The 109,951-nt window shown below is 47.0% G+C and overlaps 2 protein-coding genes and 1 long non-coding RNA gene across 4 annotated transcripts; 2 read left to right on the top strand and 1 right to left on the bottom strand.

The window, feature by feature from the left end:
• Positions 1-11,051: 11,051 nt before the first annotated feature.
• On the bottom strand, positions 11,052-13,546 carry LOC148125990 (uncharacterized). Its single transcript, XR_015742655.1, has 2 exons — positions 13,283-13,546; positions 11,052-11,669 (listed from the first exon to the last, which is right to left on the bottom strand). It is a non-coding gene; the product is annotated as an uncharacterized LOC148125990 (long non-coding RNA).
• A 50-nt stretch (positions 13,547-13,596) lies between these two features.
• On the top strand, positions 13,597-51,526 carry HM13 (histocompatibility minor 13). Of its 2 annotated transcripts, XM_087928793.1 has the most exons (13): positions 13,597-13,827; positions 20,337-20,435; positions 27,796-27,878; positions 30,502-30,590; positions 33,817-33,902; positions 35,512-35,637; positions 37,305-37,362; positions 38,531-38,614; positions 40,293-40,329; positions 41,585-41,687; positions 42,751-42,836; positions 47,176-47,397; positions 50,527-51,526. In XM_087928793.1, exons 1-12 carry the CDS (start codon positions 13,651-13,653, stop codon positions 47,324-47,326), a joined length of 1,179 nt encoding a protein of 392 aa, XP_087784919.1. In that variant the 5' UTR covers positions 13,597-13,650; the 3' UTR covers positions 47,327-47,397; positions 50,527-51,526. The 2 variants fall into 2 exon arrangements, with proteins under 2 accessions (XP_087784919.1, XP_087784920.1); XM_087928794.1 differs by lacking the exon at positions 47,176-47,397.
• Positions 51,527-94,492: 42,966 nt separating this feature from the next.
• On the top strand, positions 94,493-98,520 carry ID1 (inhibitor of DNA binding 1). The gene is made up of 2 exons (XM_026723603.2): positions 94,493-94,974; positions 97,995-98,520. Exons 1-2 carry the CDS (start codon positions 94,579-94,581, stop codon positions 98,034-98,036), a joined length of 438 nt encoding a protein of 145 aa, XP_026579388.1. The 5' UTR covers positions 94,493-94,578; the 3' UTR covers positions 98,037-98,520.
• Positions 98,521-109,951: the final 11,431 nt, after the last annotated feature.

Here is a 109,951-nt window from a genome sequence, read left to right as displayed (position 1 = left end):
CAAGGCTTCCAATATTACAGCTGTTTCGTTGCTGCGTCCTTTCCTTCTAGGGAACATTTCCTATGGTGCCGTTTTTAAAAATAGGATGAGTGAACAGGAGGGGTATTTTCCAGGAATTGAGCTGATTATATGGAAGCAAAATGTTGTTTTTGCAAACTGTTTAAAAGTCTGAGCTGCCGCTTTCTTAGGTTATAATTTGCTGGACCTTTGATTGATGAAAGAGGCAAATTTTCCTTGTCATAACAAATTAAGATTCACCCCTCAAGCTAAGCCAGTGGGCTGGATAAGCCTTTATAACCTTGACTCACCTGTTGCAAAGAAACAAAAAGCTATGATTTATTGCGTACCTACAAAACGTGTCCCCAAATTGTGCAGGTTTCTTGTCTTCTTTTGTTTGAGGTTTTGGAAGAAGAGAATTTCAGAGAGAACTAATATTGGTTTAAACTTCACAGGAAGGACAAAAGCTGCTAAGGGTGATCTAACAAACCCCGTGAGATAGATAGCGATAGAGGATAGATAGATAGAGGATAGATAGATAGATAGATGGATGGATGGATGGATGGATGGATGGATGGATGGATGGATGGAGGGTGGGTAGACAGATATAGATGATAGGTAGATAGATAGATTATAGATAGATAGATATAGATGATAGATATAGATGATAGATGGATGATAGATGATAGATAGATATAGATGATAGATGATAGATATAGATGATAGATAGATGATAGATAGGTATAGATAGGTGATAGATCGATATAGATAGATAGATAGATAGATAGATAGATAGATAGATAGATAGATAGATACATACATAGATACATAGATAGATATAGATGATGGATGGATGATAGATAGATAGATAGATAGATAGATAGATAGATAGATAGATAGATAGATAGATAGATAGATAGGAATAAGCAAAACAGAGGAAGAGAAAAAAAATTTTTTTGATTCTGCGATTGTCCTGGAATATTCTCTATTCCACTTTTTCTTAAACCAGCCCCTCCAGTTATGTTGTGTGTGTGTGTATGTGTACAACTTTTGAAATCCCAGAGACCATCGATATAAATAAATGCAGCCACATGGACAGTGGTGGGATTCAAAACTTTTTATTCCCAGTTCTTGGTGGGCGTAGCTTGGTGGGCGTGGCAGGGGAAGGATACTGCAAAATCCCCCTTCCCTTCCCTCCCCACCCCACTAACCTGCTTTCCAGCTCCGTTCTCCTGTGCAGGGCAACCAAAGGAGACCCAGCCAATCAGCTGGGACTTGAGAGGCGGAGAAGAGACGGGGTTGGCGGGGCCAGTCAGAGGTGGGATTGGCCGGTTCTCCGAACTACCCAAAATTTCCGCTACTGGTTCTCCAGAACTGGTCAGAACCAGCTGAATACCACCTTTGCGCACGGATGCGGGACAGACTCAGAAATGCTGGGCCACAAAGAGTGAAGCAACTACACCGCTTGTGGGCCTCTTGTTGTGGGATTGAGGCTGGAGAATGGCTGGGCAGATGCTGTCCATAGGAAACGACATGTTAAGGCAAAAGGCCAGATGTTTTGGGAGGGAAGGGAGGGGAAGGATCGCTGCTCTCAAGAGCCTCTTATCTTTGCTCTTAGCTTGAAATGTGAATTCATGATTCATCTCTCTTGGAGCCTTAAAATAGACGCTCGGAGCAATTTTTTAAAGGGGACATTTAAAAAAAACCCAAACCCTAGCCTTCTCTCTCCCTCCCTCCTCCTCCTGCTTCCATTCAGAAATTTTGATGGCTCCTGAGAAGACTTCGAAAGACAAAGAGTTGCATTAGGGATCGTTTGACTCAATCAATTTATGTATATTTATATATATATTAATTACTATTAATTATATATTCCTCACTCGTCCAACGCATGGAAGCCACAGGTCATAGCATTGACTTCAATGGCACCAAAACCCTAGCCACGATAGAAAACCCCAGACACAGAATTATCCGAGAAGCCATAGAGATTGAAAAAAGACCTGAAAGCATGAATAGAAGAGATGATTCCACCAGACTGTCAATCATTTGGAAGCCTGCACTCACAAACAAAAAATTCTCCACACCACAAGCCAGGCAAACACCTGGGCACAAACAGATCCCCCCTGGTACCTCCAGCTCAAACACACCCCAACCAGGCAGCCAGATGAAACCTAGCTTCCTAACAAATGATAGCTGTCCATTTATTCAGAGCCAAACTGCACTAAAAGCCTCCAATACAGGAACACAATGTTGCCAGCCAATCAAGACACAAAAAAAGCCACAAAACAGACAGAAGATATTAGAAACACCAATCAAGCAGAACACAGCAAACTCCAAGAGCAATAAACACAGACCAAGACTCCCAACAAATCAGGGTGAAGAAAAAACCATTCTGGCACAGCAGTAGGCTAGCACCAAATTTAAAACAGAAACGGCTGTGAAAGTCTGACTCACAGACGGACACAATACAGAAGCCTGATGATGGCAGATGAGATTCTGCGGAAACGTTGCTACAACTTTAAAAGCACAACTACAATGATGTGGGAAAATACCCGAGCAAAGCTGAATACCATTTATATATTTATATATATATAAAAGCGAAAGACCCCTCATGCATCATCACAAAATCTCCAAGAACAGTAAAGCCTACAAACTTGAAATTTGGCCCAAATGTTCCTCTTGGCTTCTAGGGGCTCACTAAGAAAGGATTTTTCCAAATGACCATCAGAACATTTAGAGTATTTCCTATTATTATTATTATTATTATTATTATTATTATTATTATTATTATTATTATTATTAACACGCTCTGATGCTAAGGAGGTTCTACTCCCCCTCCCCACCTGAAAAGAAACCTGTTCCAAAGGCAAAACACAAGCAGAGGAGATGAGTTTCAGGTTCATTTTCTCAGCACCAAACAGGTTTAGTCCAGTTGAGCTAAGCCACGCCCAGGCTCCTTGCTGTCTCCTTCTTGCTCACACAAGCAAATGCTGTCTCCATTTCCAAACAGCCCTCCACTCTCTCACACACTGACAGGACACTAGCTGGAGGAATACCGATGGATGCTGGTAGGCAGAGGCAAAATTTTCCATCCCTTATTTTCCTCCCCCCAAAACTAAGTGCAACCGCATAGTTTTGTAGCGAGGCACGGATACCGAGCTAAATAAAGAATATGAAATTTGGGCTCATTTGATTTAGAATGTTTCTCTCTGTTTCTATGCAGTAGCTTTCCCCTGCCAGTGCGGGTGAGGTTTTTCTCTTAGGTAGTTCCATCATGAGGATATTATTTTCTGCTTGGGGGTTTGTCCCTGTTATCTGGATGTTGGCTTAAAGTCTGTAGGAATTCTCAAGTCATCCGGGTCCTGGTTGTGCCAAAGGTGCTTTTTTCAAGAAGCCACTCGACTTTGCTTTTTCCTTTTGAAGACGTTTCACTTCTCATCCAAGAAGCTTCTTCAGCTCTGACCGAATGGTGGGGAATGGAAGGATTGATATTCCTTGCAAGGCAGCCGGTCATTTGCATCCTTTTAGAGGGTCATGGAGGCCACTTGGAGGTTTATTTGTGTCCTCGGGGTCACCTGAGTAGTGAAAATGGTTCCTGTAATCTGCAAAAAAAAATTTCCTCTGGAAATCCATTCCTATTGCCACACCATACCGAGGGTGTTCATCCCAAATTGTATAGCTAAAAATCTACGGAGATTCTGCTGGATGTTGGTTTGAACCTCAGTCCCTGTTCGTAGTCTTAACAGATTAACAGAGTTGGAAGGGACCTTGTAGGTCATCTAGTCCAACCCCCCCTTCCCCAAGCGGGAGACCCTACACCGTTTCTGACAGATGGGAGTCCAATCTCTTCTTGAAAGTCTCAAACGATGAAGCTCCCACAACTTCCGAGGGCAACTTCTGTTCCACGGGTGAATTGTTCACACTGGCAGGAAATTTCTCCTGATGTTTACACTGGATCTCTCCTTGATAACAGAATAACAGAGTTGGAAGGGGCCTGGGGGAGGTCATCTAGTCCATCCCCACACCCAAGCTTCTTGAAAGCTTCCAGTGTTGAAGTTCCCACAACTTCGGAAGGCAACTTCTTCTGTTCCACTGGTTAATTGTTCTCATTGTCAGAAAATTTCTCCTTACTTCTAGGAAAGATCTTAGAGGTCTTCTAGTCCAACCCCCTGCGCAGGCAGGAAAACCCTATAACCATTTCAAACAAATGGTTATCCAATCTCTTCTTAAGAACTTCCAGTGTTGGAGCATTCGCAACTTCCAGAGAAAAAGTTCCTCCTTATTTCCAGGTCGAATCTCTCCTTGTTCAGTTTCCAACCGGGGCCCCATCACAGTCGGAAGGTGAGGACCGGCTGTAGAGGAAAAACCCCCTACACACACACACACACACACACACACAAAGCTGGCTAACAGACCAGACCACAAGATGCTGGGAAAATGGAAAGATACTTAATAGGAAAATAATAAGGCGAATACCAACGTGCTAATCAACAGCTCCGCAAGGAAAGGATGAATTCCAAAGGAAAATACATTTTTCGGCCAATTTTCCAGTGATTCCTGGCTCCTTTCCAGCTGCGTGCAATGTCTGATTTCCTTTACAAGGCAGTTTCATTAGAGAGCTATAAACTTCGCCCCGGGCAGAAGATCCAGAAAGAAGCCCAAGAGGAGTTTTGCTCCGTTTACAGGGCGAGTCCTCGACTTAACGACCACAATTCAGCCCAACTTTTCCTGCTGTTCAGGTGGAGACAGGCCTAGTGTCATGCCCTTGTTGGAGTCCGATTCTGAGGGGGAGATTGGGCAGATGACAGGGAGTGGGAGTGGTGGCTCCGGGGGCTGTGGAAGAAACTGGGGCAGGGCACAGTCCGGCTGGGCAGGAGGAAGACCCCGGGACAGCCCCTCTTCATCCTAGGGCACGCAGGCAGGAATGGAGAAAGGAGCAACACGGCTTACGGGAGAGAAAAAGGCCCTGATCCCTTTCATTAGTTGCAGCTGGAAGGACAGGATATAAGTGGGGCAGTTTGCACACAGCATCTTACTGGAAGCAAAGCGTGCATTATCTTGGTTGAGGCTTATCTGGGTTTTGGCATCCTCCCAACTGTGGGTGCTGTATTATCTCTTTGAAAGTCTGCAATTGATCATCCTGGCCTGCCATGTTAATTACTTCAGTGTGGTTTGTGCTGTTGTTGTTTATTTCTAATTACCGTTACTTTGGGTTCCAACTGCATTTCTACCCTTCGTAGACTGTTTTTTTTTTTAAAGAGTTCGATCTCCAGCCAAGGATAGCTGGACATTGGGGGCCAAGTTGGAGGCATTAAAGGGAATTTTGGTCTACTTTTGTGACTGTTATTTTCCTGTCATGATCCAGGTCATCACAGCTGCGGTGAATTTCGCCTCATTTTAAGTCCCTTTTCTCCACCGTTGTTAAGTGAAGCACTGCAGCAAACCTGGTTGTTAAGCGAATCTTGCTTCCCCGTGGACTTTGGTTTGTCTGAAGCTCACAAAAGAGGGAATCACGTGACTGGGCAGGGTGTGGGCTGACACCGGTTCGCCCTGGTTCGGTTCAGTTCACTATGGCCAGTTCGGCGAACCGGCAGAATCCCAGCCCTGGCTGGTCCTCCCTATGCGGCCATTTTGGATGCCAGGTAAGGGCGGGGCCTGTATGGAGGCTCGGGGAGGGTGAAAAATGGGCCTTCTGGAGGCCCTAAAAGGCCGGAAATGAAGGCTTCCCTGGAGCCCAGGAGGCCCCAAAATGGAGGATGGTAGTTGGAGGGGAGCAGGCTCCATTGTTTTTCCTTCCTGGACCCCAGGGAAGACTTCGGGAGCCAAAACGCCCAGAGGTCCCCCCAAAATGGGTGGGGGGCGGGGGGTGTGCTGCAAAAAAAAAAGAAAAAAAAAGAAGCTATGCTCACCCACTCCCATGGCCACATTCACAGAACTGATCGCTGCAAAATTTGAACCCGACCCCTGGCCCCAGAACGCTGCAGCCGTCCTAAAATACGAACCCCGCTGGCCGGTGTCCGAATTATGATCCCGTGGCTTCCGGGAGGCTACGACGGTCGTTAAAGTACGACGAACGGTCCCCAAGCCCCAGTTTTTTGGGGTTTTTTGTCCCCCCCCCCAATCCCCCCAGGGCCATTGTGACTTTGGAACAGCCACTAAATGAACTGCGGTTAAGTCGAGGTCTGCTTTTGGTCAGAAGTAACAGCTGGACAATGCAGCTGGGAGTCCTCCCTGGTGCCGTTTCTTGCCATGTGGGACGATGGGAAGCTTGGCGCGAGCAGCTTCCCAGGAAGGGGGCGGGAAAAACCCCAGGAGGTTTCGCTTTTCCGCAGCCACCAAACCACCCGATTAGTTGCACAGACTCAACTCCGGATCTTAAAATGGGTTAAGGTTCGCAAGGAGTGATTTTTTTTATTTTTATTTTTCCCCTCAGCAGCTCCCTTTCGGTCAACTGAATCCTCTATGCATTTCAGAGCCTTGTTAAGAGGCCTCACACCCCCACACTCCACGGTCTGTTTCGGTTGCTCCCCTCTGGGAGCGGGTTTCAAACTATTTCTAGCAGGACTTCCAGACTCTGTAACGCCTTTGTTCCCTAGGCCGGCGAGGGTGAACCTTTCGGTGGTGGTGTGCCGAAAGCGCCCGCATGCCGGCACCCACCATGCGGTGCACCCTGCCCCCCTGTGCATGCGTGCATAACACCCGCCCCCCCCACTGCCCCCTTACCTGCAATGTGCCTTTGCGCACCTCCCAGCTGATTTTGGGCCTCCCAGAGGCTTGAGGGAAGACTTTGTAGCCTTGGAAGGCCGAAAAACGGGCCTTCCGGAAATACCAGAAATGCCAAAACAGGCCCATTTTTCGGCCTCCCAAGGCTGCAGAGGCCCTCCGGAGGCTGAAAACGAGCACTTTCGGGATTTCCATAAGGCCCGTTTTTTTTGCCCACCCGAGGCTGCAGAGGCTTCCCTGGAGCCTCTGGGAGGCCGAAAAAGGCCTCAAACGGGCCGAAAATCAGCTGGGAGGCACACACATGTGCAGTGCAGGTAAGTTTGCCTGTAGCTCATGTGCTGACACAAACGGCTGTGCGTGCCACCTGTGGCACGCATGCTATAGATTCGCCATCACGGCCCTAGGCCATCCTTCTGGAAAAATCTCAAGATTCATTTTTCTTCCCATGGACATGTATACATCTGAACTTGACTGTGTTGTTTCTCAATCACTTAAACAGGAGCCAGCTGTGTGCTGCAGCTGCCCAAAAAGCCAATGCAGTTCTAGGCTGCATTAACAGAGGGATCGAGTCAAAATCACGTGAGGTGTTGATACCACTTTATAAGGCCTTGGTGAGGCCACACCTGGAATATTTGCATCTAGTTTTGGATGCCACCATGTAAACAAAGACTCTAGAAAGAGTGCAGAGAAGAGCAACAAAGAAGTTTAGGAGACTGGAGGCTAAAACCTATGATGAACCGTTACTGGAACTGGGTGTTTCTAATTTAATGAAAAGAAGGACTAGGGGTGACAATATAAGTAGGGTTCCAAAATTTGAAGGGTTGACACAAAGAAGAGGGAGCCAAGCTATTCTCCAAAGCACCAAAAGGCCAGACAAGACGTAACGGATGGAAGCTTTGCAAAGAGAAATCCAATCTAATCGATGTATGAAGAAGGGAGAAAAGATGGGAAGAATTATGAAGTCATGAGACAGTTAGAAATGAGAAATAATGTCTTTTAACACCTATCATGTCCAAAGAACAAGACAAACCTAGTTGGAAAACTTTTGATTTTGTTAGCAAGAACTAATCTTGGGCTCTTCCCAGTGTTCTCAGCCTGTATTTTCCTTCTAGTTCACCGTCCACTCAGCTGAAAAAAGCAGCCTTTAAATGAAAATGGAACCAAAGACGGAATAACAGAGTTGGAAGGGACCTTGGAGGTCTTCTAGTCCAACCCCTCTGCTCAGGCAGGAAACCCTACACCATTTCAGACATATGGTGGTCCAATCTCTTCTTGGAAACCTCCAGCGATGGAGCGCCCACATCTTCTAGTGGCAAGCTGTTCCAGTGTTTAAATTGTCTTCACTCTTGGGAAGTTTCTCCTTATTTCTAAGTTGTTTCTCTCCTTGATTAGTTTCCACCGGTTGCTTCTTATTTTGTCCTCTGGATCTATATAGGTTGAGGCCCCCTTCTTTGGGGCAGCCCCTGAGATCCAAACAGAGGCGTGGACATCTGCTCCAGGAGAGGATGCAGGGGACGAGGGGGTGTAATTCAGGATGGGATTTCTGGAAAGCAGCAACTGTATAGTCCGTATCGTGGGATTTTGCTACCCCCTGGAGGCTGAGTGACTTTCATGGACACTCGTTCCCTAGAACTCTCCGCGAGTCTTGCTCTTCATGCTATTCCTACGGTGGCTTGGTTTCCGGATGTAAACGGAATAGAACAGAACGAATGAGCTGGAAGGGACCTTGAAGGTCTTCTAGTCCAGCCCCCTGCTCAATCTCAGACAAGTGGCTGTCCCGTCTCTTCTCGGAAACCTCCGCTGATGGAGAGCACCCGACAACTTCTGAAGGCAACTTCTGTTCCACTGGTTAATTGTCTTCGCTGTTAGGAAGTTTTTATCCTTAATTCCAGATTGCTTCTCTATTTCATTATTTAGAACAGAAAACAGGATCGAACAGAAAATAGAACAGAGACTAGAAAAGGAAAAAAAAAAAAAGAATAGCATACCATAGCAGTTGGAAGGGAACCTTGGAGGTCTTCTAGTCCAGCCCTCTGCTCAAGCAGGAGACCTACACCATTTCAGACAAATGGCTGTGCAATCTCTTCTTAAAAACAAGTGTTGGAGCACCCAAAACCTCCAGGGATGGAGCACCCACAGCTTCTGAAGGCAAGCTGTTGTGATTGGTTTCCTACAATGCTTTCCTGGGGAGTCTACAGCCCAGCATTCCCTGCCATAATCTAGGTCCTTTGGTCCAGCTCTCACCAATTCAAATATTCAACGTTTCCTCTTCTTCCAAAACAAGAGACCAAGGGACCAAGCCTGCTTGGCTTGAGAAGAGAGCTGACCGCCTTCAGCAGCAGATCCATCCTGCTCTTTTGCGCCTTCCTGCAATGTCCCCTCCTACGGTTATTTTATGTATAAATAAATCTCCAGGAGAGATGGGATGCTTGAATCAATTTATTCAGCGTCATTTGGCAGCCCAATGAGGGGTGATTCGGGCAGCTCAAGAGAAATAAAACCCCAAATGCAAACCTCCGACGAACCTCGAACCTTCTGGTGACAATGATCGAACCAACCAGTTGACGGACTCCCTGGGGTCTCCGGGACGATTCACAAAACCAGGTCTTATGGCCTTTGGAGGGTGGGGGGCCAATCCTACCTCTGCAGTGTCTGTGGAGATTCTCAGTCATCCAGGTCATGGCTGTCCCCACCCTTCTCTTCAAGAGGTAAACTGGACTTTCTTCTTTTTCCTTGAAGAGGTTTCGCTTCTCAACCAAGAAGCTTCTTCAGCTCTGATTCTGAACAGGAGATCCTACACCATTTCATACAAGTCTTCTTTTTAAAAACCTCCAGCGATGAAGCAACTGCAACTTCCGTTAGCTAACTGTCCTCCGTTAGGAAGTTTCTCCTTCATTCCAGGTTGGTTCTTTCCTTGATAGCTGGCTGGAGAATTCTGGGAACTGAAGTCCACGAGTCTTAAAGTTGCCAAGTTTAGAGACCTCTGTACCACAGGGATGAACCAACCATGGAGAAGACAATCTGGGTCGCACCAGATGGACCTCCTCACAACATCCCCCGCCTCCTCATTCTGCTAGGTTGGTAGATGTAACTGGGCAAAGAACCTGACCTTAAGCCATAGAGGGCTTTGAAGGGGACAACCAGTATCTTGAGATGGATCCAGAAGGACACCGGCAGCCTGATAAGCATTACTTCTGGAGAGCTTTGGAAATTCTCAAGAAAAATCAGTAAGTCTACTGATTAAGGCCCAGCAGGACCTTGCATCTCATGTTTTGTTTCAGGATTGGCGATAAAAAAATAATTTTCGCTAATCATATGAACAGGGCCTTGCAAAATAATCCTTTATTACGATCACAAATAAGTTTCGAGGGTCCATCCATTAGATCAAGGGTCTTCAAACGTGACAGCTTGAAGACTTGTGGGCTTCAACTCCCAGAGATCCTCCTCCAGTCATGTTAGCTTAGGAATTCTGGGAGTTGGAAGTCCACAAGCCTTAAACCTGCTAAGTTTGAAGACCCTTGTGATAGATGATAGATACACACATAGATAGATAGATAGGTAAATAGGTAGGTAGGTGGGGGCGGATAGAGAAAGATGATAAGTGATAGGTGATAGATCAGGGGTTTTCAAACTTGTCAGCTTTAAGACTTGTGGACTTCAACTCCCAGAATTCCTCCTCCAATCATGTTAGCTCAGGAATTCTGGGAGTTGAAGTCCCACAAGTCTTACACTTGCCAAGTTTGGAGACCTTTGCATTAGATAGATGGAATGCAATCCTAAATTATATACACAGGTAGTCCTCGATTTTCGTTCAGTGACCCTTCAAAGTTACAACAGCACTGTGAAAAAAGTGACTTACGACCGTTTTTCACACTTATGGACGTTGCAGCATTCCCCGTGGTCACAATCAAAATTCAGATGCTTGGCAACTGGCATGTACTTATGACGGTTGCAGTGTCCCCAGGTCACGTGATTCCCTAGCAAGCAAAGTCAAGTGTGGAGCCACTTAACAACCCTGTTACTCATTTAACAACTGCAGTGATTCACTTAACTGTGGCAAGAAAGGTTGTAAAATGTGGTAAAACTCACTTAACAACTGTCTCTCTTAGCAACAGAAATTTTGGGCTCAACGGTAGTCATAAGTCAAGGACTACCTGTATAAGGTGGATCTCTGTTATTCTGTATTCTGTTTAATTTTTCCTAGACTGGCTTATCAGCCTTCAAGATTCCTTTCCTTTCTGGTGCCATAGTAACGGGGGGTGGGGGTGGAGGATGAAATAATTGGGCTTTGTGAGGATGGGAAATGTGCTGGAGGTTTTAGAGTATGAACTGTATAACTTGGGGAAAAACTTTATTGTTTTTTGTTTACTTGCTTGCTTACAGCACAACTGCAGCTCTTTATCAAACCAGGCCAAGGTCAAGGGGCCGATGTCTGCATCGCCACCTGAACACGCTCTACATGACATTATACACATCTTCGATTGGATGGACTGTTTGACCTATGATGGGTGGGAACGTTGCCATCACTTTGTATGTGTGTTTTTCACACATAAATCCTCAGATCTAGAATTCCTTTGAGGCTACCACTTGATTTCCTGTAAAAGTTCCTTTTCTCTATATTAATGGAGTCTAAGAGCATCTTTCTTGGATTTTGAATGGAGCACCATCTGCCACTGGCGCTAATCCCTTATATATTAGGTCAACAGAGTTGGAAGGGACCTTGGAGGTCTTCTAGTCCAACCCCCTGCTCAGGCAGGAAACCCTATATCATTTCAGACACATGGTTGTCCAATCTCTTCTTAAAAACTTCCAGTGTTGGAGCATTTACAATTTGGGAAGCAAGTTGTTCCACTGATTAATTGTTCTCGCTGTCAGGAAATTTCTCCTTGGTTCTAAGTTGCTTCTCTCCTTGCTTAATTTCCACCCGTTGCTTCTCGTCATGTCATCTGACCCTTTTCAAAGAAGAAAGAAAATGGTGTGACTGAAAAAAGAGAGAGATGCAAACACAGCCTTGGTCACCAAAGGCTACCTTGCAAAATGAGCATTTTTTTTCGTCCCAAACAAGCCATATTGTTAGACAAGGCTGGGAGCAGCTGTCATCTGGGGAATTTCAAATTGCTAGCTGTTCTCTATTGAGGTCTTCACGCTTCAAGGCCTGGTACACCTGTCTCCTATTGTTCCTGCCCATCCTTCGAGCCTCAACAAGGCTGGCATGCTCCAGATGCTACCAACAAAAGAATGCCATTTTGGGCCCTCAAGATACGCTTTTCTCCATAGCTTCCTCTGTCTTTGAGAACATCATAATCATTGCGCCACATCTCCATCAATTGGTGAGAGAAAGCTTGGTCTTTAAGACATCAGACTAGAACACAGAGTTCTAGTCTATATGTATATGAAGACTCAATCATCTAGGCCAAAAATATCTAAAAAGATTAAATCAAGGCAACTGCTCCGAAGTTTATTAAACGGAGACATTTCGTTACTCATCCAAGTATTTTCATTTTGACTGCAGTTACTTGGATGAGTAACCAAACGTCTCAGTTTAATAAACTTTGGGCCAGTTGCCTTGATTTAACATTTTTAGATGAGTTCTAGCCCCGCCTCAAGCGTCATCACTTGAGACTTTCAAGAAGAGATTGGACTGCCATTTATCAGAAATGGTTTCCAGCTTGGGCAGGGGGTTGGACTAGATGACCTACAAGGTCCCTTCCTATTCTGATGATCTGTGATCTGTTATCTTAAGCATGAAAGCCGGCTGGGTGAATGGGCTACTCACCAGGAAATGCTGCATCTAGTCCTGCCTTTGGCAAGAAAGCTGGGTAGGTAAATTATGACCAGTCACCAGGTGACTTAGAGTTCTAATCCTGCCTTAATTATGAAAGCTGGCTGGGGGACTTTGAGTCAACCCCCAGGGGATGGTAAGTTCTAGTTTTGCTTTTGGCAAGAAAGCCAACTAGGTGACTTTGGGACAATCACCAGGAAATGGTGAATTCTAGTCCTCCCTTAGTCAGGGTGACAAGTCTCCAGGAGACGGTGAGTGAGCAAGAAAGCCGGGGAAATAACTTTTGAACATTCACCAGGTGACTGGGAGTTCTAGTCCCATCTTAAGCATGAAAGCTGATTGGGTTACTTTGGGCCAATCACTAGGAGATGGTGAGTTCTAGTCCCACCTTAGGCAGGAAAACCAGATGGGTAACTTTGGAACAACCACCTGGAGACGGTGAGTTCTAGTTTAGCTTTTGGCAAGAAAGCTGGCTGGATGGCTTGGACCAATCACTAGGGGATCGCAATCATGGCAGCAATAATGGAAATAACCGCAACAATAGCAATAATAATCGCAGCAGCAAAGAGCAACAATTGCAGCAGCAGTAAAAATAACAACTGCACTAATAGCAATAAGAACCGCAGCAGCAATACCAATAATTGCAGCAATAAGAGCAATAATAACCGCAGTAACAGCAACAATAATCACAGAAATTATAGAAATAATAATTGCTGCAAAATAGAGGGAACACAGCAATAATCACAAGAAGTATTCAGGGCAGTCATTAGTCATTATACCAACATCAGCAACTCCTGACACGTGTCTCGCCATCTTTACGTGGGAATGCACCGTCTGGGGAGTGAAGGGGACAGCGGGAGGAAAGGGGCCCGTAGCTTCAGGGCCCCGCTGCCGAGTCCCGGGGCGACACAGCCGAGGGTCCCCATAGCGGCGGCGGGGGTGAAGGTGTCCTCGTTTTACTCAACTCGGCCCGGCGGTGGCGGCTGCCTAGCAACGGGCCAGGCCGCCGTCGTTTCTAGGGGGCGTGCCGGTGCGGTGTGGCGACGCCGGCGCATGCGCCGCGGGCCACTTCCGCCCGGGTAAGGGAACGTGTCCCTGGGCGCTTGCGGGGGCCGCCTCTGCCGGGTCGGAAGTGCGGACTGTGTTCGGCGATGGAGCAGGCCGAGGCGCACAACGGCAGCGGGGCGGCCGAAGCCCCCGCGGGGGCCGGCACGCGACCCCCGGCCACCCCGGAAGGCATGGCGCTGGCCTACGGCAGCCTGGTGGTCATGGCTCTGCTGCCCATCTTCTTCGGGGCGCTGCGCTCCGTCACCTGCGCCAAAGGGAAGGTGAGGAAGGGAGGAGGAGGAGGAGAGCCTCCCCAAGCAGGGGCAGTCTATCTCAGTGGGAATCCGATGGGGCGTTCAAGTTTCAGCCCCCCCAAAAATCAAACCTGGCCCTTTTAAGAGGAGGACTTCAACTCCCAGAATTCCCCAGCCAGCTTTGCTGGCTGGGGAATTCTGGGAGTTGTAGTCCACCCCCTCCCTTAAAGGGGCCGAGCTTTAGAAACATGGCTAGGCAGCTAATCCTCGACTTACGACCGCTCATTTAGTGTCCGTTCAAAGTCACCACGGCCCTGGGAAAGGGACTTGGGGAACCATTTGTCACACTTAACGACCGTCGCGGGATCAAAACGTGCTGGGCAACTGGCTCGACTTTACGACGGTCGCTCGCAGTGCCTCTCCCCGAGATTAGGGGATTTCCACCCTTTTGGGGCCACCTTTTCTGACCGCGGCAAAGTCCGTGGACTCACTTAACGACCGTGCGACTCGCTTCACGGCACACACAGGGATAGTGGGCAGAAAGGTCGTAAAACGGGGAGGGGAGGGCGGGATTCGCTGAAAAGCCTCGCTTGGCAACGAGAATTGGGCCTCCCTTGTGGTCGTAAGTCGAGGACTGCCTGTAAGTTTGGAGGGTCGCTGAAGAGGCCGGTTGTCTTTTGCTCCCTTCTGGGGGGCTCCCACCATGGCTGGTTCTGACCATCTAACCCAACAGCCTTGGCTGCTGCCTGGGATCCAACAGGCTGGGGGTGGGGGGGTTGCAGCAAATTGGGGGCTCCCCTATACAGCAATGGGGTGTGACCCTGTCTGCCCCCCTCCCTGTCCTCTTTGGGCAGCAGGGTCCCTGGGAATAGTGCAAAGGATTGTGCCCAGAGGTGGGTAAAGGTACATATTCCCTGCCCTTCCCCCTTGCTTTGCTGTGATACAGTGATACAGAAAAAACCCCACAAATTTGTGTCTTTTTGCTGTTGGGTCTCTGCTTCTTGGCCTCTTCTTTATATTGTGCATTTCTAAACCACCTGTCTCTCTCAGACAGGGGCTCTGCATAACCAATAAATCAAACGAGGGATAAAAATTCAGTTAGGGTTAAAATTGTAAAAGGATAGAATTTCGAATATAGTCTCTTCCCTCCTCCAGAGATTCCTATAAATATGATTCATGGTTTTCTTTTCCTTCCTTCCTTCCTTCCTTCCTTCCTTCCTTCCTTCCTTCCTTCCTTCCTTCCTTCCCTCCTTCCCTCCCTCCCTCCCTCCCTCCCTCCCTCCCTCCATTTCTGTCTTTCCATTTCCTTCCTTCCTTCCTTCCTTTCCTTCCTTCCATCTGTCTTCCTTCATTCCTTTCCTCTCTTCCCCTTCCTTCCCTCTCTCCCCTTTTCTTCCCCTCTCCTTCCTTCCTTTCTTTTTCTTTCTTTCTTTCCTTCTTTCTTTTTCTTTTCTTTCTCCCACTTTTCCTTTTTTCTTCTCCTTCCTTCCTTCCTTCCTTCCATCTTCCATTCCTTCCCTCTTTTCCCTTTCCTTCCTTCCTTCCTTCCTTCCTTCCTTCCTTCCTTTCTTTCTTTCTTTCTTTCTTTCTTTCTTTCTTTCTTTCTTTCTTTCTTTCTTTCTTTCTTTCTTTCTTTCTTTCTTCCTCCCTCTCTCTCTTTTTCTCTCCTTCCTTCCTTCCTTCCCTCCTGCCTCCCTCCCTCCATTTCTGTCTTTCCATTTCTTTCCTTCCTTCCTTTCCTTCCTTCCATCTATCTTCCTTCATTCCTCTCCTCTCTTCCCCTTCCTTCCCTCTCTCCCTTTCCTTCCTCTCTCCTTCCTTCCTTTCTTTTCTTTCTTTCCTTCTTTCTTTTCTCTCTTTCTCCTCCTTTCCTTTTTCCTTCCTTTCTTCCTCCTTCCTTCCTTCCTTCCTTCCTTCCTTCCTTCCTTTCCTTCCTTCTTTCTTTCTTTCTTTCTTTCTTTCTTTCTTTCTTTCTTTCTTTCTTTCTTTCTTTCTTTCCTTCTCTCTCTCTCTCTCCTTTCCTGTTCTCTCCTTCCTTCCCTCCCTCCCTCTAGCCTCCCTCTCCCCTTAAATAAGCCAAGAGGTTTGATGGGAGGGTGGATCCACTACCACCACCGCAGGTTTTTTTTCCTTCCCCTTCCTGAAACTGTACGGCGAGGAGTCTTCACGGGTGACAGCTCAAGCAGGCAAAGAACTGACGTGTTAGTAGAAGTCCCACCTCTTAACAGTCCTTGGCTGCTTCCTTTGCTGGAAATAATGGCTAGGTGGGTGTCAGGGAAGATGCACTGACCCGCACCAAAGGTCAGGATTTGCATCGGGTGTGTTTCATTCTGGATTCCCTTGCTGACGTTGGCGGCAGCTGCCCAGTTTCAGGCTATATAATTCTATGATTTCTGCAGCATATTTAAAGTGTGGGCACTGACAGCTGTTGGTGGCTGCTGGCGCCTGAGTCAGTCTGTGGCTTTAATCCAGCATGGCTAAAACTCTTTAAGAGGGGATCACACAGATCTGCAAATACTTTGTAATCCGGCATCCAGTTCTGGTGGCCACAATACAAAAAAAAAAAGATGTTGTGACTCTAGAAAGAGGCCAGAGAAAAGCAGCGAAGAGGATGGCTGGAGGCTAAAACATACGAAGGACAGTTGCAGGAATTGGGTGTGTCTAGTTGAAAAGAAGGACTCGGGGTGACATCAGCCTTCTAAAGTTTGAGGGGCTGCCACAGAGAAGTGGGGGTCAAGCTATTCTCCAAAGCACCAAAAGGCAGGACAAGAAGCAAGGGAGGGAAACTAACTCAGGAGAGAAGCAACCTAGAACTAAGGAGGAATTTTTGAACAGTGAGAGCAATTAACCAGTGGAACTGCTTGCCACCAGAAGTTGTGGATGCTTCAACGCGGGAAGTTTTAAAGAAGAGACTGGACAACCATTTGTGTAAAATGGTATAGGGTTTCCTGCCGGAGCAGGGGGTTAGACTAGAAGACCTCCAAGGTCCCTTCCAGCTCTGTTATTCTGTTCTGTTAGTTTAATAAAAAGGAATTAGGGGTGACATGATAGCAGTATTCCAATAATTAGGGGGCTGCCCCAAAGAAGAGGTCAAGATATTCTCCAAAGCCCCTGAAGGCAGGACAAGAAGCAATGGATGGAAACTAACCAAGGAGAGAAGCAACCTTAATAATAATAATAATAATAATGATAATGATAATGATAATGAGGAGGAGGAGGAGGAGGAGGAGGAGAAGAAAGAAGAAGAAAGAAGAAAGAAGAAAGAAGAAGAAGAAGAAGAAGAAGAAGAAGTTGTTTTCCTGACAGAACAAATAATCAATTGAATAGCTTGTCTCCTATAGTTGCACTGGAAAGAGTGCAGAGAAGAACCACAAAGATAATTAGGGGACTGGAGGCTAAAACATAACAAGAATAGTTGCAAGAATTGGATGTCTCTAGCTACTGAAATAAATATTCAGGGGGTGGTGTGATAATAGCAGTCTTCCAATATTTGAGGGGCTGTCACAGAAAAGTGGGGGGGATCAACTTATTTTCCAAAGCACCTGAAGGCAGGAAGAAGCAGTGGATAGAAACTTAAATCAAGGATAGAAGCAACCTTAGAACTGAGGAGAAATTTTCTGACAGTAAGAATAATCCACTAGAACCTGGGTGAACAACAGGTCTCTGTTTAGGAATTGATCATTCTTACATGTAGTCCTCGACTTACAACCATTCATTTAGGGATAACAACTGTGGCAAGAGAGATGTCATAAAATGGGACAACGAAAGAGTTGTCAGGCTCAGGGATGGTCCTGAGTCAAGAACTACCCACATGTATTTTCTGAATCACCGTTTGTCTTTCATCATACAGGAACTTCTCCGTTCTCCATTCTTCCTTTCTATGTTGCCGAACTACATTTCTCAGCGAGGTTGAGACATGTTGTAATTCGGCAACATCTGGAGTCTATAAATTTTTCTTTTCTCCTCCCGTGTTCTCCTCGATTTTCGGAGCAGGGTTCGCCTTTTTCTCGTTGAGTGACTTTCCCATCTGATTTAAACTGTTTTTTTTTAGAACCTTTTTTTCCAAGGAAAACCCAGACATTCTTTGGATATTTTGGATTGTGGTTCGCCTATCGGACTCAGCCAGCATCTCCAAACCGGGGCTGGGAGAATGGAAAGTGTGATTCAAAACATCTGCAGAGCCACGGACTGAAAATGGCTGCAACTGTAGAGTTTTGTGGTGTCTTTTTTTAAAAAAAAAATCCATTTTAGGGGGTAAAAAGAAAAGAAAAGTGACATAGAATCACAAAGTTGGAAGGGACCTTGGAGGTCTTCTAGTCCAACCCCTGCCTAGGCAGGAAAGCCTACACCACTTCAGGCAAATGGTTATCCAGCATCTTTTTTAAAATCTTCCATTGCTGGAGCATTCACAACTTCTGGTGGCAAGCAGTTCCGCTGGTTAATTGTTTTCGCTGCCAGGAAATGTCTCCTTAGTTCTAGGTTGCTTCCCTCTTTGATCAGTTCCCATTCTTATTTCTTCTTCTGCCTTCTGGTGATTTGGAAAAGAGCTGGTGGCACCCTTTCAAATATTGGCAATGTCGCTATCGTGCCTCCGCACGTCCTTCTTTTCATTAAACGAGACCTACCGAATTCCAGCAAAAGGCCGTTTTGCAAAGGCTGAGAACCAGCGGCAACAGTAGCGTGTCTCAAACTGGGCAGCTTTTAAAAGATCTGTGGACTTCCAACTCCCAGAATTCCCTAGCCAGGCCTGCAATCCTCCATGGCTGGCTGGGGAATTCTGGGAGTTGGAGTCTCCTCCCCCCCACCAACTGAAACTGGGCGAGATTGAGGCACCCTTGACTTAAAGGGCTCCGTTGGGGGCTTTTCCGTTCTCACCCCTGGATAGTTTCCTTCCCTCCCCTGAGAAGAGCCGCGGCTCCCTCTTTCACAGCCGCCCTGAACCCAGGCTGGGCTGAGCTGAGCTGCCCTGGGACCGTTTCAAGGAGGCCTTGAAATGGGGGAATCTGCTCCAAAAGGGGACGGCTCGCCACGGCCAACTCCCCACGGCCAGGTTGTTGCAGGACAACTTGCCCAAGGGTAGGGTAGGGTAGGGTAGGGTAGGGTAGGGTAGAGTAGAATAGAATAGAATAGAATAGAATAGAATAGAATAGAATAGAATAGAATAGAATAGAATAGAATAGAATAGAATAGAATTCTTTATTGGCAAGTGTCATTGGACACACAAGGAATTTGTCTTGGTGCAATGCTTTCTTTATACATAAAAGAAAAGATACATTCGGAATCATCAGGTCCAACACTTAATGATAGTCATAGGGTACAATAAGAATAGAATAGAATAGAATAGAATAGAATAGAATAGAATATAAGGAATAGAATAGAATAGAATAGAATATAAGGAATAGAATGGAATGGAATGGAATGGAACGGAATAGAACAGAACAGAACAGAATAGAATATATGGAATGGAATGGAATAGAATAGAATAGAATAGAATAGAATAGAATAGAATAGAATAGAATAGAATAGAATAGAATAGAATAGAATAGAATTCTTTATTGGCCAAGTGTCATTGGACACACAAGGAATTTGTCTTGGTGCAATGCTTTCTTTATACATAAAAGAAAAGATACATTCGTCAAGAATCATCAGGTCCAGCACTTAATGATAGTCATAGGGTACAATAAGAATAGAATAGAATAGAACAGAATAGAATATAATAGAATAGAATAGAATAGGAATTGGGATGGAATAGAATAGGATAGGATAGAATAGAATAGAATAGAATAGAATAGGATAGAATAGAATAGAATAGAATAGAATAGAATAGAATAGAATAACAAGAGTTCAAAGAGACCTTGGAGGTCTTCTAGTCCAACCCCCTGCTTAGGCAGGAAACCTTACACTGCTTCAGACAAATGGTTGTCCAATCTCTTCTTAAAAACGTCCATCGATGGAGCATCCACAACTTCTGGTGGCAAGCAGTCCCACTGATTCGTTGTTCTCACCGTCACAAAACTTCTCCTTAGTTCCAGGTTGCTTCTCTCCTTGACTGGTTTTTCCATCCGTTGCTCCTTGTCCTGCCCTCAGGGGCTTTGGAGAATAGCTGGACTCCCCTCTTCTTTGGGGCAGCCCCTGAGGTATTGCAATTCAAATGCAAAAGAGGTCAGAAGGATTCCGCGTTGTCCCACGAAGCAGGCAGGCAGGCGCCGCGCCACCGCAAAAAAAGGGGGCTTATTTAGCAGGATATTCAGATGAAATCAAAAAAAGCAGGGAAAAAAAAAGGTTCTGTGAAAACAAGCTGTTTGCGTGTAAGCAGGACGGCTTATTTGTCACCGGTCCTTGCCGCAGGGATGCTTGCCGGAGCAGGGGCCTTGTGAAGGCTGCAAAAACACACAACCACAACCCTCGGTCGGGGTGAACGGCTAGCCTCACGCCACAACTTCTGCTGGGGAATGAGGAGGGTGGGTTTCCCGTGGCTGCGGATGAGGGGTGGGCTGGCTTTTGAGCGTCTCACCCTCGGCCCCTTTCTCTCCTAGAACGCTTCGGACATGCCAGAGACCATCACCAGCCGAGACGCGGCTCGTTTTCCTATCGTTGCCAGCTGCACCCTCCTAGGACTCTATCTCTTCTTCAAAGTGAGTAAAGCACCCTTGAGAAGTCCCTCGGTGGGGCAGTTGTCTTCTCTGGGGTCCTTGGCGCTCTCTGAGGTGGATTCCTTCCTTGCAGACGTTTCGTAACCCGACTAGGTAACCTCATCAGTGTTAGAAGGGAGCGGGGTTTGCAGGGAGAAGGAAGAGGAGGAGGAGGAGGATGACAACTGGGTCTTTATTGCTCTGTCAGCTTGATGGTTTCTTTGCAGACGTTTCATGACCGAACTCGATAACATCATCAGTGCTATAAAGAAGTAGGGTGTGGGGGGGGTGTGAGGAAGAGGAGGAGGAGGAAGAAAGGAAGGGGAAGAGGAGAAGGAGGAAGGGGACTTGGTGCTCTGTTGAGCTTGGTGGTTTTCTTTCAGACGTTTCATTACCAAACTAAGGAACACCATCAGTGCTAGGAGGGAGTGGGGTTTGCAGAGAGAAGGAGGAAGAGGAGGATTATGGGTCTGTATTGTTCTGTCAGCTTGGTGGTTTTCTTGCAGACGTTTCATAACCTGACTAGGTAACACCATCAGTATTAGAAGGGAGTGGGGTTTGTAAAGAGGAGGAGGAAGAGAACCGTGAGGAAATTGGGTGCTTTCTGAGATCGTTTGCTTGCAGACTTTTCATGACCCGGCTAGGTAACATCATCAGTGCTGGGAGGAAGTGGGGCTTGCTCTCTGTTTACGTTTCAGTTTTCCTCTTGATTTGAAGCTCATCCAATATTTTTTATCTTGTGACCAGGAAGAACGGTGGTTCCTCTTGGATGTGGAGGAAACTTTTTCCAACCATCTGTTGGAAAGGAATTTGTACTTTCTGGAGGCCAAACCAAACATCACAGCTTCCCTCTTTGATCTGGTTTGGTCGGCCGTGTACTGGAGGCACTGGTTTCATTCAGAGGAACGCTTAATCTGGTTTCCTAAAGGTCAAGAAAGCAACAGATAATCATAGATCGGTTAATTCCTAGCTTTTTTTTAAAAAAAAAAAGTTTGTGTAGGGTGCAAGTGATCTGCTATTGTGCAATCAAAGTGAAGGTGGGTTATTTTCAGTGAAAACCAGAGCCGCAGATTGCAGGAAAAGCAAAATGCAAACTTAAAGCCACGGTTCTAAAATAAACGAGCTTTAAATTAGCAGGTAGCACAACAGGGAAGGACGCCGAAGCAAGATATATATCCCGATCTGACACCGCTGCGATTTGATGCTTGCATGAGTTCAGTACATAATAAAATATTCAAGAATGGTCCCTCAGGCGGATCTGGAAAAATGCCAGAGACAAACAGGAAACATTATCAACGTTTTATAATCCATGAGGTAAATATGGGGAGGTGGCCTCATGGCTGTTCTCTAGGAAGGCATTTTCCATTCTGACCCCTCCAATTTACTGTAAGAGGCAGTGACTCTCAACCCTGGCGGTTTAAAATAGAAGGATAGAATAGAATTCTTTTATTGGCCAAGTGTGATTGGACACACAAGGAATTTGTCTTGGGGCAAATACTCTCAGTGAACATAAAATAAAAGATATATTCGTCAGAATCGTCAGGTTCAACACTTAATGATAGTCATAGGGTACAATAAGCAATCAAATCATACTAGGAAACAGTGTGAAGATGGATGGACTTCAACTCCCAAAATTCCCCAGTCAGGAACTAGAACTCACACTGGCCTGGTGATTGGCTCAAAGTCACCCAGCCAGCTTTCATTCCTAAGGGGAGGACTAGAATTTGCCCCCTCCTGGTGTTTGATCATTCAGCTGGCTTTCGTGCCTAAGATGGGACTAGAACTCTCCATCTCCTGGTGATTGGCCCAGAGTCAACTAGTCAGCTTTCATACCTAAGGTGGGACTAGAACTCACTCCTGGTGATTGGCCCAGAGTCACCCAGCTGGCTTTCATGCCTAAGGCAGGATTAGAACTCTCCATCTCCTGGTGATTGGCCCAGAGTCAACTAGTCAGTTTTCACCATTAAAACAGGACTAGAACTCACCGTCTCCTGGTGATTGGCCCAAAGTCACCCAGCTGTCTTTCATGCCTAAGGCGGGATTAGAACTCACCAACTCCTGGTGATTGGCCCAGAGTCAACTAGTCAGTTTTCACCATTAAAACAGGACTAGAACTCACCGTCTCCTGGTGATTGGCCCAGAGTCACCCAGCTGGCTTTCATGCCTAAGGCGGGATTAGAACTCACTGACTCCTGGTGATTGGCCCAGAGTCACCCAGCTGGCTTTCATGCCTAAGGCGGGATTAGAACTCACCAACTCCTGGTGATTGGCCCAGAGTCACCCAGCTGGCTTTCATGCCTAAGGCAGGACTAGAACTCACTGACTCCTGGTGATCCCAAAGTCACCCAGCTGTCTTTCATTCCTAAGGCGGGACTAGAACTCACCAACTCCTGGTGATTGGCCCAGAGTCACCCAGCTGGCTTTCATGCCTAAGGCAGGACTAGAACTCACTGACTCCTGGTGATTGGCCCAAAGTCACCCAGCTGTCTTTCATTCCTAAAGCGGGATTAGAACTCACCGACTCTTGGTGATTGGCCCAAAGTCACCCAGCTGGCTTTCATGCCTAAGGCGGGACTAGAACTCGCCGTCTCCTGGTGATTGGCCCAAAGTCACCCAGCTGTCTTTCATTCCTAAGGCGGGATTAGAACTCACCAACTCCTGGTGATTGGCCCAAAGTCACCCAGCTGGCTTTCATGCCTAAGGCGGGACTAGAACTCGCCGTCTCCTGGTGCTCGGTCCAAGTCCCCTAGCCAGGTTTCTATGCCTATGGTGGGACTAGAACTCCCAGTCTCCCGCTTTCTTAACCTCTCCAGTGCCTTCCTCCAGCCAATACCACACTTCCCAGGTTGGGGGGGGGTCCCTATTTCCTCTCCCACCCCAGCCCTTTTGCAGCCTCACCGTCCTCCGTGAGGTATTTGAACTGAATTGGGATTTCATTGCCGTTCGACCTGTTTGCCAGTCGCGGCCTGCGCCTTCAGGCCAGGGAGCGTCGCTAATCGGCAAACCACATTTCCTGTGAGACGGTGGTTTGCATCTCCAGATATTTAGAAAGATATTTTCTGGAAGTCAGAAGCCTGGAGGCTGCTTCGGGGAATCCCCACAAGAAACAAGGCACGGTTGTCAGCTGCACCGTGCAGGAAACCCTCCACTTACGACCGTTTGGATCAGCGGCCGTTTGGAATTACAACAGCCCTGGAGAGGAAGAAAGTGGCTTGGGGCCCTTATTCACACTTACGACCTTTCCAGCATCCCCCTGGTCACGCGATCCACCTATTTATCCTCCTATTTGTGGACGGTCGCCGTGTCCCAGGGTGAAGTGATATTTGTGACCTCAAGCCGATAGTTTTCTTGCAGACGTTTCATGACCCAACTGGGGAACATCCTCAGTGCTATACAGGTGTGGACCTTGCGGAATGAAGTAGAAGGGGAAGGCGAGGAGGACTGTGGCCTCCTCAGTGCTCCCTGGATGGTTTCCTTGCAGACGTTTCATTATCTGGCTAAGGAACATAATCAGTGCTAGGAGGAAGGAGGAGAACTGTGGGGGTCCCTGGTGCTCTCTGAGCTTGGTTGCTTTCTTGCAGATATTTCGTGACCCAACAAGGGTACATCATCCGTGCTAAAAAGGTGTGGGTTTGTGGAGTGAAGGAGGAGGATTGTGGGGTCCTGGGTGGTCTCTGAGCGTGGTGCTTTTCTTGCAGACATTTTATGACCCAACTAGGGAATATCATCAGTGCTAGGAGGGAGGAGGAGGAAAACTGGGGTCCTTGGCGCTCTCTGAGGTTGGTGGTTTTCTTGCAAAGCTTTTCCTTATCCAACTAGGGACCATCATCAGTGTTAGAAAGGAGATGAGGAGGAGGAGAAAGGGGAGGAGGAGGAGAAGGAAGGGAGGAGAGGAAAGGGAAGGAGGAAGAGGATGACTGATGGGTCCTTGATGGTTTCTCTTGCAGATGTCTCATGACCCAACTAGGTAGCATTATCAGTGCTAGAAGCTGGGAGGAGGAGGATGACTGTGGGGCCCTCCGTGGTGGTCTTTGAGCTTGACGGTTTTCTTGCAGACATTTCACCACCCAACTAGGTAGCATCATCCGTGCTAGAACGTGGGAGGGTTGACGTTACCAAGTTGGCTCATGAAACTTCTGCAAGAAAACCAACATACTCCAAGAGCGCCAAGGACCCCCTCAGCCGCCATTTTTGTTTCCCATAATTCCCCTCCCCCCCCGCCCCACTGATGCATTGTGGGAATGAAAAGGTAGCTGGGTGTTTTTCTGATGTATTTTAAGGACGCCCAGCTGCACATGTTAGCCTGCGGAAGAAGAATGAGCTTTCTCAAGGAGCGTCTGGATGCCCACATGGGTTCTCATTTTCAGAGGGAAAGCGAGGTAAATCATATGCAAACGGCTTGCCAAGCCTTGTAAAATCAGGAGTTGCTGGCGGCTTCATCTTGTTTTTATTATTTGTCCGTAGATTATTATTATTATTATTATTTTGCTAGGGTCCTAAACAGATTGAATGTACAGGGGGCAGGAATTAAAAAACCTGCAGAGCAGGAAATTTAAAAAAGGCTCTTTCTTGAAAATGCTCGCATTAAATCACTTGTAATATCTGAATGTGAAACCTCATGCAAGACACGGCTTTGAGTGACTGTCAAAAGACAAGGAGGAAGTGGCATAAATTGGAAATATCCTTTGCCAATAGGGTTTGTTTGCCTTTGGGGTTGGTTCTGTGGCCGGAGAGGCTGGCCTTTGGGGTTGTAAACTGAGGCACGCAAAGCTCCATTTCTTCTTAGCTAAATATTTATTTCATTTATTGATTGCATTTATCAGCTGCCCCTCTCAGTGCCACATAAAAGTGGGAAAAATCTACAGCATGATAAAACAACGTTTTTCTAACATTAAAACGCTGCACAAATAGTCCCGGACTTACAACGCATTTAAGTGACAGAAGTTGCAACAATAGTATGGAAAAAAAATGACTTATTGTTTTTTTCACACTTACAATCGTTTGTATCCCACGATCCAAATTCAGACGCTTGGCAACTGACTCGCATTTATGACCGTTGTAATGTTTCCCCCCCCTCCCTTTTGCGACCTTTTGATGAGCAGAGTTCAACAGGGAAGCCGGATTCACTTAACGGCCGTTTTCTTAACGTCTCAGCTGCAGGGATTCCCTTAACCACTGTGGCAAGAAAGGTTGTAAAATGAGGCAAAGCTCACAGGTGGTCCTTGACTCACAACAGTTTCACTTCGTGACAGTTCAAAGTTACAACAATGGCACTGAGAAAAAGCGACTTATGACCATTTTTCACACTTATGACAGATCAACAGGTAATCAGAGTTGGAAGGGACCTTGTAGGTCATCTAGTCCAACCCCCCACTCCCAATCAGGAGTCCCTACATCATTTCTGACAGGTGGGAGTCCAGTCTCTTCTTGAAAGCCTCCAGGGATGAAGCTCCCACAACTTCTGAGGGCAACTTCTGTTCCATGGGTGGATTGTTCTCACTGTCAGAAAGTGTCTCCTTATTTCCAGGTTGAATCTCTCCTTGTTCAGTTTCCATCCATTCTTCCTTGTCTGGCCTTCAGGTGCCTTGGAGAATAGCTTGACCCCTTCCTCCTCCTCTCTGGGGAAGCCCCTCAAATATTGGAAGATGCTCTCCTGTCTCCCCTGGTCCTTCTCTTCCCTAGACTAGCCAGGCCCAGTTCCTGCAACCGTTTTTCATTTGTTTTAGCCTCAAGTCCCCTCATCATCCTAGTTGCTCTTCTCTGCCCTCTTTCTAGAGTCTCAGCATCTTTTTTATAGTGTGGTGAACAAAACTGGACAATACTCTAGGTGTGGCCTTACTAAGGCTTTACAGAGTGGTATTAGTACCTCCCTTGATCTCGATTGTATCCCTCTGTTAATGCAACTGAGGATTGCATTGGCTTTTTTGGCTGCCACCACACACGGCTGGCTCCCATTTAGCCGGTTGTCCACTAAGACTCCAGGATCCCTCTCCCAGTTATTGCTACTGAGTCTGGTTTCACCCAGTCTATATGGGTCCTCTTGGTTTTTCTTGCCTAAGTGCTAAGACTTTACTTTTCTCTACGTTGAATTTCATTTTGTTGGATACGGCCCAGTGTTCGAGTCTGTCAAGATCCCTCTGGATCTTGAGCCTATCTTCTTGGGCGTTAGCTACTCCTGCCAGCTTAGTATCATTTGCAAATTCGGTAAGTTCCCCTTCTATTCCCTCATCTCAGTCATGGCAAAACACGTAACACGCACGTAACCAAAGATCTCACATAGCAACACAGATTTGGGGCTCAGTTGTGGTCCTAAGTTGAGGACTACCTGTAACTTTGAACTATCATTAAGTGACTAGTTATAAGTCAAGGCCTAGCTGTACTATGGCTGAAAGGCTGATATTGCAGCATTGGAAACAAATAAATTTAATCAATCAATGGATCAGAGAACTGATTGTACTCGCCACCCATGAGAGAAATGTAGACTTTGTATGGATAAGCTAATAATACAGAATAAACAACTTTTTAATGCAAAAAATACAGTAGGTTTTTTTTAAAAAGCACAATAGTTATATAAGTGTAATAGAAATAGAAACATGCTGTCATAACATTTGCATTAGATAAATATATTTAGAATTGAAACTGATTACTGTTAGAACTGTTTTCATTGTTCTGTATTTTTGTCACCTTTTTAAAAATCACTTGTTACACTTTTATTTTCCTTTGATACTGCACGCCTTTCTACCCTAGTTATCTCTGCGTTTTGTTCCTTTTTTTTTTCCTGTGAGTATTTAAAGTCAGTCAAAACAAAGAAAGAAATGTGGATTATTATTTTTTTCTTCCCTGTAGCTCTTACCAAAACGTTTTTTCCTTCAACAGGAGCTTTGGCGCTTTCGTTAACTAGAATTTGTGTTGGAGACCTTCAACGCCTGGAGTTATTTGTAAAAAATATAAAAGCAGGGATACAAAGAACTAACAAATAGGAGTCACACCGAAATATAATTTTATCCTATTTACCTGTGTATTAAATTATTGTATTTTATTCCAATTCCATTTTAAATCGTATTTTATTCCAATGCCGTTTCAAATTGTTTTTATCAGGTTTTAGTAATCATTTGTGTCTGGACTTTGATATGGCCCAAGGGCTAATCAATACAGTGAACTTAACTAATAAATACTTTTTTTTTTCCTTAAAAAAAAACAAAAACAGTCCTGGTGGAAAGGGAAAGAGCTTTCCGTGAGCTGGCTGGAATGATTTTGCTCAAAATATCAAAAATGAAAACGGGGACGTGCTTTTACGATTACGTTCGCGTTGTTGGAGAAACCCAAAGTTTCGTCTCACCCGGTTTTTGTTTTGTCTTCTTAGATCTTCTCCCAAGAATATATCAATCTGTTGCTCTCCATGTATTTCTTCGTCCTTGGGATCCTTGCGCTGTCCCACACCATCAGGTAAAGGACCAGAATTGTGAAGGACACAATATATGCAGCTCCTCAATGGAAACTGCCCCTACGTGGAGGGAGGTATGCAATGGGGTCTGTTTTAGGCCCAGGACATCTTCATCAATGACTTGGACAAGGAGGATATAGATGGGGAACGCATCAAATTGGCAGAAGACACCAAGCTGGCAGGAATAGCCATCACTTCAGAAGATAAAAGGCTTAAGCTACAAGAAGGATCTTGGTAGACTTGGAACATTGGGCGTTATCTAACAAAATGAAATTCAAGGGTGGAAAAAATAATGAATCAAGTTCTACATTTAGGCAAGAAAAACCAAAATGCGCAGGGGCGGTATAGGTGGTACCTCGCTCGATCGTAGTAACGGTGAGAGAGACCTCGGAGTCTTAGTGGACAACCGTTTAAATACGCCGAAACTTTTGGAGGCCTCGTCATTTGCAAAAAAAAAAGCTGCCTGGTTGATTATTGCGCATAAAGGAAAGGTTAAAATGCTGGCAATCTTCAGTTTAATAGTTAACTGCCTTATCAGATGGGAAATGGGCATTCAGCTGCTCACAGAGCTTCCTCTCCTTTACACACAAATGAGAATATTTACCTGTGGGTGGAGAACATCTGCCCTCTTCTGAGGCCAGCTTTCCCTGTTGAAAACAAAAGACTCCCAGCCTCTTAAAAAAGAGTTTAAGAAACAAAACAAACCTTCGTTTTGATCTCCAAGTGCCAAAGAAGGTTTAATGTGGACTTGCTCAGTTCCACCCACTGCCGTGCCTTAACAACCAGAAAACGAAGGGTTACCTTGTGAGGTCTAGTTTATATGATTAATAGAACAGAACAGAACAGAACAGAGTTGGAAAGGACCTCGAAAGTCTTCTAGTCCAACCCCCTGCTTAGGCAGGAAACCTGGCCTATCCCATTTCAGACAAAATTAATGAAAGCTTGTTTATTGGCAATCCTGGAACAGAATTTGGGGAGTGTTCGGCCTTGCATCCTCTGACCCAGCTGCGGGGATGAGGCTAAAACGGCTTTTTTTTCCTGGAGAATTTCAAGTCAAAAGGTTGATTGTAAATTAATAATAGAATACGTAATGACAAGAGTTGGAAGGGACCCTGGAGGTCATCTATTCCAACCTCCCGCTCAAGCAGGAGACCGTTATAGACCTACAGACTAACGGAGTTGGAAGGGACCTTGGAGGGTCATTTAGTCCAACCCCCTGCTCAGGCAAGAAACTCTATACCATTTCAGACAAATGGAGGTTCCATCTCTTAAAAACCTCCAGTGTAGGAGCACCCACAACTTCCAGTAGCAAGCAGTTCCACTGGTTAATTGTCCTCACTTGTCAGGAAATTCCTCCTTAGTTCCAGGTTGCTTCTCTCCTGGATGAGTTTTCCACCCATTGCTTCCTGACCTGCCTTCAGGTGCTTCAAAACCCCTCTAGAAGCAATGTTTATTGGGTACCGATTTGCTTCCGGGGGTTCAATTCCAGGTACTGGGTTGTCACCTTTAAATCCCTCCGTGGCTTAAAGCTGGGTTATTTGAAGGACTCCTCCTTTCCCAGTTACCCACCAGAGCGGGGAGGTGGGAGATGTTATAGGCCCCTTCCTCTTCAGGAGGCCCATCTGGTGGGATCCCAAAGAAGGACCTTCTCCGTGGTGGCTCCCTCTCTATGGAATATCATCCCTGCAGACACACTCTGTCCGTGACACTCTAAAAAGCCCCCCAAGGACCTGGTTTTGCCATGGGGTGGGGGAGGTGGGGGGACCCCATAATGATACATCAAGTGGCTGGTTAGATTGTCATCCAGGGGCCTGGGAGGGTTTTCTGGGGGTTTGTATTTGGGGTCGTCCACAGTAAGGTGCTCACAGTCACCTGGAGTGAATTGGGCAACCCTATAAATTTTCTTAATAAATAGTGGCTAAATTAACTCAGATCTGACTGCATCATTGATGGCTTCCGGTTTCCGTGTTTCTAAACTTGTGTTTTACAACCTCAGCTAGGTTAGCATGCTGACAAAGGAATTCTGGGAGTTGAAGTCCATATTAATGTTTATTTGCATGCTGACAAAGGAATTCTGGGTGTTGAAGTCCATCCATTTTGAAATTTATTTGCATGATGGCTGGGGAAATTTTGGCTGTTGAAGTCCAGCCATTTTGAAATTTATTTGCATGCTGACTGGGGAATTTTGGCTGTTGAAGTCCAGCCATTTTGAAATTTATTTGCATGCTGATTGAGGAATTCTGGGAGTTGAAGTCCAGCCATTTCAAAATTTATTTACATGATGACTGGGGAAATTCTGGGTGTTGAAGTCTAGCCATTTTGAAATTTATTCGCATGCTGGCTGAGGAATTCTAGGAATTGAAGGCCACCCATCTCAACATTTATTCGCATGCTGGTTGGGGAATTCTGGGTGTTGAAGTCCACCCACTTTAAAGTGCCTGAGGTTGAGAAACACAGCTCTAACTATTTGGTACTCCTTTATTTAGCTTTATAAAGGTATTTTCGTGGGGTTTTGATTTTCCTTCCATACAGCTGCCTTTCTTGGTTGTGGTTTCTTTTAAAACCATGTCATCCTTCCCTTCTTTTTTTCACTTTTCCTTCTTCTTCCTTCCGGTCTCATTTCAGCCCCATGATGAATAAATTTTTCCCAGCCAACTTTCCCAACAAGCAGTATCAACTCCTTTTTACTCAAGGCTCCGGAGAAGCAAAGGAAGGTAAGTTTGCTCCCTTCTTCAGCCAAAGCTTGGAGAATCTTCTCTGTGAATCCTGCCTTGTGTGTCTGCTTGTGTACTGCCATACAACCAATGCTTTCGGCATCTCTCCTGGCTGTGTTGTATTGGGGCCAATGAGTGGATTTAAAAGAACAGCAAAACTTCATTAGTTACGATTTCTTTATGTCTGTCTGTCCATCCATGCCTGCCTGCCTCCCTGCCTGTCCATCCATCCATCTCTAATTTATCCATCCATCCATCTATCTCTGTCTATTTATCTATCTATCTGTCCATCCATCTCTCTTATCTATCTGTCCATCCATCTCTCTTATCAATTTATCCATCCATCTATCTCTAATTTATCCATCCATCCATCTATCTCTATCTATTTATCTATCTATCTGTCCATCCATCTCTCTTATCTATCTGTCCATCCATCTCTCTCATCTATCTGTCCATCCATCTCTCTTATCTATCTGTCCATCCATCTCTCTTATCAATTTATCCATCCATCTATCTCTAATTTATCCATCCATCCATCCATCTCTATCTGTCCATCCATCCATCCATCCATCCATCCATCTCTTAATTTATCCATCCATCCATCTCTATCTATCCATCTATCTCTAATTTATCCATCCATCCATCCATCTCTATCTGTCCATCCATCCATCTCTATCCATCCATCCATCCATCTCTATCTGTCCATCCACCCATCTGTCTACATCCATCCATCCATCCATCCATCCATCCATCCATCCATCCATCCATCCATCTCTATCCATCTCTCTATTCATCCGTCCATCCATCTATCTCTATTTATCCATCTATCTCTGATCTATCTGTCCATCTATCTAAACTGTCTGTCTATCTCTCCACCTTTCTGGCATTGCATGCCAAACAATAAGACATGAAGATATTTTTTGCCCTGTGCCATCACTCTGCTGCACACCAAAGCCCCACAGCACAGGATACTTACCCATGTAGTTCAGCTGTATTGCTATTATCCTTCTCATCTTTTATAAACTGTTATATCTTATGATTAATGATTGCATCTATGATTTATGACCTATCCCTTTGTTGTTGTATGCATTCTGACAGCTTATGCACTGGAGACAAATTCCTTGGGTGTCCAATCTCACTTGGTCAAATAACGTTACTCTCTCCTTTATATACACATACATGCATACATAAGGGACACGGGTGGCTCAGTGGCTAAGATGCTGAGCTTTTCGATCAGAAAGGTGGTCAGTTTGGCGGTTCGAACCCCCAGCGTCGCATCACGGAGGGAGCTCCCGTTCCTTGTCCCGGCTTCTGCCAGCCTAGCGGTTCGAAAGCATGTAAAAAGTGCAAGTAGAAAAATAGGGACCCCTTTGGCGGGAAGGGAACAGCGTTCTGTGCGCCTTCGGCATTTAGTCCTGCCGGCCACCTGACGACCACGGAGACGTCTTTGGACAGCGCTTGGCTCTTCAGCTTTGTAACGGAGATGAGCAGCGCCCCCTAGAGCTGGGAACGAGTAGCACGGATGTGCGAGGGGAACTTTTACCTTTACCTGATATGCATTTATACACGCTCTCTCTCACACACGCTCACACACTCATCCATCCTTAACTCAAGTCCTCCACAACTAGATGGGCAGATACCAACCAGAGCGATGGACACCCCTAAATTTGGATCCATAAAAACTGGAAATGTGGGCGGTTTTCCGGTCCCTTTTTAATCTCCCAAATTCCTTTCTTTTTCTTTTTGTTACTCCATTATTTTATATTAAAAACATTAAAATACAACGCCCCCCCACAAGAGAAAAAAATTACAAAAGCAAAACTTGACAAAACTACTCAGAAAGTTCGGAAAAAGAAAGAAAAAAAAAAACCCGAAACAGACATATGCATAGATTGTCCTCTCGAGTTGAATACCGATAAATATATTTCAAAGATAATAACTCCTCCCTCTCCCCGTTTCTTTGTAAATTGATGGAGTCAGGCAGCTACTCTTGCCTTGTTGATTGACAAGTCTGGCAGCTGTTGGTGGGATTTGAGGGAGGGTCTCCCATAGGCTCAAGCCCAGCTTCCTTTTATTTGGTTCAACTGATGTTTTTCCCTCATTTCCTTAGGGCAGGGGTCCCCAAACTTAGCAACTTTAGGACTTGTGGACTTCAATTCCCAGAATTCCTCAGCCAACCTTGGCCACTTTAAGACTTGAGGACTTCAACTCCCAGAATTCCTCAGCCAACCTTGGCCACTTTAAGACTTGAGGATTTCAACTCCCAGAATTCCTCAGCCAACTTTGGCCACTTTAAGACTTGAGGACTTCAACTCCCAGAATTCCTCAGCCAACCTTGGCCTCTTTAAGGCTTGTGGACTTCAACTCCCAGAATTCCTCAGCCAACTTTGGCCACTTTAAGACTTGTGGACTTCAACTCCCAGAATTCCTCAGCCAACATTGGCCACTTTAAGACTTGAAAACATCAACTCCCAGAATTCCTCAGCCAACTTTGGCCACTTTAAGACTTGAAGACATCAACTCCCAGAATTCCTCAGCCAACTTTGGCCACTTTAAGGCTTGTGGACTTCAACTCCCAGAATTCCTCAGCCAACCTTGGCCTCTTTAAGACTTGAGGACTTCAACTCCCAGAATTCCTCAGCCAACCTTGGCCTCTTTAAGACTTGTGGAGTTCAACTCCCAGAATTCCTTAGCCAACTTTGGCCTCTTTAAGACTTATGGACTTCAACTCCCAGAATTCCTCAGCCAACTTTGGCCTCTTTAAGACTTGAGGACTTCAACTCCCAGAATTCCTCAGCCAACCTTGGCCTCTTTAAGACTTGAGGACTTCAACTCCCAGAATTCCTCAGCCAACCTTGGCCTCTTTAAGACTTGTGGACTTCAACTCCCAGAATTCCTTAGCCAACCTTGGCCTCTTTAAGACTTATGGACTTCAACTCCCAGAATTCCTCAGCCAACTTTGGCCACTTTAAGACTTGTGGACTTCAACAAATCTTAAAGTTGCCAAGTGGCAGTTGAAGTCCACAAGTATTAAAGTTGCCAAGTTTAGAGACCTCTCCACCTTAGGGATTCAGTTGCTTCTTATCTGTCTCCCAAGGGGGTCTTTTAAACAAGATCCCTGATTTTTCCACCCCTCACCTTCCTTATGTGCCTCCTTCGTCTTTAGGTAGGCCAGCTTCGCCTCACACTTGTGTCCGTGAAAATGGCATTTTCTGTCTCATTGCAGAGATTGTGAACTACGAGTTTGACACCAAGGATCTTTTCTGCCTGGCCTTGAGCAGCGTTGTGGGTGTCTGGTACCTGCTGAGGAAGGTAGGCTGACCTGCTGGCGAGGCAGCTGGAATGTTTAATAGCACTTTATAATCCCTGGATATTTCCACTTGGAATAGTGTATCCAGTTTTGGTTGCCACGATATAAAAAAGATGTTGAGACAGAGTAAGAAAATGAATGCGAAATATATTATTGAAAGTCAATAAATATAATCTTAAGGCTAATATAATAAGTGATATTATATGTGATATAAAATACTGATTAGAATGATCATAAATATAAGTGAAATATGTACGGTGATGTTATTATGTGCATAAAGAAATGTATACCGGACTGACACACCGATGAACAGAAAAAAGGCTTTATTTGTTTGTTTTATTGTTGTTATAAAAATAAAAATTTTACTTTAAAAAAGAAAGAAAGAAAAACCAAATGCACAGGTGATATAAGTCACTCAACAGTAGTAACTGTGAGAGGGATCTTGGAGTCTTACTGGACAATCACTTAAATCTGAGCCAGCCGTGCGCTGCAGCTGCCAAAAAAGCCAACCCAGTTCTAGGCTGCATCAACAGAGGGATAGAATCAAAATGACATGAAATGTTGAGACCACTTTATAAGGCCTTGGTGAGGCCACACCTGGAATTCTGCGTCCAGTTTTGGTCACCACAATACCACCAAAAAAAATTAATGTTGAGGCTCTAGACCAGGGGTGTCCAACCTTGGCAACTTTAAGACTTGTGGACTTCAACTCCCAGCAAAGCTGGCTGAGGAATTCTGAGAGTTTGAAGTCCACAAGTCTTAAAGTTGCCAAGGTCGGACACCCCTGCTCTAGACCGAGAGGATTAGGGGACTGGAGGCTAAAACATACGAAGAAGAACGGTTGCTGAACTGGATATAGAGTGCTGAAAGCCAGGACAAGGAGATTTAAACATAGCTTTTACCCAAGTGCTGTGATCGGGTTAAATGCAGAGTTATGAATCTGGTGGTCTTAACATATATATATCCTGGTTGTACAGTTTTTAACTGTTATTTGTTTTACATTGTTATTGTATATGTCTTTTGGTTGTTGTTCAGTTGTATGAGAGCACCTTATTTCGTTGTTCTCAGGTTTATCTATCTATCTATCTATCTATCTATCTATCTATCTATCTATCTATCTATCTATGTCTAATCTAATGAAAAGAAGGAATAGAGGTAACGTGAGAGTGGTCTTCCAATATTTGAGCGGCTGCCACAAAGAGCAGATGGTCATTTTTTTTCCCAAAGCATCATGAAGGCCAGACAAGGAATAATGGATGGAAATTAATGAAGGAGAGAAGCAATCTAGAATTAAGGAGAAACTTCCTTAACAGCGAGGACAATTAACCAGTGGAACAGAAGTTGTGGGCGCTTCCAACCCTGGAGTATTTTAAGAAGAGACTGGAGAGCTGTTTGTCTGAAGCGGTGTAGGGTTTTCCTGCTTGAGAAGGGGTTGGACTAGAAGACCTCCAAGGTCCCTTCCAACTCTTGTTATTCTGAGGCCGGGCAGCTTGGGCAGGCTGCAGACAGGAAGATCTGCAGAACCAAAGCTCTGGGATTGCTCTCCCAACTAAGGATGTGGGTTGTGGGGTCAGTAAGTGCTGCTCACAACCGTCGTCCTTTTTCTTCCAGCACTGGATTGCCAACAACCTCTTCGGCCTGGCCTTCTCCCTCAACGGGGTGGAACTGCTGCACTTAAACAACGTCAGCACGGGTTGCATCCTCCTTGGAGGCCTCTTCATCTACGATGTCTTTTGGGTAAGCGGTTGGTTCCCAGGCTCGGCAGATCCTCCGGGCAATATCCTTCGCTTTTCATCCTGCCACTTTTTCGTTATTTCTATCAGCCTCTCAAGATGGTGGGTGCATTTTCCCCACAACAACAATCCTGTAAGGTGGGTTGGACTGAGAAAGAGGAGCTGGCCCAGAGTCACCCCCAGCCAGCTTTCATGCCTAAGGCGGGACTAGAACTCACTGTCTCCTGGTGATTGGCCCAAAGTCACCCAGCCGGCTGTCATGCCTAAGGCAGGACTAGAACTCACTGTCTCCTGGTGATTGGCCCAAAGTCACCCAGTTGGCTTTCACGCCTAAGGCAGGACTAGAACTCACCGTCTCCTGGTGGTTGGCCCAAAGTCACCCAGCTATCTTTCATGCCTAAGGCAGGACTAGAACTCACTGACTCCTGGGGATTGGCCCAAAGTCACCCAGCTATCTTTCATGCCTAAGGCGGGACTAGAACTCACCGTCTCCTGGGGATTGGCCCAAAGTCACCCAGCTGTCTTTCATGCCTAAGGCAGGACTAGAACTCACTGACTCCTGGGGATTGGCCCAAAGTCACCCAGCTGTCTTTCATGCCTAAGGCGGGACTAGAACTCACCGTCTCCTGGGGATTGGCCCAAAGTCACCCACCTGGCTTTCATGCCTAAGGCGGGACTAGAACTCACCGTCTCCCTGGGGATTGGCCCAAAGTCACCCAGCTGGCTTTCATGCCTAAGGAGGGACTAGAACTCACCGTCTTCTGGGGATTGGCCCAAAGTCACCCAGCTGGCTTTCATGCCTAAGGCGGGACTAGAACTCACCGTCTCCTGGGGATTGGCCCAAAGTCCCCAGCTGGCTTTCATGCCTAAGGAGGACTAGAACTCACCGTCTCCTGGGATTGGCCCAAAGTCCCCAGCTGGCTTTCATGCCTAAGGCGGGACTAGAACTCACCGTCTCCTGGGGATTGGCCCAAAGTCACCCAGCTGGCTTTCATGCCTAAGGAGGGACTAGAACTCACCGTCTTCTGGGGATTGGCCCAAAGTCACCCAGCTGGCTTTCATGCCTAAGGCGGGACTAGAACTCACCGTCTCCTGGGGATTGGCCCAAAGTCCCCCAGCTGGCTTTCATGCCTAAGGAGGGACTAGAACTCACCGTCTCCTGGGATTGGCCCAAAGTCCCCAGCTGGCTTTCATGCCTAAGGAGGGACTAGAACTCACCGTCTCCTGGGATTGGCCCAAAGTCACCCAGCTGGCTTTCATGCCTAAGGCGGGACTAGAACTCACTGACTCATACATAGTTTGCAGGAGCTTCTCCTTAATCCAACTCCTTGTTCGGGGCCTACCTGCCTTTGGAAAGTCACCTGGTCTGGATTTAAAAAAAGGTGTTGAGGTGTAACGGAGAAGAGTTTCGGTGGTGCCCAGAGAAAAGGAACGGATTGGGAATGTGGGAACCATGAATTGGGGAGGGCGGTCGGCATGTGAGGACCTCCACTCTTGAGGCCTGTGAAGCTCAACCTCCGGTCCATTCTTTGCTCTACTCAACCTTCACAAGAGCTCATGACTCCAGAACGCTCAGAAGAACAACAGAAAACGAGACTCTCTTGCAAATACGCTTCATCTGGTGGATTGCCGCCTGCCGGTCACCCCTCTTCTTTAATTCCTCTTCCCTAGGTCTTTGGCACCAACGTGATGGTGACCGTGGCCAAGTCATTCGAAGCCCCCATCAAACGTGAGTAGCTAACAAAAGCCCCCACTCCCAGGAGTGGGATTCAAAATTTTTAACAACCAGTTCTGTGGGCGTGGCTAGAGCGCGTGGCTAGGGGTGTGGCCATATACCTGGGTGGGCGTGGCTTCTTTTTTTCCCTTTATCTTTCTTTCTTTTTTTTTTTTGCCTCCTGGGCTTCAGGGAAGGCTTTTGGGGGGATGTTTTTGCTCCAAAAGGCTTCCCTGGGCCCAGGAAGGCAAAACCGGAGCGCGGGGGTGGGGAGCAGCACCCCAGCCCACCCCTGCACGCCCCTTTTTGCCTCCTGGGTTTCAGGGAAGCCTCCTGGGTGAAGCAGTAAGACAGCGAGGGGGATCCCAGTACAGCTGATCATTGGAACAGCTGATCATTGATCAACAAAACAGCTGATCATTGGGAGGAGAAAAAAAGGAAGAAATACTTTAAGGCAGCAGTTGCCAACCCGTGGGGCGCATGAGAAAATTTTGGTGGGCTGCAGAGAAATCTCACCCCAGAGCACCCCCTCCAAAGCAATCAATCCAGGCTGCTTGGGAACACAAGGTTGCGCCGCCCACATGGCCCGCGAGAACCCTCCCCGCCCACTCACTCCTTACCTGGCAAACTTTCCTGCCAAATTGCTTATTTTTCTGACCATCAACTGCTCTGCTGTGCCAGGAGATTTAGATTAGCTAGGAAGCAGGAAATGGTTGGATTTTTTGCTTTCTAGCTAGTCTTTAGACCTTCGGCTCTGCTTTTAAGCACAGCCGAACCTCCCTTAGGACTGAAGGTTCTCTTATTCAGTGCAGACTCACGGCAAGCAAATGTTATGTGACAGACTGAGCTAGCGGATAGCAGACAGATAGATCTCTGAATGAATCTGTGATTCTGTGAGCAACTCAATCTGCCTGCCTTCTTTGCCTGATTTGGGGTAAAAGTTGCTCTTTTTTTATAAAAAATAATAATCAATACTTACATAAATATTTATAATGTTTACATACAAGCTGTATGTAAAATGTCTATCCTGGTTTATATATTTTCCAACCCAACTGTTAGGTGACTTACATTCCTAACAGCTTTTGTGCCTGTTCCAGGGGCTCCTCTGCCCGAAATGGGCCCGGCGTTTTTCCATTGGTCTTCCTCACCACCACCATTTATTTTCCCTCTTCTTCCCCTGCAGTGGTTTTCCCCCAGGATCTGCTGGAGAAGGGCCTGGAAGCCGACAACTTCGCCATGCTGGGCTTAGGAGACATTGTCATTCCCGGTAAGGAATGCTATAATATAAGGGTTGGGGTAAATTAATTTTCTTTCTTTCTTTCTTTCTTTCTTTCTTTCTTTCTTTCTTTCTTTCTTTCTTTCTTTCTTTCTCTTTCTCTCCTCTCCCACATTCCTTCCTCCCTTCCGTCCTTCTTTCCCACACTTCTTTCTTTCTCTCCCACCTTCCTTCCTTCCTTCCTTTCTTTTTCTCTTTTTTTCTCTCTCCTTCCTTTCTTCCTTCTCTCCCAGCTTTCTTTTTCTCTTTCTTTCTTCTTTCCTTCCTTCCTTCTCTCTCCCACACTCCTTTCTTCTTTCTCTCCCACCTTCCTTCCTTTCTTTTTCTCTCTTTCCTTCCTTCTCTCCCACCTTTCTTTCCCTCTTCTTTCCTTCCTTCTTTCTCTCCCACCGCACTCCTTCCTTCTTCCTTTCTCTCCCACACTTCTTTCTTTTTCTTTCTTTCTTCTTTTCTTCCTCCTCTCCTACATTCCTTCCTTCTTTCTCTCCTACCTTCCTTTCTTTTTCTCTTTTTCTCTCTTTCCTTCCTTCTCTCCCACCTTCCTTCCTTCCTTCCTTTCTTTTTCTCTTTTTCTCTCCTTCATTTCTTCCTTCTCTCCCACCTTTCTTTTTCTCTTTCTTCTTTCCTTCCTTCCTTCTCTCTCCCACACTCCTTTCTTCTTTCTCTCCTACCTTCCTTCCTTTCTTTTTCTCTCTTTCCTTCCTTCCTTCTCTCTCCACCTTTCTTTCCCTCTTCTTTCCTTCCTTCTTTCTCTCCCACCACACTCCTTCTTTCTTCCTTTTCTCTCCCACACTTCTTTCTTTTTCTTTCTTTCTTCTTTTCTTCCTCCTCTCCTTTCCTTCCTTCCTTCTTTCCTTTCCTTTCCTTTCCTCTCCTCTCCTCTCCTCTCCTCTCCTTTCCTTCCTCTCCTCTCCTTTCCTCTCCTCTCCTCTCCTTCCTTTCCTTTCCTTTCCTTTCCTTTCCTCTCCTCTCCTCTCCTCCCTCTCCTCTCCTTTCCTTCCTCTCCTCTCCTTTCCTTTCCTCTCCTCTCCTTTCCTCTCCTTTCCTCTCCTCTCCTCTCCTCTCTCTCCTCTCCTTTCCTTTCCTTCTCTCCTTCCTCTCCTCTCCTCTCCTCTCCTCTCCTCTCCTCTCCTCCTCTCCTCTCCTTTCCTTTCCTTTCCTTTCCTTTCCTCTCCTTTCCTTTCCTTTCCTCTCCTTTCCTCTCCTCTCCTTTCCTTCCTCTCCTCTCCTTTCCTCTCCTTTCCTTCCTCTCCTCTCCTTTCCTCTCCTCTCCTTTCCTCTCCTCTCCTTTCCTCTCCTCCTCCTCTCCTCTCCCTCTCCTCTCCTTTCCTTCCTCTCCTTTCCTTTCCTTCCTCTCTCCTTTCCTTTCCTCTCCTCTCCTCTCCTCTCCTCTCCTTTCCTTTCCTTTCCTTTCCTTTTTTCCTTTCCCTTAAGAACCGCGGCAGGCAAAGTCGTAAATCGAGGCAAAACTCACTTGACTTGTCTAACGTCGGGCTTCATAATTTCTAAGTTGTTTCTAAGTCAAGGAGCGCCTGCATTTTTAGTCACAAGGGGGCGCTGTGGCTAATCGGAATGAGGCTCACTGGCTGACTGGTGGGAAAAAGACTTGTAAAACTGGACTAAAAATGTTAGATTCAAGGTGACTTTGTCCCACTTCTTCCCCCTCCAGGTATCTTCATCGCTCTTCTCTTGCGCTTTGATATCAGGTAAATCCTTTGCTACAACTTGCCAATTGAAGAATCCCCCCCCCCCCTTTTCCCGCATTATATGGATAAAGACCAGAAAAAAGTTGGGTTGAGAGCAACAAAGAGGATTAGGGGACTGGAGGCTCAAACATATGATGAACGGTTGCAGGAACTGGGCCTGGCTAGTCTAGGGAAGAGAAGGACCAGGGGAGACAGGAGAGCAGCCTTCCAATACTTGAGGGGCTGCCCCAGAGAGGAGGAAGGGGGTCAAGCTATTTTCAAAAGCACCTGTAGGCCAGAGAAGATAAAATGGATGGAAACTGAACAAGGAAAGAAGCAACCTAGAACTAAGGAGATATTTCCCGGAACAATTAACCAGTGGAACTGCTTGCCACCAGAAGTTGTGGGTGCTTCATCCCTGGAGGTTTTTAAGAAGAGATTGAACAACCATTTGTGTGAAATGGGTATAGGATCTCCTACTTGGACAAAGGGATTAGACTAGATGACCTCCAAGGTGCCTTCTAACCTTTAATTCTGTTAATTAATCAAAGTGGGATGGCTTACCTTCCAGAAGTTTTGGGGTGCTCCCATCACGGGGGCATTGAAGAAGATTGAAGAAGCATTTGTTTGAAATGGGTATAAGGCAGTGGTGGCTAACCTTTTGGGGCTCCTGTGCCCAAAATGCGCACGCTTGCATGCTTGCGCTCGCGTGCCAGCACCCAGAAGGCAATGCTCCCCCCCCACGCCCCTACGCATGCACACGCAATCCCCACCCACCCACCCCCGCTGCCCCCTTACCTGCATTATGCGCCTCACAGCTGATTTTTGCAGAGGTCATCTAGTCCAGCCCCCTGTCCAAGCAGGAGATCCTATACCCGTGATGGCGAACCTATGGCATTTGTGCCACAGGCGGCACGCAGAGCCATTTGTGACGGGCACGCGAGCGGCAGGCAACCTTACCTCACTGCGCATGTGCGCGCCCCAGAGCTAATATTTGGCCAGTTTGAGGCCATTTTCACCCTCCCGGAGGCTTCAGGAAGGCTTTTGCAGGCTGAAAACTAGGCCCGTTTCGTGACTTCCGGTATTTCTGGAAAAACTTGTGGCACGAATGCCATAGGTTTGCCATCACGGGTATAGGATCTCCTGCTTGGACAGGGGGCTGGACTAGATGACCTCTTGCCCTTTGGGTCTCTTTTCCTAACTCCCTCACCCCGTGGGTTTGTACTTGGGTTCTGGACTGTCTTAACCCGCCTCACCCCTTTGCTTGTCATGGCAGCCTGAAGAAGAAAACCCACACATACTTCTACACCAGTTTTGTGGCCTACATTTTTGGGCTCAGCGTGACCATCTTCATCATGCACGTCTTCAAACATGCTCAGGTGAGTTTCCTGGACTGCCTCCCCCCCCCCCCCCAGACCAGGCTGTAGGACCTGAACAGGTTTGCAGGAACAAAATCAACCTTGGGAAATCTGGCCCTTTAAGATGTGTCCCTTTTAAGACAGGGGTGGGGAATTATGATCCCTTTATAACCCGTGGACTCAACTCCCAGAATTCCTGAGGCAGCATGGCAGCATGTTTGGCTTGGGAATTCTGGGAGTTGGAGTCCATAAGTCATAAAGGGGCCATAGTTGGCATGGCTGGCTGGGGAATTCTGGGAGTTGAAGTCCGCAAGTCATAAAGGGGCCACAGCCAGAATGGTTGGCTGGGGAATTCTGGGACTACCACTTGTGGACTTCAACTCCCAGAGTTCCTGGAGCCATGCTGGCTATGGCTTCTTGACTTGTGGACTTCAACTCCCAGAATTCTGAGGCAGCCATGCTGGCTATGGCCTCTTTATGACTTGTGGACTTCAACTCCCAGAATTCCTGAGGCAGCCATGCTGGCTATGGCTTCTTTATGACTTGTGGACTTCAACTCCCAGAATTCCTGAGGCAGCCATGCTGGCTATGGCCTCTTTATGACTTGTGGACTTCAACTCCCAGAATTCCTGAGGCAGCCATGCTGTCTATGGCCTCTTTATGACTTGTGGACTTCAACTCCCAGAATTCCTGAACCAGAATGGTTGTCCCAGGAATTCTGGGAGTTGAAGTCCCCAGGTCATAAAGGGGCCATAGTTCCTCACCCCGGTTAAAGGGACAGGCCAACAGCATGGCTGGCTGAGGCATTCTGGGAGTTGAAGTCCCCAGGTCATAACGGGGCCATAGTTGGTCCACCCATCTTCAAATGGCTGCGGTTGAGGAGAACACCTGGGCACAGAATTTGGGGGTTCTCAAGGCACCCTGGGCTGTGACCCTGCTGCCGCCTCGCGATTACGACGGCCCCAGGTTGGGGAAGGCTTCCCATCGGGGACCCCCGAGCAGGTCACGAGTAACCTCTGCTGCTGTGAGTGAGGGGTCCTGCCCCTCTCCTCCTGACGGTCTCTCTTGGTCCTTCCTTCCTCAGCCAGCTCTCTTGTACCTGGTTCCCGCTTGCATTGGCTTCCCTCTTCTGGTGGCCCTGGCCAAAGGAGAAGTGACCGACCTCTTCAGGTGAGTCCTTGCGTGTGTGGGGGGGGCGTAGAGGTCGTCCTCGAGTTACGACCAGTGATGGTGTTCAGCTGGATCACCCTGGATCGGGTGAACCGGTAGTGAGACTTTGGCATGGATCACTGAACCGGTAGTAAGTTCTGGCGGGCCACGCCCCGCCAGCCCGGTGGCCCTCTCGCCCGATGCTCGCTCACTGCAGCCACCTAACGTCCGCCCGAGGCCGTGATGGCGAACCTATGGCACGTGTGCCGCAGGTGGCACGTAGAGCCATTTGTGCTGCCACGCGAGCTGCCGGCAAGCTTGCGCTGCACCTCACAGGTGATTTTCAGCCGGTTTGAAGCCATTTTCGCTCTTCCGGAGATTTGAGGACGGCTTCTGCAGGCTTTGCAGGCCGAAAACTAGGGCCGTTTTGTCACTTCCTGTTTTCCCCCCCAAAATTCTGGAAGTGACGAAACAGGCCTATTATTCAGCCTGCAGAAGCCTTCCCCAAGCCTCTGGGAGGCCGAAAAAGGCCTCAAACTGGCCGAAAATCAGCTGTGAGTGCACAGTGCAGGTCAAGGGGGCGGTGGGAGTGGGTGGGGATTGTGTGCACATGCGTAGGGGGCGTGCATTGCCTTCTGGAGGTTGGCACGCAAGCGCGAGTGTGCAAGCATGCGCACAATTTTGGGCACAGGAGCCCCCAAAGGTTTAACCACCACTGGCCTAAGCCATTTCTTTTCTTTTTCCCCTCCTGACGGATCAGCTGTTCGTACAACCAGCTGTGGCGGGTTTTCCTTGCTGAGGCCCAGGAAGGCAAAAATGGAGGGAGGGGCTCAGCCCTCCCCCCCATTTTTGCCTTCCTGAGCAGCAGAGGAGCCTTAGGGGGAGCAAAACCACCCCCCCCCTTCCCCCCAGAGGCTCTTCTGAGGCCCAGAAGGCCCCCAAAACAGGTGGGGCTGTAAAAAAAAAAAAAAAAAAAGCCACGCCCACCCAGACACATGGCCACGCCCACAGAACCGTCACTAAAAAAAATGTGAATCCCACCCCTGGTGTACGACCATCACAGACCCTGGCATTTCAGTCCCAAGTCAAGGCGGCCCCACGATAGGCCCGATTTTGCAACCTTTTTAGCGGCGGCATTCGGACCCTGCCCGTTAACGGTCATCTATTGCAATGGACGTAAAGTAGGAAGGCTCGCCCACGAGACCAACCTGGTTTTAATAATTTTTTAGGCAGTCGTTAAGCGAACGCAATGTTTGGGGGTGCTGAGATGATAATTTCCCCCTCCCCAGGAGTTTACAGACGTGGTGGGCTGGCTTCCCTAGAGAGGAGCCTCGTTTGGGAGTTAGAGTCTCCCCCACAGGCTCAAACCCCAGGTGCAGGTAATTCCTCGCCTTGCCACCACCATTTTGAGCCCCAAATCACATGACCCCGGGAGACTGCAGCCGTCATAAATATGAACCAGTTGCCAGGTGTCTGAATTTTGACCGAGGAGGAGGAAGAGAGGAGGACTCTGGGGTCCCTGGTATTCTCTTAGCTTGGTGGGGTTTTTTGTAGTCATCTCATAACCCAACTAAGTAACATCATCAGGGCTAGAAGAGAGGGTTTGTACGGAGGAGGAGGAGGAGGAGACTATAGGGTCCTTAGTGTTCTCTGAGCTTGGTGGTTTTCTTGCAGACGTCTCATGACCCAACTAGGGAACATCATCAGTGCTAGAAAGGAGGGAGGTTTGCGGAAAGGAGGAAGAGGAAGACAGGAAAGGAAAGGGGGAGGAGGAGGAGGAGGAGGGGGAAGGGAGAGAAGTGCTATGGGGTCCTTGGTGTTCTCTGAGCTTGGTGGTTTTCTTGCAGACGTTTCATGACCCAACTAGGGAACATCATCAGTGCCAGAAGGGAGTGGGATCTGGGGGAATGGAGGAGGAGGAAGATTATGGAGTCCTTCATGCTCGCTGAGCTTGGCTGTTGGCTTGCAGGCATCTCATGACCCATTTCTAAGAGTTATGGCCTCTGTTGAGACGCGTCCGCCAGAAAAGCTGTTCAGGACATTTTTTGAACGTTGTTCTTTGAATGCTTGTCTTGGCTTTTGCTGAGTGGTGTAGTAAGTGACTAGTCCCACAGGTGCAGCTTCAAGCTTTACCCTGAAATTTTTCCACCTTCTGCTCCAGCTGGTCTTGTTCCTCCTGGGGAATTCTGGGAGTTGAAGTCCACCTATCTTAAAAGTCTCCAAAGTTGAACTAATAGAACTGGCCCGATTGAAGGACCTCCTTCAATCCGGAACACCTAGAAACCAGATGGAGATGTCCACCTAGTCTAGTGAAGAGAAGGACCAGGGGAGACAGGAGAGCATCTTCCAATATTTGAGGGGCTGCCCCAGAGAGGAGGAGAAAGTGGGGGTCAAGCTATTTTCTAAAAGGCCAGACAAGGAACAATAGATGGCAACTGAACTAGGAGAGATTCAACCTGGAAATAAGGAGAAATTTACAGACAGTGTGAACAATTAACCAAATGTAATGGATTCCCTCCAGAAGTTGTAGGAGCTTCATCCCTGGAGGCTTCCAAGAAGACACTGGACTGCCATCAGTCAGAAATGGTGTAGGGTCTCCTGCTTGGGCAGCGGGTTGGACTAGATGACCTACAAAGTCCCTTCCAACTCTTGGATTATCTATTACCCTTGTTCTCATGCAACGTTCTAGATTTACTGTGCCATCAACTTCTGTTTATGCTGGGCTTTATCTTAACCCACCTTGGTGGCCTTCCATTCCAGGCCTAATAACCCTTCCAACCCCGCTTAGCTTTTCCGCCCAGGTGGGACAAGGCAGGAGATAGCTTGTCCCACCTTCCTCAAGCTTGCTCTGTGATTCTCTTCCCACGAGAGAAACTTTGGGGGTGGGGATCAGCAAGGAGGGAGGGGGTTAAGTTGGGGATCGTGGTGACCCTGGGTTAGCCTGACAAGCCGTATCAGGATATCTCAGTTTGTCTTCTTGGTGGAAGATTGAAGTTGGTCTTCTGACTCGGGCGCAGAAGTTGTGGCTGCTCCATCACTGGAGTTTTTTAAAGAAGAGATTGGATCGTCATTCGTTCAGAATGGCGTAGGGCAGCGATGGCGGACCTTTTCGTGGTGGTGTGCCAAACGCGCGTGCGTGCCAGCACCCACAATGCAATGTGCCCCCCACCCCGTGCATGTGTGCGCAACACCCCCGCCCCGTGCCCTTACCCGCACTGCACATGCGTGCACCTCCCGGCTGATTTTCAGCCTGTTTTGAGGCTGTTTTGCCCTCCTGGAGGCTCGAGGAAGCCTCTGTAGCCTCAGGAGGTCGAAAAACAGGCCCGTTTCGCCACTTCTGGTATTTCCGGAAGGCCCGTTTTTCGGCCTCCTGAGGCCGCAGAGGCTTCCCTTGAGCCTCGAGGAGGGTGAAAACGGCCTCAAACGGGCCAAAAATCAGCTGGGAGGCGCGTGCCCACACAAATAGCTGTGCCACCTGTGCTATAGGTTCACCATCACGGGTGTAGGGTCTCCTGCTCAAACGGGGTTGGACTAGATGACCTCCAAGAGACATTCATGTCCAACCTTGGCGCCTTTTAAGTCCTATGGACTCCCAACCCTCATTGCTGACTGGGGAATTCTGGGAATTTAAGTCCACGAGTCTTAAAAGTGACCAAGATTGGACACTTCTAGTAAAAGGTCAAACAGGGGGGTTGGACTAGAAGACCTCCAAGGGTCCCTTCCAACTCTTTCTCATTCTGTAAGGGTCTCCTGCTGGAGGCAGAGCGGTTGGACTAGAAGACCTCCAAGGGTCCCTTCCAACTCTTTGTCATTCCGTAAGGGTCTCCTCCTGGAGGCAGGGGGTTGGACTAGAAGACCTCCAAGGGGCCCTTCCAACTCTTCGTCATTCTGTAAGGGTCTCCTGCTGGAGGCAGGGGGTTGGACTAGAAGACCTCCAAGGGTCCCTTCCAACTCTTCGTCATTCTGTAAGGGTCTCCTGCTGGAGGCAGGGGTTGGACTAGAAGACCTCCAAGGGTCCCTCCCAACTCTTCGTCATTCTGTAAGGGTCTCCTGCTGGAGGCAGGGGTTGGACTAGAAGACCTCCAAGGGTCCCTTCCAACTCTCTGTCATCTAATCACCCCACCCCAGTTTTGACACCCCCCCAAAAAAACCCTCTTTCTCCGTGGGTAATGGAGCCCCAAAGGGAATGTGGGCAGCTTTGCCGTCTCGTCTTCGCCTGGCCGACTCTTCCTAAGCTTCTCTTTCTCCTTTGCCCCCTCCCCACTGTGTCTCTTGCCTCCCTAAACCCCCCACCTCCCTTCCTACCTGGCCCCCTTTCTCCCTCCCTCCCTCCCTCTCTCTCTCTCTCTCTCTCCTGCAGCTATGAATCTTCTGCCGAAATCTTGCCCCACACCCCTCGGCTCACCCATTTCCCCAACGTCTCCGGCTCTCCGTCAAGCTTGGCCGATTCCATGCAGCAGAGCCCGGCGTGTTCCCACAGGCGCCGCCAGCAGACCGCAAGCGTCATGTAGCCCCCGCCCCTTTTCCCCTCCTCCTCTCTCCCCAAGGCAAAGGCCCTGCCCGCCTGGGAGACTCTGGCCAGGTAGGGGGGGGGAAAGCCCGAGGACCCCACGGAGCGGGAAGGGTCTCGGGCGGTGGGGTCGGGGGGTCGGGCACGGAGGTTATTCTTAATTCTCACGGACAGGGCATTCCGTGGAAGTCCTCCTTTGACGACCGCGATTCAGCGCGGCTTGGAGCGAGAGAGTGGTGTCCTGTTCGACGGCACCGTCGTTAAGCGAATCGCGGTGTCAACTCATAAAACGTTCCTATGCCCGTTTTAGTAGTTGTCATTAAAAAAAAAATCTGGAAGAGCCGTGCAGCAGTTTGGAAGCGAAAGTCCATTCCAACTCTTCATCTTGAAAAGACTGTAACTGAACTACCGGAGCTTTTGCCCGTGAATATATTTAGTTGGAGAATGTGATTGATGACACCCAGCCCGTGAAGGCGCTCAATGGGACAATCTGGTTTATGAGATGCCCAGGGGGGGAAGGAGGAGGGAAACAAGGTCCCAGGGGACTGGAAATGAGGTAGCCCGGAGTTGGCTTCATGTAGGGCAAGGCCAGTAGGTCCACCTCTAATGAATCCTTGGAAGCTTTTTGAAGTTTGGCTCGAGGATCACGATTTCATTAGGGCGATTGCTGGAATCCTGGCACCTGTTCTTGCACTTAATATTCAGGTAAACAGTGTAAAACTGAATAAAAGTGTTTTCTACTGGACTATTTGTCTGGGATTAATCCCATCCCAGACAAATAGTCCAGTAAGAAAACACTTCTCTAATCAAGGGGCTAACGACACGTCACCAAAAAGACTGTTTGGGCACCAGATTCAGAAGTTGAGGGTCATCTATCATGGGAAGCCACCGGAACGTTGACTCAATGAACCTCAAAGTCAATTCATAAAACATTCCTATTCCTGTTTTAGTAGTTGCCATTAAAAAAAAAAAAACAAGGGGGGAGGAAGGAAATTTGGAAGAGCAGTGCAGCAGTTTGGAAGCGGAAATATATTCCAACTCTTCATCTTTAAAAGGTTGTAACTGAACTACGAGAGTTTTTGCCCAGGAATATATTTAATTGGAGAACGTGATTGATGACATCCAGCCCGTGAAGGTGCTCAGTGGGAGAAGCTGGTTAATAAGACACCTGGGGGAAGGGGAAACAGGGTCCCAGGGGCCTGGAAGTGACGTAGGCCAGAGTCGGCTTCATGCAGGGCGGGGCCAGGATGTCGCCTCGAATGAATCCTTGGAAGCTTTTTGAAGTTTGGCTCGAGGATCGTGATTTCATTAGGGCGATTGCTGGAATCCTGACAGCAAGCCAGCTCTGGCCTATGTCATTTCCTGGCCCCTGGGGCCACGTGACTTACAGTAGTTCACTTAGTGACCGTTCAAAGTTACAATGGCACTGGAAAAAAGCGACTTAACAACCAGGTGGTTTTTTTTTCACGCGATCATTGCAGCATCCCTGTGGTCCCGTGATCAAAATCCAGATGCTCAGCCAATGACTGTTTTATGACAGTCGCATTGTCACGGGGTCATATGATTCCCCTTTAGTGACCCTCTGTATAATCCCAAGTCCAATGGGAAGCCAGATTCGCTTAACAACCATGTGACCCACTTAACAACTGCAGCGGTTCACTTAACTGTGGCAAGAAACGTCGTAGAATGGGGCAAAACTCGTTTAACGTCTCATTCAGCAACAGATATGTAGGGCTGCGTTCGGTCCCCACTACATGTTAGTCCGTGTGCACCTCGACCTGCCACTAAGCCCACCTGTATCCTCCCATAAAACAGATTGCGTAGATCAGAATGCTTTATGGAAAGAACAGGATATGGGGAAATATAAAAGTATAAATATAATGATTTGAATTGAGACGAGATGATTAAAATAAAATTGAGACAATTAAAAGAGGGGAGAAGCGATGCAGAAAATGTAAAACAGTAATAAGATATGGAATAGAACATTAAAATGAGCGTGAAATTGAATTTGTGTCTGTACGAAGAACCCCGGGATTACGCTACTTTCAAAAAAGATGTTTTATTTGTATTTTTTTTGTGAAAACTTAAAATTTACAGAAGAAAAAAAAAACAGCCATAGACTCACTCGGTTCCCCTCCAAGCTCTGCAACCTTGTTGGGAGTTGAACTGTGGAAGCGGGAAGGAGGCTTAAGCGGTGGCCGCTCCCGCAGTCGGAAAACTGAATTGAATTCTGCCTCTGGGGAAGCCTTGAGTGGGCTGGTTTTCCCCAGTTCCTTCAGGGTTTGGTGCCCCAGGTGGGAGACGAATACCAGGCCTTGCTCTGGATCAGTGTTTCTCAACCATTTTAAGATGGGTGGACTTCCGCTCCCAGAATCCCCCAGCCAGCATGCTTTAAGATGGGTGGACTTCCACTCCCAGAATCCCCCAGGAAGCATGCTGAGGAGGATAAGAGGGGAGGACTTCCGCTCCCAGAATTCCCCCGCCAGCCTGTTTTAAGATGGGTGAACTCCAACTCCCAGAATTCCCCCGCCAGCCTGCTTTAAGATGGGTGGACTCCAACTCCCAGAATTCCCCCGCCAGCCTGCTTTAAGATGGTGGACTCCAACTCCCAGAATTCCCCCGCCAGCCTGCTTTAAGATAGGTGGACTCCAACTCCCAGAATTCCCCAGCCAGACTGCTTTAAGATAGGTGGACTCCAACTCCCAGAATTCCCCCGCCAGCCTGCTTTAAGGTAGGTGGACTCCAACTCCCAGAATTCCCCTGCCAGCCTGCTTTAAGATAGGTGGACTTCCACTCCCAGAATTCCCTAGCCAGACTGCTTTAAGATAGGTGGACTCCAACTCCCAGAATTCCCCTGCCAACACGCTTTTAGAAGTTGAAGTCCATGCTGCCCAGTGAATTCTGGGAATTGACTGCCACCCATCTTAAAACCTGCTGGCTGGGGAATTCTGGGAGTTGAAGTCCACCCAACGTAAAGGATACTGGGTGAGGGAATTCTGGGAGTTGAAGTCCACCCATCTTAAATCCTGCCGGCTGGGGAATTCTGGGAGTTGAAGTCCAATCTCCTCAAAAGCATGCGGCCTGGGGAATTCTGGGAGTTGAAAATGACCTATATTGAGATTACGGTGGGGAAGGGCGCCATAACTGACCCCTGTCTGCCCACGAGTTGACCTCACACCTTCTTTGCCTCTTGCTCCCCAGCTACGAGGAAAACACGGCCCCGAAAGAAGCAAAGGAAGACCCGAAAGAAGAAATGACAGAAACAGACCCCGAGAAGAAAGAGAACTAACGGCGGCGAGCGACTGGCCAGGCTGGGCTTTCTCCTCCCCTCCCCACCCTCCCCCATTCCCTCCGACCCCCCCTCCCCCTATCGCAAATGGTCTTTCATTTTTATTTTCCAAGCCAACTGGATGGCTTCACAGCCGTACGTGGGGTGCACTTAGGTCTCTGTGCGTCTGTCTGTCTGTCTGTGTCGGACTTGGGGCAGCTCAGGGGTGGGGTGGGGGGGCCGATCCGTGGTTTAGATCTCAGATCTGCCTTCCTTTGGACCTGGAATCCCCTCCCAGGGGAAGAAACAGGCAGGTTAGTGGGGAGGGTGTGTGTGTGTGTGCACGTGTGGAGTTAATGGTTCTCCCTCCCTCCCCCCCACCCACCCCCCAAAAAAGGTTTTGACGCCGGTCCACCTTCCCTCCTTCGTTGCCTTAGGGGGGTCGGGGAGGGAGAGGGAAGGGGTCCTGGGGGCTGATTTTTAAATTTTGTATTGTGGATTTGCTTCTTCTCATATTAAAAAAGGGAAAAAAAAAATGAAAGCCGGAAGAAGACCAAACCCGGATAATCATTGTTAATGAATTATCTTGTCAACTCGTAAAATATTTCTCCGGTCTTCTTAAGGGTTGCCAACAGAAAGGGAGAAAGTGGGGGGAGCTGTGCGGCAGCTTGGAAACTGAAAGTGCATTCCATAAATGTTTTCAAAGATAGTATCCAGGCGACTGAAGTTTTTGCCGTGCTAAATTCTAACTGGAGAGCCTGATCGATGACTCTGGGCTATGGAGGTGTCCCGTTGGAGAATAGGAATTACGATACGCTCAGGGGGTGAGGGGAAAACCAGGGTCAAGGGTGACAGTGAATGAGGTGCCTCAGAGTCGGCTACACCCAGGCAGGGCCGGACATGTTAACTCCCAATAAATCCTTTTGAAGTTTGGCTCGAGACTCGTGATTTAAATGCAGGGAACAGCCAGAATCCGACTCTGAGACACGTAATTCATTGTCGCCCTCGATCCTGACATTATCTCTCCTGGGAGGTGAGGAGGGGGGGTGGCTGGATTTGGAGTCGGGGGGTCTCGTGGCCTTCACAGGCGGTAAAAGGGACACCAGTTACAGGAGACGGTCAGCAAATAAACTGGAAAAATAATAAAAGCTACCAAATCTGACTGCCTGCCAATAGAAACGGAACAACCGTGAAAGCCAAAGTAGGACCAATGGAAATAAATTAAAAAAAAAAAAAACCAAAACTGGTTGCTGGAATTGGGTATGTCTTAGTTTGATGAGAAAAAGGACTGGGGGTTGGGGATATGATAGCAATCTTCCAATATTTGAGGGGCTGCCCCAAGAAGAGGAAGGGGTCAAGCTATTCTCCAAAGCCCCTGAAGGCGGGACGAGAAGCGACAGATGTAAACTGATCTAGGAGAGAAGCAACCTGGAATGAAGGAGAAATTTCCTAACAGTGAGAACCGTTAACCAGTGGAACTGCTTGCCACCAGAAGTTGTGGGCGCTCCATCACTGGAGGTTTTCGAGAAGAGGCCGGGCAGCCACCTGTCTGACATGGGATAAGGTTTCCTGCCTGAGCGAGAGGTTGGAACTAGAATATTGTGGTCCACCAGCGGCCTGCGGAGCTGGCCGCTGAGTCGGTCAGTGGGAAGGAACGGGGGCCAGTCCTGGAGTCTGGGGAGGGCTCAGATGAGGGAACTGCGTCCGACACAGAGATGGGGCCAAGGCCACCTGAGAGTTATGTGCCGAGCCTCCGGAGAGTTATGTGCGGAGCCTCCAGAATCGGACAGCAGCGAGGCGGAGGAACAGCGGGAGCCTGTTCCCAGTGTGCGCTTGCGCAGAGCTGCCAGAAGGCAAGAGCAGTTAAGACAAAAGGGGGTGACTCGGGTGTAAGGCTTGGAGGTGATTGTCTCCTCCTATAAGACATCAAGGAGGAGCCAAGGGACGTGAGCCTTTGCAGGAAGCAACTTTGTTCATTCTGGTCGGTTTAAATTCTGAAGCTCTGTGGACTTTGTGCTGCCTTTGGCCTCGTACAGCTAATGGGCAATTTAGTCGTTGGCAGCATTTCCGGGGAGATAAAGGTGGGTGCTTATCAGCCTTATCCCAAAGGACCTTGGCAGAACTTCCGTTGGACTATTCACAAACTCTGTGGGACTCCTTACGGGCTGTGAATGCATATAATTCACAGCCGTTGAAATATAAAGAAAGGTTTTTGGGAACAGCATGTGATGGTTACTGTCTCGGGAAGCCTTGGTCAGAAGATAGAAGACCTCCAAGGTCCTTCCAACTCTGTTACTCTGATACAGATGGTTAAGTTCCTCCCACGTTTGTTAAGTGAATCCGGCGACCCCGTGGATTTGACTTATCAGTCACAAAAGGGGATCACAAAACCCCAGGACACTGCAAAAGCCACAAATACGAATGAGTTGCCAAGCGTCGGAATTTGGATCACGTGGCCACGAGGATGCTGCGACGCTCATAGGAAGTACGGCCATGTCGCTTTTCTCAGTGCTGGTGCAAGTTCAAGCGGTCGCTAAATGGAACAGTTGTATGTTGAGGACTACCTGCCATTGACTGTTGATAGTGGGTGGAGTTTTTCAGCTCTGCAGTTTTAGCAGTCGAACTAAAGCTCGGCTTTAAGGCCGTGGCTTGGTGGCGGTGGCAGGTAAGTTGCTAGTGGGCACCTGCTGGAGAAGCCAAACAGGTGTGTCACCTGCTCAAAGGCCTTGGATACCTTTTGTCCAGGTGTTTTTCCTAAAAGGAGCTCTTTAATCCCTATCTTGATCTCCAGATCATTTCTCAATCTGGACAGCAGAGGGCAGCGTATGACTCTGGACTAATAAACAGAGGCCCTATTCATGGTTCTGTCACTTTAAGATGGGTGGACTTCAACTCCCAGAATTCTCCAGCCAGCAGCACTGGCTAGGGAATTCTGGGAGTTGAAGTCCAGCCGTTGTAAAGGATGTTGGCTAGGCAGTTCTGATGTTGAAGTCCATCCATCTTAAAGCACTCTGGCTGGAGAATTCTGGGAGTTGAAGTCCACCCATCTTAAAGCCTGCCGGCTGGGGAATTTTTGAAGATGAAGTCCACCTATTTTATGGCCAGGTTAAAAACCACCACTGCAAGGATTCTGTGGGGCAGTCAGAAGCATGGAGGGATCGATGCTGAAAGACCGAAAGGGCCAGATTTTCTGTGTGTATGGGCTACAATTTAAGCAGTGTTCCTTCTCAGGGGTTGGACTAGAAGACCTCCAAGGCCCCTTCCAGTCTTAGGATTCTATTGTAATTTTAACAGCTTTAGACTTAGCTATTGGGGGCCCTTTTCTCTCTCGATAGCGACCAATTTGGAGTTGTTAGGTTTTAGGAGAAATTCTCCTAAATGATCCCCCACCATCCAGCTCATAAGGGGGGACGTTCTCTGTGGCCCAGCTATGCTGACCTCCCCCTTTCATAACGACTCAACCCTCCAGCCCACCTCCTCTTTCAAACCTTTTCTGTCTCAGCTAGTTAAAAAAATTACAGATTTTTAGTGGTTTGCATTTTCAAAAAAAAAGTCTTGTGAGATTGCTTCTAGAATAGAATTAGAATAGAAATAGAAATATGGAATGGAATATAGAATAGAATATAGAATAGAATAGAAAATATGGAATGGATTGGAATAGAATAGAAATAGAAATATGGAATGGAATATAGAATAGAATAGAATAGAATAGAATAGAATAGAATAGAATAGAATAGAATAGAATAGAATAGAATAGAAAATATGGAATAGAATAGAAATAGAAAATATGGAATCTTGTGAGATTGCTTTAGGGTCCTCCGAGCAAAAAGGTGAGATTTGATTAAATAAATAATAACATATATTTTTCTTGCTTCTTGATCATCCCTGGCTAGCACTAGTCAAAACTATCAGCAGTCTAACCAGCTGGGAGGCTGAAACCAATCCTGGCTTTAGATCAAGACCATATGGCAGCCAAGAAAGATTTTTAACTTTAAATGCCATTTGCATTTGACAGCCCAGCCTCTCAAAAGAGTTCTGGAACACCCAGAAGCTTATATACATCCATACAACACGCTGACCCCGGTCAGTTAAAAGGCCTTGTTTCTACGTGTTTGCTACAACCATAGGCTGATTTCCTCTCTTCTTAGTAGCCTCCTGCCTTCAGTGAATCCAGCTGTATTCGGTGTGGAATTTACAGGTGAAAATGAGTTGCCCCTGGTTTTTGTCAACCCAGCTCCCAATTGTTGCATGAACAGTACAGAATAGAATAGAAAATACGGAATGGATTGGAATAGAATAGAATTAGAATAGAAATAGAAAAATGGAATGGAATATAGAATAGAATATAGAATATGGAATGGATTGGAATAGAATAGAATTAGAATAGAAATAGAAATATGGAATGGAATATAGAATAGAATAGAAAATATGGAATGGATTGGAATAGAATAGAATTAGAATAGAAATAGAAATATGGAATATAGAATAGAATAGAAAATATGGAATGGGTTGGAATAGAATAGAATTAGAATAGAAATAGAAATATGGAATGGAATATAGAATAGAATAGAAAATATGGAATGGATTGGAATAGAATTAGAATAGAAATAGAAATACGGAATGGAATATAGAATAGAATATGGAATAGAATAGAAAATAGAATAGAATAGAAAATATGGAATAGAATAGAATTAGAATAGAAATAGAAAATATGGAATAGAATAGAATAAGAAAGAATAGAATAGAATTCTTTATTGGCCAAGTGTGATTGGACACAAGGAATTTGTCTTGGTGCAAATGCTCTCAGGGTACATAAAAAGAAAAGATACCCCCCAATTTTGGGGGGTCTTTTATCAATTGATTTAAAGTCCATCTTACTCTTTTCTTTTGTCCTTTCCAACTGATTTGGAAGTTTCCAAACTCCACAAGAGGATTCTTGAAGCTGAATTCTGAAAAACGTTTGCCTTATACGAGATTTTCAGTGCCATAGTTGATGCAAAACGACTACAAAAGCAGTAAAGTAAATAATAAAAAAGAAAGAAACAAAGACATCACCCAGAACCTTCGTTAAAATGGATAGAAGAATTATCGATACAAGACACACGGAGAGAAACGAATCCAGGGAGAAAGAAAAAATCAATATACAGTTTATATTTTAATGTGCACCAATCTTGGTCTAGAATAGATACGATTTGGATGACTCCGGAACTGAGGATAAACATAGAAGAGGTAGAAATAGAAACTGGGCTAATCACAATCCAGTCAAATCCAGCTGTTTTCACATCTGGAGGGGCGACCCAGCGGGGGTCTTGCCTCCCTTCTCTCCGGCCAGCCTTTCTTTTCACACTGGCCCTTCTGTTCAGACGCAGGTGGGTCCTTTCTGGAGATTTCTCTCCCCCACCCACCTCCTTGAACCCCCTTTCCCTGGGGAAGGGTCCGGAGCCCCCAACCACATTACTGCAACCCTCTGTTGCTGGGCTGTTTCCAAGGGACCATCCCAGCTGGGGAGGGACGGCTTTGCGTCTGGCGAGGCTGGACATTCGTGGGCAGCTCCGCGGAGGACAAGTCCTGGACTGATCCCAGCAGGATCCTGGATCCATTTCAGGGTTGGGCTGCTTGGCAGTAGTGGGATTCAAAGATTTCTACCACCGGTTCGGCGGGTGTGGCTTGGTGAGTGCGCTTTGTGCGCGGGCACGCACTTTGCGTGGCCGCAGAGGCTTTCCAACTCGCCTCGTTCAAGCCTGCACTCTGCCTGTCGCTTCTGCTATGCTGCGCAAAGCAGCTGCGCTTCAAAACCCACATTACGTATCTGATATTAGCACAGTGGAGAAAGTCCAGAAATATTTCACAAGAAGAGTTCTCCGCTCCTCTACGCGTTGCAGAATACCTTATGCCACCAAATTCGAAATTCTAGACCTAGAAAACCTAGAACTACGCCGCCTCCAGTCCCATCTAAGTATAGTATATAAAATCATCCATTGCAATGTCCTACCTGTCAATGAATCCTTCAGCTTCAACCACAACAACACAAGAGCAAACAATAGATACAAACTCAAGGTTAACCGCACCAAACTCGATTGCAGGAAATACGACTTCAGCAACTGAGTGGTCAATGTCTGGAATACTCTACCTGACTCGGTGAGAATGTAGAATACTTAATTGGCCAAGTGTGATTGGACACACAAGGAATTTGTCTTGGTGTAAATACTCTCAGTATACATAAAAGAAAAGATATTCGTTAAGAATCAAGAATCATAACGTACAACACTTAATGGTAGTCATAGGGTACAATCAACAATCAAATCACACTAGGAAACAGTCAATATAAATCGTAAGGATACAAGCAACAGTTACAGTCATATAGTCACAAGTGGGAGGGGATGGGTGATAAGGAGTGATGAGAAGATTAACAGTAATAATAGTGCAGACTTTGTAAATAGTTGAACAGTGTTGAGGGAATTAATTGTTTAGCAGAGTGATGGCTTTCGGGAAAAAACTGTCCTTGTGTCTAGTTGTTCTGGTGTGCAGGGCTCTATAGCGTCGTTTTGAGGGAAGGAGTTGAAACAGTTTATGTCCGGGATGTGAGGGGTCTGTAGGAATTTTCACAGCCCTCTTTTTGACTCTTGCAGTATACAGGTCCTCAATTGAAGGCAGGTGGGTAGTGATTGTTTTTTCCTGCAGTTTCTTCTCCAAACCCCAAAAACTTTAACCGTAGACTGTCTCCTATTGACCTCACCCCTTTCCTAAGAGGTCTGCAGGGGGCGTGTTTAAGCTCACCGACGTGCCTATCGTCCCTGTCCTATTGTTTCTTTTTATTTTTCTTCTATGTATCCTTGTACTCATAACTATGTTTTTACTTACACCATCATCTTATAATCGCTTGACAAAAGAAATAAATAAAAGCAGGGGATAAAAGTGAGCATGGGAGCCAGCACTGGCTTGGGAATTCTGGGAGTTGAAGTCCAGCCGTTGTAAAGGATGTTGGCTAGGCAGTTCTGATGTTGAGGTCCATTCGTCTTAAAGCACTCTGGCTGGAGAATTCTGGGAGTGGGCCCAACAGCAGAGTGACGGAGAGAAGCGGTTCGGTCTCCGCTGCTCATCGGCGCTACCGGCTCAGTGGAACCGGGCCGAACCAGTAGAATACCATCCAATGCTCCTGGGGGTTCATAGGGGTTCGGAAGAGTTTGGAGAACCCCTCCCAAATCCCACTCCTGGATGGCCCCCACCCTCCCTGCCCCTCTCCTCCCAGATGTCGCCAGGTGGCCCATTTGGATGCAGTGAAGCCCAGGGCCCGGGCAGAGGCTTTGGGGGGGCGAAAAACAGGCCGCCTGGAAGTTTGAGAAGGCCAGAAACGGCGCCTTCGCTGTGGCCCAGGAGGCCGACTAGGCGACGCCCACCATGGCCACACTCACCCAACAACGGGGCAGAAGGAACCCCTGGCTAAAAGTTTTGAAGGCCACCCCCGGGGACCTTCCAGGTGGAAACCAGGTTGCCAACCTGACCAGGGAGTCCCCGGCTTAACCACAGCCCACCCCGCTCCAGTCAGATCTGAAGAAGCTTCTCGGAGGAGAAGCGAAACGTCTTCAAAGAAAGATCCAGAAAGTCCAGTGGCCTCTTGGGGGGCGGGGTGAAAAAACACTTTTGGGACCACTGTGACTCACTCAGGACAACAGATTGTGTAGGGACCGTTTGAAAATAAAACGGGCACTGAAAAAAAGCCAGTTCGGGACTGTTTCACACTTACCGCTGTTGCCGCACTCACGCGATCGAAATTCAGACGCCTGGCGACTGTCTCATATTTATGACGATTGCAGCGTCCTGGGGGGTCACGTGATCCCCTATTGCAAGCAAAGTCAATGGGAGAAGCCCAATTCACTTTGGACTTCAGTAAGGCATTTGACAAACCTGCTACTTGATAAAATAGAAAAATGTGGGTTAGACCAGTGGTCGCCAACCAATGGGCCAGGGATCACTGGTAGTCTGTGAGAAAATTTTGGTGGTCCACAGAGAAATGGTCGCCCCCCAAAGCAATTAATCCAGGCTGAGTGGGAACACAAGGCTTGCGTCGCTTGCTTTGCGAACAACACGAGGTAGTGAGGGGAGGGGGGAAAGGGCGGAGGGGGGGAACTTGCCCCACACGCCCCACATGCCTGGCCTGGCCACCGGGCTGCTTCTTTCCGCTTCTTTCTTCTTCTCCTTTTGGCTGCACGCAAGGAAAGCAGCCAAAGTCTTTCTTTCTCGCCCCCAAACTCCGCCAGAAATGAATCTTTGGGACCCTGCAAGGCCTCCTGCTCCAAGAGGCTGCGCCGGCAAAGACTCCTTTCTGGCAGAGTTTGGGGGAGAGAAAGACTTCTGCGGCTTCTGCTGCTTTCCTTGCATGAAGCCAAAAGTCTCTCCCTCTCCCTGAGAATGAAACTGGAGACAGTATCGTGTGATCCCAAATAAAGAACAATCAATTGGTAGGAAAATGGGGTGGGGGATTTTCCTGCAGACTTTTTGGGGGATTTTCCCAGGGTCTCTGGTCCAAGGGATTTAAAATGATGAGTTTGGTGGTCCCTGAGGTCCAAAAAGTTGGCGACCCCTGGGTTAGACAGCATCCCCACCGGAATGGATTCGTATCTGGCTGACCAACCGCACTCAACGTGTAGTTCCTCAATGGAACTGCCTCTACACGGAGGGAAGGATGCCCTGGGGCACTCCCAGGGCTCTGTTTTTAGGCCCAGGACTCTTCAACGTCTTCATCAATGACTTGGACAAAGGGATAGATGGGGAACTCATCAAATTTGCAGGCGGCACCAAGCTGGCAGGAATAGCCAAGGCTCCGGATGATGGGCCGAAGATACCAAAGGATCTTGACGGACCTTGAACATTGAGCGCTATCCAACGCAATGAAATTCGAGGGTGAGAAAAAAATCAAGTTCTACATTTAGGCAAGAAAAACCAAAATGCACAGGGACAGTATAGATGGTACCTCGCTCAATAGTAGTAACCGTGAGAGGGATCTTGGAGTCCTAGTGGACAACCATTTAAATTTATTTATTATTTAAATTTAAAGAGCCTCTGTGGCGCAGTGGTTAGAGTGCAGTATTGCAAACTACTTCTGCAGCCAGCTGCCTACCATTTGGCAGTTCAAATCCCACCAGGATCAAGGTTGACTCAGCCTTCCGTCCTTCCCAGGTCGGTAAAAGGAGGACCCAGATTGTTGGGGGGCAAGAGGCTGACTCTGCAAACCTCTTAGAGAGGACTTCTTCCTTCCTTCCTTCCTTCCTTCCTTCCTTCCTTCCTTCCTTCCTTCCTTCCTTCCTTCCTTCCTTCCCTCCTCCTCTTTCCTTCCTCCCTTCCTTCCTTCCTTCCTTCCTTCCTTCCTTCCTTCCTTCCTTCCTTCCTTCCTTCCTTCCTTCTAAAGGCTGATTCAGCCATCCTTCCAAGGTCAGTAAAGGAGGACCCAGATTGTTGGGGGCAAGAGGCTGACTCTGTAAACTGCTTAGAGAGGACTTCTTCCTTCCTTCCTTCCTTCCTTCCTTCCTTCCTTCCTTCCTTCCTTCCTTCCTTCCTCCTCCTCTTTCCTTCCTCCCTTCCTTCCTTCCTTCCTTCCTTCCTTCCTTCCTTCCTTCCTTCTAAAGGCTGATTCAGCCATCCTTCCAAGGTCAGTAAAAGGAGGACCCAGATTGTTGGGGGCAAGAGGCTGACTCTGTACACCGCTTAGAGAGGACTCCCTTCCTTCCTTCCTTCCTTCCTTCCTTCCTTCCTTCCTTCCTTCCTTCCTTCCTTCCTCCTTCCCTCCTCCTCTCTCTTTCTTCCCTTCCTTCCTTCCTCCCTCCCTCCCTCCCTCCCTCCCTCCCTTCCTTCCTTCCTTCCTTCCTTCTAAAGGCTGATTCAGCCATCCTTCCAAGGTCAGTAAAGGAGGACCCAGATTGTTGGGGCAAGAGGCTGACTCTGTACACCGCTTAGAGAGGACTCCTTCCTTCCTTCCTTCCTTCCTTCCTTCCTTCCTTCCTTCCTTCCTTCCTTCCTTCCTTCCTTCCTTCCTTCCTCCTTCCCTCCTCCTCTCTTTCCTTCCTTCCTTCCTTCCTTCCTTCCTCCTTCCCTCCTCCTCTCTTTCTTCCCTCCCTCCCTCCCTCCCTCCCTTCCTTCCTTCCTTCCTTCCTTCCTTCCTTCCTTCTAAAGGCTGATTCAGCCATCCTTCCCAAGTCGGTAAAATGAGGACCCAGATTGTTGGGGGCAAGAGGCTGACTCTGTACACACTTAGAGAGGACTCCCTTCCTTCCTTCCTTCCTTCCTTCCTTCCTTCCTTCCTTCCTTCCTTCCTTCCTTCCTTCCTTCCTTCCTTCCTTCCTCCTTCCCTCCTCCTCTCTTTCCTTCCTTCCTTCCTTCCTTCCTTCCTTCCTTCCCTTCCTTCCTTCCTTCCTCCTTCCCTCCTCCTCTCTTTCTTCCCTCCCTCCCTCCCTCCCTCCCTCCCTCCCTCCCTCCCTTCCTTCCTTCCTTCCTTCCTTCTAAAGGCTGATTCAGCCATCCTTCCCAAGTCGGTAAAAGGAGGACCCAGATTGTTGGGGGCAAGAGGCTGACTCTGTACACCGCTTAGAGAGGACTCCCTTCCTTCCTTCCTTCCTTCCTTCCTTCCTTCCTTCCTTCCTTCCTTCCTTCCTTCCTTCCTTCCTTCCTTCCTCCTTCCTCCTCCTCTCTTTCTTCCCTTCCTTCCTTCCTTCCTCCCTCCCTCCCTCCCTCCCTCCCTTCCTTCCTTCCTTCCTTCCTTCTAAAGGCTGATTCAGCCATCCTTCCAAGGTCAGTAAAGGAGGACCCAGATTGTTGGGGCAAGAGGCTGACTCTGTACACCGCTTAGAGAGGACTCCTTCTTCCTTCCTTCCTTCCTTCCTTCCTTCCTTCCTTCCTTCCTTCCTTCCTTCCTTCCTTCCTCCTTCCTCCTCCTCTCTTTCCTTCCTTCCTTCCTTCCTTCCTTCCTCCTTCCCTCCTCCTCTCTTTCTTCCCTCCCTCCCTCCCTCCCTCCCTTCCTTCCTTCCTTCCTTCCTTCCTTCCTTCCTTCCTTCTAAAGGCTGATTCAGCCATCCTTCCCAAGTCGGTAAAATGAGGACCCAGATTGTTGGGGGCAAGAGGCTGACTCTGTACACCGCTTAGAGAGGACTCCTTCCTTCCTTCCTTCCTTCCTTCCTTCCTTCCTTCCTTCCTTCCTTCCTTCCTTCCTTCCTTCCTTCCTTCCTTCCTTCCTTCCTCCCTTCCCTCCTCCTCTCTTTCCTTCCTTCCTTCCTTCCTTCCTTCCTTCCTCCTTCCCTCCTCCTCTCTTTCTTCCTCCCTCCCTCCCTCCCTCCCTCCCTCCCTCCCTCCCTTCCTTCCTTCCTTCCTTCCTTCTAAAGGCTGATTCAGCCATCCTTCCCAAGTCGGTAAAATGAGGACCCAGATTGTTGGGGGCAAGAGGCTGACTCTGTACACTGCTTAGAGAGGACTCCCTTCCTTCCTTCCTTCCTTCCTTCCTTCCTTCCTTCCTTCCTTCCTTCCTTCCTTCCTTCCTTCCTTCCTTCCTTCCTTCCTTCCTCCTTCCCTCCTCCTCTCTTTCTTCCCTCCCTCCCTCCCTCCCTCCCTCCCTTCCTTCCTTCCTTCCTTCCTTCTAAAGGCTGATTCAGCCATCCTTCCCAAGTCGGTAAAATGAGGACCCAGATTGTTGGGGGCAAGAGGCTGACTCTGTAAACTGCTTAGAGAGGACTCCTTCCTTCCTTCCTTCCTTCCTTCCTTCCTTCCTTCCTTCCTTCCTTCCTTCCTTCCTTCCTTCCTTCCTTCCTTCCTTCCTTCCTCCTTCCTCCTCCTCCTCTCTTTCCTTCCTTCCTTCCTTCCTTCCTCCTTCCCTCCTCCTCTCTTTCTTCCCTCCCTCCCCCTCCCTCCTTCCTTCCTTCCTTCCTTCTAAAGGCTGATTCAGCCATCCTTCCCAAGTCGGTAAAATGAGGACCCAGATTGTTGGGGGCAAGAGGCTGACTCTGTACACCGCTTAGAGAGGACTCCTTCCTTCCTTCCTTCCTTCCTTCCTTCCTTCCTCCTTCCCTCCTTCTCTCTCTTTCTTCCCTCCCTCCCTCCCTCCCTCCCTTCCTTCCTTCCTTCCTTCCTTCCTTCCTTCTAAAGGCTGATTCAGCCATCCTTCCCAAGTCGGTAAAATGAGGACCCAGATTGTTGGGGGCAAGAGGCTGACTCTGTACACTGCTTAGAGAGGGCTGTAAACTGTGAAGTGGTATATAAGTCTAAGTGCTATTGCTAAACATGAGCCAGACAGGTGCTGCAGCTGCCCCCAAAGCCAATACAGTTCTAGGCTGCATCAACAGAAGGATAGAATCCAAGATCACGTGAAGTGTTGATACTGCTATATAAGGCCTTGGTGAGGCCACACCTGGAATATTTGTATCCAGTTTTTCCGCCACGATGTAAAAAAGATGTTGAGGCTCTAGAAAGAGGGCAGAGAAGAGCAACAAAGAGGATTAGGGGGACTGGAGGCTGAAACATACAAAGGACGGTTGCTGGACTTGGGTAGGCCTATTATTCTAATGATAAGAAGGACTAATGGAGACATGACAGCAGTCTTCGAATATCTCAGGGTTGCTACAAAGAAGAGGTGGGGTCAAATTATTCTCCAAAGCACCTGAAGGCAGGAGACACAGCAACGGATGGAAACTACTCAAGGAGAGAAGCAACTTAGAACGAAGGCTAAATTTCCTGACAGTTAGAACAATTCATCAGTGGAACAACTTGATTCCAGAAGCTGTGGGGGCTTCATCACTGGAGGTTTTTAAGAAGAGACTTGACAGCCCTCTGTCTGGAGAGGTTTCCTGCCTAAGCAGGGGGTTGGACTAGAAGATCTCCAAGGCCCCTTCCAACTCTTCTGTTATTCTTGAGCTAAATTTGGCGGAGAAGTCGTAAATGGTCCCCCGGTGCTAACTGGGCTCAGCTCTCCAGTTCTGTGGTTTGGAAGGTGGAGGGTGAGAATTAGATGACAGGTTAATCAGAGTTGAAAGGGACCTTGTAGGTCATCTAGTCCAACCCCTCGCCCAAGCAGGAGAACCTACATCATTTCTGACAAGAGGGCGGCCAAGTCTCTTCTTGAAAGCCTCCAGGGATGAAACCTCCACAACTTCCAAAGGCAATTTCTTTTCCACGGGTGGATTGTTCTCCCTGTCAGAAAATTCCTCCTCCTTATTTCCAGGTTGAATCTCTCTCCTGGATCAGTTTCCATCCATTATTATTCCTTGTCTGGCCTTCAAAGGTGCTTTGGAGAATAACTTGACCCCCTTCCTCCTCCTCTCTGGGGCAGCCCCTCAAATATTGGAAGATGCTCTCCTGTCTCCCCTGGTCCTTCTCTTCCCTAGACTAGCCAGGCCCAGTTCCTGCAACCGTTCATCATAGATTTTAGCCTCCCCTAGGGGACAGGTGAGCGAGGGGCCCACAGGTGATGTCTATGGCTGCCCCCATAATTCAGGGCCTGTCGCTGTTCCTCCTCCAAACTGAGCTCTGTCGTTTTTAGTTTTGTTGGTTTGCCAGTGGGGTTAGCCGAGCCTCGGCTGGATGGCCCTGCGGCTACCCTGCTTGGGGAGCTGCCTTTCTTGTTTGGCAGGGATCTGTCCCAGCTGGGGAAACTAACTGCCAGCTGCCAGAGTCAACAACTGGTATTTGCTGGCCGACTTGCTCATCCCCCCAAAACAGCACTGAAACCTCGCCGTCATCCGGCTGCAAGGAGCCTCAACTCTGGCGCCTCACACCCCTGCCACGGAGGGGGTGACCCTTTGCTGTCTCCCGCAGATGTTATGCCCCGGCTTGCTTGCGGCTCCCTTTCTTGCAGCCGCCTTGGCCCACCGTGAGGAGATGAGCCCGCTGGAGTGGCCATTAAATACCTCCAGCTAAGCAAACACAGTTCAGCCGGGATGGGCAGTGCAGCCCCACGCAAGTCCAGCCCTCCAAGTCACCAAGTCTAGACTCCAGATGTGGTTTCGCCGGCTACCAGTGGCCTCGGTTGCAAGGACGGGCGCCTGACCCTGGGTCGGAGAAGAGGATGGGGGAGGAAAGAGAGAAAGAAATGAAAGGGAGGGAGGGAGGAAGGGAGGAAAGAAAGAACGAAAGAAAGAAGAGAGAGAGAGAGAAAGAAGAAAGAAAGAAAGAAAGAAAGAAAGAAAGAAAGAAAGAAAGAAAGAAAGAAAGAAAGAAAGAAAGAAAGAAGAGAGGGAGTGAGGAAAGAAAGAGAGAGAGAGAGAAAGAAAGAGAAAGAAAGAAAGAAAGAAAGAAAGAAAGAAAGAAAGAAAGAAAGAAAGAAAGAAAGAAAGAAAAGAAGGAAGGAAGGAAGGAAGGAAGGAAGGAAGGAAGGAAGAAGAGAGAGAGAGAGAAAGAAAGAAAAAGAAAGAGACAGAAGGAAAGGAAAGGAGGGAGGAAAGAAAGAAGGGGAAAGAAACAAAAAGGAAGGAAAGGAGAGAGAGAAAGAGAAAGAAAGGGGAAGGAAAAAAAGAGAGAGAAGGGAAGGAAAGGAGGAAGGAGGAAGAGAAAAGAAAAAGAATGAGAGGAAGGAAGAAAATAGAAAGAAAAAGAAAGAATGAGAGGGGAAAAAAGAAAGAAAGAAAAAGAGAAGAAAAAGAACAGAGAGGAAGGAAGGGAGGGAGAAAAAAGAGAAATAACAAAAGAGAAAAAAGCGAAAGAGGATGAAAGAAAGAATGAAAGGGGGAGAAAGAATAAGAAAAAGAAAGAATGAGAGAAAAAGGAAGGAAGGAAGAAAAAGAGAGAAAGAACAAAAGACAGAACAAGAGAGAGAGAAAGAAAGAAAAAAAACGAAAGACAGAGGAAGGAAGGAAGAGAAAGAAAGAAAAAAAGAAAGAGAAAAGGGAAAGAATATGTGTGTGTGAGAGAGAGAGAGAGAGAGAAACTCATGGACCAGTTTTCCTGCCAGCTGTCCTGAACACTTTGCCCTCTGGCATACTCACCCAGTCCATACCAGCCTGGGGCTGCCTGGGTTCTATAACATTTCCCATCATCCCCTGCCAGGATGGCTGTGGGTCCCAGCTGCCCCTGCTTGCCGAATAGGGCTAGAAGACTTGCAACTTCCCTTCCAATTCTGTACGGCTAGTCCTTGACTTAACCAACATAACGGAGCCCAAAGTTTCTGTCGCTAAGCGAGACAGCCGTTAAGTGGAGTTTATTCCCTCGTTTTCCCACCCGCCTGGCCACAGTGGTGCAGTGAATCACCGCAGCTCTTCGGGGAGTGTGGAACTGCTTGCCACCAGAAGTTCTGGGTTCTCCATCCCTGGAGGTTTTTAAGAAGAGACTAGACGGCCCCTTGTCTGAAATGGTATGGTGTCTCCTGTTTGAGTAGGGGGCTGGACTAGAAGACCTCTAAGGTCCCCTTCCAGCTCTATTATACTGAGTGAAGCGAATCCAGCTTCCTTGTCAACTTTCCTCCTGGTCCAAAGGTTGCAGAAGAGGATCATTGTGTGCAACCGTCATAACTATGAACTACGCAAAAGAGATAAAATATTTAATTTTGCATAGAATTACTGCAGCGAGGCACAGCGCTCGCACAGCGCTGGAAAGGAGACCTCAGTAATCCAAAAAGTCTACGATTGCGCTGATAATGGACAAACTTACTCTAAAATTAAAAGAAAAGGAAGACTCAAAAGTACTGTACAGTCTGGGAAAACTGGTACAAATGGATAAACAACAGAAGCCAGCGAGTAAATAAATAAGGAAGGAATCGTATAAAGAGGTGAAAAGTATGAGCCATAACCTGAAATATGAAAATAAGTATTAGAATAATGTTTGATAAAATATAAGCACCATCTAATCAATTTGTAATGTGTAGAGTGTTTTGCGTTTTTAAATGAAATGTTTTGCATTTTGTCCTTTGCATTTATCTTTTTAATGTTTAATAAAGTTTTGTTATTAAAAAAAATAAAAATAAAAAATAAATAAATACGAACCGGTTGCCCATTTTGATCACGGGGGGAATACTGCAACAGCCATAAGTGTGAAAAAAAAAATGGTCGTTGCGTCAGCTTTTTCAGGGCCCTTATAAATTTGGTCACTAAATGAAATGGCTGTAAGACGAGGACTACCTAGTCCCCTAGAGGTGGCCTAGAGGCTGTGAGGCTGTGAGTTCAATCCTAGGTAGAGGCTAATATTTGGAGTAGACCCTCTCTCCTGCTGGAGCAGAGGGTTGGACTAGATGACCTTCAGGGTCCTTCCAATTCTCTTATTCTAGATCTTTTTTGTTTTTGCAATATTTTTTTTTATTACACACAAACATATCATTATGTGAACCTTGTGGTTCCGGAGCGTCTTACATTTTAGTACAAATATGACAATATTCTTCCTACTTCATACCGTTGACAGTCTTTTCAAATTTGATATCAAGATATGTATTTGGTTTCATTATCCATCTTAATTATTCAATATCACAGGATGTTATTTTTGTGTCAAACTCTATCTTCTTTTTTTAAATTAATATTTTTATTTTAAATATGAATAATAAAACATAGTACATATACACCTAAATACAAAACAAAGGAAAAAGAAAAGGAAAAATACAAATATTACAGTGAAATCCACACACGGGGACCATTTTTTTCCTTATAATTCTTCTTCTATAACAATTAAAAGATTTAATATATATTCCAATTGTGCCCTATTCCATACTATTCCATTCCGTATTTTCTCTTCTCTTCTCTTCTCTTCTACATTCCATATTATTCTATTCTATTCTATTCTATTTTCATTTTTTATTACATTACATTTTCTATTCTATTTTCCATTCCGTTCCATATTTTCTCTTCTCTTCTCTTCTCTTCTCTTCTCTTCTCTTCTCTTCTCTTCTCTTCTCTTCTCTTCTCTTCTCTTCTCTTCTCTTCTCTTCCCTTCCCTCCTCTCCTCTCCTCTCCTCTCCTCTCTAATTCTATTCTATTCTATTCTATTCTATTCTATTCTATTCTATTCTATTCTATTTCTATTCTATTTCTTCTATTCTTATTGTACCCTATGACTATCATTAAGGGTCTTACCTTATGATTCTTGACTCTTGATGAATGTATCTTTTCTTTTATGTACACTGAGAGCATTTGTACCAAGAAAATTCCTTGTGTGTCCAATCACAGTTGGCCAATAAAAAATTCTATTCTATTCTACTCTACTCTACTCTACTCTACTCTACTCTACTCTACTCTACTCTACTCTATTATATTCTATTAATTCCTGTAAACACCATGTCCCATATTTTTGGGCACTATCACAACCCCACCACATACGTTTACAGGTTCCAATGTCTTTCTTGCACCTCCAACAAACGTTTGCATATTTACCATCTACTTGATTTAATTTACGTGGTCTTAGGTACCGCCTCCAAACCACCTGATCTCCATTTTCCTTAACTCTTAACTGACATACTCTTATACGCTCTTCTCTATATTCTTCACATCGCTCCTTCTGCTTAGGTTATCATTCGTTATTATAACTATTATATGTTAATCATTATATTTGCAGCGTTTAACGCCGCAGATATGACTACCTAGTAGCCTGAAGGCTGGGGGCTGGATTGGGGAGGGCTGGGGGCTGGATCAGCAACCCCACCCCCACGCCTGCCTCGGTTGCCCCAACACCTGGACCAATGCAAACACAGCCCTCCCTTTGGGGGCTGCCCCCCCCCTCCCTCCTTCCTTCCCTTCCTCCCCCTTGTGCCCCCCCCTCTTCCCCACTAAGCCTGGCTCCAGCCTGTCTGGCCAGCTGTTCAGGCCACCTTCCTGCTGGCGGTGGGGTCTCTCCAGATGGGAAAAGCTTGGCTGGCCAGCCAGGAAACCTTCCCCCCATTTGGCTTTGCACAAAAGTCCAGGAACGGGGTGGTTGCGCTGGGAGAGCTGGCCAGGAGGTTCGCCCCCCCCGCCCCCACTCTGTGGATGGTTTCCCGTCAAACCCGGGAAACTCCCCTCCCCCCCCCCGTCCCCCCTCCCCGGTGATCCCGGCTCATCCCGACAACCTTTTCCCAAAAGCGAGTCAAGAGGAGGCAGAGAGAGAGAAAGACTGCAGCGTTCAATCAGAATTAGAGCTGGAAGGTACCTTGGAGGTCTTCTAGTCCAACCCCCTGCTCAATCAAATCAGAGTTAGAGCTGGAAGGGACCTTGGAGGTCTTCTAGTCCAACCCCTGCTCAATCCAATCAGAATTAGAGCTGGAAGGGACCTTGGAGGTCTTCTAGTCCAACCCCTGCTCAATCCAATCAGAATTAGAGCTGGAAGGGACCTTGGAGGTCTTCTAGTCCAACCCCTGCTCAATCCAATCAGAATGGAGCTGGAAGGGACCTTGGAGGTCTTCTAGTCCAACCCCTGCTCAATCCAATCAGAATTAGAGCTGGAAGGGACCTTGGAGGTCTTCTAGTCCAACCCCTGCTCAATCCAATCAGAGTTAGAGCTGGAAGGCACCTTGGAGGTCTTCTAGTCCAACCCCCTGCTCAATCCAATCAGAGTTAGAGCTGGAAGGCACCTTGGAGGTCTTCTAGTCCAACCCCTGCTCAATCCAATCAGAGTTAGAGCTGGAAGGGACCTTGGAGGTCTTCTAGTCCAACCCCCTGCTCAATCCAATCAGAGTTAGAGCTGGAAGGGACCTTGGAGGTCTTCTAGTCCAACCCCTGCTCAATCCAATCAGAGTTAGAGCTGGAAGGGACCTTGGAGGTCTTCTAGTCCAACCCCTGCTCAATCCAATCAGTTAGAGCTGGAAGGCACCTTGGAGGTCTTCTAGTCCAACCCCCTGCTCAATCCAATCAGAGTTAGAGCTGGAAGGGACCTTGGAGGTCTTCTAGTCCAACCCCTGCTCAATCCAATCAGAGTTAGAGCTGGAAGGGACCTTGGAGGTCTTCTAGTCCAACCCCCTGCTCAATCCAATCAGAGTTAGAGCTGGAAGGGTCCTTGGAGGTCTTCTAGTCCAACCCCTGCTCAATCCAATCAGAATTAGAGCTGGAAGGGACCTTGGAGGTCTTCTAGTCCAACCTCTCCTCCCCGCTCAGTCAACCAATCAGAATGGAGCTGGAAAGGGACCTTAGAGCTCTTCTAGTCCAACCCCCTCACAGGCCTTTGCTTGCCAGATGTAGTCACCTCTGGACAGCGAGAGGCAGGCCCCGTCTTCTTTGCAACGTCCTCATGTAGGGTCCTTGTGGGGGTCTCTGAGTTTGGCTTCCTTGCAGGTAGCTCAACATCCGTGGTGCTTCTCAGCCATTCGGGTCCTGGTTGTTCCAAAAGTGCTTTTTTTCAGGAGACAACTGGACTTTCTGGTTGTTCTTTTGAAAACGTTTCACTTCTCCTCCAAGAAGCTTCTTCGGCTCTTCTTGGAGGAGAAGCGAAACATCTTTTTTTTTTAAAAAAAGTGTCTTGCAGTTGCTTTACTGGTTTTAGGAAGAGAGACCATCGAAAGCTCACGACGGAACAAGAACCAAACAACCAACCTTAAGATAAGCTGGGATTGACACCAGACAAAGGACTAAGCAGGTCACAAAACCTTCTAATTGGGGAACCATCGAGAAGAAAACCACAGGCCTTTTATCATGACAAGGCGAGTTACTGGTATATACTGGTGTCCTGACCTAGGGTTCCTGAACAGCATGAAGTTGACTCCTCATCCCGATAAACTCTTTATTTAGTTTACAGTTAATTCCTCGACAGCAACAGTTTTTCATGAGATTTCCCAATTACAGACCTTTATCAGGCTTGGAGAGCTGCCAGGCCGATAGCTTCCAAATGCCACGCTGTAGCAGCAATGACTTGGCAAGGAGTCAGGAAGAGATCTTCACCCTCATGAATTGAACTAATTGTCTCCTGCAAATCCCACTCCCTTTCGGTCCTCTTTTATTCGCTATGGGAGATGCCATTCACCGTCCACCTGAGCCTTTACTCCCGAATCGACCCTTGTTCCTTAGATATTCCCTTCATCTGGCAGCTCTGTGCATGAGCACACTGGGAACAGGCTCCAGCTGTTCTTCTTCCCCACTGATCTCCGACTCTGAAGGTAGCTGATAACTGTCAGAGGGGCCTGGCCCCATCTCTGCCTCCGACACGGAGCCTTCCTCAGACTCCAGGACTGGCCCAGGTTCCTCCCAACCTCCTCACTGTCTGAATCTGCTGCCAGCTCTGCTGTCCAATGTCGAGCCACAACAACTGGTAGAGAGTGCAAACCTGACCCTTGGAGACCCTTGATGATGTTACCTAGTTGGGCAACAAATATCTGTCTGTCAACCTTAGAGAACACCACAGTCCTCCTCCCTGCAAACCCCACTCCCTTCTACAACTGATGATGTTCCCTAGTTGGGTCATGAAACGTCTGCAAGAAAACCACCAAGCTCAGAGAGCATCAAGGATGGTCACCACAGTCCTCCTCCTCCTCCTCCTTCTCCTCCTCCTCTTTCTCCCCACAAACCCGTCCCCTTCTAGTTCTCATCTTTGTTATCCTCTCCAGTTCTTCTTCTCTGTCTATCCTGCTGTCTATCCGCTATCCAGAGTTGTTTTGTCTTTCATAGAAACCAGGCTCAATATCAGGAACTGTGAGGAGGATCTTGGAGTTTTAGTGGACAACCAGCTAAATAGGAGCCAGCCGTGTGCAGCAGCAGCCAAAAAAGCTAATGCAATCTTAAATTGTTTTAACAGAGGGATACAATCAAGATCAAGGGAAGCACTAATACCGCTCTATAAAGCCTTAGTAAGGCCACACCTAGAGTACTGCATCCAGTTTTAGTCACCAGAGTATAAAAAAGATGTTGAGACTCTAGAAAAAGTGCAGAGAAGAGCAACCAGGATGATGGGGGGATTGGAGACTAAAACATACGATGAACGGTTGCAGGAACTGGATTTGGCTAGTCTAGGGAAGAGAAGGACCAGGGGAGACAGGAGAGCATCTTCCAATATTTGAGGGGCTGACCCAGAGAGGAGGAAGGGGGTCAAGCTATTCTCCAAAGCACTCGAAGGCCAGACAAGGAATAACGGATGGAATAATGGATGATCAAGGAGAGATTCAACCTGGAAATACGGAGACACTTTCTGACAGTGAGAACAATCAACCCATGGAACAGAAGTTGCCTGCAGAAGTTGTGGGAGCTTCATCCCTGGAGATTTTCAAGAAGAGACTGGACTCCCATCTGTCAGAAACGGTGTCAGGTCTCCTGCGTGGGCAGAGGGTTGGACTGGATGACCTATAAGGTCCCTTCCCAACTCTGTTACTTTGTTATCTGTTAAATACACAACTAGTTATATGGCAAGGGCCTCTCTGTTTGAATTCTAAAGTCCCAGAGCACTTTAAACTTCTTCATTTCAGTGACTTTTCCTATTTTATGATTTTCCCCACCCGTATTTGCTTTCAGCAAAATGGTATTTTATTATTATTGTTATTGTTTTGTTTTGCAAAAAGGCTTAAGTTTGTAGCTTGAACGGTTGGATTCCAAAGATATATCCTAAGTCTAGTGAAAAGAAGGGCTAAGAGGTGACAGGATAAGCAGTCTTCCAATATCTCAGGGGCTCCGACAGAGAAGATGGGGTCAATCTATTATCTCTCTGTATTTTCTGCTTGGCCCCATGGAATCCTGGCCTTTTTGCATAGTTTTCCAGTCTGACATCCAGAGGATCCAGAACGTGGTGAAGTCGGAAACAGACGTGAGGAGTGGCAGGAAATTGAACACAATCCCAACTCCAACTTCTGGTTCCAGCTGGTCTAGTCTGATTGTGGGGTGGGGAGGGGGGAGGACGAAGCGGGGAGAGAAGGAGGAAAGAGGAATCTGCTGGAATTCAGGGTCGCTTTTTTCCCACCTTCCTGGTCAAGATATTCCCAGATTTTTTTTCGGAGCCAAAGATGTACAGGATATCAGGGAGTTGCATTCAATGAGCTGCATTCATACAAGCGCCATAACTTGGCTGCATATTATGTACATAGGACTTATGACCAATTACTTAGCACTGGATTAGTCGATTATGGTCCTTTGAGGACCTGTGGACTTCAACTCCCAGAATTCCCCAGTCAGCACGCTGGGAAATGAAGTCCACCCGTCTTCAATTGGCCAAGATTCACAAACCGGGTTTTAAATCCGTGTTTCTCAACCATTATTATTATTATTATTATTATTATTATTATTATTATTATTATTATTATTATTATTTTATATTTACAGTAATTCCATCTTTCATTTCAACAGTCTGTCCACTGGGTACCTATGTCTTGTGCTAACAATTATAATTTTCTTACCGATATAATGTCCATCACATTTTCTTTTATAACCCTTCTTTCTTCGATCTATTATTTTTTAAACAATCTTAAACTACTTTCTCTATATATTCATCGACTCCATTTTTTATTTTCCAACCGTCGATCAAATAAACCCCATACCACGTAATATTCCGTTTCTTCTTTTGTCTTGCATTGCCAGTGTGAATCTATTCATCTCTGCAGCGTCAAATGTTTTCTCGATGACTTTTTCCCCTCTGCCGCTATCTTAGCATTTTCCCAATTCTGAGCAAATGCAATCCTAGCTTGCTTGTGCGGGTTTCTCAACTTTGGCTGCTTAAAAATGGGTGAATTTCCAACTCCCAGAATTCCCCAACCAACAGGATGGGAATTGAAGCCCGCCTGTCTTCAACCAGCCAAGATTGACAAGCAGGGTTTTAGATCCATGCACTGGCTGGGGAATTCTGGGAGTTGACGTCCACCCTTCTACAATGAGAAACGTCAATCCAAGACCTACATCTGCAACAGCTGGATTTGTCAGGGATAAGTTCCCCTTGTCTTTTGTTCTTGTGCGATTCTCTGAAGCCTCTTCCACACCGGATGATGTGCGTGCGGTGTGCTTGGAGATATGTCTGCTGGCTGGGGAATTCTGGGAGTTGAAGTCCAGCCAAACTTCAAGTTGTTAAAAGTAGTGAAAATTGCTCTGGTCTATCGTTAAATAGGTTAACTGCATTGTACGTTAAGGGTGAGTTAATAAGGGTCATTAAATACGTGAATAATGCAGATAGTCCTCGACTTACGAACACAATTGAGCCCCAAAATTTCTGTTGCTAAGCGAGACAGCCTGTTGGGTGAGTTTTCTTGCTGCCATTGTTAAGTGAATCACGGCTTCTCCACAGACTTTGCTTGTCGCAGAAGGGGAACCTGTGATACCCCCCTGGGACACTGCGACCGTCATAAATGCGAACCAGTTGCCAAATGTCTGAATTTTGATCACATGACGGTCATGGGGATGCAGCAAACGTCGTAACGGTGAAAAACGGTCCTAAGTCAACATTTTTTTCAGTGCCGTTCTAATTTTATTATTTTCTTTTAAATAAACTTTATTCAATTTTCAATTTTTTAAAAAAAAAACATAAAATAAAATTATACACACAATTATATCAACGCCAAGACACCTTTTACATTCCCTGATCTTATTTCTAGACATAATATCTTATTACATTACAATTCCATATTCTTTTCCTGATTCTTATTCCATATTTATGTCACGTATTTTCATCCTTTATTCTACATTCAATATCGTATAGTTTCCTATTCTTTACTTAATTACAACATGTGATTTTTTTTTTCTGTTCTAACTTTAAACGGTCACTAAATGAATAGCTGGAAGTTGCGGTAATGTCTACCTAGAATCAAAGAGACTACTTCCTAACATTGAGGACAATTAACCAGTGGAACTGCTTGTCACTAGAAGTTGTGGGTTCTCCATCACTGGAAGTTTTTAAGAAGAGACTAGACAGCCACTTGTCTGAAATGGTATAGTGTCTCCTGTTTGAGTAGGGGGCTGGACTAGAAGACCTCCAATGTCCCTTCCAGCTCTATTCTGTTCTAAATATTCTAAACTAGCTGGATACCTGTGCTTTGCTATGAAACCATGTGGTCGGACTTAGTTTTGGGGGAGGAAAATAAGGGGTGCTGGAATTCTGCCTCTGCCTACCAGCATCCATCAGTATTCACCTGGCTAGTGTCCTGTCAGCGTGTGAGAGAGCTGAGGGCTGTTTGGAAACTGAAACAGTATTTGCTGTGTGAGCAAGGAGACAGCAAGGAGCCTGGGCGTGACTTAGCTCAACTGTTCTGTACTAAAGCTGGTTGCTGCTGTGAAACTGAAACTCCTCTGCTTGTGTTTTGCATTTGGAGCAGATTTCTTTCCAGGTGGGGTGGGGGAGTAGAACTTCTTAGCATCAGAGCGTGTTAATAATAATAATCATATAGGAAATTCTAATGCTGTGATGGTCATTTCTTGGTGAGCCCCTAGAAGCCAAGAGGAACCTACGTGCCCAATTTTTGTAGACTTTACGGTTCTGGAGATTTTGTGATGATGCGTGAGTGGTATTTTTGCTTTTATATATATATATAGAAGAAGATTTGTTTTCTTAAGTTTTCGCGGGTACTTACATGTAGGGCATTCAGCTTTGTTCGGGTATTTTCCCACATCATTGTAGTTGTGCTTTTAAAGTTGTAGCAACGTTTCGGCAGAATCTCATCTGCCATCATCGGGCTTCAGATGAGATTCTGCTGAAACGTCGCTACAACTTTAAAAGCACAACTACAATGACGTGGGAAAATACCCGAACAAAGCTGAATGCCATAGAAGAAGATTTATATCTATCATCTATTTCTCTCTCTCTCTCTCTAGCTATCTATCTTTATGAGTATATCTCTACCTAATCACATATTCTATCTATCCATCTCTTCATTTATCCATCTCTTCATCCATTTATCCATCGTCTGTTTGTCTGTCTGTCTGTCTGTCTCTCTCTCTCACACACACACACACAAACACACACGCCTCCCTATCTGGGGTCCTTGGGGGAAGCTGTCCTGCGCTGGCCCTCTATGTCACATTTGTGGTTTCAAATGGGGTCGTGTTATGTTGTGTTGCAAAGCCACTGGGGGCAGACGCTGCAACCCTCTGGAAGAGGGGAGGAATTCGGCCCCATCGGTGGGAGGAGGGGTGCGTTTTAAGCTCACAGGGCCCCCTCCTTCCTCCCCACCCCCCCCCCGCCCTTCTGGTGGGAAAATCAAACAGGTGTTCCCCAGGCCATTGAAAGCCTGCTGCCACTTGGCCCATGTTCCCCTGCCGGAGGACCGCTTCATTACCATTTGAATTCTGGGAAAGAACTCGAGGGGGGGGAAGGGGGGCCCTCCTGGATCAGCCTCCCGGCCATATGGCGCCCCTGGTCTCAGCTAAGCTGGGAATTGCTGCCAGCAGACCCCTCCTCCTCAGCACCAGCCGAGAGAGAAGTGACCGTCACCGAGAAGGTGGTGAGAAGACCACACAAGCCAAGGGAGGCCTTCTAGGGGTCTCGCCCTTCCCAGGCTGGGCACACCCAGGCGCTCGAGTCAAAGGCTTCCTGATGCTGCCTGGATGACAAGCGGAAGGAACCTTGGAGGTCTTCTAGTCCAGCCGCCTGCTCAAACAGGAGACCCTTAGGCCATTTCAGACAAGTGATTGTCTTGAATCAAGCAGGGCATTTGTGATTTAGTCCTTTGCATATAGCGGCATTTTTAAACAATTTAACTTACTAAATGTTTTAGATAGGTTTTAGACTAGGTTTATTGTTATTGTTGTTGTTGTTGTTGTTGTTATTATTATTATTATTATTATTATTATTATTATTATTATCTCTGTAGTGTGATTGTGATGTGGTGTTTGGGCCACCGTGCTGGAGTAGCTTTCAAATTTCATTGTATTCATGGAATGCAATGACAATAAAGGTATTCTATTCTGTTCTGTTCTATTCTATTCTATTCTAATTTCTATATTCTATTCTATTCTATTTTCTATTCTATTCTACTCCACTCTATTCTATTCTTATTTCTATATTCTATTCTACTAATTTCTATATTCTAGTCTATTTCTATTCCATTTTACTCTATTCTAATTTCTATATTCTATTCTATTCTATTCTATTCTATTCTATTCTATTCTATTCTATTCTATTCTATTCTATTTCTATTGTATTCTTCGGGGAAGCCCATCAAATATCGGAAGACTGCCATTATGTCACCCCTTGTCCTCCTCTTTAACAGAATAACAGAGTTGAAAGGGACCTTGGAGGTCTTCTAGTCCAACCCCTGCTCAAGCAGGAGACCCTATTTCAGACAAATGGCCGTCCAATCTCTTCTTGAAAACCTCCAGGGATGGAGCACCCACAACTTCTGGTGGCAAGCAGTTCCACTGGTTCATTGTGTCCTCACTGTTGGAAAGTTTCTCCTTAATTCCAGGTTGCTTCTCTCCTTGGTGAGTTTCCATCCGTTGCTTCTTGTCCTGCCTTCTGGGGCTTTGGAGAATAGCTTGACTCCCTCTTCTTTGGGGCAGCCCCCTGAAATATTGGAATCCTGTGTTGGAAATTAGCCCCCACCCCTCTCCTAGAAAAATGAAATATCCTGGGAAATATTAAAAAGGCAGAATATTTCCCCTAAAAAGAAGTAGAAACTCAGAAGCAGAAATCCACCTCAGAAGCAGAAACTCAGCCCCACTTTTGTGAATGGGTGGGCCATTAAGGCCTGGGCCAGAATGCGCTACATAACAAAGATCTCCAGGTAAAGCTATAGCAGTTGCCCAGTGCATCATCATCCAGCAAAGGCTCAACCAAGCCTGGAACTCAGGACAGCCTACAGAGTTGCCCCTGGGAGTCTGGCAACCAATCAGAATAAAAACCCCAATTCAAATCCCAACCAAGGTTATAAAACTCAGGTGCTCTCAGCACCTCAGCCCTTTTTTCTTGATCTCTTCCTTCACCTTGAAGCATGGGATCCTCCTTCCTTTCTCACTCTGGAGCTCCAGGCCACGTGGTCCTCCTGTCCACCATTAAACCATCTTTCCAAACAGCCTCCATGTTTCCAGTGTCTTTGTCCCCACTTGGACCTGAACCCAGAAGGATATTTCTTCCAACACCTGCTAGCTTAATTCTTCTTTTCCGTAGGCTAGCCAAACCCAAATCCTGCAGCCATTCTTCGTATGTTTTAGTCTCCAGTTGCTCTTCTCTGAACTTTTTCCAAACTACTACTACTTCTTTTTTTTTTTTTTTTTTTTGGTAATGTAGGGAACAGTATTCCAGGTGTGGCCTTACTAGTGTTTTATAAAGAGGTACTAATACTTCGTGCAATTTTGATTCTATGCCTCCTTTTTTTTAGTAAACCCAGGATTAGATTAGCATTTCCCCGATGGATAAGTTAACGACGGTTTCAAATCTGCCTCTATCCGTGATGGCGAACCTTTGGCATGCGTGCCACGGGTGGCACGCAGAGCCATTTGTGCCGGCCATGCGAGCCGCAGGCAAAACTTACCTCACTGTGTATGGGCGCGCCTCACCGCTGATTTTTTGGCCTGTTGGAAGCCTTTTTCAGCCTGCCGGAGGTTTGTGGAAGGCCTCTTCAGGCTTTGCAGGTTGAAAAATAGGCTTGTTTCGTCACTTCCGGTATTTCCGGAAATACCGGAAATGACAAAACGGGCCTGTTTTTCGGCCTGCCGAGGCTGCAGAAGTTCTCCTCGAGCCTCTGGGAGTCCGAAAAAGCCCTCCAACAGGCCGAAAACCGGCTGGGAGGGGCAGTGCAGGTAAGGGGGCGGAGAGGGCAGGGAGGTAAGGCTGGGTTTTTGGCACAGGAGCCCAACAAGGTTAGCCACCGCTGGTCTGTATGTTGCGAAATTAAAAGAGTGAGCCATTTCATCCCTTTACAAATATGGGGTCCTTTAAGAGTGGGCTAGATGAGATGGGGTAAATGGGACGTTGGACGCCTCCTGTTTTTGCATCTGTCCCCTGCCCCCCCTCCCCCCCGGGGGTGGGGGGTAGAGGGGGGGAAAGGGGTCACAGCTGCTTCCCTCCCAGAGCTGAATGGCCAGGTTTCCCTCCGAAATCCCACCGAAAGCGCCTTCTTTCTGCCCCCTTCCTCAAACCCCTGCTTCTTTTCAGGCAACAATTCTAAGAATTGGGAGAGGAGGGGGAGGGGAGAATTCTGAAATTGGGGAGGGCGGTGGGGGGGGGGGAGAAGAGAGTGAATGGCCGTCCAGCTTTGCTCCAGATGGTGGCCCCTGGGTTGGGCGTATGGCTGGCTCTTCAAATGCAGAGAAAGAGAATGGGAACCTCTTTAGCATGACAAAACAGGGTCTTTCCAGGCCCAGCTGTGGAAGAGATGAGGAGCTCTGGGGTGGGATGGGGGTGCGGGGTTGAGGGTGGGGTGGGAGGAGGTGAAATTAAATACCCTTTGGGGAGAGGGGAATGAGGGTTTTTTTTGGGGGGGGAGGGGGCTGTCCGCTGCCCCAAAGTTGGCAAAACTTTGGATAAACTTAGCATTTGACTTGCTTCTTTCAAAATCTATCTCTCTATAAAAGCGAAAGGCCACTCACGCATCATCACAAAATCTCCAGAACCCGTAAAACCTACAAACTTGATATTTAGCACCTATGTCCCTCTTGGCTTCTAGGGGCTTACTAAGAAAGGATTTTTTGAAATGACCATCAGAGCATTTAGAGTATTTCCTATATGATGATTATTATTATTAACACGCTCTGATGCTAAGGAGTTCTACTCCTCCTCCCCACCTGAAAAGAAATCTGTTCCAAATGCAAAACACAAGCAGAAGAGAGGAGTTTCCGTTTCAATTTCACAGCAGCAACCAGTTTTAGTACAGAACAGTTGAGCTAAGCCACGCCCAGGCTCCTTGCTGTCTCCTTACTCACACAGCAAATACTGTTTCAGTTTTCAAACAGCCCTCTACTCTGACACACTGACAGGATGCTAGCCAGATGAATACCGATGGATGCTGGTAGGCAGAGGCAGAAATTTCCCCCCCTTATTTTCCTCCCCCAAAACCAAGCCTGATCACGGGTATCCAGCTAGTTGCAAAAATAAATAGATACAATACGTGTCTATCATCTATCTATTTATCTATCTCTATCTATCATCTATCAACTCTATCTCTATAGACATAGGTACAGATGATAGATAGATAGATGATAGATAATGATAGAGATGATAGAGAGAGAGATAGGAGAGAGAAATAAGAGAGAAAGGGATAGATAGATAGATAGATAGATAGATAGATAGATAGATAGATAGATAGATAGATAGATAGATAATGATAGATAGATAGATAGAGATAGATAGAGATATATTATATATATATATATATATATATATAGAGAGAGAGAGAGAGAGAGAGAGAGAGAGAGAGAGATTTATTTATATTTATTTCTTTGATTTGTCAATTGTTTACAAGATAATAAGTGTATATAGTTATGAATACATGAAATGGGTACATATATGAAAAATAAAAGAAAAATAAAATATAAATAAGATATGATATAGATAGATAGATAGATAGATAGATAGATAGATAGATAGATAGATAGATAGAGATAGATATAGATAGTTAGATAGATAGATAGATAGATAGATAGATAGATAGATAGATAGATAGATAGATAGATAGATAGATAGATAGATATAGATATATGATATATAGATAAATATATATAGAGAGAGAGGGAGGGAGAGATAGGTAGATAGATATAGATACCGTAGGTAGATACAATATGTGTAGATATAGACATATAGATGTCTATAGAGATACAGATGATAGATATGGATCATATAGATAGATACAATATGTGTAATAGATAGAGATAGACATATAGAGATCTATAGAGATCAGAGAGAGAGAGAGAGAGAGAGAGGCGGATAAACCTTTAACCTGCTGACAAGGCCTGACTCTCTGAAGTGGTTGGCACAAGGGGACTCAATGGATTCCCTTGGCAAATTGGAACCCAGATCTCGATGCCTCCCCCCAGAAGGGGGGATCCCCAATCCCCCCCACCCCCATCATCCCAGTTCTTCAGATGACCTAAACCCTCGGGACACACTCAGGAGAACTATCTTCCTGTGCCCACCCCACCCCATCACCGGCCAGCCAGCCAGGTGGAGGCACGAGGCCTCCCCCCAGAGAGAGAGAGAGAGAGAGAGAGAGAGGGTGCCAGGTGAGTTGGGCACCTCCACCCTGGGCTGCAAGGGGCAGCAGCTGCCCCCTGACCTCTGGGCCAAGCTCTGACCTGGGGGAGTGGGGGCTAGTGGGCCCAGAAGGCCCAGATGCAAACGGAGAGGGTGGGTGGGTGGGTGCTGAGGGCTGGGACCACCCCTCCCAATTGTTCTCCTGCCCAGAGATTCCTGCAGACAAAGGAAAGTTGAAAAGAGGCTCAGAAGAGCCCAACAGTGAGGAGGGGGCCGCCTGGTAGCAGATGGGAACTAATTAGCTGCTTTGAGAGCCCCTGTGGGAACACTGCAGCCCTCCCCCCCCTCCCCAATGACCCCTCCCCGGAGAGGTGGGGTGGGGGGGCAGCCTCTGAATGGGGAAGCCCAGTCTGGGGAAAAAAAAAAACTGCAACGACTTAAAACTTAGGCAGAAACTAAAGGCTGTCAGCCTGCCAATCTTCCCTCTTTTTTGGGGGGTGGGGGGGGTAGGGCTTAAGCTTCCCCCTCCATCCTTCCCGGCCTGAATGATGGGAGTTGTAGTCTAGCACCCTGGCTTCACAGCACAACAGGAGGAGGAAAGCGCCCCCCCCAGGCGGTCTTCCCAGGTTGCGGGCAATGGATTTAACAGATTTAACAGATAATCAGAGTTGGAAGGGACCTTGGAGGTCATCTAGTCCAACCCCCCCTCCCAAGCAAGAGACCCTACACCATTTCTGACAGGTGACAGTCCAGTCTCTTCTTGGAAGCCTCCAGGGATGAAGATCCCACAACCTCCGAAGGAAACCTCTGTTCCATGGGTTGATTGTTCTCACTGTCAGAAAGTTTCTCCTTATTTCCAGGTTGAATCTCTCCTTGTTGTGGGGAGGCTGACTATTACTATCTATCTATTTATCCATCATCTATCTATCTTTATCTCTATCATATCTATCTATCTATCTATCTATCTATCTATCTATCTATCTATCTATCTATCTATCTATCTATCTATCTATCTATCGGTCTGTCTGTCTTTCTCTATCATCTACTTATTTATCATCTATCAATCAATCATATATTTATCTATTTATCTTTCTATCTATCCATTATCTACGTATCCATCATCTATCTATCTTTATCTCTATCATCTCTATCTAATTAGCTATCAATCTATCTTTATCTCTATCATCTATTTATCTATATCTATCTATATATCATCTATCTATCATCTATCTATCTATCTATCTATCTTTCTCCATCATCTATCCTATCTATCTATCTATCTATCTATCTATCTATCTATCTATCTATCTATCTATCTATCTATCCATCCATCCGTCTATCATCTATCTATATCCATCATCTATCTATCTATCTATCTATCTATCTATCTATCTATCTATCTATCTATCTATCTATCATCCATCTACCTACCTATATCTATCTATCTCCATCATCTATCTATCTATCTATCTATCTATCTATCTATCTATCTATCTATCTATCTACCTTCCTACCTACCTATCTATCTATCCATCCATCCATCCATCCATCTATCATCTATCTATATCCATCATCTATCTATCTATCTATCTATCTATCTATCTATCTATCTATCTATCTATCTATCTATCTATCTATATCTATCTCTATCATCTCTATCTATCATCTATCTCTTTATTCATTTATCATCTATCTATCCATCATCTATGCATGAGGTGGGATGAAGCCATTCGGGGCCTCTTGAAAAGCAAAGTGGCCCATATGGAATTTCTCTGAAGTGTGTGAGGTTTTGTGCAAAGAAAAACAACTCGCTTTTATTTCAAAAGGCTGCGAGTGGAAGGTAGCTTCTTCCAAAGCCAGTCATCACTATCCCAGAGACCAAAAGCTTTTCTCAAAAACGCACAAAGATCACATCTGGCCAGCAGTACAAATACCCACCTCAAACAGAAAGCAGAGCCCGGATAACTGCATTTTGCTGCTGGGAGCGGAAGGCAAATAACATTTCCAACAAAATAAGGAATATTCTTCCGACGTGCAATCATTGGTCTCTCTTTCCACCCGACTTCCAGCAAACTGAATATGAAAGGCAAAGTAACGAGGGTGAATGCAAAAATTACAGAAGGATTGGTGAAAGTGCCCAGGAATGAGTTTGGCAGGAATTTCACCGAAAAGCTAAGAGACAAGGCAGTCAGCAAAATGTCGCTTCATGCCAAGCAAGGGATGCGTGGAGCAGGTACTCACTTTTTCACAGGTCATTGAGAAATACATGAAAGCAACAAGAAATGTACTGATGATTGTTGATTTGGAGAAAGTGTGAGATAAAAGCAATTGGCTTAAATTATGACCGTCGTTGAATGTGGTAATAGTGGCGTTTAATGGGTGATTTGAAATGGAGCCTGAAACTGGAGTTTAGTGCCCTAAGAAACAATAATTTTCTTGTTGGATTTCCTGGTATGGCAAACTCAGGTGACAATATTCAAATTCAGGATTTGAATTCAGCTCTGCTGCCTGGGATCCGCACTGTATATCTGACATAAACACAATTGAGCAAGTCCAGGAGTATTTTACCAGAAGAGTACTACACTCCTCTGTTTGCAACAGAATACCCTACATCGGCAGGATTGAGATTCTTGGCTTAGACAACCTTGAACTACGCCGACTAAGATTAGACTTAAGCGCAGCACACAAAATCATGTGTTACAACGTCTTGTCAGTTAATGAATATTTCAGCTTTAACCATAACAACACAAGAGCACACAACAGATATAAACTTAATGTAAACCACTCCAAACTCGATTGAAGGAAGTATGGTTTCAGCAACAGAGTGGTCAATGCCTGGAACTCATTACCTGATTGTGTTGTCACCTGCTGTACCCTCAAACTGACCTCTATTGACCTCACCCCATTCCTAAGAGGCTTGTAAGGGGTGTGCATAAGTGCACCATCGTGCCTCCCGTCCCTCTGTCCTATTGTCCCCAGTGATTAGTTCCTGTTTCATTTATTTAAACTTATGTTTATTCTTGTTTCTGTTATATTATAAGCTTTTGACAAATCAAATAAATATTTAAAAGCTAACCTGGCCAATCTTCCCACACACACACAAAATACACAGGGTTGAAGCCTGCTCGGGCGTGGAAATTCCCAGGACTGGAAATTTGCAGATCACATCCTGGAAGAAACGGCGGCTTCAAAACACCCCTTGCTGGAAATGGAGCAGTCTATAAATACTTGCAAATAAATAAACCAAGAAAACCGAGCAGACGTTTTCGTGAGGTCACCGGAGAAACGTTACCGTCGCTGTGAAAAAAAATATATATATATTTCCCGTTCTTGCCCAGGAAGCCCCCCCGTGGGCTGCCTCATGTCCTCAGGCCATCTTGCAAGGACGGCCGCCACGACGGAGCCCCAACTATTCCGTTGCTAAGTGAGAAATGGTGGTCCCAGGAGGGTTGCTCCGTGCTACGACCTTTTCTCGCCACAGTTCTGAAGGGAGTCACATGGTCGTTGAGTAAATCTGGCTTCTCCGTTGGTTTTGCTCGTCAGGTTGCAAAAAAGGGGATCGCGTGACCCCCTGGGACGCACAGCAACCGTCGTAACTTCGAGTCAGCTGCCAAGCGTCTGAATTTGGATCGCCTGGCCATGGGGATGCTGCAACGGTACGATGCAGGTATATTGATATAATAGTATGAAAAATGGATGTAAGTCACTTTTTTTCAGTGCGGTTGTAAGTTTGAATAGGCATTAAATCATCATCTTCTTTTAATGACCCCATAATCCCTTGCGGGGTGGAATCTGGGTCACTGAACGGAGCTGAGTGTTTACTGGCCGGATGCCTTTCCTGTCCCCAGTGCGGAGTTTTGTTCGGCAGATATATTCTCAGTGTGTTCAGAGAGAGAAATATCTGCCTCTACCCAGGATCGAACTCATAGCCTCCTGATGGTGAGGCAAGAGCTCCACCTCAAGGCCACTGCATCGCTCCTTTGCATGGGTCACTGAATGAATGGTTATAAATCAAGGACAACCTGTAATCTGGAATTCTGGGCCATCCAGCACCCCGCTTTGAAAGCCACCCCAATGAGCTGATGACCACGGCGATTCCATGTCCTGTCCTGCCCCTGTCAGAGTCTGATTCTGAGGGGGAGGTTGACAGAGAGTGGGAGTGTGGCTCCAGTGGCTGTGGAGGAAACTGGGGAAGGGCACAGTCTGGCTGCTGGGCATTCAGAAGAAGACCCAGGGCCCTCTTCATCCTAGGGCATGCAGGGAGGAACAGAGGAGGGAGCAACGTGGGTTACATGGGTTACGGAGGAGAAAAGGGCCCTGATTCCCTTGATTAGCTGCAGCTGGGGAAACGGGATTTAAAAAGGGTGCTTGCGCACAGCACCTTGCTGGAAGCAAAGCGTGCATTATCTTTGTTTGTCAAGTCTTACCTGGGTTCTGGCGTCCTCCCAACTGTGTGTGTTTCATTATCTTTTGAATTCTGCAAGTCCTTATCCTGCCCTGTCTCATTAATTGCTGCAGCTTTGTGGTTTGTATTGGTTTTTATTTATAATTTAGATGTACTTTGGGTTCAGACTGAATTTATTCTCTTTAAAAACTGTTCTTGGGAGAGTTTTTTTTCTCCAGCCGATGATAACAGGACATTGGGGGCCAAGTTGGAGGCATTAAAGGGACTTTACCTACTTTTGTGACTTTGTTGCTTCTGTGCCACATCCCTTTGGGTCATCACATGTCCACTTAATTAGACCTGAATCTCCACTTCTCAAATCTTCACCCAGAAATGATATGGTTCTGACCAAGGCTTCCTAAGACAATAACTATCACACGCTGTTCCCAAAAACCTTTCTTTATATTTCAACGGCTGTGAATTATATGCATTCATAGCCCGTAACGAGTCCCACAGAGTTTGTGAATAGTCCAACGGAAGTCTGCCACAGTCCTTTGGGATAAGGCCGATAAGCACCCACCTTTATCTCCCCGGAAATGCCAATGACTAAATTGCCCATTAGCTGTACAAGGCCAAACAGAGCACAAAGTCCACACGGAACTTCAGAGTTTAAACCGACCAGAACAAACAAAGTTGCTTCCTGCAAAGGCTCACGTCCCTTGGCTCTTCCTTGATGTCTTATGGGAGGGGCCAATCATCTCCAAGCCTTACTCTCAAGTCGCCCCTTTTGTCTTAACTGTTCTTGCCTTCTGGCAGCTCTGCGCACATGCACACTGGGAACAGGCTCCCGCTGTTCCTCTGCCTCACTGCTGTCCGATTCTGAAGTCGGCACAGAACTCCCAGGTGGCCCTGGCCCCATCGCTGTGTCAGATGCAGATCCCTCGTCTGAGCCCTTCCCAGACTCCAGGACTGGCCCCTGTTCCTCCCCACACTGTCCAACTCTGCTGCCAGCTCCGCAGGCTACCGGTGGTCCACAACAGATATTGGCTCTAGGGCTTTCAACAGCATCCCCAAATAATAATTCTATAGCAACGTTTCTCAACCTTGGCCAAGTTTAAACTGGGTGGACTTCCACTCCCAGAATCCCCCAGTTTCTGAGTTTCTGTGAGTTGCAGCTTCCATCAAGGGAGGAAAGGCACACGCTCCCTCGCTCCGTTCTATTGGAAGTAAAATCCTGCTTGTCTGAACTTGTCAACGTTTGACTTGCCTAATTACGTTGCTTACCTGGAGTTTCTGTCTGGCCCAGTCTTTCTGAATGGATTGCCAAACCTGCGTTTCTGAAAAACTGGCCTCCTCAGTTTCTGCTCGGAGGCAGAGAGGGAGTCTGGGGCTGGTTCCTGCCTCCCTTAAGATTTTTCCCCATTTCTCCATTCGGGGAAATATCCTATCTTGCATTTTTAACATTCCCCAAAGTATTTCATTCTCTAGTTTATTGTCCTTGCACCTCGTACAATGAAATTAAATACCATCTTCAGCGTACATTATGACCGAAAATAAACACAAACCCACATCTTTTGCATTCTATGCAATTGACTTGCAAAACCCCTGATATTGCATCCATATTGCACTATACAGTAGAATTAAATATAGCTACTACTCTGGGATAAAAGCTGTTTTTCAGCCTATTTGTCCTTGTTTTTATTATTATCCTGCACCGTATGCCAGGTGGTAATAATTGAAAAAAAGAGTTGCCTAGGATGAGATGGATCTTTGAGGATGTTTTGAACTTTCTTAAGGCAGCGGGAGCTCTAAAGCTCTTCCAAAATGGGGAGAGGGCAACCAATTGATCCTCTGGGCAATGATGTTAACCTCTAGGAGGATGGGTGAATGCTGACTTTCTACACTTCACACATACGTTAAACCAGTGTCTCTCAAGTTTTAAACTGGGGGACTCCAACTCCCAGAATCCCCCAGTTTCTGAGCTTCTGAAAGTTGCAGCTTCCATCAAGGGAGGAAAGGCACACCTTCCCTCGCTCCGTTCACACATACATTAAGCCAGTATTTCTCAAGTTTAAGACCCGGTGGACTCAGGGGTGGGATTCTGCTGGTTCGGACTGGTTCAGGTGAACTGGATGTTAAATTTACATCTGGTTCACCGAACCGGTAGTTGAATTGACCGACTGGGCCTGCCCGGCCCTCTCTGCCCCTGCCCCCCGGAGTCTCCACGGTGCCTGTTTTGGATGCTGAGAAGGGCAGGGTGCGCACGGAGGCTCTGTGAGGGCGAAAAACAGGCCGAACTGGAAGTTCCAGAAATGGGCCTGTTTCTGGCTTCCGGAAGGCCTCCGGAGCCTGGGGGAGGCCATTTTCACCCTCTCAGAGGCTCAAGGGAAGCCTCCGGTGCCCGGAGAGGGCAAAAAACGATCCGCCCAGAAAATGGCCCTCCCGGAAGTTCTGGAAGTCCAGAAATGGACCTGTTTCTGGCCTCCGGAGCCCGGGGGAGGTTGTTTTTGCTCTCAGAGGCTCGAGGGAAGCCTCCGGAGCCTGGGGAGGGTGAAAATGGCCCTCCCAGAAGTTCCGGAAGTCCAGAAACGGGCCTGTTTCTGGCCTCTGGAGCCTGGGGGAGGCTGTTTTTGCTCTCAGAGGTTCGAGGGAAGCCTCCGGAGCCTGGGGAGGGTGAAAAATGGCCCTCCCAGAAGTTCCGGAAGTCTGGAAACAGGCCTGTTTCTGGCTTCCATAGAGCCTCCGGGCCGGGGGGGGCAATTTTCACCCTCCTGAAGGCTCAAGGGAAGCCTCGGGAGCCCGGGGTGGGCAAAAAACAAGCTTCCCAGTAGTGTCCGGTAGGCCGCGCCCACCCAGCAATTGGGCAGAGAACCGGTTGCTGGGATTTTTGAATCTCACCCCTGGGTGGACTCCAACTCTCAGAATTCTTTGCCGGCTGGGGAATTCTGGGAGTTGGAAGTCCCCACCCCACCCCCCACCCCCCCATTTGACAAAGTTGCCAAGGTGAAGAAATCCTTGAATTTTTCAGAATCCGCCGCAAGGGGTTCCGTGACAGCAGGCTGCCCACTTCCCTTGAGGTGGCCTCGCCAGACGGGTTCCACAAGCGCAGCCCATACCTGTTGTCCATATACCTGATGCCTATCGGTCAGTTGGCCCGGATGGAGGCAAAGACAGGGACCCTGGGAACATCCTTGCGGATGGATTAATTCAATGGTCACGGGAAGTTTGCCTTGGGCAGAGAGGGCCCAGCTGGAAGGCAAGCACAGGAGGGCGGCACACCTGGGCCCAGGTGCAGCAGCACCCGGGCGAAGGAAGGTGCTTTCTCGAAGCTGCAGGTGGTTTTTTAATAGGCAGCGATTTGCAAACTGCACCTTCCTTCAAACTGTGCTGCCTTTTGAACTTGCACCTTTGATCTACCTGCAAAGCAAGAAGTCTTCAGGTCCTCCGCAGGTGCCAAACCTCCTTCCCCTCCTCCTCCCTCCCCCTCTCACCAAAGTTTGGGGAAACGAATGGCTGCATTCAAATGACCTGCTTAATCCAAGAGATGCCATATTTCGGGTTGGCAAGGATACAGCCGGCGAAGTATAAAGTGCCCAGGGAATGAGCTGTGTCCATACAACGCGGACAGTCCACTTCGCCAGCCTTTTGGCACAGAATTTTGTATTTTACAACAAGCACAAACTTTTTTAAAAAAAGAAAAGAGGTGTGGACTTCAACTCCCAGAATTCCCCAGCCAGCAAGGAAGTTGAAGTCCACCCGTCTCCCAATCGATAAAAGGCTGGAGTCCTCAGTGCTCGCTTGAACTTGGTGGTTTTTCCTGCAGACGTTTCATGACCCAACTAGGGAACATCATCAATGCTAGAAGGGGTTTGTGGAGAGGAGGAGGAAGAGGAGGAAGAGCGTGAGGAGGACGCTGGGGGTCGTTGGTACTCTCTGAGCTTGACTGTTTTCTTGCAGACATTTCATGACCCAACTGGGTAACGTCATCAGTGGTAGAAGGAAGACAGGTTTACAGAGGTGAGGAAGAAGTGGAGAGGAGGAGGAAGAAGGAAAGGAGGAGGAAGAAGGAGAGGAGGAGGAGGAGGGGGAGGAGGAGGAGGAGAACTATAGGGTCTTTGGTGCTGAGCTTGGTTGCTGTCCTGTGTCTTGCAGACATTTCATGACCCAACTAAGCAACATCATCAGTTCTTGAAGGGAGTGGGGTTTGCAGAGAGGAAGAGGAGGAGACGAAGGGAGTGAGCTGAGGAGGAGGAGGAGGAGGAGAAGGGAGAGAGGTGAAGAGGAGAACTGTGGGGTCCTTGGTGCTTTCCTTGCAGACGTCTCATCCCCCAACTAGGTAACATCACCCTTGCTAGAAGGGAGTGGGGTTTGCAGAGAGGAGGGCGACTGTGGGGTGCTGGGCGCTCTCTGAACTCCGTTGTTTTCTTGCAGACGTTTCGTGACCCAGCTAGGTAACATCATCAGTGCTCGTAAGGACACGTTGGGTCCTCATGAAACGCCTGCAACTCAGCGCGCACCCTTCAACCCAAGCCTGAGCATTCAAATATTCTCCTTTATTGAAGAAGGGCTGGGATGGGCGTGAAAGGGAGCAGCGGGCCTTTCTTACCAGACCCAGGTTGACTTGCGACACGCGTCCCCGCATTCCCACCACGGTGGGCTACCTTTCTCCTCCGGGCTCCAGTCGGGCTCTGGAGCTGCGCCTCGTTCGGAGTCTCTCCAACTTTCAAGCGGTGCGGGAAGCCCCCCCCCCCTCGGTCCCCCTCGGCCGGGGTGGGGAGGGGGAGAGGCAGTCCTCGCTCGCGTCCGGCGCTCTTGGCAGCCGGTTCTCCCGCGCACACACACACACACCGCCCCGCCCGCCCGGGGCAGCGGAGAACAATTCAGGGCAGCGATGGAGCCGCTCTGTCTGGGCTCGCCGTCTCGAGCCGGCCGACGCCGACAATAGCCCGCACAGCTGCACGGCTGCACCCCCCCCCTTCCCCCCGCCTTCCTTCCAGGCTGGGGGGGCGGGGGTGGGGGGAGGAGGGAGAGGCAGCCGCGGGAAGGACCATTCCCCCAAATTTGGGGAGGGGGAGGAGGGGAGGCGATCCCGGAGTTTCAAATTGAGTGGTGTCAGCCGAGAGAGCGTCTTCCCTGCTGTAGAGGGCTCCCGCCAGTGAGCCAAGCCAGATCTTGCTCTAAAATGCGGGGTGTCGGTGGGGAGAGTCTCTTTCTGCTTAGATGGCTCCCGCCAGTGAGCCAAGCCAGGTCTCTCTTCAAATTCGGGGTGTCAGCTGAGAGAGCGTCTTCCCTGCTGTAGAGGGCTCCCGCCAGTGAGCCAAGCCAGGTCTCCCTCCAAATTCAAGGTGTAAGCACAGAGAGTTTCTCTGCCTAGAAGATGGCTCCTGTGAGTGAGCCAAGCCAGGACTCCCTTCAAATTCGGGGTGTAAGCAAAGAGAGCTTCTCCCTCTTCTCCCAGATGGCTCCTCTTGCTCTAAATGTGGGGTGTCAGTGGGGAGAGCCTCTCTGCCTAGGTGGATTCCGCCAATGAGCCAAGCCAGGAGGTCTCTCTTCAAATTTTGGGGTGTAAGCAGAGAGAGAGAGAGAGAGAGAGAGACCTCGGAAGGACGGAAGGCTGAGTCAACCTTTAGAAGGAAGGAAGGAAGGAAGGAAGGAAGGAAGGAAGGAAGGAAGGAGAGGAGGAGGGAAGGAGGAAGGAAGGAAGAAGGAGAGAAGGAGGGAGGGAGGGAGAAGAGAAGGAGGAAGGAAAGAAGGAGGAAGGGAGGGAGGAAGGGAGTCCTCTCTAAGCGGTTTACAGAGTCAGCCTCTGGCCCCCAACAATCTGGGTCCTCATTTTACCGACCTGGGAAGGACGGAAGGCTGAGTCAACCTGGAGCCACTCAGGATCAAACTCCTGGCAGTCAGCAGAGTCAGCCTGCCATGCTGCACTGTAACTATCACTGCCACTTAGACGGCTCCTGTCAGTGAGCCAAGCCAGGTCTTGCATTCAGGCAGGCTGTGTGGCGCCTTTCCCCACAACTCTGTTTGGACTGACTTACAGTTATGACGGTGGCAGGGTCCCAAAAGGTCACACGATCCCCTTCGGTGACCTTCTTGACCAACAAAACCAATGGGGAAAATCCCCATTCGCTTAACAACCATGGGACTCGCTTATCCACTTGCAGGCGATTCACTTAATGACAGTGGCAAAAAAAGGTCATAAAATGGGGGCAAAAACCCACTTTACAAAGGTCTCACAGCCACAGAAATTTCGGACTCAGTTGTGGTCATAAGCTGAGGACTCATACACACACACACACACACACACACACACACACACAGAGCTCAATTTGCAGGACCTGAGGACTCGCTGAGGACTAGCCACTTGCACAGCCCAATTTCAAATAAGTCACAGCCCAGTAGTAGGCTGCACTGCAAGCCCAGGAATTGGGCTGATGTAGGTCATCTAACCATCGAAGTTAGATGCAGCTAAATGTTAGATTAATGTTTTAATTAATTAAGTTAAATGCAGAAGTGAAAGCAGCATCCTTTCTATTAAATAAAAAGTCAGGTATTGCACAGGTATATATGCCCTCAGCTGCTACCATATACAAATATAGCCCTTGATTTAGAACCATGCATTTCGCGACTGTTCAAACTTACAACAGCACAGAAAAAAAGTGGCTTTTTATAATTTTTATTTTTGACATACAATAAATCCATTCCATTTTCAATCGTGCACCGATTAGGTACGTATTTTATGTGCTTAACAATTACTAATAATACTCTTCTTATCAATGTAACCATATAACATGAATCACATTGCCATGTAAGTAATATCCGATATATCTATTTTGCAAACTTCTCTTATTGCTTTATAAATACATCTGATCCATTTTAATTTGTTTTATTTTCTAACCATTGATAAAACAAATCCCATACCATATAATATTCCGATTCTTCTTTTTCTTTAATTTCTAATGTTAACCTATTCATTTCTGCACATTCCAATATTTTTGTTCGATGACTTTTCCTTCTATTGGTATCTTTGTCGCTTTTCCAATTCTGAGCAAATACAATTCTAGCTGCTGTTAATACTTGTAGGATTAAGTAAGTTTTTTCTTTACTGTAACCTTTTTTTTCTTTACTGTAACCTGTTAATACATGTATGTTTAAGTATGTTTTTTTTTCTTCACAAGTACCATTCCTCATAAAAATATTTCGGGCTTCAAATCTATATGTTGTTTAATCATTTTTTCCAACCAGGTGTGTATTTTAGTCCCGTATCTTTTAGCTTCTACACAAGGCCACCACATATGGCAGTATGTTCCCGGTGTCGGAAAAAGGGACTTATGACTATTTTTAAAATACTTGCAGCACCCCCCTTCCCGGTCACGTGATCAAAAAATTCAGAGGCTCGGCCATCGATTCGTGTTTACGACGGTTTTGCCGTGTCCTAGGGCTCCCATGATCCCCTTGGGCGACCTTCTGACAAGGCAAGTCGATGGGAAAAGACAGATTTGCTTAACGTCCGTTTTCCTCACTGAACAACTGCAGTGATTCGTTTAACAATGGGGGCAAGAAAGGTCGTAAAACAGGGAAAAATCACTTGGGTCTCGCTTAGCAACGGAAATATTGGGCTCAATTTTGGGTAGGGGCGGGCTTCCCTGGTGGGGAGGGGGCGGTTTTTTTTCCATCAGGGGAGGGGGAGGATCAGGGAGTTCCGCGGTTCCCAGGGCGGCCTGACAGGTGAATGGAAGAGCGCGGCGGGCGGGCGGAGAAGATGTTCAGCTGGGCCCGCCTCGCGCTCTTTCTGGTTGCCATGGGCACCGGCCGCGAGGCGCCAAGCTGACAGCGCTGGGGATTTTTATGAATGGGTGACGTCACGGGCCTTGGCGTCTGAAGGTCTGAGCGGCTTTTTAAGGCTGGGAGGCGGCGGGCCGCTGTGGGAAACGACTATATATATATATATAGTCGATGCAAGAGCCGAAGGATTTTCTTTGGAGTGGGGGGGAAGGGCAGGGGAACGTGAGTTTGCATTTGGATCTGGTTGCATTTGGTTGGCGGGACGGGAGACCACGCAGCAACCCTTCTTGCGACCCCGCCCCGCCCGTGGCGTGGGAAGCTTTTCGCGTGGATTTTTTTTGTTTTTTCACATTCAAAGTAAATTTGGACGCCGATTCGATCGTTCTATGACAACAATTACGGCTGATTTTAACACACACACACATTTTCACACATAACGACACAACACGCAAATACACAGCCCATGATCCACAAGCCCAAGACGTACGGTAAAATGCATACCGCACACAAAACACGAGAGTCAAAATGGTATACCCAACTAAAACGGTAAATGACACGGAAACGCAAAGCGGTCAATGACACAGAGACCAAACACGCAGGAAACGCAACGGTTCAAGTGACACACAGACCCAAAACACAACAAATAAACACAGAACATATAACACACAAAACACACAAATCAAATGACACAAACGCACGCCCACGGAGGAAAAGAGGGCAACGCGCGTGTGAAACTTAGAATTAGAATAGAATAAAGCTGGAAAGGAACCCAAGAGGTCTTCTAGTCCAGCCCCCTGCTCGAGCAGGAAAACCTATCCTATCCTATCCCATTAGGTCTCTGGAGCCAGGAAACCAAAAGGAAATTGCCAGTTTATCCATTCTCACGGGCTGCATATTCGATGGCTCCGTTCACACGACAAGCCCAGGTACGACAGGCCAAGATTAGATGCTGGCTTGTCACCGTCCCGTGCCGCAGGTTTTTTTTTTCCCCAGATGGAGGGGAGGCGTTGGAAAGTGGGGGAGGGGCAAAGAAACACCCCCCTCCCTTAACCTGGCGCCCCCCTGATGCCTCGCGGCCCAGATCCAGTCACACACACACACACCACTGGCAGCCGGCGGAGTGGGAGTCATGGGTTTTGTAGTCTACCCTCAACTCTCCCTGCCAAAGCGAGAAGATTCCGGCATCAAAGTGCGGAGCGAGGTGTCACACACACACACACACACCGAAAAAGTGCGGAGCAAGGTGAAAAAAGGTGTCCCCCTCTCCCCCCAAAAGCAAAATTCCTCCGGAGCATCGCCTGGTTTGCATTCTTCAATGCGCGCCCCCTTTCCCAGTACATTTGCCGGCCAAGGCAGGGAGGGGCAAAGCCCGGAGGTGCGGAAGAGGAGGCGAGAAAAGGAATGTTCAGACACGCGTTTGTTTCCGTCTCTGCGGGTCGCGGCGACGGGGGAAGCGGAGGGAGAAGTGTCAAAGCTGTCCATCAACTCCTTTCAACCTTCTTCCCGCTCCGTTTCCCCACTCCCCCCGCACTCGACGACATGTCCCGGGGCGGCCTCCACCTGCACCTGGCCCCGATCCCCCCTCCCCGCCCTTCAGACGACCAGCAGAGGGGGGTGAAAACCCGCGTTGGCAAAAGTCCCGCGGAGACGCGAATCCCCATCAATGAAAGCGTGAGAGCGGGAAGCCGCGCCCCTCTCTCTCGTTCATTGGCTGTCCGGCAGCCTCGTGGCTCCGCCCACCACCCCTCCGAATGTTATAAAAGCCGCCACTTCGCAGCCGGAGCGCCACTCGCGGCTGCGTTAGAGGAGAAGTTGGGTTTGGTCAACGTTTGTTAGGGGGGGTTTTGTCCTCGGAGTTGCGTCCGTTCGTGTCATGAAGGTGGTGCCCGCCGCCCCCGCCGTCTCCCCGGGCCCTAGCTGCCCTCTCAAGGGCGCGGGGGGAGACCCTTTGCCGCGGGGCCTCTCGGAGCAGAGCGTGACGCTGTCCCGCGTGGGCGGCAGCGGCAGCCCAACTTCCCGGGGATTGCCTCTCGGGCCGGACCAAGCGGCCGCCGCCGCCGCCGCCTCGCTGCTTCTGGACATGAAAGGCTGCTACTCGCGCCTGGCCGCCCTGGTGCCCACTTTGCCTCGCCACCGCCGCGTCTCCAAGGTGGAGATCCTCCAGCACGTGATCGACTACATTTGGGATCTCCAACTCGAGCTGCAGGACCCGTTGGGCACCGGGGCGCCCCCTCCGCGGGGCGTGGACGAGCCGGCCGGAGGAGCCGAGGTGAGCCTTTCCCCGGCCAGGGAGGATCCCAAACCAACCCCCGACCCCCCCAGGAGGGAGGAGGAGGAAGAGGAGGAGGAGGAGGAGGGATCGCGCAACGGGGGCTCCGTGGGGATTTCGTGCCCATTTGCCACCCGCGACCAGATCGCGCAGCGGGAACTCCGTGGGGTTTCGCGCCCATTTGCCACCCGCGACCAGATCGCGCAGCAGAAGCTCCGTGGGGTTTTGTGCCCATTTGCCACCCACTACCAGACCGCGCAACGGGGGCTCCGTGGGGGTTTCGTGCCCATTTGCCACCCGCGCCCAGATCGCGCAACGGGGGCTCCGTGCGGGTTTCGTGCCCATTTGCCACCCGCGCCTAGATCGCGCAGCAGGAGCTCCGTGGGGGTTTCGCGCCCATTTGCCACCCGCGACCAGATCGCGCAGCAGGAGCTCCGTGGGGGTTTCGTGCCCATTTGCCACCCGCTACCAGATCGTGCAACGGGGCTCCGTGGGGTTTCGTGCCCATTTGCCACCCGCGACCAGATCGCGCAGCAGGAGCTCCGTGGGGTTTCGTGCCCATTTGCCACCCGCGACCAGATTGCGCAGCAGGAGCTCCGTGGCGGTTTCGTGTCCATTTGCCACCCGCGACCAGATCCGCGCAGCAGGAGCAGCGTGGCGTTTGTGTCTGGCTGCCCACTTCCCACGCGCGTCTAACTTTCTCCCCAAAGCGCTGCCAAGCTCCGGAGCGGCCTGGGCTTTCGCCAGTTCCGTGTTCCCATCGCTGGCCTGGGGTCTCCAAATATAAATTCACGACCCACAGAGCAGGACTTCTGCTTGGAAGGGCGAGTTATCGGTGGGGCATTCTCACCGGCCGTTGCCCAGAGCCATCCTTGCCAGGCTGGCTGCCCGGCGATGCCGGCAACCGGTTGCCCAGCCCGGTTTTTTGAAACAGGGGCAAGATTTTATAGAAAATTTTGTAGAAAAAGATTTTGTAGAAACAGGGAAATGGGCTCAATTCTGATAGTTGCAAATCCAGCGGAATCCGCTGCCCCGTTTTGGCGGTGAGATCGCGCTTCTCTAACAAGACAAAAACTTTGGAAACTTTTCTGCTTTTCGGTAGAATTGGTGAGCCACAAAAGGCGCTTTCTGGATTCTTATTGGGGGCAAAAAAAAATCACTTTTAGGATCTTAAGATTCAAAAGGATTTCTGCATAATTCACCAGGTGCCTTTTGAATTCCAAACCTGTTCAAGGCGATTCGTTGGAATACACTTCTTTGCAGTGTGCTCAGATGGAGAAATGATTTTTTTAAAGAAAATTCTGATATTTTTATGCTTTTATATAAAATCTACTTTTTCTAGCTCTTTTGTAGAAAGTTTGCAGCTGTTTGTCCATCCGTCCTGCCCCCATTATACACCCAGATTTGTTTACAGGTAGCCAACGTTCATTCAGTGGCCATTCAAAGTTACAACGGCGCTGAAAAAAAGGGACATGATCCGTTTTTTTGACTGGTTACATCAGGGTGTCCAACCTTGGCAACTTTAAGACTTGTGGACTTCAACTCCCAGAATTCCTCAGCCAGCTGAGGAATTCTGGGAGTTGAAGTCCACAAGTCTTAAAGTTGCCAAGGTTGGACACCCCTGGGTTACATGATCAAAATTCAGGTGCTTGGAAACTGACTCATACTTACGACCGTTGCCATGTGATTTCCCCTTTTGCAAATTTCTGGTAAGCAAAATCCACAGCAAAGCCAGATTCATTTAATGACCTTGTGACTAACTTATTGAATGCAGTGATTCACTTAACAACGGTGGCCAGGAAGTTCGTAAAGTGGGGTGAAACTCACGTCTCCCTTAGCATCCAAAATACTGGGCTCCATTGTGGTCATAGGTTGAGGATTACCTCTATACAACTCTCCATCCCCTACCCCGTTATAAATCAAGGTTTGTTTTTTTTTTTAAAAAAAATGTCGATATCAAATATTCTTTTAATTATGCCAGTCCAAGGGCATCGGTGGTTGGATTCTTGGGCAAGTAGGCATTTTATTATATATATTGTATATATATTTCTTGTCTTGCAATTTTTCTTAAAATCTCTTTAAAATCAGAAAAGCCACAGGGAAAGAATATATATATATATTCTTTCCTGTGGCTTTTCTGATTTTAAAGAGATTGCAAGAAAAATTGCAAGAAAAGAAATCTCTAGAAGAAACAGCTGCTTGTAGGGTATGTCAGCTTCTGAGTTTCACAACACTTCTAAACGGGCTGTTGACCTCCCTCTGGTGCCATCTGCAAGCTCATGTCGCCGTCCTTCCTCTTCCTCTTTTTGTTCTGACCCGGGCTTGTTCCCAAGATCACAAAGCTGACTCCTCGTTCCTGATAAAACCCCTTTTTTTATTGAAGTTCAAGGAAATTCCTCTCCAGCAAAGTCCCGGCCAACAGTCTTTCATGAGATTTCACAACCACAGACCTTGATCAGGCTGGGAGAGTTGCCAGGCCGATAGCTCCCAAACGCCACTCTGTAGCAGCAATGACTTGGCGAGGAGTCAGGCACAGATCTTCACCCTAATGAATTGAACTAATTATCTCCTGCAAAACCCCACTCCCCTTTTGCTCTTTTATGGGAGGGGTTATTCACCGTCCACCTGTGGCTTTACTCCCAAGTCAGCCCTTGTTCCTTAGCTGTTCCCTTCCTCTGGCAGCTCTGTGCATGAGCACACTGGGAACAGGCTCCCGCTGTTCTTCTTCCCTGCTGATCTCCAACTCTGAAGGCAGCTGATAACTGTCGGAGGGGCCTGGCCCCATCTCTGCCTCCCACAACTCATCAGACCCTTCCCCAGACTCCAGGAGTGGCCCGTGCTCCTCTCCAACCCCCTCACTGTCTGTCTCTTTTGAGCCACAACACTCTTGACCGCCAAAACATACAATTATTTGACCCGCTGAACCTTTTTTTGGGGAGGGGGAATAAAGGCTGGATGGCAACACAACTGCTGATCTTTTGTCTTAACCGTTGCTTTTTGGGCTTTTCTTTTTCAAACAGGCTGCTTGCGTTAGCTCGGATGACCGAATCCTGTGTCGCTGAAAGATCCTCTTTAAGCCTGCCGGAAGATCTGTCGATCTGTGGAAATGCTTCCTATCCCTCCAATGGCTGGGAAATTGTCTCTACCCCATTTCCTCATCTCCCGAAATTTGAGCTGGACACGGCAGATAGAGAAACTGTGTTCTTTTTTTGGAGGTCAAGACACGACGGGAGAAAAATATATATATATATATTTGTCTTTCTGGCGCTTTGAATTCCATGGCGGGGACCAACGGTGAGAATTGGACTCAAACATCCTACGTCTCTTTTAACGTCTTGATGGGACAGTGCCTTTTAGTTCCCCTCCTGCTTTCAGGAAAAAAACAAAAAAAAGGAAAAAGCAGGGACTGAAAACCTCACCCGAATATTTCTCAGTTGTCTGAGAATCGACCGTATTGTATATTACAATGCTCCTATTTCTGAGAATATTTTTCTACCGTAGTTTTGGATCTTGTTAAGGGCACAAATGCATATTGCTGTGAAAAAAAGGCTTGGTTTTGTTAAGTGTCTGTTTCATTTAGGCCGGGAGGAGGGCTTTTGGGGGGTGGGGGGTGGGGAGACTCACCCCCCCCCCAGGCCCCCAACTATGCTGGTTGGGGGAATCTTGGTTTGATGTCACAGCCTATATCAGAGGTCTCCAAACTTAGCCACTTTGAAGACTGGCGGACTTCAACTCAGCTATGCTGGCTGGAGAATTCTGGGAGTTGAAGTCCACAAGTCTTAAAAGTTACCAAGTTTGGAGACCTCTGGCCTATATGGATTCTTTTGGGGGGGCGGGGGGGGCATGGTGGAAGAGGCGGTTGGTCTAGAGGGCCAGAATGGAAACCCCACCAATCGTAAGCCAAGAATGGCTGTCAATCACAGTTAGAGCAGTGATTTCTTCAAGCTCGGCTGTTTTGTAGATTACCAACTCCCAGAATCCCCCAGCCCAGCGTCGTTGAAAAAAAGTCCACACAAGTTTAAAAGGGACAGTGTGTTTTTGTGAACAGGTGAGTGAAAAAAAAAAAGGCTAAACTTTTTGTTTCCAGCTAGGGCTGGGAATGAAAAAAAAGCCAGGATAGGTAGGTCTCCTGCCTTGAGCAGTGGGGGTTGGACTAGATGACCTCCGAGGCACCTTCCAGCCCTAGGTTTCTACAAACTTAGGATATACCAGTATGGTAAAAGGCTGAGAGAGAAACCTCTCTTTTGGTGATGGTACCCGAAGGATTAGTTGGCAGGAGAATCACAATTCTAGGGCTGAAGGCACCTTAGAGGTCTTCTAGTCCAACCCCTTGGCCAGTGCAGAGATTCTCTGTTCATCCCGGCTGCCCAATCACCAACAGATGCAGCCCCCTTTAGCTTCAAAAGGCTGCCTTGTTCCACTGCTTTCAGTGTTGGGGAAATTCAAACCCACCAATGGTGCATCTAGTCCTCGAATTACAACAGTCCGTTTAGTGACCAAAGTGAAACAGCCCTAAAAAAGAATAAAATGTGATGAACAACCATTTTTTCACACTTACGACCTCATGACGGTCACGTGATCAAAATTCAGACAATGTTGGCCCCTGACTCATATTTATGACGGTCTCAGTGTCGCCCCCCCCCCGGTCACGAGATCTCCCTTTGGTGGCGACCTGACCAAGCTCAGTCAATGGGGAAAGTCAGATCCACTTAACGACCTTGTGGCTAACTCAAAACTGCAATTCACTTAATGACTGGCAAGAAAAGTCATAAAACGGGCAAAACTCAACTTCACAACAGAAATTCGGGGGCTCCGTGGTGGTCTTAAGTCAAGAACTAACTGTACGCACTGTAAAAGAGCTTCCCATCTGTCAGAAATGGTGTAGGGTCTCCTGCTTGGGCAGGGGGTTGGACTAGATGACCTCCAAGATCCCTTCCAACTCGGATGATCTGTTGTTATTACACTGTTCAACCTGCCGGCCAGGTAGACCCAATTTTAGGAGGTTTCCGACTCATTTTATGATCTGTTATTATTACACTGTTCAACCTGCCGGCCGGGTAGACCCAATTCTAGGAGGTTTCTGGCTCAAGTGTGGAGCTTCTGGGGGGGGCAGGGGGGGTCCTGAGCACAGCCCCCCTGTGGAGCAGGCTGACTCCGCCTCGCTGGTTCGGTGTGAGTTTCTGCAGGAACTGCGTGGGTTAGAGCTGTGCTTGAAGGGTGCTGAGTAACGCTGCTGCTGCCGCTTGAGCGGGAAGGAACCGGTCCGCTGCCAGTCCCCTAGAGGTGGGGAAGACCCGGCTGAGTAAATGGGTTGTTGCAGCTGCTAAGCAGAGTTTGTACACCACGTGGAGAGCAGAGCTCGGACTGGGGAACTGGAGGAGGAGCAGAGAGGTAGAAATCCGAGACCTGGGAGGTTTGCAGAGCAACTTAAAAGACGATAAAAGGGCCTGGAGACTAAAACATTGGAACTCTTGCAGGATGAATGGAGTTGGAAGGGACCTTATAGGTCATCTAGTCCAACCCCCCGGCCAAGCAGGAGACCCTACACCATTTCTGACAGATGGCAGTGTAGTCTTTTCTTGAAAGCCTCCAGGGATGAAGCTTCCCACAACTTCTGAATAACAAAATAATAACAGTGTTGGCAGGGACCTTGGAGGTCATCTAGTCCAACCCCTCCCAGTCCAAGCAGGGGACCCTACACCATTTCTGGACAGAGAGCAGTCCAGTCTCTTCTTGAAAGCCTCCAGGGATGAAGCTCCCACAACTTCTGAAGGCAGCTTCCGTTCCATCCGTTAATTGTTCTCACTATCTGAAAGTTTCTCCTTATTTCCAGGTTGAATCTCTCCTTGATAACAGAATAACAGAAATGGAAAGGACTTTAGAGGTCATCTAGTCCAACCCGCTGCCCAAGCAGGAGACTCTACACCATTTGTGACAGATGGGAGTCCAGTCTCTTCTTGAAAGCCTCCAGGGATGAAGCTCCCACCACTTCTGAAGGCAACTTCTGTTCCATCCGTTAATTGTTCTCGCTTTGGAAAGTTTCTCCTTATTTCCAGGTTTAATCTCTCCTTGTTCAGTTTCCATCCATTATTCCTTGTCTGGCCTTCAAAGATGCCTTGGAGAATAGCTCGACCCCTTCCTCCTCCTCTCTGGGGCAGCCCCTCAAATATTGGAAGACCGCTATCCTGTCTCCCCTGGTCCTTCTCTTCCCTAGACTAGCCAGGCCCAGTTCCTGCAACCGTTCATCGTATGTTTTAGTCTCCAGTCCCCTCATCATCCTGGTTGCTCTTCTCTGCACTTTTTCTAGAGTCTCAACGTCTTTTTTATAGTGTGGTGACCAAAACTGGGTGCAGGGCTTTAGGTGTGGCCTTAGTAAGATTTGGGTTTGGCTAGAAAAGAATGATGGGGGGGCGGGGGAGGAATAGGGGACGTGATAGCAGCCTTCCAATATTTGAGGGGCTGCCCCAAAGAAGAGGGGAGTCAATTTATTCTCCAAAGCACCAGAAGGCAGGATAAGAAACAACAGATGGAAACTAATCCAGGAGAGAAGCAATTCCTGGGAATGAGGAATTTCCTGACACTGAAAATGGTTAACCAGTGGAACTGCTTGCCACCAGAAGTCGTGGGTGTTTGTTTCATACCTGGAGGTTTTCGAGAAGAGACTGGACAGCCACTTTTCCTGGAATGGTGTGGGGTTTCCTGTCTGAGCAGCGGGTTGGACTAGAAGACCTCCAAGCCCCCTTCCAACTCGATTTGGATACTGACTACCTATATGGCCACCCATTTTACCTGATGTTGGGGAGCTGGCAGCAGTTAAAAACAACTCCGAGAAGGGAAAAGTGAAATAAAACAGATGTACAACGTGTGAAGTTGTCCATCACCACATGAAAAGCAAAATAACCACGATCCGTAGCAAAACCTATCCTTGCATTGCGCTGCACACAGCCATCTGTCTGGAATGATATGGGGTCTGCTGGAGCGGGGTTGGACTAGATGACCTCAAGGCCCCTTCCAACTCAATTTGGATACTGACTACCTATATGGCCACCCATTTTACCTGATGTTGGGGAGCTGGCAGCAGTTAAAAACAACTCCGAGAAGGAAAAGTGAAATAAAACAGATGTACAACGTGTGAAGTTGTCCATCACCACATGAAAAGCAAAATAACCACGATCCGTAGCAAAACCTATCCTTGCATTGCGCTGCACACAGCCATCTGTCTGGAATGATATGGGTCTGCTGGAGCAGGGGTTGGACTAGATGACCTCCAAGGCCCCTTCCAGCTCTATTCTGATTGATTGATTGATTGAGCAGGGAGGGTTGGACTAGATGACCTCCAAGGCCCCTTCCAGCTCTATTCTGATTGATTGATCGAGTAGGGAGGGTTGGACTAGATGACCTCCAAGGCCCCTTCCAGCTCTATACTGATTGATTTGATTGATTGAGCGGGGGGGTTGGACTAGATGACCTCCAAGGTCCCTTTCCAGCTCTATTCTGATTGATTTGATTGAGCAGGGAGGGTTGGACTAGATGACCCCCAAGGCCCCTTCCAGCTCTATACTGATTGATTTGATCGATCAAGCAGGGGGTTGGACTAGATGACCTCCAGGGTGCCTTTCCAGCTCTATACTGATTGATTTGATTGATCGAGCAGGGAGGGTTGGACTAGATGACCTCAAGGCCCCTTTCCAGCTCTATACTGACTGATTTGATTGATCGAGCAGGGAGGGTTGGACTAGATGACCTCCAAGGCCCCTTTCCAGCTCTATACTGACTGATTTGATTGATTGAGCAGAGGGTTGGACTAGATGACCTCCAAGGCCCCTTTCCAGCTCTATACTGACTGATTGGATTGATCGAGCAGGGTGGGTCGGACTAGATGACCTCCAAGGCCCCTTTCCAGCTCTGTTCTGATCGATAGATTGATAATCCCACCCCCTGCTCAAGCATGAGACCCTTGTTAAAAGGGCAGTGGGAAAACAAAAAGCCAGTGATGTTATGCAGGTATACAGGTGTGGTTGAGGCCATCTCCACATATGTCCCCCTCCTTAGCCAATCGGAAACACCCACCCACCCCCGATTCCTGCCCAAGATCGACGTACAACCAGTCTTCGTCGTTATGACTGGTGCAGCATCTCCAGGAATCACAGGGTCGAAATTCTGGGCGATCGGCATGCATCTATGACCGCGGGAGAGTCCTGGGGTCCCAGCCGGCTTCCCCCAAGTATTGTCCATGGAGGAAGCTGGATCCACTTAATGACCAGGTGAGTCGCACCACAAAGCACAGAAATTGGCTTAACGTCTGCGGCACAAAGGTCGCACAATTGGGCCCAACTCCCTTAACAACTGCCGTGGACGAAAAAGTCTGCTTCCAGAGGTCACAACTTGAGGACTACCTATAAGGGGGGAGGGGCTGGCAGCAATGAGGCAGGAAGAAGGAGACACCCCCCCCCCATAGGGAATACCAGCCTGAAGAGACCCCAAAACTCATTTCCTTTCTCTTTTTTTTTAATTAATTCTTTTTATTTTTAACACAATAAATCCCTTACGTTTCAATCATGTGCCGATTAGGTCCATATTTCATGGGCTCCACAATTACTAGCAATATTCTTCTTAACAGTATAACTATAATAATAATCACATTCCCATATATATAAGTAACATTCAGTATATCTATTACACTAATTTCTCTTATTGCTTTGTAATTACGTCTAATCCCTTTTAATTAATTTTATTTTCTGGCCATTGATAAAACAAGTCCCATACCATGTAATATTCAGATTCTTCCTTTTCTTTCATTTCTAATGTTCATCTATTCATTTCTGCACATTCAAATATTTTTTCAATTGTTTTTTCCCAAACTCATTTTCAAGGGGAAAGATTAGAAAGATTTAGGTAGGTACTTTTGGGATCGACTAGGGGTGGAGGGACCAAACAGGGCCAAAGAGAAAAATCAGATTCCTTGGAGCAGAAGTCTTCAAACTTGACATCTTTAAGACTTGTGGACTTCAACTCCCAGCATTCCTGAGCCAGCATGGAGAAGGTTGGCCCTTTGATGATACCTGGACTTCAACTCCCAGCATTCCTGAGCCAGCATGCAGAAGATTGGCCCTTTGATGATACGAGGACTTCAACTCCCAGAATTCCTGAGCCAGCATGGAGAAGGTTGGCCCTTTGATGATTCATGATACGAGGACTTCAACTCCCAGCATTCCTGAGCCAGCGTGGAGAAGGTTGGCCCTTTGATGATTCATGGACTTCAACTCCCAGAATTCCTGAGCCAGCAGGGAGAAGGTTGGCCCTTGATGATACGAGGACTTCAACTCCCAGCATCCCTGAGCCAGCGTGGAGAAGGTTGCCCCTTTGATGATACGAGGACTTCAACTCCCAGAATTCCTGAGCCAGTGTGGAGAAGGTTGGCCCTTTGAAGATACGTGGACTTCAACTCCCAGAATTCCTGAGCCAGCATGGAGAAGGTTGGCCCTTTGATGATACATGGACTTCAACTCCCAGAATTCCTGAGCCAGCATGGAGAAGGTTGGCCCTTTGATGATACGAGGACTTCAACTCCCAGAATTCCTGAGCCAGCGTGGAGAAGGTTGGCCTTGTGATGATACATGGACTTCAACTCCCAGCATTCCTGAGCCAGCATGGAGAAGGTTGGCCCTTTGATGATACAAGGACTTCAACTCCCAGAATTCCTGAGCCAGCATGGAAAAGGTTGGCCCTTTGATGATACGAGGACTTCAATTCCCAGAATCCCTGAGCTAACATGGACTGGAGGAGGAATTCTGGGAGTTGAAGTCCACAAGTCTTCAAGTCTGTCAAGTTTGAAGACCCCAGAACTACACCACTCTCCTATTTTGAGTGGGAGACCTGAAAGACGTGCAGACCGACTTGAGATGTTGGGACCATAATGGCTGGTCGGTGGCCATGTAGAAGACCCTTCCATGCTGGCCCCAAGAGCACCACATCTCGGCCTCCATGAAGACACGAAGAGCAAAGCTTCCCCAAAAGAAGACTTCACTTTTTCCTGGCCAGACTGTTGGGAGGGGTCCTTCTAAGCCAACTTTTTGACCCACCGCAGATCTTCTGACCCACAAGAGAACGTGAGCTCTCACACACAGCTCCTTGTGCCTCACACTCAGACCTGGAATTAAGGAGGAATTTGTGGGTGCTCCAGAGCGACTGGACAACCATTGGTCCAGAAATGTTGTAAGGTGTCCTGCTTGGACAGGGGGTTGGACTAGAAGACCTACGGGGGTCCCTTCCAACTCTGTTAATCTGTAGGAGAGATTCAACGAGGAAATAAGGAGAAATTCTGTGACTGCGAGAGCAACCAACCCATGGAACGGAAGTTGCCTTCGGAGGTTGTGGGAGCTTCATCCCTGGAGGCTTTCAAGAAGAGACTGGATTGTCACCTGTCAGAAATGGTGAAGGGTCTCCTGCTTGGGCGGGGGGTTGGACTAGATGACCTTCAAGATCCCTTCCCACTCTATTATTATCCTGTTATTCAGAAGTGGTGGGAGCTTCATCCCTGGAGGCTTTCAAGAAGAGACTGGATTGTCACCTGTCAGAAATGGTGAAGGGTCTCCTGCTTGGGTGGGGGGTTGGACTAGATGACCTTCAAGATCCCACTCTACTATTATCCTGTTATTCAGAAGTTCTGGGAGCTTCATCCCTGGAGGCTTTCAAGAAGAGACCGGATTGCCGGAAATGGTGTAGGGTCACCTGTTTGGGTGGGGCGGGGGCTGGACTAGATGACCTCCAAGGTCCCTCCAATCCTGTTTATTCTCTCATCCTGCTTGTGGATCATTTTTTTTCTCCCCCTCCCCCCCCCCTCCCACCCTCCCAATTCAGGAAAGACCCTTTTGCTATATGCGTCTCTGTGCGTGTACAATATCCACATTCTGGAGGCCAGAATGGAAACAGCGCCTCGCCGGCGCATATAAGCTGGTGGTGTTTCCTTGAGCGCACTGCCTTGCTCATCCCTGGGCTTCCCTTCCCTCCCCTTCTCTCTCCTCCTCCCCCCCTCCCCACACACACCTCTGGCTCCCACCCAGCCCATCTGGAGCCTGGCTCAGCTTGCCTGTTTGTTAATGTTTCAGTCAGCTGTATATGCGCAGCTCTGGAATGTGCGCCGCATTTAACCTGAGCTTCCCCAGGTGTACCGAGGCGCCAGCTTGTCTGCGGCAAACTCCCCAGCCTGCCTCCTCCTTTTGGCACGGCTGCACTTATCTAAACATGACTCTCTTCCCCCCACCCCACACCCCCAGTGTGTGAGCAAACACACCCACACACCCCGTGCATATTTTGGGTGTGTGCTGTGCACCCAGCTGTTGTCTTTGCACAGCTCATGACTTTCTCTCTCTCTCTCTCTCTCTCCCTCCCACAGCTTAGCCGGCTGGCCACACGTGAGTTTTGGACACAGAGCAAGGCGGGAAGAGGAGAAATCCATGTGGGAAGACCGAGAAAGATTTTTCCTGAGGCCTTTTTAATATATTATAATTATAATTTTTTACACAAATGAAAGTCAGTATACGTAGCCCAGGATTATGTTGTAGAATCCTATCTGAGTCAGTTATGCCTCCAAGATTTTATTTTATTATTTTAATTATTTTAATTTAATCTTATTTTATTATTATTTTAATTATTTTAATTTAATCCTATTTTATTTTATTATTTTAATTTAATCTAATTTAATCATTTTATTTTATTATTATATTTTTTACTTATTTTAACTTAATTTTTCTTATTTTATTTCATTATTTTACTTATTTTAATTTAATTTAATTTTTTTCTTATTTTATTCTCTTACTTTAATTATTTTAATTTAATCTTATTTTACTTTATTATTATATTATGTTATTTTAGTTATTTTATTTTAATTTTCTTCTTTTATTTTCTTCTTTTATTTGCTTTTTTCATTTCATTTCCCTTTGTTTCATTTTTTTTACTTTTATTATTTTACTTTTCTTTTTTAATTCAAGTTTATTCTTTTATTTTACTTTATTATTTTACTGTTTGTTATTTTAGTTTAGTTTAGTTTTTAACTTGTGTTTTATATTACATGAATTTATAGGAGCACGATTTTCATGTCTACTTTTTCAAAAATTATAATCATTTCATTTTATTATTTGTTACATTTATGTGAGAGTCTCCCACCTCCTTTTATAAAAAAATTATTCTATTTTAGTATTATTTATTACATTTATACAATTTTTTCCTGTCTCCTTTTTGAAAAAATATAATTGTTTTATTATTATTTATTAAATCTTCATGCCACCCGCCTCACCAATAAATATAGGTTGTTCTTGACTTATGATGGCAATCAAGCCCCCAATTTCTGTTGCTAAGCAAGACAAGTGAATGAGTTTTGTCTCGTTTTACGACCTTTCTTGCCACCTTTGCTAAATGAATTGCTGCACTCTTGGATTTAAGTCTCATTTAAGTGAATCTGGCTTCGCCTGTCAGAAAGTCGCAAAAGGGAATCACATTATCCCCTGGGGACACTGCAACCGTCATAAATACGAGTCAATTGACAACATTGTCTGAATTTTGATCACGTGACCCTGGGGAATGCTGTGACGGTCATTAAGTGTGAAAAACGGTCCTAAGTCCCTTTTTATTCAGTGCCGTTGTAACTCCGAAGGGTCACTTCACACGGGCTCCCTTGGGGTTTGAACACTACCTCCGCCTTCGACTTACTCCGTTGTAAGTCGAGGACTATCTGCAAGGGGACTCTGGGCAGCCTACAATCCAAGGATCAAAAGGTTAAAAACGTGCTCAAGTTTTTAACGATAAAATTGATCAATGGTAAAAACTCACCAAGGAGAGAAGCAACCTCGAATTAAGAAGAAATTTCCTCACAGTGCGGACAATGAACCAGTGGAACTGCTGGCCACCAGAAAGTGTGGTATCACTGGAGGTTTTCAAGAAGAGACTGGACAGCTACTTGTCTGAAATGGTATAGGGTCTCCTGCTTGAGTAGGGGGTTGGATAGATGACCTCCAAAGTCCCTTCCTTCTCTTCTAATTGATATCTATTCTATTCCATTCTCTGTTCTATTCTATTCTATAGTTTTCTATTCTATAGTTTTCTATTCTAATTTCTATTCTTTTCTATTCTATTGGTTTCTATTCTATATTCTATTCTATATTCTTTTCTATTCTATAGTTTTCTATTCTATTCTAATTTCTATTCTATTCTATTCCATTCCATTCCATTCCATATTCTATTTTCTATTCTTTTCTATTCTTTTCTATTCTATTCTATTCTATTCTATAATCTATTCTACTCTACTCTACAAGAGCTCCAAAGTCCCTTACAACTCCTATTCTATTCTTTTCCATTCTATTGTTTTCTATTCTATTCTATTGTTTTCTTTTCTATTGTTTTCTATTCTATAGTTTTCTATTCTATTCTATTCTATAGTTTTCTATAGTATTCTATTCTATTCTATATTCTTTTCTATTCTATTGTTTTCTATATTATTATTTCTATATTCTATTCTATTCTATTCTAATTTCTATTCTATTCTATTCTATTCTATTCCGTTCCATTCCATATTCTATTCTTTTCTATTCTATTGTTCTATATTCTATTCTATATTCTATTCTATTGTTTTCTATTGTTTCCTATTCTATTTTCTATTCTATTCCATATTCTATTCTATTCTACTATTCTATTCTTTTCTATTCTATTGTTTTCTATTTTATTCTTATTTCTATATTCTATTCTATTCTATTCTATTCTATTCTGTTCTGTTCTGTTCTGTTCTGTTCTGTTCTGTTCTATTCCAGTCAGTTATCCGCTGCAGTGATTCACTTAACATCTGAATTGTGCTCATAAGTCAAGGACTACAGCTACTTCACCCATCCTCTTCTGCACAGGAAGCTTTAATTGCTTAGGGAGAAGAAAAGTCGGTTGCTACACACGGGACTGATTGCTGAGTAAACACAGGCAGAATTATATTCTTAAGTGAGTTAATTAGACTTAAGACCATGAATTACAGAAGGCCTTACGGGCACCGCTTCTCAGGGGAAATAAAACAGCCAGCTCCTTTTAGTGCACCCGGGGGAGTTTTGCCAGGGGAGGGAGAGAAATGCAAAGAGGATTTCCTTTAAATATACAGAGGCAAAGAATCAAAAATCACGTGAAGTATTAGTACCCGCTTTGTAAAACTTTAGTAAGGCCACACCTGGAATCCTGCATCCAGTTTTGGTCCCCACAGTGCAAAAAAAAAGATGTTGAGACTTTGGAAAAAGTTCGAAGAGCAACTAAGAGCATTTGCACCAAGACAAATTCCTTGTGTGTCCAGTCACGCTTGGCCAATAAAGAATTCTATTCTATTCTATTCTATTCTATTCTATTCTATTCTATTCTATTCTATTCTATTCTATTCTATTCCATTCCATTCCATTCCTGTTCTGTTCTGTTCTGTTCTGTTCTGTTCTGTTCTATTCCATTCCATTCCATTCCTATTCCTATTCTATTCTATTCTATTCTATTCTATTCTATTCTATTCTATTCTATTCTATTCTATTCTATTCTATTCTATTCCATTCCATTCCATTCCATTCCATTCCATTATATTTTCTATTCTATTTTCCATTCCATTCCATATTTTCCCTTCTCTTCTGTTTCTCTTCTCTTCTCTTCTCTTCTCTTCTCTTCTCTTCTCTTCTCTTCTCTTCTCTTCTCTTCTCCTCTCTTCTATTCTATTTTCCATTCCATTTTATTCTATTCTATTCATTTTTTATTACATTACATTTTCTATTCTATTTTCCATTCCGTTCCATATTTTCTCTTCTCTTCTCTTCTCTCCTCTCCTCTCCTCTTCTACATTCCATATTATTCTATTCTATTCTATTCATTTTTTATTACATTACATTTTCTATTCTATTTTCCATTCCGTTCCATATCTTCTCTTCTCTTCTCTTCTCTTCTCTTCTCTTCTCTTCTCTTCTCTTCTCTT

The sequence above is a fragment of the Pseudonaja textilis genome, chromosome 3, assembly GCF_049901715.1.
Source record: "Pseudonaja textilis isolate UNSWEBS1 chromosome 3, rPseTex1.2, whole genome shotgun sequence".
NCBI lineage: Eukaryota > Metazoa > Chordata > Lepidosauria > Squamata > Elapidae > Pseudonaja > Pseudonaja textilis.
The sequence above is the reverse complement of the archived record's forward strand: the minus strand, read 5'-3'. Positions and strand labels throughout refer to the sequence as shown.

Excerpts from the sequence above, each read along its gene's own strand:
- HM13 (XM_087928793.1), top strand. The coding sequence starts at position 13,651 with ATGGAGCAGGCCGAGGCGCACAACGGCAGCGGGGCGGCCGAAGCCCCC. Across the intron at positions 27,879-30,501 it reads GCGCTGTCCCACACCATCAG|CCCCATGATGAATAAATTTT; the intron begins GTAAAGGACCAG and ends GTCTCATTTCAG. Across the intron at positions 30,591-33,816 it reads CTCCGGAGAAGCAAAGGAAG|AGATTGTGAACTACGAGTTT; the intron begins GTAAGTTTGCTC and ends GTCTCATTGCAG.
- ID1 (XM_026723603.2), top strand. The coding sequence starts at position 94,579 with ATGAAGGTGGTGCCCGCCGCCCCCGCCGTCTCCCCGGGCCCTAGCTGC. Across the intron at positions 94,975-97,994 it reads AGCCGGCCGGAGGAGCCGAG|GCTGCTTGCGTTAGCTCGGA; the intron begins GTGAGCCTTTCC and ends TTTTTCAAACAG.